We start from the raw sequence: 144,179 nt of genomic DNA, 5'->3' as shown, positions 1-144,179 counted from the left end.
AATTGGAGCGGTTTTCAGATCGACCACAACTTTACGTGGGAGTGCGGTCCCCCCGCCCACCAATATTGATTGACAGCTGCGTGCATTAACATGTCTCTGTGGTAATGCATAAAATCATATCGACTAAACAGGACGAGCGCAAAACAACCGGGAAAAAAAAGATCTGTTCAGTTTGCTAGGATTATCAATCATCATCAGACGTGATCAAGAGTGAGTTTTACAAGTTTAACATGTTTTAAAGGGCCATGAAACCCCCTCGTTTCAGCAGTGTGTTTTCACACCTCTACTTTGGAAAAAGTCAGAAAAGTAGGCGTGTCCAGCTCTGTTTAGGGGGGAGTGTCGGAGGAAGAAAAGAGGCTTGGTGGGGGAGTGTCTATTTGGGCGCGCTGAATTTTAGAGTCAAAACACACACCCACAGCGGACAATGTGACTGTGTTTACATGGACATCTGTAGTCAAATTATTTGCCAGATTATTAAATGGTGGACTTTAACTGCTGTTTGGCTCTTTCATTCAGGGAATTCATTCATGTCCCTCCCGACAAACGTGATATTTGATTCGAGGCGCTGCTCTAAGCGTGTATTTTTCATGCAATGTTTAATACCGCACGGCGAATGAGAGAAAAAAAAAATTAGCATTTCCTGGAAGCTTAGATGCACATGGCAGGTAGCGTCGGAAAGCCGCGTGTGTTATTCTGGTCACAAAATCCAACACGAGGTTATAGTTTGGTTGTAACTGTTAGTGCTAACTTGTTTACACTCGTTGCAATAGTTTGTTTGATACGAATAAAATACGAACTGAATAAACAAAGAGCACTGGTCGCTCACTTACCAAATCTGTAGAGACAGGACAATCACCAGCAACTAGAGCCGCGTCTTTATTTAGAGGAGACTACAAGCGAATCTGGATCTCAGCGTTTGCAGATGAGAACAGCTCTCAGGTAAACAATAATCCTCCTTGGACATGTAAGTTATTGTTGTCGCGCGTCGCGTACACTGTTAATCCACACGTGAGTCTGAGCTCTCACAGAGAGAAAATGAAAACGAAACTTAACTGCAGCAAACTATAAAAGCAACACTCCACGCTTGTTTTGCCAACACAACGTGGCGTCTCTCTGCCATCTACACTCTGACAGTAATGAATATTAATGAAGTTGCACAATAGAGCGCGCTGATTGGTTTGAACCAAGCCTTACTCATGCATTAATGCAGGACACTGTAAGACGTAATAAGACTCACTCTGGCACAGACGCCCAGTCTGCACGCTGGAATACAACACTATTATGTCATGACCGTGACGCAGCTTCAAAAATTCGTTTCAAACCGGAAGTACGAATTTGCTTGAAATAACGCAAAAACAACCAATTTACACTTTTTAGTGAAATATAGGTGTCCTAATAGTGTTTTTAGCAGTGTGGGACACATATACGACTGTCAACAGCTCAAAAAATGTGTTTTGGTGTTTTGTGACCCTTTAAAACGTGTGCACGTGTGTAATGAAGTACAGCCATTCACTTCAGATTCACTTCATCAGCACATGGGTGTTTTGTCTCTCTCAATGTCTCTGTGTGTGTGTGTGTGTGTGTGTGTGTGTGTGTGTGTGTGTGTGTGTGTGTGTGTGTGTGTGTGTGTGTGTGTGTGTGTGTGTGTGTGTGTGTGTGTGTGTGTGTGTGTGTGTGTGCGCTATGCTTGTGTGTGTGTGTGTCTGCGTGTCTACGCTATGTATGTGTGTGTGTGTCTGCGGTACTTTTCTGTGCTATGTGTGTTTGTGTGTGTGTGTGTGTCTGCGGTACTTGTCTGTGCTATGTGTGTTTGTGTGTGTGTGTGTCTGCGTCTGCCTGCGTGTCTATGCTATGTATGTGCGTGTGTGTGTCCGCGCTACGTGTCTGTGCTATGTGTGTGTGTGTTTCTGCGCTGTGTGTGTGTGTGTGTGTGTGTGTGTGTGTGTGTGTGTGTGTGTGAACTCATTCTTGCAACTCCATAAAAATGCATCAAATACTGATGGTAAAGCTCTTACTGTAGTATTTCTGCTTCCTGAGGCAGCCGAGGGTGGCGATTGAGGCATGTTGCTGACAGGCACGTGGGAACGGTGGGTGGGGATGACTCGCCTTAAAGGCCCAGTGCAAAAAAACTGCAACAACCTTTTCCCAGCTTTAATACAGACACTTCAAACAGCTCTAATAAATACTCTGATGGGTGTTTTGAGCTGAAACTTTACAGACACATTCTGGCTTATAATAAATATACACAAAAGACACAAAAGACTTATAATAAATATGAAAAAAGGGGTAACCTATGTGCCATTTAATGGAATTCTAGTGGCAATGTGGGCAAGTTTTACACCATTAGCTTCATTTCAGCATGAAAAAGATCTGCAGATTTACAAAGCACAGTCATTCCAGCAGGATATATTCTCTACATTGAAATATTGTTATTTTCTATATCAGCGCTGTTTCTAAATTCACTCAAGCATATATATATACACACAGTTGAAGTCAGAATTATTAGCCCCCCTGTTTATTTTATTTTTTTCCAACACATTTCTAAACATAATAGTTTTAATAACTCATCTCTAATAACTGATTTATTTTATCTTTGCCATGATGACAGTAAATAATATTTGACTAGATGTTTTTCAAGACACTTCTGTACAGCTTAAAGTGACATTTAGGCGTTAACTAGGCAGGTTAGGGTAATTAGGGGCTAATAATTTTGAACTTAAAACGGTTTTTAAAAAATAATAATATTAATAATAAATTAAAAAAGCTGTTTTTATTCTAGTCGAAATAAAACAAATAAGACTTTCTTCAGAAGAAAAAATATCAGACATACTGTAAAAAATTCCTTGCTCTGTTAAACATCATTTGGGAAAAATTTGTATATGTATTTTCTGATCGCTCTGCATTTGCTTACTGAACAAAAGTCTCTCAGTCTTTTGGAGACTTATTGTCTGGAATATTGCTGGAGTGGTTACATGCTGAAGGTAAATAAAGCCGTGGGTTAAGGTATTTATTTACAATTATTTCTGAAAGTTTGAGATGTTTGCAGAGGCAAGAACCACCACTGAATGTTTATCTGTTGCACTGGCAGAAACGGTCGCTTTTTTTACATGGCCAAAATTTGCTTTTCTTCTTAAAAGGCTTATATTTTTCTCCTTCTTCTCTCCTGGCTTCTAAACCGTTTATTTTTCTGCATAAAATATTTGTTCCCATACTTCAGTTTACTGGAAATGTGAAATGGCTTCAGTTTCAGTTTGAGGTGGTGTTTGGGGATTTTCTTACCGGAGAGACTTTAGAGGCTTGTTTAAACTTGCAATCTGGCATGGGCACCCAAGACCAGATCTGTCACATACATTCCCTGTTTATGCTCTCTTTTGCTAATTTCTATTTAAATAAGTCTAATCCCTAGTAAATAAGTACTTTAACTTACTCTTTAGCAGTTGTGCCACAGTTACACTGTAAATGATTCCTCAAACATGCTTCATTTGGACCTACCTAAAATGTGCTGTAAGCCATTTGGAGATTTTAGACTTCACAGCTATCCCTTACCAAACACAATGTGCAGCATTTTTTGCAAGAATGTTAACAAGCTTATTTAGTATACTGCTTTCCTGAATTTCTTTCATTTATATGATCCAAAAATAAAGCTGCAACACTGTGGCAGTTTAATCTTTCACAGGAATGTGTTGCTTATTTGCATCCTCATGATTTCACTTTGACATGTTAAGGTGATAAGAAGCTCATGATGTGCACCAACAACACTGTTGATCAGATGCTCTGTAAAAAATGCTGGCTTCCACACAATTCCTTCTTGTTGTCCCAACACAAATCGATTAAGTTAACTTTAATCTTTTTTTTATTTTTTTTAACAAATTTAAGTGGATTGAACATAATACAATTAGGTAGTTAAAATTCAACTCCTTTTAAATAAGTAGTTTGAACAAGCAGCAAAAGTCCTTTTTTTGAGTGTCGCTTATCAAATGGATCATGTATGTCTTGCCAACACCGGTTGGTTCTATTCACAAAAGCAACCGAAAATGTTGTAATCAAAACCGGGCTTGTCAGATTCACATTGCTAAAAGGGTTTTGTTTTGTTTCTGATTTACTGTTTGATGATAAAAGCAGATGAGAACTGGATATTCAGGATTTCCAGGGAATAAACTGAACTCTGGGTTTGCAATAAGGTTGATATTTTGGGAAAAATGTAATATTGTGACTCATTTTGATTTAAAGGTACTCTCAAAAAATGACTTTTGCTGCTTGTTCAAACCACTATAAAAAGAGCTGAAACGACACAATCTTTGAGCTTTTTGGCAGACAACTTAATTTTTTTAATGCTCAATTTACTTACATTTGTAAAAACTAAGTAGTTAATTTAATTCCTCCTTGTTGTCCCAACACAAATTGATTGTGTGGAACCCAGCATTTTTTACTGTGCGGGTGTGTGTGTGTGTGTGTGTGGATCAAACCCAGGATTTCTTTTGTGTCTGCATGAAATGAAATATATAAAACTGCTTTATAATATTCAGATGTCCTGATTTTGATTTGCAAGCTCATGTTTTTAGATTCTGTAAAAATTTTTGATCAGATCTTGATTTATACTGCTGTGGGAAAAATCGCTTGAATATTCAACATTTCTTCAAACTATTTGGATTTATTAGGGATGGTTTTGATTAAAATGATTAGATTTTAAAATTAAGGTCTTATAATAGTTCTAATGAAGTCAAATAAAAAGCATTGTTTACAGCATGTTCTCCTCAAATCACTCAGAAAACTGGTCAGAACGCCAAATTTTTTCATGTTGTGTTTGAAATTCAGGGTTAGTTCACCAAAAATGATGTCTTAAATCTCAACTAAATGAAAACATGGCACTGTTTTATTAATTGAAGGCAAAAAAAAAACAATTCAAATTTAAATTTGTAAAAATGTCATTAATATGAAATAAAGAAATCTGTTTATTTTGTATAGCCCTGTTATACACCAAACATATATTAAAGGTGCTGTTTGTAAGTTTCTGACTCTTCTAAAACATAAAAATACCACAATATGTTTGCAGATATCTAAGAAACATGCACAAGAAACAAGTGTTGTCAACATTCTTGTTTATCTGAAAACAATGCTGAAGTCAGCTATTCTGCTTTGAAAATGTGCATTTCGTGCTGGAACATCTGTCTTTGTTTTGGTTCTTTTAACCCCCCCAATACCAGTTTAACCAATTAAATTTCAGCCCCCCGGGTTGCCATGGTGAAAAACAGGGTATTTCAATCATTCAGTCAGGAAGGTGGGCGGTAGCAGCCTCAGAAATTAGACGCATATTCAGAGTTCCACATAAGGTGATTCTTAATTCGCAGTAATGAGCAATTTGGCTGTTTGCACCTGACAAAACACGACAGAAATTTAAACTCAGCCATTCAGAAGCACAGAGTAGTGCACTCACTGCGCACCAATGCAATGGTAAGGTTCATAATCTTTAACATTATTAAATGTAGATGCTGAATCACTGATATGTGTTGGCTTCACAGTTCTAAAGTTCGATTTCAAAGGGTTTATTTAAGATCTGAGGTGAACTGTCTGCTGTTGCTTTCAGTAGTGTGGCAATAAATGTAATGTAAAATGGCATTCAAACTCACATTACTAGCATTTAACACTGATTAAGCTCATGAAAGCACATAAAGCACTAGAGGTATACCTGAGGTGATCATTGTCAGTTTATCCTATTGTTCAGCAGCGAGAAAAAGAAACCGTTTTAAAAATATAAATACATTTCAGGTGTTGGTTAGAACAAAAACTCCTTTTAATTAGGAAAATATTTCTACTATCACATGCTGTTGCTTTATTTAGAACACAAATTAAATCAGCCTTTAGGCTCGACAATCAGGCTTCTGTTTGTGCCCTCAATTCGGTAACTATGCTTGAGTGTGTTTTGAACCAGGTGTGCAATACCTAGTTCAACCACTGGGCGTCAAACTTACATACTGCACCTTTAAATTGAAGTTAAATTCATTCATTCATTTTCTTGTCGGCTTAGTCCCTTAATTTATCTGTGGTCGCCACAGTGGAATGAACTGCCAACTTATCCAGCACATTTTTATGCAGCGGATGCCCTTCTAGCCGCAACCCATCTCTGGGAAACATCCACACACCCTCCTTCACACCCACATTAATACACTATGGACAATTTAGCCTACCCAATTCACCTGTACCGCATATCTTTGGACTGTGGGGTAAACCGGAGCACCCGGAGGAAACCCACGCGAACGCAGGGGGAACATGCAAACTCCACACAGAAACGCCAACTGAGCCGAGGCTCGACCCAGCGACCTTCTTGCTGTGAGGTGACAGTGCTAACCACTGCGCCACTGCATCGCCTTGCAGTTAAATATTGTATTACATTTTTCAGATAACATAATAAAGAAATAAGGTTCGAATAATGCTTTATAATTGTTCAGAACAACAGATAATTTTGTTAAATTTAAACCACATGCTTATTTTGACGTACTTAATAGAATTTATATTTTAAAAATGGTATATATAAACATTATGAATGATCCTGAAAACAGCTTTTGTTACATACATTTTATTTAGATTTGAAGTTAAATCTGACCACAGTGTGTGTTCTATTACATTTCTGCCAATGCATTTCATGCAATATAAGAAACAGGAAAAAGATCAAATAAAATAACTAGGGATGCTCCGATCAGGATTTTTGCAGCCGATACCAGGTACTGATTCTTTGTTATGGTGATCGGCCGATACAGAGTACAGATTCTGATGCTTCAAGCTTTATAATGCACATTAAGCACATTCTCCCTCTAAGTAATTGGGGATCTCGCCTTAACCTAAGACAGGGGTCAGCCACCCGCGGCTCTAGAGCCGCATGCGGCTCTTTAGCGCTGCCCTTGTGGCTCCCTGGAGCTTTTTTAACAATGTTCAAAAAGATGGGGGAGGTTAATATATATTTTTGTTTTAATATGATTTCTATAGGAGGACAAACATTTTTAACGTTTTCAAATGCTGAAAGTGTGTAGAATTAATATTTAATTTCAACATTTCTGTGTTAATTTCAACCTGCGACATAGGTTTCTATGAGCAGGGCGGGATGCCAGGCAGGTGGCTGTTGTACACAAACCTGGAGATAATAAAGCATGGAAAACCGTTCACAGATGGTGACTACATGAAGGAGTCATTCATCAACATATTAGAACACCTATTTGCAGAATTCAAAAACAAAATCAAGATAATACAAAAAATTAAAGATATACCTCTCTCCGCTAAGACAGTGAAGGAAAGGGCTATTAAAATGGCAGGTAACATCACCGATCAGCAAACCAAGGACATTAATTCAGTGCCAGCATACTCAATTGCCTGTGATGTGACCGATATTCAATGTGCTTTTATGCAGGTATGTGAACTCTAAAGAGCCGCAAGAAGAAATGATCAAATTAATACCACTGAAAGACCAGAGACTGTGCTGAAGTGTTTAAATGACAACGAAATAAACACCAACCACCTGATTTCAGTGGCTATTCAATCATGAAGGCTCATTATGTATTTATAGCCAACTTAGTCATTTTTATAGTAGGCTAATATAGCTACTATAGATACATACAGCATGTGTTTCCTTCATTATAAAGCTTATATAAGGCTTTACATTTTTTGCGGCTCCACACATATTTGTTTTGTTTTTGTTTTGGTCCAATGTGGCTCTTTCAACACTTTGGGTTGCCGACCCCTGACCTAAGAGAATAAATTAAGGATGCTGAATATAATCCTTTAAACATGTCTCTCATACCATTTAGAAATAAGAAAATAATAGAGATTTGCTGTGATTATTACTCTATTCATTTAACCTAACTAACATAATGCTTAGATAATCACTGTGCCTCTCTTGATCTGTTCTCTTGCCCATTCACTCTCGTCATCATGATTTCTGTTTTTTTAACTGTATATGTAAAAGACTTGCAGAGCTTTTGGGAAAGATCATTTGGTTGGACACTTGATTAGGGATGATCGTTCAGCTTACGTCAGCTTATGTAGCCTGGATATATAACCTGGGTGTGCACTTGGGTCTTTCTCGGATCACATGCGATCGGTTCATGAGATCAGCCAGATACCGATCAAGTAGGGGTGTCAAAATTAATCGTTTCTTCGGTGCACTGCGATTCAGACGCGGACAATTCGGTATCGGTTCAGTAATAATCATAACTGGTTATTACTGACGTCATTTACCTCATATGCGCTCTGTCGCGAGGGAGGCGATCGAGAGTATTTACAACGCTTTAACTACTTAAAACTCATAAAATTTGCACAATTTCACTGTGTGTGTTTGCTGGATCAGTCTTTCACTGACATATACAACAATAGCCCCTATTTCACTGAGATCTGGAGAATGAAAGTAGCCTACTCCATTTCTCTTTCTCTGTCTCTCTCTCTCTCTCTTTCTCACACACACACAGTGGCCCATTTGACCTGCTGGATTGGCTTTTCTTCTCTTCTCGGCTGTTTTACAGTGTTACTTTTGCATACAGAAACGAGCGCGTGTCTGCAGAGTTTTCTCCACCGTGTCTATCATACATCAGCTGTGAGATCGCCGCTGCCGCTTATCAGTATCACTCATCTGTGAAGAGCGCAGCGCGCAAGAGCCAATCGCATCCGTTTTTTTTTTGAGGGTGTGACCAATCAAAGCGGTGTAAGATAACTAGACAAGGATCAGAAATTGAGCTGGACATTTATATTTGTTTATATTATTTGCTAAATGCTCGTTTTGTTTAAAGTTACAGTTTATATATCTGACTGTTTGTATTAAATGACAAAATTGTATTACAAATAGTATATAAATATAAATATATTCATACATTTTAATACAAGAAATGCTGCTGTGAAGAAAATATAAAACTGTGTATGGAAAGCACCGTCAATGCACCGAAATATCGAATTGAACCGAATCGATGGCATGATAATCGTAACCGAACCGAACCGTGAGACTAGTGTAGGTTCACAGCTCTACGATCAATTCATTAAATGTGATGGTCGATCGGTCAGAGCTTCTTTAATAATGACTGCTATTTGCATCCAAGCAAGCTGTTGTTGGTTTGTTTCAATTAAGACTTGAGTGTTTGTGTTTTGCTATGCAGTTTAGAAATAAAGTAATGTGCACAGATCTGATATCCATCCTGTAAAACATATTTGAGCTTTTAATCTGATGTGTGATGTTTTGTTGTAGGTGTGAGTTCTCCTGCTCTTTCTCTGGTCAGTATGCAGGGCTGGGTGACTCTGGCTGTGTTGCTGAGCCTTGGGGCCGAACGCTCTCATGGACAGAACGGTGAGTTTCATTCATTTCCTCAGACAGATTGATCAGGCCATGTTGGCAGATTCCGCCAAGTCATGCTAAGTTTAACTGACCTCTAGAATAACATTCATCAGTGCATTTATTTTATAAAGTGGGGCAGGTTTTAAAGTTGCAAAATCATTTATTTGACCATAAATGTAGTAAATATTGTGAAATTCTGCTATGGAAACAAATCGGAGGCTATTTCACTATTTTATTTATGTTTGTTATATATTTATGTTATTTATTTTATTAGCTAAATGGTAAATTTAAATTCTTTTATATTTTTCTGTTTAACAGAAGTTTTATTTCAGCACATTTCTAATCATAATAGTTTTAATAACTCATTTCTAATAACTGATTTCTTTTATCTTTGCCACGATGACAATAAATAATATTTGACCAGATATTTTTTAAGATACTAGTATTCAGCTTACAGTGACATTTAAAGGCCTAACTGGGTTAATTAAGCTAATTTGACAAGTTTGTATAATTAGGCAAATCATTGTAAAAGCTTTCTTCTGTAGACCAGTGGTTCTCAAGGGAAACGTGAGTGGGAGTCGTGAGACAATGCGGGGGACGCTTGGTGATTTCCAAAAATCTCATATATTTTATTAAACTATTAGAGTTATCATATTTTATCCATAAGAAGATGTAGTTTTTAACATATAATGTTTAATATATACTTAATATTTAGTAGTTACATTAAAAAAACATGCAAAAAAAAAGCCATCAGCCTTTCAAATTATTATTTTTTTTCATTGGATTGCAACCTCTAGGGTTATTATGCTAGATTAACGACACTTACATACATTAAAAATAAAGGACTGAACATGGAGGATGATCTCTTAGTGGCTGTCTCCGAAATTAAACTAGGAATAGTCTTGTGCTGTAAACAATGTTCTCACCATTCTCATCAAGTGAGGTTTATATTAAATTAAACAAATGAATAATGATTATAAAAAATATATATGGTTGTTAGACTGTTGCACTTTTTTGTGTTGTCAATATGCTCATGTTATATAGTTCTTATTGGTGTGTGTGCACCAGTGTGTGCAATATTTGTTTGTGTATAACCGCCTCCGAGCATAAAGGGGGTTGCGAGTAACTGGCGTTGTTATTTTAGGGGTCATGGGCTGAAAAGTTTAAGGGTGCTTTCACATCTGTAGTTCGCTTCATTTGGTCCGGACGAACGCCAATAAATGATACATTGTTGCATTTTCTGCCGTCTTTGGGACGCTTTCACACCACACTGCTGGCTTTGGTCCGAACCAGTTGAAACGAACCAAAATGCAGTCATCTGACAAATGACAAATATTAGCAACGATCCATCTGGTAATGTTTTCCCCTCTCTCTCTCTCTCTCTGTTGGTAAAGCGCTGTCAACAAATATTTTTCCTCCATATCCCATAATACACAGCGCATCGGCCTACGGCAGCTGAATTAGTCCAAAACAGGCTGGATCTGTTTTAGTAAGGATCATATTCTCACCACAAACGAACCGCTCCAGGGTTCGTTTGAAAGCATACCGAGACCACCTCTTCAAGCAGGTCTCTGTACGCTTATTTAGTCCGCTTTTGATGTGCACTCGAGTACGATTGCTGCATTCTCACCTGCCCAAACGAACTGCACCAAAAGTGAAAACGAACTCTAGTGCGATTCAATCGAACTAAATAAGGCAGGTGTGAAAGCACCCTAAGAACCACTGTTGTCGACAATCAACGTAAAACAATCGCTTAAGAGGGTTAAAATATTGACCTTAAAGTTTCTTTTTTAATAAAAAAAATTTGTAGTCAAAATAAAACAAGTAAAACTTTCTTCAGAAGAAAAAAAACATTATCGGAAATACTGTGGAAATTTTTCTGTTACTTGAGACAATTAAAAATAACAAATATTGCACAGGAGGGCTAATCATTTTGTTGCTAACTTTTCTGAAGTGCAAACATTGCAATTGTGCTGTGGAAGAATTTATACAAATATTTCTAAAAGAAAAAAAAAACAATTCAGAAACTTTTATTTTATTTTATGCAAAGAAAATAAGCAAGATCATGTAGATTTTAAATTTGGAAGAAATCAGTAGTATGAAATCTGTAGTTTATATAATAACTCATGCAATAACTAAATACCTTAACTGTAAAGTGTAATTCCAGAGAATTTGAGCATTTTTGTTAATGTTCTCTTAATTTTCTCCTAAGCTGTTTTACCATTTTAAATGAACTGTTTTCAATTTAACAATGTAATTTATTCCTGTGGCTTTTCAGCATCTCATGGTCTCTTCCTAAGAAACATTTTAATTGCTTTCAACATTAAAATTGTTTGTGATTGATTTAATTTTTGGTGGAAATGGAAATCTGCTGTAATATATTAGTGATAAGTGAATGTGTCTTTGCTGGTTGATAGTATTCATTTCTTAAATAATACTGACACAAAGTTTTAAATAATGGAAGTTGTTTTTAAAACTTAACTTAAAAGATTATTTTATATTTCACTAGCAACAATTATAAAAGATAGTAAAATCACTGACTACACAGAATTTAGCAATTGATGCATTTTTCCTTCTCTCTCTTTGTAATATTGTAGGTCTGGATGAACTTGCAGTGCCCCGTGGTTTAAGCCTACAGCCTGATTTACCTGCACAGACTCTCACTTTGACCTGGCAGAGCGACTCATCGCTTTTTGACATCGAGATTTTCCACACAGAGTTCATGAATGTGGTGCTAAATGTAAGTGCTCTCATATCTTTGCCAGTAGATGTGATATTGACGGTTGTGTTGTTGCAAAAGTTGTGTAGTAGCAAAGTCCTAGTTTAATTTCTACCCCTTATTAGGTGTTTTAGCAGTATTTTACCCCTTATTCTATGTCTTTTATATACTATTAGGCTTATTTTGTTGTATATTTCTGTTCAGCACTTTGACACACATCTGTGTTTTTTTTCTATGTGCTCTATGATAAAGGTTTGAATTGAATGTGATTGAATTTAAGGGACTCACTAAGCAGTTTTGTGTTTAATAGACGTCTAAAAGACATCTAAATGTAGATGTATTAGCTAAAACAAGGCTAAATTTTATCTGTCAGCAAAAATAATATATATATATATATATATATATATATATATATATATATATATATATATATATATATATATATATATATATATATATATGCTAAAACTAGACTAATACAGATTAAACAGACTTTACTTTAGTCATTCATCCCTGTGAATTTGATGACTAGTCTACTTTTGGGCGATTCTTAGATGTCTATTAGATTCATTTTAACTATATTTAGATGTTTTTTAGACTTCCTTTAAAAACAAAAACAGTTTGCTTGGCTTGACAGCCATCTTTTTAATGCCTCTTGAGCATTGAAGTGCAACCCTTATCTCTTTGAATGGGGAAACATCAGATTTCCAAAGCTTACGATTAAATGTCATATTTACAATCACCAATGAAGTTTAATAACTACTCTCTCTCTCAGAAATGTAGTTTCTAAATGTTCAAATCATGATAGAGAAAAAAACATCCAGGTTTCCCAAGGTAATGTGAAGACTACTGTAAAAATCTGTCATTAACGTTAAAGAATATAATCCTCTGAATAACACCATGTCCAATCATACTAGTCCTCTGAAGTAATTTATTTTCGTTATTATTCCTGTATTAAAATTTCCTCCTAAAATGACAGCAACCTTTTTGTTTACTAGAGTAAGAGGTTGATGTTAGGGCTGCTCGATTATGGGAAAAATCATAATCACGATTATTTTCGTCATAACTGTAATCACGATTATTATTATTTTTATTTATAAATATTTCCCAAATGATGTTTAACAAGGTTTTTTTTTATTTATTTTTTTTTTTACAGTATTTCCTATAATATTTTTTTCCTCTGGAGAAAGGCTTATTTGTTTTATTTCAGCTAGAATAAACGCAGGTTTGAATATTTTGAAACCTATTTTAATAGCTCGATATTATTAGCCCCTTTAAGCAATATATATGTTTGATTGTCTGCAGAAGAAACTACTGTTATACAATGACTTGTCTATTTACCCTAATTAAGCCTTTGTATGTCACTGTAAGCTGAATATCTTGAAAAACATCTAGTAAAATATAATGTACTGTCATCATAGCAAAGATAAAAGAAATGAGTTATTAAATCTATTATGTTTAAACTGTGCTTTAAGCATCTTCACTGTATTTTTTATTTTATAATTGATTAATAATAAAAACAGTCGGCAGCAGCAGGAATACCGCACGCTGTCACTTTAAGAATAGTGCGGCTCTGATATGGTTTCTCTTTCTTGTGTCTTTTGATTCTCAACTTGTTTGTTTATTACACAAATGAGGGTTAATATGAATAATCACTAAACACCGCGCTCTGACACAAATGTGCATGTATTTGACCATTAAAGCGTTCACATTAAGATCGCGTTAGATGTGTGTGCTCGCTCTGCTGTCCGATGCTAAGCCTCACACACAACAGCACGTGCTCTTTTGCGCTTTTAAAAATATGAATGATGCGCATCCCGTGCTGCAAAAGTTACATTACAGCTTACGCTTTTAGTCATTTTCACGTGGAACTGAGCTTTGCAGAGGCAAAAAGTTTTCACACGTGTACAACTGGAAAGGGGGCGGTACGTGATGGAATAATCGTTTATCTCGATTAATGGTTTTTCATAATTGTTAAAAGCCAAAATCGATATAGAAATCGGATTTTTGATTAATTGCACAGCCCTAGTTGATGTCATGTGATTTGCATTTATATAATGGAGGCGGGAATGGCTTTACAATTATAAAAAACGTTGTGATGCATTACAAAATCCAAGAACATTTATTTTCAACTGTTATTGGTTTATTTAAAAGTAGAGTTTTTAAACTTTTTTTTACTTGATCTGTTTCTCGTGCATGTGAGGCAAGGCTTTGATGAGATTTTAGCGCGTTTGCCGACTGCATAGAACCCCATAACAATGAAGCTGCAGAAACTGTCTTAAAAACACACATCTTAACCAAGCCCCTCCCCCAGAAGATAGTCAGTCTATAGCGATTGATGATTGGCTCCTTTACTAGAAGGCAGGGCTTCCTTCAATAGAACTGACCTAGAATTTCAAACTATACCAGTTAAGGCTGTACAATATATAGTTTGAGCATCGATTTTTTTTCAATGTGTGTATCTGCAACAGTCACGTTGCAGGATTAGATTTTTTATTAAAGATTAAAAGACAAAGATATAATTTAATATTATTTTTTAAAATTATTTATACAATGATGACCATGATATCATTACATTTTGGCACTTGAAGACTGTTCGACTCCCCAGGAAACCATAAAGCACAGTTTGTTTTATTTATTTTTTGCTTGTAATTTATTCAAATGTATGCAGATACACTGCATAGAGGAAGACATGATCATCATACCATCAATTTAAATTAATGTAAATTAATTCAATCTTAAATTAAATATATACAAATAGAGCTATTCAAATCATGTGATGAAATTATATTTATATCAGGGCAAAACAAAATATCACAAAGTCAGATTTTTCCACTATCATTCAGCTTTAAAACCAGTGATATATCTTGTATATTTATAGTTCTTGGTTGTAGTTAGTCAGTGTTAAACTGTACATTTGGTTGTATGCAAAAAAAATCAATCACTGGGAATCAAACATGGAACATCTTGTTTTGTTTGTTTGATTGATTTATTGTGACATTAAGTGGTTCCACCTTCATTTTACAAACTGTAATATGTAAATAATGAATTTCAATACAAAAAATAACTCGAACCTGTTTCTCCACTTAATGTTTTCCCATCTTCTATGAGTCATCGTCTGTGACTTAAAGAGCTCAAAGATGCATGTTATGACTGCTGTTACATTAACGCCTAACATGTTTTGAAATTCATCGGCCAATACGTTTTTCAGAATTGCAAAATCTCTTTACTGTTGGGTTGGCAAGGCAAGTTTATTTATGTAGCTCATTTCACACACTTTGGTAATTTAAAGTGCTTTGCATAAACAAGAATAAAGAAACAAGTATAAGAAAATAAAAACAATAAAGAATAAAAATAATTGAAAACTGATTAAAATGTGTTCAGACCGGTTTTAAAGCAAGGGAATAGATAAGAAAGACATAATAGTATGATCTGTTGGATGTAACAGTGCTCAATCAGTAAAGGCACAGCTAAACAGATGTGACTTTGGTCTTGATTTAAATGAGCCTAATGTTGGGCACATCTGATAATTTCCGGAAGGCAAAATCGCTCTGCTTTGACTGAACTCTTGAAATTTCTTATCTACTTGATCCTTATGATCCGAGTGATCTGTTAGTTTTGTATTCAATAAGCATGCCTGTACTGTATTGAGGTCCTAGGTCATTTAGTGATTTATAGACAAGTAGTAATACCTTAAAATTCATTCTGAATGTAACTGGGAGCCAGTGTAAAGACCTGAGGAAAGGTGTGATGTGCTCTGATTTTCTGCTTCTGGTCAGAATCCTGACAGCAGCGTTCTGGATGAGCTGAAACTGTTTGACTGTCTGTTTGGGAAGGCCAGTGAGGAGTCCATCACAGTAATCCACCCTGCTGCTGATAAAAGCATGAACAAGTTTCTCTAAGTCCTCACTGGAAACAAAGCATCTGATTCTTACAATGTTTTTGAGATGATAGAATGGGGATTTAGTTACTGCTTTAACATGATTACTGAAACTCAGATCTGAGTTATAGTCTAAAAGTGTGATCTGTCGGACGTAGCACAGTGCTCATTCAGTAAAGACACAGATAAACAGATGTGTTTTCAGTCTCAATTTGAATGAGCCTAATGTTGGAGCACATCTGATCACTTTTGGAAGCTGATTCCAGCAGGGGGGCGCTGTTAGTAGCTGAAGGTGGATTCACCCTGCTTTGACTGAACTCTTGAAATTTCTAATTGACTTGATCCTAAATTCTGGTTGATCTGTTAGGTTTGCATTCAGTGAGAATATCTGTAATGTATTGAGGTCCAAGGCCATTTAGTGATTTATAGACCAGTAATAATACTTTAAAATCTATTCTGAATGTAACCGGATGCAGTGTAAAGACCTGAGGACAGCTGTGATGTGCTCTGATTTTCTGGTTCTGGTCAGAATCCTGGCAGCAGTGTTCTGGATGAGCTGCAACTGTCTGACTGTCTGTTTGGGAAGGCCAGCGAGCAGTTCGTTACAGTAATCCACCCTGCTGCTGATAAAAGCATGAACAAGTCATCACTGAAAACAATCTAATTCTTGCAACGTTTTCGAGATGATAGTATGCTGATTTACTAACTGCTTTGACATGACTGTTGAAAATCAGATCTGAGATATATTCCAGGGGTGTCCAAACTCGGTCCAGTAGGGCTGGTGTCCTACATAATTTAGCTCGAACTACCTTCAACACACCTCCCTGGAAGTTTCTAGTATACCTAGACAGAGCTTGATTTAGCTGCTTCAGGTGTGTTTAATTGGGGTTGGAACTAAAATATGCAGGACACCAGCCCTCCAGGACCGGCTATTATTAGTGTGATCTGTCAGAAATAGCACAGTGCTCATTCTATACAGATGTGTTTTAGCTCTTGATTTGAATTTGCCTAATGTTGAAGCACATCTGATAATTTAGTGGAGTGTTATTGCGTCTCAACTTGAAATGGAATATTCAGGGTTAAAAGCAGCTCTGTCAACACTGTCTTGATTACCATAGAGAATAATGTATTCGGGCCTTTTATTGTAATTGCATTACTGATGCTTTTTAACTGAGGGACGAGTCGAAATGACTTCCTGTGGTAATCGACAGCTTGCCGCAGACTGTAGATGTGTTTGATGCAATATATTCAGCAGTCAACATCAAATCTGAATTTATGTAGCTATTTTCTTGCGTTGTTCATGTACTTGTGGTACTCTTGTGTACATTTTATCAGTGCACGCTATTCAGCATCTTGCTTTAAAAAGCAATCATTTGTTTCACTTCCTTTTATCTAATGTAGCGAATAACAATCTTTAGAAAATGGATATTTCTGGAGTGATTTTGACCTTCAGCCTCCACGTCCCAGTCAAAACGTCTGGAGAAAAGTGGAAGGGAGTAGGTCACCCACAATCCACTGCAAACGCACATTTAGCTTCAAAGACTGGAGCGATGCCCTTTTTTTTTTCAGCATGTATTTTTCCAGCCCTTTTTCCCATAAGGATTTCAAAGAAGGTCTTCAATTATAAACCATAAACCATTTAACATTGAAAGTGTGGCTGGGTTGATCAAAATTAGTTTCTCAGTTTGAATTTATACTGACATGGAACTTTACAATTCAATATCGAATCTTTGCTGTTATGTTGATGTGCTTAAAGCTTCAAAGTAAACGAATCATTATTAAAATAAATATTACTGGTTACACTTTACAATACGGTTGCATTAGTTACTGTTTGTTAACGTATTTACTAACATGAAAAAACAGTGAACAATACATTTATTTCAGTATATATTGATCTTTTTTAATCTTAAAAATAGGTATGGGACGATAACAGTTTAAGGTATACTGCACTTTGGAAAAGTCATGTTTTTAAAACCGCCAAAATTGTCTGTAATAGCGTTTCTAAGGTATGTGTACGATTTTTATTTACATTTTTTGTTTAGTTTTTTTTTAGGACAACAGTATCTCTAGCAGAAAAAAAAAATAGCCAAAGGTGTTGTTTTAAATTGTAAATAAATCTGTGTTTTTTAAAAACTAATGAAGACAGCAGAAGTCAATAATTCATTTTCATTATTTAATATTATACATTTTTGAAAAAATAAAATATATCGTGTTCAAAGGGGAACTGTTTTGTTTGTTATCCAGAAATTTTAAAAGAACATATTTTAGAGCAGTAACCACAATACCGTGAATCCGGGATATTTTTATCTAAGGTTATTAAACTTCTCATACCAGCCCATGCCTTTAGAAGCACAACTATAGATTTTAAAAATGTGTTAGTAATTATTGAACTATTATTAATAAATGCCTGTACAATTATTTTTGATTATTATTTAATTAATAACTTATTAAACCTTATTTTAACACTTTAACCATTTTAGATTTGTTTTTAGAAAGCGTTATATTTCAGTGTTTAGGTAAAATTCATGAAAACAATCTAATGATGATTATGCCTAGAAAATTAAATGAATTAAAAAAAATTAAACATGTTTTTCTGCCAGGAAATCTGTTAGAGAATTATTTAGCAAATAAGTTATTATTAAAAATTATGGCCACAGAAGGAAGACTTGTACATTATAGTTATAATCGAATAGAATGTAATTCTAATTCCAGTTTTATCGATTAGATATCACTGATTAATGGTATTAATGAATTAATTTATTAATGAATCAATTAATAAATTTATTTCACATTGAAATTACATTAGTTAAATTGGGTTGCAAACGTCAGGCTTAAGGTCATTCGTTCATTCATTCCTTCATTTTCTTTTCGGCTTAGTCCCTTTATTAACCAGGGGTCACCACAGGGGAATGAACCGCCAACTTATCCAGAATATATTTTACACAGTGGATGCCCTTCCAGCTGCAACCTATCATTGGGAAACATCATTTTAACACAATGACAATTTTAGCTTACCCAATTCACCTGTGTGTGTAGCTTACCAAATTCACCTATGTCTTTGGACTTGTGGGGGAAGCTGGAGCACCCAGAGAAACCTCACGCCAACATGGGGAGAACATGCAAACTCCACACAGAAATGCAGAAAATGTCTTGCAGTTAGGCGACAAATGTGCTTCACAATAGATGCGGATTCACATAATTTTATTGGAGAATAGCTGTGTTTATGTGTTTTATGACAGCTGAGTCATGTCGGCGCCGATACAGTGGCGTTGCTCGCTGTAGAAGTTGGGACTTTCTCAACTTTAGGCACCGACGGACGCTGCCGTTGTGACGATAAATAACCGGTCCCTTCAGAATTTTGTGAGTCTAGTCAATTTTGAGAACAAAAAAAATAGAAAAACATTACAAATGTCATAACAAAGTCATGTTAGGGTGCAAATATAAAACAGAAATCTCACTGAAAATCCCGAGTTTGATTCCCAGGGAAAGCATGAACTGGTAAAATGTGAGGGCAGTGGATGCTGCTTTTGGATTAAAGTATTTGCTGATGGGTGCCGAATGCATAAGCATACATTTTCTCATGTATTTTTAGGAGACGGTGGCAGTCAATACCGATCCAGTAACAGGACAGCATAGTTGGACCTGGCACTCACCTTTACCACTACAGTGCACTTCTCATTCTGTGCAGATCAGAGCACGAAACCAGCAGTCGATCAGCCCGTGGAGCCCCCTAGAGACCATTCCAGGTACTACAAACACAGCTAGAATTCATTCTGGTCCTGAAGCCTGTGTCAAGCCTGAGGATCTGCAGTCTGTTTTCAAAACCAACCCACAAACATACTTAGCACTTTGTGGTCTTTGTTTTGAGAGTTTATTTTAGGATCTAGAGCAGTTCAATCCAGCTTAAGCTGACTCTGCTGCGACAGTCAGAGGTTATTTGAGTTTTATTTGGTAATTCATGTACAAATATGATATTTAGCATCTAAATATGCTTTCATACAGATTTGTTACTGTGCAGTGTAACTATGATGAAAATTGCCTTTAAAAATAGATGTTCTTTGATTTATCTAATTATGTATGCATAGTTTTCTTTTCATGTGTGGAGTTGTTGTTTTGAAGGCTACACTTAAGCCTTAAAGGTAAGGGTGTTATCTTGCTGGATGTTGCTCTGTGGATGCACTTGATAAATGAAAGTAGTTCACTTTCACCAAACCTATATGACGTTGATGACACAAATGAAGATATTTTGGAAAATGAGACCTGGGGTCTGTTCTTTGTACCTCACTCAAATGATCTAAGATGATTTGGCAGATCCTGGATCTTTTAATCTTGATAACTGATCTCTTGCTAATTCCTTTAAACAAGTTTCCGAATCAGATTAAAATGTCTGGATGAACTGACCTGAGATCGCTGTTGTGAAGGACATATCTATCAATCCTCGAAATCATGATCAGCAATGCAACAATTGGCTGACAGCACAGAAGCATAATGACATCATCTGATTAATATTCAATCATCCATGTGAGCAAAATTACATCAAATTAGCACGGTTTTAACGGTTTGTTAAATATGACACGCAATAAATTTACACATTTGTTGTGAGCTGCAGGCTTTACACTTTCATGTGTCAAGAGTATTCATCATGTATTTCAAGCATATCAATGTATTTAGTTAATAATAATGGTAACACTTTATAATTAGGTTCAATAGTTAATGCATTTACTAACATGAACTAATCATGAACAACACATGTACAGCATTTATTAATCATCATTGAACATTTACTAATGCATTATTAACATCCAAGTTCATGCTTGTTAACATTAGTTAATGCACCATGAGTTAACATGAACTAACAATGAACTACTGTATTTTCATTAACTAACAGTAACTAACATAAACAAATACAGTAGTAAATTTATTGTTCATTGTTTGTTCATGTTAGTAAATTCATTAATTAACATTTACTAATGAACCTTATTGTAAAGTGTGACCATAATAATAATAATAATGCATTTTATTTAAAGGCGCCTTTCATGACACTCAAGGTCACCGTACAGGACAACATTTAGAGAAGATTTTCTTTATTATAATAGCCTACACCTATTAAATTTTTTTAAATCGCTGTTTGATATCAGTAAAGGTGTAAAACACCGGCATATTAGCAGTCAAAACACGTCCATGACTGTAAAAATAATTATCCTTTAAAAAAAAAAAAAAAAGTTGAATATTGTGCATGTACGTGTTTGTATCTAAAAATATCATATCAATACATTTTCTCTTTGAACCACCAGGTGGCAGCCTCTGTACTTTTATTTCGAAGTGCAGATTGCATAAGTTTAAAAAATATATTTTCTATTTTCCCAAGTGTATATAACTACTGTGAGAAATTTTCAGCATTTAGTATTATCTTTGCTTGAATTGACCCAATCTAATCCTGTTTACATTAAATGTACCTGCTCCCAAGCAGGTTTGAGCTACCAGAACCGTTGCTATCAATCAAGCCTTTATTTGTCACTACACTTTCGTATAGCGAAATTGGACCCCCAGACCATACACAAAACATCACAAACAACTTTTCAGGGGAGACAGATCTTAGGAGGTAGCATTTAGAAACGAAGAAAGATACATTTGGACAGTTAGGCTAAAAAACACCCCCTCAGCTTGCCCTTGATTAGGACAAAGTGAGAAAAGGGAGAAAAACAGCCCTATCTTAGCATAAGCACACCGGCAAGACACAACATAGACAGAGGGGATGGGAACAGGGGTAATGGAAAACAGTCCGTTGAGTGCGGGCAGGTGACAAGTCTAAGATGAGTTTTAAAGAACAAAACGATCCTGGATCGTGTTAAATCGTCAATATATAAATCCAGCTATTTAGGTAATCCACATACAAAGAACAGACCCTTGGTTGTGGAAGCTGCCGTGCATGGTGGTGTAAATTGACGTTTCAAAGAGATGTAAAGTAAATGAAATGCAGGTGGATAGGACATATGTGCGCATGCGCAGTACATGGACAAAAGCATTTTCAGTTGTTAGTTGGATGACCAATTTTTACTGAAAGAATTGAGAGCGATAGTGTGGACCCCTGCTGTATGCGTTATGTTTTGTCATGGTATGTTGCTGTACATGTTTATGTTTTAGTATAAATTAGCATGTTGCTAGTATGTTTATAGTAGGAATAAGCATGTTGCCAGTATGTTTATAGTATGAATTGGAATGTTGCCAGTATGTTTATAGTATGAATTAACATGTTGCCAGTATGTTTATAGTATGAATTGGCATGTTGCTAGTATGTTTATAGTAAGAATTAGCATGTTGCCAGTATGTTTATAGTATAAATTATCATGTTGCTAGTATGTTTATAGTATGAATTAGCATGTTGCCAGTATGTTTATAGTATGAATTGGCATGTTGCTAGTATGTTTATAGTATAAATTAACATGTTGCCAGTATGTTTATAGTATGAATTAACATGTTGCTAGTATGTTTATAGTATGAATTAGCATGTTGCCAGTATATTTATAGTATAAATTAACATGTTGCTAGTATGTTTATAGTAGGAACTAGATTATTAAAGTTCGTCAAGACAAACTTTAGGCTGGCTTGAGAAAGTCTGTTGGAAATAGTTTGTTTAATTTAAACAGTTTTAAAAAGTATGAAACGAAGATAGATAGATAGATAGATAGATAGATAGATAGATAGATAGATAGATAGATAGATAGATAGATAGATAGATAGATAGATAGATAGATAGATAGATAGATTAAAGTAGTTTATAGATAGATAGATAGATAGATAGATAGATAGATAGATAGATAGATAGATAGATAGATAGATAGATAGATAGATAGATAGATAGATAGATAGATAGATAGATAGATAGATAGATAGATAAAAGCAGTTTAAAAAAGGATAGATAGATAGATAGATAGATAGATAGATAGATAGATAGATAGATAGATAGATAGATAGATAGATAGATTAAAGCAGTTTGAAAAAGGATAGATAGATAGATAGATAGATAGATAGATAGATAGATAGATAGATAGATAGATAGATAGATAGATAGATAGATAGATAGATAGATAGATAGATAGATAGATAGATAGATAGATAGATAGATAGATAAAAGTAGTTTAAAAAAGGATAGATAGATAGATAGATAGATAGATAGATAGATAGATAGATAGATAGATAGATAGATAGATAGATAGATAGATAGATAGATAGATAGATAGATAGATAGATAAAAGCAGTTTATAGATAGATAGATAGATAGATAGATAGATAGATAGATAGATAGATAGATAGATAGATAGATAGATAGATAGATAGATAGATAGATAGATAGATAGATAGATAGATAGATAGATTAAAGCAGTTTATAGATAGATAGATAGGTAGATAGATAGATAGATAGATAGATAGATAGATAGATAGATAGATAGATAGATAGATAGATAGATAGATAGATAGATAGATAGATAGATAGATAGATAGATAGATTAAAGCAGTTTATAGATAGATAGATAGATAGATAGATAGATAGATAGATAGATAGATAGATAGATAGATAGATAGATAGATAGATAGATAGATAGATAGATAGATAGATAGATAGATAGATAGATTAAAGCAGTTTATAGATGATAGATAGATAGATAGATAGATAGATAGATAGATAGATAGATAGATAGATAGATAGATAGATAGATAGATAGATAGATAGATAGATAGATAGATAGATAGATAGATAAAAGTAGTTTAAAAAAGGATAGATAGATAGATAGATAGATAGATAGATAGATAGATAGATAGATAGATAGATAGATAGATAGATAGATAGATAGATAGATAGATAGATTAAAGCAGTTTATAAATGATAGATAGATAGATAGATAGATAGATAGATAGATAGATAGATAGATAGATAGATAGATAGATAGATAGATAGATAGATAGATAGATAGATTAAAGCAGTTTATAGATAGATAGATAGATAGATAGATAGATAGATAGATAGATAGATAGATAGATAGATAGATAGATAGATAGATAGATTAAAGCAGTTTATAGATAGATAGATAGATAGATAGATAGATAGATAGATAGATAGATAGATAGATAGATAGATAGATAGATAGATAGATAGATAGATAGATAGATAGATAGATAGATAGATAGATTAAAACAGTTCATAGATAGATAGATAGATAGATAGATAGATAGATAGATAGATAGATAGATAGATAGATAGATAGATAGATAAAAGCAGTTTGAAAAAGGATTGATAGATAGTTTTGAGGCCACAAAGTTAGATCTATTGTTAATTCAATGACAGTCTTTTGCAGTAAAAGTCTATGGGACAGTTGTTGCTAGGGTGCAGTATCTGGTAGTTAGGGTGTGGCTAGAAAGTTAAAAGCTCATCAGTTATTGGCAGTTTGGTAGTCTGAGTTAAATGAGCTCAGCCATTAGTCTGTATGACAGTCTGATGCAGAGTTATGAGCTCACAAAGTTTGATCCCATGTTAAGTCAATGAGAGTCTTTTGAATGGAAGTCTATGGGACAGTTTCTAGGGTCCAAAAGTGGTTGCTAGGGCGTGGCCAGAAAGTTAAAAGCTCAACAGTTATTGGCAGTTAGGTAGTCTGAGTTAAATGAGCCCAGTTAGAAGTCTGTGTGACAGTCTGATGCAGAGTTATGAGGTCACAAAGTTTGGTCCAATGTTAAGTCTATGGGATTTTTCCGATGGTCCCGGGACGTTTTTCGGAAAATCGAAAGTCGGATCAGTCGGAAAAGATATGGCATACCGAGTCAGAATAGTTTGGAGGTCTGGTGTGAGTTTGGTGGTCATAGCTCGAAAGCTCTAGGAGGAGATAGATTTTGAATTTTAGTCTCAGAAGAAGAAGAAGAAGAAGAACTAGATTATTAAAGTTCCTCGAGACAAACTTTAGGCTGGCTTGAGAAAGCTTTGATTTTTAAGTTTTAAAGCAATTTTAAGTTAAAAGTAGCTAAAAGTTTTAAAGCAGTTTAAAGTTTAAAGTAGTTTAAAGTTTTAAACCAGTTTAAAGTAGCTTAAAGTTTTAAAGCAGTTTTAAGTTTAAAGTGGTTTAAAGTCTTAAAGCAGTTTTAAGTTTGAAGTAGTTTAAAGTTTAGCATGATTCTAGCATTAATTAACATGTTGTTAGCTTGACTCTAGCATGAATTAGCATGTTACTACCATGAATTAGCATGTTATTAGCATGATTCTAGTATGCATTAGCATGTTACTAGCATGATTCTAGCATGAATTAGCATGTTACTAGCATGATTCTAGCATGAATTAGCATGATTCTAGCATGAATTAGCATGTTATTAGCATGATTCTAGCATGAATTAGCATGTTACTAGCATGATTCTAGCATGAATAAGCATGTTACTAGCATTTTGAATAGAAGTCTATGGGACAGTTTCTAGGGTCCAAAAGTGGTTGCTAGGGCGTGGCCAGAAAGTTAAAACCTCATCAGTTATTGGCAGTTAGGTAGTCTGAGTTAAATGAGCCCAGTTAGAAGTCTGTGTGACAGTCTGATGCAGAGTTATGAGGTCACAAAGTTTGGTCCAATGTTAAGTCTATGGGATTTTTCCGACGGTCCCGGGACGTTTTTCGGAAAATCGAAAGTCGGATCAGTCGGAAAAGATATGGCATACCGAGTCAGAATAGTTTGGAGGTCTGATGTGAGTTTGGTGGTCATAGCTCGAAAGCTCTAGGAGGAGATAGATTTTGAATTTTAGTCTCAGAAGAAGAAGAAGAATAATATATAAAAAAAATAATAAGTTTAAATAGGATTTCAGTAGTCTGGCTTGTTTCTCAAGCCAGCCTAATAATATATAAAAAAAAAATAAGTTTAAATAGGATTTCAGTAGTCTGGCTTGTTTCTCAAGCCAGCCTAATTAGCATGTTGCCAGTATGTTTATAGTATAAATTAGCATGTTGCTAGTATGTTTATAGTATGAATTAGCATGTTGCCAGTATGTTTATAGTATGAATTGGCATGTTGCCAGTATGTTAATAGTATAAATTAACATGTTGCTAGTATGTTTATAGTATGAATTGGCATGTTGCCAGTATGTTTATAGTATGAATTAACATGTTGCTAGTATGTTTATAGTATGAATTAGCATGTTGCCAGTATGTTTATAGTATGAATTGGCATGTTGCCAGTATGTTTATAGTATAAATTAGCATGTTGCTAGTATGTTTATAGTATGAATTAGCATGTTTCTATTATATTTAGTATATTGTTAATATGTGTTAGTCTGTTGTTAGTATGTCCAATGTAAAGTCAATGGCCGTTTTTTATAATAGAAGTCTATGGGACAGTTGCTAGGGTGCTGTAAGTGGTTACTATGGTATGGCTAGTAAGTTGTAAGGTCATCAATGATTGGCAGATTGGTAGTCTGAGTTAAATGAGCCCAAACTTATGTCTGTATGACAGTCTGGCGGAAAGTTATGAGGTAAGAAAGTTTGGTCCAGTGTTAAGTCAATGGGACTTTTCTGAATTTTCTGGGCCAGTTTTTAGAAAACCGCAAGTCGAATCAGTTGGAAAAGATATAGCAACTTAATTCAGTATAGTTTGGAGGTTTGAAGTTAGTTTGGTGGTTGTGGTATGAACCGTCTAGGAGGAGATGTGTTCTTAAAATAGTCTAAGAAGAAGGCGACGGAAGAAGCAGCAGTATCTCGGCTTTCTCAAGCCACCATAATAACTTTTCTTTTGTATTATTGTTTTATAAATAAAAGAAATGTATAACAGTATACATGTGTTAAGGCGAAAGCTTCAGCAATTTATCACAGCAGGATAATTTAATACCATCATAAGCCTGATGGTGACTAGTTATTCTGGAAGTAAACCAACCCTTTAAAGTTATTTATATAATTTATCAAACTCAGCATCTCACACCTCATCTTTGTGTCTGTAGGGTCAGATATTCCTGAGAGGTCCGGCCCTAATATGTATCCCCAGGATAAGGTGGTTCCAGTGGGCAGTAACATGACCTTCTGCTGTATTGTGAAGGAGAAGGACTCTTTTAAAAGTATCAAGTATGGCGATCGGGAAATGAGCGCCACACGTTTGAGCAGAAGAGCTTATGCCATTACAGTAAACAACCAACCGTCATCCAACACCACGGGCACAAACGTCTTCTGCATCGTCCAGAAGTTGACAGCAGTTGATGAGCTGATCACAGGAGCTGTGGTGTTTGTAGGCTGTGAGTGTAATATTATTATACTATACTATATTACTATTGCTTTTAATAAAAAATGCTGGAAGTCCAATATAGCAGACCTTACACGTTTGAAATAAATAAAGTTGATTTTCCAAGTCTCTCTATATGTGAATGGAGTCTTCCAGTTTAAACTTGTGTTTTATAAAAGTTTTACTTGTTTTTTTTAATTCTACTCAAATGTAAGAAAATGTAGATCTATTTCCTTCAGTATTAGACCTTATACCTTGCAAATGTTTTGCATTTCTCAATTCTGAGGAAAGAAGACAGAATTGTGGGTAGAAAAGTTAGACGTTCAGGTTTGTTTCTGACCGTTCTAACTATTATCCATCTATCCATCCATCCATCCATCCAACCCTCCATCAGCCTGTCTAACAATCATCCATTCATCTTTCAATCCATCTATTCTTTAAGCTTTCTGTCTATTTGTCATTAATTCATTGTTCTGCCTGTCCATCTATCCATTCAACCATCATTCTTACTGTCCATCATTTATCTAATGTCTAATATCTGTGTCTGTCTGTTTTCCATCCATCCATTCAATCATTCATCCATCCATGTCAATCCATTATCCATCTAATTTATTCTCTTTATCTGCCTGCTTGTTATTATGTCTGTCCATTTCATTCGATCTATTCATCCACTCACAATTCTGACTGTTTACTATATATTCATTCATCCATCCACAATTCTAACTTGTCTCCATTCTTCCATTCATCCTTTTTTCTCTGTAAGCATGTCTAACCATCCATCCATCCATCCATCCATCAATTTTTTCCTCCATCCTTTTATTTCTCTGTCAGCCTGTCTATGCATCCATCCATCCATCCATCCATCCATCCATCCTTCCATCTTTTTCTTTCTCTGTAAGCCTGTCTAACCATCATCCATTCATTAATTTATCCATTCATCCTTTTATTTATCTGTCAGCCTGTCTGTCCATCCATTCATCCATCCATCTATTCTTTTAGTCTCTAACCATCATCCATCCATCTATTCTTTCAATCTGTCTAACCACCACCATCCATCCATCTATTCTTTAAGTCTGTCTAACCATCCATCCATCCATCCATCCATCCATCCATCCAGTTTGTCTAATCATCATCAATTAATCCATCTATTCTTTCAGTCTGTCTAACCATCATCCATCCATCCATCCATCCATCCATCCGACTATTGTTTCAGTCTGATTTAGCCATCATCCATTCACCATCCATCCATCCATCCATCCATCCATCCATCCATCCATCCATCCATTCTTTCATTCTGTCTAATCATCCATCCATCCAATCTTTGTCTGTCTATTTATCATTGATTTGTTGTTCTGTCCATCCATCCATCCATCCATCCATCCATCCATCCATCCATCCATCCATCCATCCATCCATCCATAATTCTCTCTGTCCATCATTCATCTAATGCCTAATATCTGTCTGTCTGTTTGTTTTTCCATCCATCCATCCATCCTTCTGTCTATTTATCATTAAATTGTTGTTCTGTCCATTCATCCATCCATCCATAATTCTCTCTGTCCATCATTCATCTAATGCCTAATATCTGTGTCTGTCTGTTTGTTTTCCATCCACCCATCCATTCATCCATCCTTTTTTCTCTTTATCTGCCTGCCTGTTATTTTGTCTCTCTATCCATCCATCCATCCATCCATTCATCAACATCTATCTGTCCGTCTGTCTGTCTGTTTGTCCGTCAACATCCATTTATCCATCCATCCATCCATACTCTGTCTGTCCGTCCATCCATCCATCCATTCATCCATCCAGTTAAAAACAGTCAGAACTGTGAGAGAAAAGTCACAAAACAGGATTTCAGTCATGTTTACACAGGCACAAAAAGAAAATTAAGTAGTGCCAAACTGAGACTGTGAGCTCTATAAATTAAATCTTTGTCTGTGATTGACTGTGCTGCTGGATGATTGCTGTGCAGAGACTTTTAAGTGGCTTTGCTGTATGTAATTTCTGCAGATCCGCCAGGCGACAAGGAGCTGGTCTGCGAGACTCGGGATCTGGCATCCGCTAAGTGTTCTTGGAAGAAAGGCAGAGACATTCGCTTGAAAAAGAGGAACAGTCGCACCAACTACACCCTTAATGGAAGGCAAGAAAACACACTACACAAGAACCACTGACCACACACTGTACCATTTGGCATTCATGAACGTAACGTCCTTGGTACATAAAAAGATCACTAAACGGCAGACCACATTAAATGGGATGGAAAAGGATACTTGTGTCATGTATATTTTTACTAATCCAAGAATTCCAGCAGTATTCTAATGCATTTATCATGCAGTTTTTTGGGGGTTATATATAATGTTTCTAAAAGAAAAACATGTTCCCCAATGATGCAGTTGTGATTAAATTAAATAGTATTATTGATAAATAGTATTACAATTAAATCAAAATAAAAAAATCAAGTTTTTTTCTTAACTCATTAATAACTCAAATAATTAATAATATATTATAAATATAGGCGATGCGGTGGCGCAGTAGGTAGTGCTGTTGCCTCACTGCAAGAAGGTCGCTGGTTCAAGCCTCGGCTGGGTCAGTTTGCATTTCTGTGTGGAGTTTGCATGTTCTCCCCGCGTTCGAGTGGGTTTTTCCCGGGTGCTCCGTTTTTTTCCCCACAGTCCAAAGATATGCGTTACAGGTGAAATGGGTAGGCTAAATTGTCCGTAGTGTATAAGTGTGATAAAAGTGTGTATAAGTTTTGAAGTGTGTATAAGTGTAATTAAGGGACTAAGCCGAAAAGAAGAATGAATGAATGAAGGAATTATAAATATATTCTAATAATATTAATATTCTAATAGAATTAAAATAAGTATATTATTAGAGGATGATGGGCAATCAGCAAGCAGATATTTACAGTAATCCAGAGATGTTATAAAAACATGATCTAGCTTTTCTGCAGCTGAGATAGATGGCATGTTTCTTAGCTTAGCAATATATTTGAGATGAAAGAATGCTGTTTTAAAACGTTTAGATTCAAGCGGAAATTCACAGTAATCCAGTATAGAGGTCATAAAATCATGAACTAGCATTTCTGCAGCTGAAATAGGTGGCATGTTTTTTAGCTTAGCAATATATCTGAGGGCCTACTCACACTATGCCATCCGTACCATGCCCAGGCTCATTTCCCGTATCGTTTGAAAAGTGTGAGTACCCTGAATCGGGCTCAAGCACGGTTTACTTCACTTGGGTGCGGTACGTTTGTAGTGTGAGTGCAAAACGCGCCAAAGCCCGAAACTGAAAGCGAGACGTGACTTTTAAGGGGTTGTTTCATATGAATTTATTAACCATTCTTACTGTTCAGTGAACGCAAACTGCCGTAGCTTATTAAATACGCAAACCTCTCACTGCACGACAGCTGCGCACCTTCAGCAGACCTCCTCAATCCTGCAGCACGAGGGCTTTATGATTGTTTATGAGCGCTAAAAGTGGCGGATCTGTTCAGCAAAATATCTGACTGCATGTCACCGCATCCCTAAGGACTGTTTGGTGAAATATTTGACTGCATGTTACTGCATATCAAACCATTTGAAACGATATAACTAGAGAAATCTTCACTGTGCTGCTGAGTGACAGCACTTCTCACTGAACAGCACAGCAGCGATGACGCAAGCGTGCCCAGGCCCGATTGTGGTGTGAGTGCGGGCTGCGGGGGAGACGGGAGGGGGGACAAGCGTGCTTTGGCCTGGTTCGAGGCAACTGTACCTAGTGTGAGTACGGCCTAAGATGAAAAAAGGCTGCTTCAAACGTTTTGTTTCAAGCGGAAATTCACAGTAATCCAGTCTAGAGGTCATACAATTATGAGCTAGCATTTCTGCAGCTGAGATAGATGGCATGTTACTTAGCTTAGCAATATATCTGATATACAAGAAGGCAGTTTCAAACGTTTAGTTTCAAGCAGAAATTCACAGTAATCCAGTCTAGAGGTTATAAAATCATGAACTGGCATTTCTGCAGCTGAGATATATGCCAGATTTAAGAGTGTAACTATAAATTATTCAAGCATTTCTAAAAATTATGTTATATACTTTGTATGCAAATTTAATCATTTGATTAGTATTCTAATGTAATTATCACACTGTTTCTTGTGTAAATCAATAAGCATGTGTTTTGTTGTTTGTTTGTTTTTTAACGGATATTTCTGTCCACAGGGTCTGTGGTGAGGCTAATGAAGGGAAGAGCTGGGAGTGCAGCTCAGAGGTCTGGGAAAAAAACTGGACTCTGGTCGCTCGAAATCCTATTGGAACAATCCAGCTCACTGACTCTGCTCAAATTACTGACCGTGGTAAGTCGTACGCTATAGTAAAGTGTTGTGGTCAGCCCTACCAGTCGAAATTTGTGATTTTGAATGTTTTAATGCTTTTTGTTTTAAGGCTTTTTGCTTAACAAGTCTGTGTTTATTTGATCAAATTGTACAGTAAACCCTTTAAAAATTAAAAACAGTAAAATATTTTAAAAAGGATAAAAATTAGTATTTTTTTAAATAATGCAACAGAAAATGTTCCTTTACTCCTCATATTCAGAGTTGATATTTAGTATCATTACTTCAGATTTACATGATCATTCAAAAATACTTATATTCATTTGGTAATTTATTACGATACATTTTTATTGGTTCTCAATTTAGAGCGTTTCATATAATTATCAGTGTTGGAAAACAAAATTCTGCATTTCGTTTTGTGGAAGATGTACTAAAGTTTCTTTGAAAAAAAAAATAAAAAATTCAAACGACATCTAACGTCTACAGTAGGTGACATTTCAAAAGGACCATACAGTTACATATACAGTACCGTCCTATGAAGTATTGTGAAAAGGCAAAGCTGAAAATTGCATGTTGATGTTTTAGCTGACAAAGTCAATGTTTAACGTGCCACCTAGTGGTCAAAAACTGCAGACACCTTTATTACCACCATGGTGACGGCAAGCACAGCAGCAGATGGAACAAATTGAAGTGTTAACATCTGTATCACTGTTTTTTTTTTAGCATTAATAAATGTCTTTGATTTTACTCTTGAACAATCGGAATTGTCCTTTATGAATAAAGCTAAATGCATGTTTAATGGTAATTTTGAATGGCACTGTCTTACAGTTTCAACAAAAATATGAAGCAGGTCAATGGTTTTCAATAGTGATATTAATAATAAAGGTTTTGTGAGCAGCAGGTCCTCATGTTAGAATGATTTCTAAAGGATCATGTGACACTGAGAACAGAAGTAATGATGCTTAAAGAATAAATTTAGTGTTTAAGTACATTTAATTATCATTACTGTCTTATTAATACTACTACTACAACAACTAATTATTATTATTAGTAGTAGTGGTAGTTGTAGTAGTAGTTGTTGTAGTAGCTGTAGTTGTAGTAGTTGTAGTTATAATAGTAGTAGTAGTTGTGGTAACTGTAGTTGTTGTAGTAGTGGTAGTTGTAGTAGTAGTAGTTGTGGTAACTGTAGTTGTTGTAGTAGTGGTAGTTGAAGTAGCAGCAGTAGTAGTTGTAGTAGTTGTTGTAGTAGTAGTGTAGTAGTTGTTGTTGTAGAAGCATAGACTGTAAAATATATGGACGTAGTATCCGTGACGTCACCCATAGGTTTCTAAAGAGCGCAAAAGAAGCCACAAGTAGGCGCGGTCAACTGTCGCCATTTTGTTCGCGCGTCATCACACCCATGGCGGGATACCAAACAAGGGCAAAGAGGCGGAGAGTGAGCGGAGCTACACACGCTGCTGGCATTTAGCTTGGACCTGGTTCAGACACACTTTACTTTGGGGGAACACTTAATACTTTATCACCTGTGACTCGTTTGTATTCTGAACACTTGTGCTTGGTTTTATACTATATTAATAAAGTGTTTAGACTTTTAAAAACACTGCTGTAACACACTGAGCCACTAAACATTTTTCTTATGACGTTTTTCAACAGGAGGAAAACGCGAATTACTTCCAAACACTTCAGATAGAGTCTGTGTTAGTTAATGTAAGACTATTGATGAAATCCAGCATAACACTGTATGACAACGCTTCAGATGACTGTTCTAGCCCACAGCTAATCAATCTGACAGATTCTGGAGTGCATTACAGCTCTAAATATAAATATAAACGATAAATGATCTTAAATAAAACAAATACATGTATAGAGATGGTATATAAGTATATAACTTTACTCACATGGGAAACGGAGGCCACGTGAATGGTTTGTGAGCACAATTAAGTGCACTCAGCATGACATGCCATCTAATAATTGTAGGAAACAAGTCCAAAAGGCAGTTGACTGTGTAAAGCCACATAAAACAACACAGAAATACGATTAATATGCCGAGTTCAGTGGCTAATCTGCAGGATTCAGCTGAGGTGACGGGACGGCGACCAACGAGACCTAGCTGTCACTCAAGTGGCCACGCCCTTAATTATGCAAACTTAATATAACTTAATATAAAGGAAACGGATGAGTTATAAAAAAATTCACCCCCCTCACAGTTGTCATGAAGGGTAATATTAGCTGTATTAACCAAAATCTTTTTTGTACCAGGCTGTAAACACCTTTTTTTCTGCTGTAAAGTTGGCCATTCTAACAGTGGGCTCAATTGAAATTTGCTCTGTTTTGGAGCCAGGAGCAGCCAGGACTAGTGGAATTTCGGATGAATTGCAGTTTTAGTTACTTCCGTATTGGCTTCCTGAGGGAGAGCGGGAGGTTGACGCTTGTGTAGAAGTAGTAATTTTTGTAGTAGTAGTAATTGTAGTTGTTGTAGTTGTAATTGTAGTAGTAGTAGTTGTAGTAGTTATAATAGTAGTAGTAGTCATTTTAGTAGTAGTTGTTGTTGTAGTAGTTTTAGTAGTAGTAGTAATAGTTGTAGTAGTAGGTTTAGTAGTTGTAGTTGTTGTAATAGTAGTCGTAGAAATTGTAGTAATAGTTGCAGTTGTAGCAGTAGTAGTTGAAGTAGTAGTAGTTCCGGTAGTAGTAATTGTAGTAGTAGTAGTAGTAATTGTAGTAGTAGTAGTAGTAGTAGTAGTAGTAGTAGTAATAGAATAAAATAAAAATGTACAATGCAGAATAAAAAGACAATGTATTGGATGGTTGAGAAGCACTGCTGTTGACTACTGTATGCTATTTTAATGCCAGGCACACACTTTTCCCATAAAGCAGGGGTGTCCAAACTCGGTCCTGGAAGGCCGGTGTCCTGGAAAGTTTAGTTCCAACTCTAATCAAACACACCTGAACCAGCTAATCAAGCTCTTACTAGATATATTAGAAACTTCTTGGCAGGTGTGTTGAAGCAAGTTGGGGCTAAACTCAGCAGGACTCCGGCCCTCTAGGACAGAGTTTGGACACCCCATGGCTTAAGGCTATTTGGTGCGTATGTATGTGTCTGTCTCTGCCAGTCTCTGTTCCGGATTTATTTACGGAAATGTCTGTTATGTAGCTACAGTATCACAAGCAAAGTATCAAAATTCCACTGATTTCCTGAAAGAAACTTTGCATTTTGGGATAATCCCACACAGCTCTTTGATACAGAGGTGAACTCTGCTTTCTCTCAATGCAATGGATTGGGTAAACACAATATTTCTTCTTTCTTTTTTTTTTTTAAAAAAAGAGGAGAACAACACATCACTTCTTGAACTTACTCCGAATTGAGTGTGTATGGATGTTTCCCAGTTATGGGTTGCCGCTGAATAGGCATTTGCTGCGTAAAATATATGCTAGACAAGTTGTCGGTTCATTCCGCTGTGGTGACCCCAGATTAATAAAGGGACTAAGCCGAAAAGAAAATGAATGAATGAATAAATGCAGTCTTGGTGAGCAGAACAGGCTTCTTTAAAAGCATTAAACATAATCTTACTGGTCCCAATGCTTTTATCCAGTAGTGTATTTTCTTAAGTGAGTCTGAGCAAGTGTTTCCCAATATTCCCGTTCTCACGTTCTGCTGTTGTTTTTGTTTCTCATCCAGTGCATCTGCTGGCTCCAGTAAATGTGATGGCCGATCCAAAGGCCTGGAATGCCACACTGCGCTGGAACTGGACTGTGGAGGCGTATAAAAAACTGGAGATGATCTGCCAGATGAAGCTCATCAGTCGTCAGCTTTCCAGCACAGTGAGTTTCCATCAGCTTTCAGACTCCCAGAGCCCAGTTTGAAGTTCGTGCCCCACATGTACATGGGTATTTTTTATAAAAAGAGTTTCCCTCTCTGCAAAAACACACTGTGATGCATTTAAATGCTGTTCACACCAGATGCGGCACGTGCGAATGAAGCAAACAAATAGAAAAAGAACAGCAACAAAAGTTTTTTAATTTGCACAGAGTCGATGTCCTGTTTACAAGCACTTAAATCAATGAAAACTGATCAGCTTATGATTTTTAGTATAATAGAAAACGTGGACCTTTTAAAGAAAAAAGACTTTGATATTAATATTTTTTACTGGATACCTGGGCATATGGGTTTCATTGGAAACGAACGTGCAGATAAAGCAGCTAAGGAAGCCCTACAGTTGGAGATTACAGAATGTAAAATTCCTGTATCTGGTTTTAAATCTGTATAATACTGATAAATCACAAATGAAATGGGATGAATGTTGCAATAACAAATTGTATGAAGTGAATCCAGTTGTAAATGAAAGAAATAATTGTCATTTTGAAAATAGACATGACCAGGTGGTACTTACGAGATGTAGAATTAAACACTCAAGACTTTCATACACAAATTTATTGAAAGGGGAAGAAAAACCTACGTTTGAAGTCAAAATTATTAGCCCCCCTGAATTATTAGACCCCGTTTATTTTTTTCTAAATTTCTGTTTAACGGAGAGAAGTTTTTTTTCAACACATTTCTAAACATAATAGTTTTAATAACTCATTTATAATAACTGATTTGTTTTACCTTTGCCATGATGACAGTACATAATATTTTACTTAATATTTTTCAAGACACTTCTATACAGCTTAAAGTGACATTTAAAGGCTTAACTAGGTTAATTAGGTTAACTAGGCAGGTTAGGGTAATTAGGCAAGTTATTGGATAACGATGGTTTGTTCTGTAGACAATCGAAAAAAAAAATGCTTAAAGGGGCTAATAAATTTGTCCTTCAAATGGCTTTAAAAAATTAAAAACTGCTTTTATTCTAGCCGAAATAAAACAAATAAGACTTTCTCCAGAAGACAAAACATTATCAGACATATGGTGAAAATGTCCTTTCTCTGTTAAACATCATTTGGGAAAAATTAAAAAAAGCAAAAAAAATTCAAAGGGGGGAATAATTCTGACTTAATCTGTATTTGTGAGTTGTGTAAGAATATTTTGACAATAAAATATATTTTAATATAATGTGTATTTTTAAATGATATTAGAGAACATTTTTATTATTTTAAGTGAAATGTTTGAAAAGGTGCCTTCTGGAGCAATTTTAGAATATTTATCTTTAATCAAACTAAAAGACTGTGAGTTCTATTTTGACGGTCCAAGCGCAAAACGCAGGGCGCAAACACTTTCAGGGCGTGTCAGAACGCATTTTTGCTAATTTACGGACGGGAAAATCCGCTTTGCGCCATGGCGCATAGGCTAAAAGGGTTGAGTTTATTTTGTTAATGAGTTATAGGTGTGTTTTGAGAATAAACCAATTAGAGTCTCATCTCCCATTCCCTTTAAGAGCCAGCTGCGTCGCGCCAAGAGCGCATTCGCTATTTACAGGACGCAAAGTAAGTGTAAGTGGAAAAAGTGAGCATTTCACAAGCAAACAGTTGACAGTTTTTTAACAGAAAACTGTTAAACAGAGCATCTACTGCGTGAGAATGAGAGATAATGGAACTACTTTCACATTCGCTCTTGGATACAGATACCTTTATGCACAGACATCAATTAGTCTATAAATAATTAATTTCGTTTGTTAAGCGCAAATATTTGTTTCAAAACTATTTCTAAATTCAGTTCTAATTTCTAGCAAACGAATAAATAAACAATAATAACCAAGTGTGGTCAAAATACTGAGTTATTTCCAAATACACCTGCCATGCCCCATATATATGTGGATATAAATATAAATGTGGATATAATAAATAATACTGCTAATAATAATAACATTATACAAAAGCAAGTTGTTATGAATGAACTGAAAAAGCCTCCCAAGATGAAGACATAAAAGCAGTGATTTTTCATGTTATGTAGGCTAGAAAATATGTTTTGTAATATTTTAATCCTTTATATTTATATACTATATCTATTCTTATTATATCCTATATATATCCTTAATATTTACATTTTTTTCATATGTAAAGATATTTGCCTATTGCTCTCTTGTGCGTATTAAGCAGTGCGTAAGCGAGGCACAAATCTGCGCTGGAGTTTAGACCGGGTTAGTTTTGGTCTAATGAAAAATCTATTTTAGTTTCTCAAAATAGCGACGCGCTAGCGGTCGCCTCAGAACGCCTCCCTTTTTAGAGGAGAACACCTATGGGCGCACAAATGAGCGCTAATGCATTTGCTATTTAAACAGCGTAGCGCAACGCCTCAAAACGACTCTTGCGCCAAGCTGAAACTACCAAAAGACTACTGCGCCACGCATTGCGCCACACTGCGCCGGGTGTATGATAGGGCCCTGTATATGACTGTTTTCAGTGTTGTTGCTACTTGTATGTTTTTTTATTTATTTAATTTTTTACAATGTATGTTTGTTAAGAAGCTGATATGATAATATATTGTATATTTATTATATGTTTTTGCCATGAATATAGCCAATGCTGCTGATATGGCATCAGAACCTAAATAAAGTAAAGTGCGAATGAAGCGAATAAACTCAAAATATTCACGCGTCTATTTATGCGCGAATAGCTCTTTTTTTCGCATTGTAAATAGATGCGTGAATATTGTGAGTTTATTCGCTTCATTTATGCGAAAAATTCGCTTCACAATAGAAGAGGATTTGCATCATGGGCAGGGCTTCTGTCTGTCTGGTGACTGTAGCTTCGTTGCTGAATGGCTAAAATGGATTTTATTGAGAGATTAGCTGTGTTTATGTGCTTTAGGAAAGCTGAAAAAAGGCGAAATGTGCGTCAAATGCTTAATGCTGCGTTAACAAAAGATGCGGATGAAGCGTCAAGCATGAGTGAGGTGAATGAGGTGGTGCGAATGATGCAGCGCAAGTTGAGTATTTTGCGCGTTTGATGCGCTTAACTCGCGTATCGCATGTTTAGCGCAAATCGCTTGAGTTAGAACATCTGAACTTCAGCAGATATTTGCACCACGTTAACCAATCACGAGCTTGCTTTTGTAGGGGCGTGATTATGACATGTCTGTTGATGGTTTCCCAAAGGGGGAAATCCTCTTGCTAACCCCGGATAACAGCTTATCAAACTAGGCTCGGCTCATTCTGAAGCACCCCTGAAAGCTTTCATCATCCAAGTATAGTTTCTGGTGAAGTTGATAAACTCACAGAGCTGGGTGCACCTCAGAAAGAATTTAGTGGACTCAGACATGGCGCCCAACGAATCTACGTTGTTTTTCAGCCTTCCTAAAGCACTTAAACACAGCTACTCTCTCAATAAATTCCATGTTAGCCATTTACCAACAAAGCTAGAGTCACCGGGCAGGCAGAAGCCCTGCCCATGATGCAAAGCCACGTCTATTGTGAAGTGAGTCTATTTTACGTGCGAATGAAATGAATTTGACGTGCGAATGAAGCAAGTAAATTCAAAATGTTGACGCATTTTTTTATGAGCAAATAGCGTGATTTATTCGTCTAGTTTATGCTGCGTGTGGTGTGAACACTCACTGGTGTGTCAACTCACTCCATTTCATTCGTGTGAATCGCGCTGCATGCTTTCTATTCGCGTCTTTACATTGGCTTAACATGTAAATCATCAATGTGAAGCATTAAATGCTTCATCCGCGTCTGGTGTGAACGCACCATCAGAGCACCCTGAATCAACAGGTGACAATGACAACTTTTTATGGTAAGTTCACACCAAAAATGCGGATTTAAGTATTTGTACGGGCACATTGTATACAAGTCAATTTAAATGTGAGGACAGAGGGGGATTACTGTCCCAATTTTTTGTATGTCATCTATGAATTCTTATTCTTAATGTGCCTGATAATATTTTTTGGCATTTAAACTTTAACTACTCTAATACTTAATTACATTTTAGTCGGTGTCTTCTCTAAATCAAAGTAAAAATGTACAATAGATAAAAATGTGTGAAAAACTAATAAAGCTTTGTTACGATTTAAACTATTACCAAATCCACCTTCCCAATGATGTTTTGTAACGGTTGTACATTTATCAATAATCAGTTTGTCTTTTAACAAATTGTATATTTGACTAGGTGGTGACCTATAGAATACTGTTTCCGGGTTCATTTGAATTAAGAAAATATTTGATTATGACTTTTCAGCCCACGACCCCCAAAATAACAATGCCAGTGACTCGCGACCCCCAATATCATCTGAGGTGGTTATAAATACAGAAACTTTGCATGCAATGACGCAGACACATCAATTAAATTTGTGTCAGTGCTTTAAATGTGCCAGAAAGTATAACCTGATGTTATAAAATCAAAATGCATCTGACGCTATTGCTGCCTTTAATATAATGTAATTACCCCAGGGGTCGCAATCCAATAGAACTAGTAACTATAAGCTACTATAGTAACTATATAGTATATAGTAACTATAAACGACTATTTTTATTTTCAATATAGTTATGGATAAAATAAGTTAATTCTTATGGTTTAATAAAAATAAATAGATTTTTGGAAATCACCAGGCGACCCCCCTTCATTGCCCCGCGACCCCTCGGGGGGTCCCGACCCCCACTTTGAGAACCACTGGTGTTGACAACAGTCTGTAGACTTGCTGCATCACAGACACCGATATTTTAACTGTTAAAATTTTTTTTATCACTTTCTGGTTATCGGATATTAGGCATGGACATACATATTGCAGTTGTGTTTTTTTAAAGTATCTTTTGAAAGCTTTACCATATGGTTTGATAGAGCGCTTAGACTGGGAAGCCGTTTTGCATGACGTCACACTTAACAGGCGGATAGGAAAGTGTTAATATTTTTTTTTTCATGCTTTCTGGTTTTACAGTGATTGAGCTGATGTTAGTTTCTCTGTTTTCAGCGTAACTACAGTGGCACAGGTTTATCTTCTGTCGTGCTGGAGGATTTGTGGCCTGATGTGGACTACACTGTGACTGTACGCTGCGCCTCTAAACAAAGTTTCTGGAAATGGGGAGATGAGAGCGCCCCCTGCAGGATACGCACCAAAATGGACTGTGAGTGCTTAAAAAAATTACAGAAAATTAAATGAATCAATTTGATTTGTCTGCTATTTTAATGGCTCATGACATTTTGACCGAGTACTTATTGACCTTATTCTAAAATGCGGAAGTGCGCCTGTTTTTGCGATTAACTTCCGATTCAGTCGCCTATGGGAGAAATGACTAGGAATAATAAACGGCAGAAAACGGTCAAACTACTTGCTCTACAAACAAATGTTTGCAGGACTATACAGACCAAGTAGAAGAATATAATAAGAAAACATCAGTTTGCAACATCAAACAGCAAAACGAGCTGTTTTTAATGTCTAATAATGAATCGTAGTGAATGAGACCGGAACAGAATACCAACTGACCCGGCCGGGACTCGAACTAGCGACTTTCTTGCTGTGAGGCGACAGTGCTAACCACAGAGACACCGTGTCGCCCCTGGCACAAAACTGTCAAAAAATAAATAAATAAACCCATTAAAAACCAGAACGTGACAGACAAGCAGATACATACAAATAACATACCTTTAAATGTCGGGACTTGAGTATTCCAGATAACAGTGTACAATGTGCATGCGTGCGTGCGTGCGTGTGTGTGTGTGTGTGTGTGTGATACTAATACTTGAGATACTGAAACTGATACTTTTTTAAGGATTCTTTGATTACTAGAAAGTTTAAACATTTTGTTAATCAAAGTCCTAAAAAACGAATATTTTCACAAAAATAATTTTTTACTTTATTAATAATAACTTACTATAACTTACCACTCACCGGCCACTTTATTAGGTACACCTGTCCAACTGCTCATTAACGCAAATCTCTAATCAGTCAATCACATGGCAGCAACTCAATGCATTTAGACATGTAGACATGGTCAAGATGATCTGCTGCAGTTCAAACTGAACATCAGAATGGGGAAGAAAGGGGGTTTAAGTGACTTTGAACATGGTATGGTTGTTGGTGCCAGACAGGCTAGTCTGGGTATTTCAGAAACTGCTGATCTACTGGGATTTTCAAGCTCAACCATCTCTAAGGTTTACAGAGAATGGTCAGAAAAAGAGGAAATATCCAGTGAGCGGCAGTTCTGTGGGCGCAAATGCATTGTTGATGCCAGAGGTCAGAGGAGAATGGCCAGACTGGTTCCAGCTGATAGAAAGGCGGCAGTAACCCAAATAACCACTTGTTGCAACAGAGGTCTGCAGGAGAGCATCTCTGAACACACAACACGTCCAACCTTGAGGCTGATGGGCTACAGCAGCAAAAGACCAGACTAGGTGCCACTCCTTTCAGCTATGAGTTCACTGTACTCAAATGGCCTCCACAGTCACCAGAACTCAATCCAATAGAGCACCTTTGGGATGTTGCGGAACGGGAGAATTGCATCATCTTTTTTTTTTATGTAACAGGGACAATGCTCATTAATAAACAGTAAAACTGTAAATAAGCCAGAGTTAGCCACAAGGGCTAATTTTCATCTGTTGCCCCCAGCCAGATTTTAAAATAAAAAAACACATCATCACACATACAAAAACAGTAAAGTTACATATGACAAAGGGGTAGATGCATGTAATAAGAATTTCTTAAAATGTTAGACAAAATAATTAAACATGATTACAAACTCGATTTGCTTTTAGCCATTTCTTTAACTTGCATTTAAATGTTGAATAATTTGTAACACCCCTTAAGTCAATCAGAAGTGTGTTCCAATAATGACTGACTCTAACTGAGAAGACTGATCGTGCAAAAGTTGTACGTCTGAACTGCACAGCACAGTCTCCCCTGGTAACAGATCGTGTTGCTTGACCGTTATTGTTCTTGTGTGTCACAAACTCAAATAATGGAGGTGGAACATATCCATTTAAAATTTTAAAAATCATACAAGTATCAGCCTAATATAATACACGTTTTTGTATTAGATTACAGTGATGATACCTAATAGACTTCTGATCAAATACTTTAAGTGCCTGTTTATAAAGTCATTCAACTGATTTTAAAACTAGCGTGTTACCAACTAGTAAGACAATATGTAATATGAGAAAAAAAAACTATCTACGCACCTGTGTGATACTATCATGTCAATATGGACCAAAATCTCTGAGGAATATTTCCAGTACGAAGGATTAAGGCAGTTCTGAAGGCAAAAGGGGGTCTGACCCGGTACTAGTTGGTGTACCTAATATAAAGTAGCCAGTGAGTTTATAATAATAGATCATTATTGAGCACTAAATCATCCTATTAGGATGATTTGAGAAGGATCACGTTTTACTGAAGACTGAATCACACCATTTAATGACAATTGATTACATGCTCAAATAGAAAGGTTATTTTAGTTATTAATATTCCACTTGATCAAATACATGAAAATGAAATCAATTTCAGATAATTATATATTTTTTTTATTGCAGTTCCCGATGCTCCTGATGTGTGGATCTGGATGGACAGCAGTAACACAGGACGTGTGTTTTGGAAAGTAGGTACTATTAACAAACATTAATAATGGATCCTTTTTACAAGACTGTTATGACAAGTTTAACGGTCATCATAAGTTTTTAATAGTAAGACTTTTTAAAAACGTACATACATTTATATGTGTTTATGCATGTAATATATAATTTTTTTCATCAAATTATGAAATAAAAAAGAATTACGGCTTATGTGAGGTGTTTCTAATGCAGTGTCTATGGAGGTGGAACAGTAAATTTTGTGGTTATTCTCTCTTCTGGCTGCCGTTATCAGTCTCACACTATTTTTGTCCTTTTTTTTTTGATCATGGAGTTTTTCCTTTATTATTTCATCAAATAGGATTGTTAACAAATTATTTGTTGCACTCTTCCATTTACTGCGCTCTAGGTTTACACAACTATGACGATGTCCTCTATTAAGAAACCTGAAAATGTGAAAAGCGTTCATATACAAAATGACTCTATAAATATTAAATAATTGATTAAATAATGCATTTGTTGAATTTTTTTTTATTTAATTGAATTATCTGAGAAACTGTAGTGGGGTTTTTACCCCTGTCTCCTAACCTACTCTATTAGCCAAATGCCGCTACAGTCTGAACATCATGTTGTTGTTGTTGTTGTTGTTGTTGTTGTTGTTGTTGTTGTTGTTGTTGTTATCAGTAAGGCTGGTGTGTGTTTTCTGCCCTTCAGCCTCTGTCTGTTAGTGAAAGTCACGGTGCACTGATCAGCTATGAAGTTTTCCGAAGCGGCCTGACACCAGTAGTTCTTTCTCCTGGGAACATTAGCTATCCCATCATGCCTGACAGCGGCAGTGACATCACCGTTTCTGTGGCAGCACGCAACCCAAAAGGTCTCTCTAAGGCATCGAGTGCGACTGCACCAGCATATAGAGCAGGTAGAGGAAACCGGGAGCATTTGCACACAGCATTTCAAATATTTCCTAAATGATGTTTAGCAGAGCAAGGAATTTTTCACAGTATTTCCTATAATAGTGTTTCTTCTGGAGAAAGTCTGAATTGTTTTTTTTCCGGCTAGAATAAAAGCAGTTTTTATTTTTTAAAAGCATTTTAAGGTCAATATTATTAACCCCTTAAGCATTTTTTTTTTCCGATAAACTACAGAACAAACCACTGTTACACAATGATTTGCCTAATTACCCTAACCTGCCTAGTTAAACTAGTTAAGCCTTTAAATGTCACTTTAAGCTGAATACTAATGTCTTGAAAAGTTTCAAGTCAAATATTATGTACTGTCATCATGGCAAAGATAAAAGAAATCAGTTTTTAGAAATGAGTTATTAAAACTATTATGTTTAGAAATGTGCTGAGAAAAAAATCTCTCCGTTAAACAGAAATTAAGGAAAAAATAAACGGGGGCTAACAATTCGGGAGGACTCATAATTCTGACTTCAACTGTATATAGTTATGGGGGAAAAACAAGAGACGATATGAATTTATGATTCATAATTATGTTTGAATAAACCCGTTTTACATGTGCATATATAAATATTGTCATATATTTAATGTTATTTGTAGTTATTTTTATTTTATGCTCTGCAAATTGTAGACATTTATTACAAGTTTAAAATACAAATGTTGTAATTTAGAGCATGAAATGACAATCAGTCATAATACCAAAAAGGCCATGTTTTCAGATATGCTTAAGTTTATTTATAACATCGCAATGTCCATTTTTTTTAGCCTGGAATAATTCTGATTTTCAGTCAAAACAAATATAAATACAGTTGTTTTACTGAGCAATTGTCAATTTCTGCTTATTTTGTCCAGTAGCATCATGTAAATAATTACATTTATATATATGAAATAGTAATTTGTTTAATGTTTTGGTTAATATTGTTGTTATACAGTAAGTTATGTTATATATTCTACTGTCTGTAGAGCAAGGGCAGCTAAAGTTAATCTTTTAATTCTACATTTTATTTTCCTTTTCATAGCTAATATTAATAAATAGTTTGACATTAAGATAGCTTCCATCTTTTCTGTGATTTCTAGATATCATAGGCACAATTGTTCTTTAAGTTGCTTGTTAAATTTTTCACGTTTGTTTTAGTAATAATTGATGAAAAATAGAAAAACTGTAACCTTATATTTATATGTACAATAATAGGTAATGTATTTAGTAATTTTTTATTGTTAATATTGTTAGGAAATTTTATTTATTATTAAAAGGGCACCTAAATTTAATCCATTAATTAATTCATTCATTCATTTTCTTGTCGGCTTAGTCTCTTTATTAATCCGGGGTCGCCACAGCGGAATGAACCACCAACTTATCTAGCAAGTTTTTACGCAGTGGATGACCTTCCGGCCGCAATCCATCTCTGGGAAACATCCACACACATTCACACACACACTCATACACTACGGACAATTTAGCCTACCCAATTCACCTATAGCGCATGTCTTTGGACTGTGGGGGAAATCGGAGCTCCCGGAGGAAACCCACGTGAACGCAGGGAGAAATTGCAAACTCCACACATAAACGCTAACTGAGCCGAGGCTAACCCTAACCCAGAGACCTTCTTGCTGTTAGGCGACAGCACTACCTACTGCGCCACTGCTTCGCCCTAATCCATTAATTCTTTTTATTAAATAATTAATATTTAACAAAACTAGTTTCTCGATTTCTTGATATCATAGATTAAATTCACAAAACCTTTAAGTTTCCTACTTAATATTTCCTCTTCATTTTATGAGTCAATGACGAAAATGATCCATATTTATATTTTCAAGAAATTAATATATTATAATTAAGTTAATCATTTTTTTAACATTTATACAAATTTATATATATATATATATATATATATTTTTTTTTTTTTTTTTTTTTCATTTATTTATTCATTTACGTGGCAATAATTTAGTTGTTTAAATGTTCTAAATGTTGTAGTCACAAGGTAAAAAGGCAAGTGTTAACTAATCTACATTGTATGTGTATCTGTGTGACCTCTTTTGCTTTAGATTCTCAGCTGTCTGTCTCTAAGCTGCTTGGCACCGATGGAAGATTTGATCTGTCCTGGCAGCCGAGTGCCAATGCCAGCAGAGGGTATGTGGTGGAGTGGGTTCCGAGCAGCTGCAGTGGACTCTGCCCCGTCCAGTGGGGGAAAGTTCCAGAAACAAATAACAGCTTCACTATAGAGAGAGGTCAGCCATTAACTGGATACAAGACAGTTTAGTAAATATGTCAACAAATGTGTCTGTTTGGACTCTTAAAAATGTCTGCACGTCATTGAATCATTGTATCATTTTCTGTTATTGTGCAGCTCTAATGCATACCAATGATTACCAGTGTTCAGCATTTTTCAAAGCATCTTCTTTTGTGTTCAACGTAAAAAAGAAGCTCTAAAAAGTGAAATGCTGAGTAAATTTTCAGATTCAAGCTATTTCCCTTTCCAAATACTTTCAAGATCACTTTATCCCACACACAGTTGTAAAAATCTACTGGAATGTGCGTTTCTCAATGCTCATGTTTACACTGGGACTGCATGTGTTCTCCATGCGCCTCAGTGATTTCTGCATCTCTGCTGATTTCAGAGTCTCTGGAGGAAGGAGTGAAGTTCACCGTGTCCGTGTTTGCTCTGTCAGCCGGATCTCCTTCACTGCTGCAGAGGTGGCAGGGATACTCGCAGGAGATGAGTAAGACAACCGTCACCTTCAAACACACCTCACACATGCAGACTTTACTGTAAATACAACATTTTTTCCAGCTATAAATCAAGTGTGAATGTTCAGTGAAACTATTAAACACTCTGTGGTGGTGCCGTGTGAATGGAAGCATTATATGACACACAGACAGCCAATGGAAATAGTTAGTTTGCAGGATTTATGTGTCTAAACTACTTTTGGTTTATTGGTAGGGCTGGGGATATGGGATATATGGAGAGTTCAGATGCAAAAACCTTTAAGTGCCGTCTGAAATTTCCATTAAAAATGAACATTATTCTCAGCCTTCTTTGTTTATATTGAGATATTTGACTTTAAAGACCAGGAAGAGGACTTATTCTTTGTCATAAAAGAGATATTACTGAACATACACATAGGAGCCTGATAAAAATGCTCATTTTAGAGGTAATTTCAGACTGCATTCAGAGGTTTTTGCATCTGAACTCTTCATATCATTACTGTGAAATATTTTTTTATACATAGTGACATGCAAGTAGGGTTGTAACGGTATGAATTTTTTACGGTATGGTAATCGTCTAAAACAATACCACGGTTTCGCGGTATACGGTATTAAATAGTAATTCTCATAGCAAAGACCCTGAAAAGAATAAGAACCCGTTTTCTGACTGAACAAAGGTTTTATTTCAACAAACTTTTGAAAGAACCATTTTAATAGAACTATAGAAGTCTTTTATAAAAATAAACTGAAAAATCTCCCATTTTAATAAATTAAATTAGAAGGAATAAACAAGCAGGGTCTTTTAAGATTAGACAAAAATAAACTTAAACTGTCCTTCCTTATAAGCAGGATAAATGGGAGACCAAAAGTGCAATACCAAGTTTATGGCTGTAAACATGTATTTAAAGCGTTGTTTTTTTCAGTCTAGGTTGTGATGAAGAAATGTAAGCATGTTGAGATTTTCAGGACTTAATCTTGACCGCTGAGGTGAGAGAATGTGTCCACTTGTACAATGAACAAATAAAAAAATAATAAATAATGTGTCAAAGTCCAAATAAACATGGTGCAAATCCTCAGTAAAAAAATAGATATAAATATTTACTATACTATAAATAGTTACATAACGAAACTAGATTCAATATGGAACATCCTTAGGTTTTATGTGCCAGCATGGATATGGTTGTCTGTGGATATGGATTTGGATATGGTTGTCTGCAATGCAGACAAACAGCTGCATCTTCATTTGTTTCTTTTGAAAACAGCAAGAGCAGCAGTTCGTCTTTGCTGTGTCACTGTTTTGTCATGTTTCTGTGCTGCTGTGCATGCAAAAGTACTTAGTATGAGAATTATTTCATGCAAAACTTTTTTTTTTGCGTTTTATTTAGCCGCGCAGAAATGTATGCCTATCTCTCATTCCGTGTTGTTCAAAAAGCTCAGTGTTGGTCCACAAACAAAAGCGTACCTAACCCTAATCGTGCACGTTCAAATCGTGGTAAACCGTCATACCGGTATATTGTTACAACCCTACATGCAAGTAAGTGAGGGTAGATAACTCAGGTAGACATCTGAGGAGTTTTGCACAAAAGATAAGGGATTAAGTTAAGGTTTTGAGGCTATCCTGGCTGAATTTAGACTTGAGTCAGTTGCATGAAAGCAGGCTAAATTAAGCTAATGCAAGGTACATTAGAGATTTATTTTCGCAGCTAACAAACAAGGCTAAGATTAATCCTAGTAATCAATATGTTAGTTTTGTTGTCAATGCTACATTAAACGAGTCACTCCTAAATAAATTAACAGAATAAATCAATAAATGACAGTCACTCCATGCTCTTGGTTATTTACATATATTTTCCAACTATTAGAATTAAAAATAAGCATGTTTAATTGTATTAGCAATAGTTTTATATGTTCATATATGGCTGTTTTAAATTTAAAAGGCCATGAAACCTCCCTCTTTCGGTTTAAGTCTACCTCAGAAATTTTTTAAAGACTGCTCCAAGATGAGCACGGAGGAGGAGTGAGTGTGGCTGGCAGAGCAGGGCAAAAAGAGTGGAGCGAACAATTGTTGTCAGTCAGCTCACAAGATTAAACACAAACCGTGAGGAGACGGATGATTTTATAGTATTACAAAGTTAAAATGCAAAAAAAATAAATGGTAATTTAATGCCCCGCTGCATTTGTTATTCATAATTTCATATACACATAACCACAATTTGTTATATCATCATAAAGATAATCATGTTTATATTAACACTATGGGATCTATTTTGACGATCCATGCGTAAAGTCCAAAGGTCATGCTGCAAAAGCATTAAGGGCGTGTCAGAATCCACTTATGCTATTTTAAGGATGGAAAAAACTGCTTTGCGCCGTGGCACCTGGTCTTACAGGGTTGAAATGTTGGGAAATGTGTTGTACGCACAGACATCCATTAGCCTACATATTTAATTTCATTTGTTAAGCACAAAGATTTGTTTTAAAACTATTTCTAAATTCAGTTCTAATTTCCAGCAAACGAATAAATGAACAATAATAACGAAGTGTGGTCAAAATATTGAGTTATATCCCAATACACATACGGTGCCCCATATGGTCCAAAACCTGACAGGTGGGCAAATCTTATCTTGTTTTTTAATAAAACAAATATTAATATGCATATAAAAAATAACACTGCTAATAATAATAACATTATACAAAAGCAAATTGTCATGAATAAACTGAACCCCCCCCCCCCCCCCCCCCCCCCCCCGAGATTAAGGCATGAAGGCAGTAGAGCTGCACAATTAATCGAAAAAAGATTAGACTCCCAAGGTGATCTTAATCCAGCATTTCTGCGATTCTGTCAATCATATTTTCAAGTTCAGTTTATTCATGTTTGCTGAAAAAATAATTTGCTTCTTTGTTTTTGTTTTTTCCCGGCTTCTCCTTTGTTTTTTCTGCATCACTCTCACATTTGCCATCGGGATTTAAAAGCATGTCAGTAATCACGCGCACGTTATTGTTATTAGCTCAAGAAGTTCATTATTTCAAATATAGACGCGCACGTGAGTACTAGCTAGAAAGCGAAACCACTCGTGCTGTAGAGTGGCTCGTAAAAACTAAGGGACACAGGGTAGAATCTGCTATTCTTCTTGGCTCTGTGGCTATTCATCAAGACAGCATGGTTTGTTATTATATGTATATATTATTACGGTGTAATTTATCGGCTGTGTATTTAAAACATGGCGGTTCCTTTGTTTTCATTCTGGCATGTTGCGTGAGCGAATGACGTATCTCTGTAAATCAGTAGTGTTCAGCTGTGCGTCTAGCTCCGCCTTTTGGTACCCTTGCTACCCCTTTGCAAAGGGTGACAAAAAAAGTGGTATAGTACGGTTTGATTCGGTATGCCTTTTGACAGTGGAAACGGCCATAAAAGCGTACCGTACCGTACCAAAACGGCCCATGTGAGTGTCTGTGTGAGTGTATGGGGGTTTCTCAGTACTGAGTTGCAGCTGGAAGAGCATCTGCTGCATAAAACATATGCTGGGATAGTTGGCGGTTCACTCTGTTGTGGCGACCCTTGATAAATCAGAGACTAAGCTGGAGGAAAATGAATGAATGAATGAATGGTAACCACTAGTTTAAAGAACTCATGACGCTGGTTGACAAGCACAGTTTTAGTCTTCATTAAGTTTGTGGAGAACATATAAAAGCCTGACCCTTTCTTTTTATTTAATTTTTACTTGTAACTCCAACTTCAAATGCATCATGAACAACAGCAATTAAGATAAGCAATCCACCAAATCAATTTCAACTATTATCTGTTGCTCAACTCAATACACTGATGAATCAGGATATTCATAGCATAGATGGAGGTTACGCTTGGCTTTAGAGAGCATTTTATTGAACACGCTTGTATTTAAAAATGAATCTGCAACATTTGTTTGGTCAGTTATGGTTACAAGGCCTCTGACAGCAGATAGACATTGATTTAAAAGCCGCAAAAGCTCAATTTGGATTTCACAGGCTCTTAAATTACATTAGCCGTTGCTGCTAATGGGATGTATTGATGTATGCTTAGTCGCACTGTCTGGAATCGGTTTGTTTGTCTGTTGTATGTAGATATATTCGTTCGTTTTTTTAAATGTCCCATGAAGTGCTTTAAAATGTGCATTTTTTTATTTGATGTTTGACATAATCTCAACTGAAGTACAAAAAATGGGTGGGACAGAGAGTAGCTCCTTCCCTTTTTAAGAAAATCGCCTGTAGTGTTTCGTTTTTTTTCAGCTCTGCTAATGAGTAGTTGAACTTCAAGCACAACAAATAAAAAGCGTCTTGAATGGGGCGGGGCATGTCAGATACAAGAAAGCATTTGATTAGTCAGTAGATTTGATGAGAAACTGAAGTGTGAGGTGAAGTGAAATTACATTGATCCATTTAAGTGTACAAACTGCAAGCTTTGGATGTTTATATTGGTTTTATGTTTTAAATTTTGTCACACTAGCTTACAGATATCCCTAAGACTAAACAACTGAAATGAACAATTTTAGGTTATGTTTTATTGGAAGTTGTTTTGGTTACAGTATCATTATTATACATCCAATACTAAGTAATATTAATTAGCAATTTATTTATTATGTAATCAGGGTTTCATTTGGATTTGATTGGTTTTAATTAATGTACACATTACATATAATGTGCAACAAGGACATTGTAACAAAGTTTAAATTAGTTTTCCCTCATACAAAACAATTTCCAGTATTAAAGCTGACTACACCACTTACATTTATTATCATACTGTGTCCCTTTAAGAAATGAAGTTTAAGTGAATAAAGTGTATGTAATATTGTAGTTGTTGTTGTTTTTATTGGTATGACCTTTAACATCTAGCTAAGGGACCACCAATGAATGCTAGTCTTTGGGCTAATTTGTGTACATTTAAGTTCTTGGTGAATATTGATTAATGTACACTGTCCCTTGTTATGAAAAATAAACTTAAACTTGATAGAGCCCTGTGCTTCAGTGATAATAATTAAGTCGCCATTTAAATATTTTTTTATTGTCGTTCATAGCAATATACAAAATCACGACCTTCTTACATTTTTTTTTATCTTAAGAAGCCAGGTCATGCTAATTTTGCCACAATGGCTAAGATAATGGCTGTTTCGTGCCTACTTATTATTGGAACTTATTGGAATTATTTATACAGAATCTGAAAAAAATATAAGCAGTTACACATTATAATCAATTTTTTTGGTTCCCTCTTTTTTTCTATAGTTCCTTCACGGTCTGTTCGTGAACTATCAGCCAATCAGACTGGCTCGAATGTGTTGTTGTCTTGGAAACCTGCAGAGATGGACTATCAGCGAGGATTTATTCTCGGATACAATATCTATATGGCGAATGCTGCACGTCTGGATCTTATAGGTAAGCGCACAGAAACAGCCAATTCACTGAAAAAATTACTAAAACCAAAATTTGCAATTGTTTTTTTTTTTTTTTAAGTTAATAAAAATTGTTTAAAATGTGTTTAAAATCCTCTCTGTTAAATAACATTTTATATTAAACAACACTTTATTAAAGTTAAACAGCACAAACAATTTTTAAAAGAATAAACAATATATATATATATATATATATATATATATATATATATATATATATATAAATATCTTTAGTTGGTAGATTACCACAGTGTATATGTAATTTGTTGATGTACTGTACAAATACTTATAATACCAGATCAACAGATATACTATTACTTAAGATGCCATGTTTTCATTAAGTTAAGTAGATCTGCATTTTCTAGTAACGCTCCGTATTTATTGAATGAGCTTGAGTTTGACACTACATGTGGACTCTGTACCATCTATCACAATAATTACAAAAATTTAAAAATCTGTGTTCTATCATCTTTATTACTTTAAGTATCCTTTTGTGTGTCTTTGTATTGGGATATTTGTATTTATCTGCAACTATGTCTTGAACTGGACTCCATGGTAGAAGTGATATTGTATCTCAATGGGAACTCCCTGATTAAATAAGTAAAATGATAGATAAAAAAAAACATTTGAAAAGAGTGTTAAACACGTTAAGTCAACATTTGAGACAAGTTTAAGTTAAGTTGTCCTAAAAGTATTAATCATTCATACATAAAGCATAACTTAGAATAAGGTGATAAATTGCAGCTCATTGCAGAATGTAGCAATATATTTAAAATTGCAATATTTATTGCGACTTAAGTATCGTTATGATAGCATAGTGTGGGGACTCTGAATCCCACCCTTTTATACATAAAAACTAAATTACACTGTTAGTAAATACTTAAACAAATCTTTTGTAAAACAATATTTTATCAATGTCATATATTTAGATTTATCGTGGAATATTGCAATATATTTAAAATAAAAATAATATGTATCGTGACACATTTATTGTGATGGTATCATAGTGTGGTTGGATTGTGGGAGAATCCCACCTTTATACAGTTAAAGTCAGAATTATTCGCCCCCCATTGCATTTTTTTTTCTTTTTTAAATATTTCCCAAATTATGTTTAACAGAGCACGGAAATTTTCACACATTTTTACAGTATGTCTGATAATATTTTTTCTTCTGGAGAAAGTCTTATTTGATTAATTTCGGCTAGAATAAAAGCAGTTTTAAATTTTTTATGACCATTTTAAGGTAATTATTAGCCTCTTTAAGCTATTTTTTTTCGATAGTCTACAGAACAAACCATCATTACATAATAACTTGCCTAATCAACCTATTGAAGCCTTTAAATGTCACTTTAAGCTGTATAGAAGTGTCTTAAAAAATATCTAGTAAAATATTATTTACTGTCATCATGAAAAAGACAAAATAAATATTAGAGATGTAGTTATTAGAGATGAGTTATTAAAACTATTATGATTAGAAATGTGTTGAGAAAATCTGCTCTCTGTTAAACAGAAAACAGAGAAAAAATAAACAGGGGGGCGAATAATTCAGGAGGGCTAATAATTCTGACTTCCATCTGTATGTATAAAACAAATTACACTTATACTAATAAATACTTGTATAAATATTTTTTATGATCAAATATATATTATATATCTTTCAACTTCAACTATTATTACAATAGCAAAAATGTTAATAAATGTCATGACACAAGTACTGCATCATTAAGATAACGTAGTGTAATGATGCTGGTGAATCCCACCTCATATGTATATAAAAAAATACACTATAAATACTTCTATAAATATTTTTTTAAAATGAAATAAACTGTGGGGGAAATAAGTATTGGCAACACATCAACATTTTTCTTAGAAAACGTTTCTAAAGATGCTGTTGAGTTGAAATTTTCACCGGATTTTGTAAACAACTGAAGGAATATAGACAAAGAAAACAAGACTAGTTATTTTAGAAAAAAAGTTATGTGTAATAAAATGAAATGAAACAGTAAAAAAGTATTGAACACATGAAGAAAGAGAGGTGTTGAAAGGCAGTGAAAGCCCAGACAGCAGCTGAAATCTCTCAGTAGTTCTTCAGCAACCCTTTGCCCTTCATCAGTGTAAATGAATATAAGCTGCTTCAGTCCAACATCTACATTAGCAGGAGGATGAAGATGAAACCAGGTTGGACATTTCAGCAAGACAATAACCCAAAACACAGCCAAGGAAACTCTCAAATGCTTTCATTGAAAGAAAATCAAACTGTGGAATGGCCCAGCCAATCACCTGACTTGAATCCAATAGAAAATACCCAATAATGATCAGTTTGGATAAATGAGACTCACAGAACCATCAAGATGTTTACACTCTGTTGAAGTCTGTGAATAAAAATATCTTTAACAAGTCATCTCTTGTGGTGTTTTCCCCTAGCTAATCTCTCGGACCCTGAGGTGCGCTCGTACAGGGTAAAGAGTTTGTCTCTGAGCTCGTATAAGTTTATAGTGAAGGCCTACACCTCAGCTGGGGAGGACACAGGGACGATGGTGTCCATAAAGATGGAGATGGACAGTAAGACATTATGATGATTCTTCCACTGATCTGTAGCCTTATACATTGTTCATGTCAGCTTTTGCTTGTATTCATTTTCTCTGTTCTTTCAAGCTGCCGACATGTTGTTTGTTGGCATCCTCGTGCCGTTGGTGTCCATGTTCTCCTGCATCATCCTCATCAGCATCTGCTGCTACAAGAAGCGAGCATGGTAAGACTTAGTTAATGGGCTTTAATGGCATTTCTATAGTGATTTCATTTGATATTTTCAATGTAAATGGCTTACAGTATTCATGTTACAGCAGTCCTATATAGTACCTGAATATAGTATAGTAGATGTATATAGTACCTATAAATGTAAATTATTTTAATCTATTTTTTATCTTAATTGTTATCATTATTAAGCCAAATTTCTTACTAGAAATCAGCATTTTATATTTTTATATAATTTGTAGTTATTTGGTTGTGTTTTTAATAGTGGTGGGCTGTTATCGGCGTTAACCTGCTGCGTTAACGCAAGACTCTTATGGCACGATAAACAAAAAATATTGACATTAATCTATTTTCAAAGTTGGGTTTGGAGCTGGGTCTATTCTACACAAGCTATGATAACTTTCACCTTGATATTTTAGCGCGGATGTATACCTGACTGGTGAACCGTTTGACAAAAAAGTGCCCTTTTGAATAAAATCAGCAGGATGCCTGACTTTAAATACAGTTCGGCAGTTTCACTTTAACTCATGAACATTTCATTCAAACTGCGGTATTAGACATAAATAAGGAGTAAGGACTGGTGAGAGTGTTATGGAATTTAATAATGCACGCCAAAATGGAAAGAAAAAAAAACGTCCGCGTTTCGCCATGTGTGTGTGTTTGTGTGTGCGGTCCTTTACTGAGAGCCCCGTGTATGGATATTGTTGGAAAATGTGGCGAAAAGTCCTACATGAAATAATACGAGGCTTTAAGCTGCTCTATATGACTCCGGAGGCAACCCAATTAAAAACAATGGAATTCCTTTTGCGTCGGCATAGTTACGCCAAGGGGTACCTTTGGCGTTCTCATACTGACATGCAAGGTGCTTGACCACGCTTTAGATTTAGACGCCTTTGAGGTGAGTGGGTTTGGGGCGTTTACTTCAATAATGCTACTAATATCTGCATACTCCACGTTTTAATTCCATTTCTGTTTAGTTCAGTTGTGACTTTAGTCGGATTAAGGTAATCAAAAATCGCTGTTTGGAATTTATGCAGTCCTACAGTTCAAAATCCATGTTTAACTGACACTAACAGTTACACAAGTACATCTTATTGAACATCATTTATTTTCATCCCCAATTTTCATAGCAGAACAGTTTCTCAAGCAGTTTGTGATGCATTTTGGAAACAGGAGATAAGCCCCTGGTCTGATGCGCCACCTGGCTTGAGAAACCCGCTCTCAAAGACTTCAGAATTCAAATGAGCCAATTTAATCTAGATTAATTCTGAGATTAATCTAGATTACTCTAGATTTAAAAAATAACTATGCCCACCTATAGTTTTTAATGTTTTCAGTTGCTTTACATAGTAGTTTTTTACTCTGAAAATTTCAAAGAATTTTACGTTGATAGCATTGATAATTGTAACATTGGATTAATCTTTATTTGATCTTAAAACACTAAAAAAGGTTTAAAAAAATCAAAGTATTTTATTTTATGTATCATTCCAATGAACTGCTTTATTTAAAACTGATCAATCTTTTTTTCAGTGTGCTTCAGCATGTATTTTGATATTTAGAATTTAATACAAATCATTACATATAATAATGATATATAATTTAATAGAAGTGAGTTTTAATAGGTTATACAATGTAGAAAACAAGTTTGTTTAATTTGGTATTCCTGTTTCTTTTTGTTACCTCAATTAATTTGACTGCAATATTTTAACTTTTAGTTGACAAGAACAGCTCTCATCTAAATCTGTTATTAATGCATTGCTTTTATTTCCTATTATTTAATTCCAGGGTAAAGAAAGCTTTCTATCCTGAAATCCCTGGACCTAAAGTACCTGGCAACTGGTCGTCTCCACAGGTAAAACTTTTTTAGTGGAGTTTGCTAAGGCAAGAATTAAAATGACTAATTCCAACATAAAATAGATTATTCTAGAGGATTCCTGATTGTGTAGAATTATATTTGTCAACAAACAAGCCTTTCAGTAATATGAAAATTGGCTAACTGTGGAAAGGATTGCCTTCATTATGCATCCGGGTAGGAAGATAAAAACCTCATGTGTCTGGAAGGAAGTTAATTCCTTTTTTATATCTTGAAATCCTTTTTTTCTTTGTTTACATGCATGTGATTAGCCATGTTTCTATCCAAAGATGTGACTTAGACTTATGTGCACAACTGGAATATTGCATAAAACATTTGTAAATTTAAGCACTGTTTCCATTCAACGAGTCAAAGAGAACAAAATCATCACTTCCTGATGAATTGGTCGCAAAAATTAAAAAGGAAAAAGTGTGGGCCTTTTCTTGTATAATAAACTGCTTGCACCTCAAAAGGCGAAGATGAAATGCAGGGATCGTGCGATGTTAATTGATCCCATCCAATGCCCAATTTTTAAAAGAATGACTTTTTGATGTGCTTTTTGATAATTTTTTTGGTAAATGTTTTTCTATTGTAGTTTATACACATTATTTCTTATAGGATAAAAAGTTTATCATACTTAGTTGTGTGTGTAAGATTTTGATATTATTAATAATTATTATTATTTTTATCAGAAGATTAATGAATGTGCGTTGAACTTGTATTCATAACACAAAAAATATTGTATAAAAAATATTGCAATGGAATTTGCTGTGGTAGGAGGCTCCACTGTGGGCCTTTTTTTTTTGTATAATAAATCACCTGCGCATCAAAAGATGAAGACAAAAGCAATAAATCTGCGGTGAAATTGTATTCATATCACAATAAACATTGTAGAAAAGAAAAATATTGCAATAGAATTTGCTGCGGTAAAAAATGCCACTCTGGGCCTTTTTCTTTATATAAATTACCTGCGCATCAAAAGATGAAGACAAGAGCAATGAATGTGCTTTAAACTTGTATTTATACAGTATCAGAATAGATTTTGTAGAAAAGAAAAATATCACAATGGAATTTCTGATGGTAAGAGAATCCACAGTGGGCTTTTTTTCTTGTATAATAAACTACTTCTGCATCAAAAGGTGAAGACGAAAGCAACCAACCTGCAGTGAAATTGTATTCATATCACAATAAATATCGCAGAAAAGAAAAATATCAGAATGGAATTTGTTGCGTTAAGAAAAGCCACTGTGGGCTTTTTTACTGTATATAAATTACCTGCGCATCAAAAGATGAAGACAACAGCAACGAAAGTGCTTTAAACTTGTATTTATATCACAATAAATTTAGTAGAAAAGAAAAATATCGCAATGAAATTTGCGATGGTAGGAGAATCCACAGTGGGCCTTTTTTTCTTTTATAATAAACTAATTGTGCATTAAAAGATAAAGGCGAAAGCAACTAATGTGTGTTAAAATTGTAAATGTATTTATATTGCAATAGATTTCATAGAAAAGAAAAATGACGCAATAGAATTTGCTGTTGTAGGAGAGACCACTTGGGGCCTTTTTTGTTTTATAATAAATAACTGGTGCATCAGAAGGTGAAGACGAAAGGAACGAATGTGCAGTGAAATTGTATTCATATTGCAATAGATTTCGTGGAAAAGAAAAAATATCGCAATTGAATTTACGATGGTAAGAGAATCCACAGTGGGCTTTTTTTCTTGTATAATAAACTACTTCTGCATCAAAAGGTGAAGACGAAAGCAACCAACCTGCAGCGAAATTGTATTCATATCACAATAAATATCGCAGAAAAGAAAAATATCAGAATGGAATTTGCTGCGTTAAGAAAAGCCACTGTGGGCTTTTTTACTGTATATAAATTACCTGCGCATCAAAAGATGAAGACAACAGCAACGAATGTGCTTTAAACTTGTATTTATATCACAATAAATTCAGTAGAACAGAAAAATATCGCAATGAAATTTACGATGGTAGGAGAATCCACAGTGGGCCTTTTTTTCTTTTATAATAAACTAATTGTGCATTAAAAGATGAAGGCGAAAGCAACTAATGTGTGTTAAAATTGTATTTATATTGCAATAGATTTCGTAGAAAAGAAAAATGACGCAATAGAATTTGCTGTTGTAGGAGAAGCCACTTGGGGCCTTTTTTGTTTTATAATAAATAACTGGTGCATCAGAAGGTGAAGACGAAAGGAACGAATGTGCAGTGAAATTGTATTCATATTGCAATAGATTTCATGGAAAAGAAAAAATATCGCAATTGAATTTACGATGGTAAGAGAATCCACAGTGGGCCTGTTTATTAATTTACTTAGCATCCCATTCAATGCGAATGTAATAATACTTTACAAATTGAACTATTAAAGACATCTGGTGAATTTGTGTACGTATGATAATAAATATTGCAACCGAATTTGCTGTTGTAGGACTGGGCATTTTTCTTATATAATAAATTACTTGCTCATCAGAAGATGAAGATAAAAGCAATGAATGTGCATTGAAATCTTATTTATATCGCAATAAATGCCGTAGAAAAGCTAAATATTGCAATGGAATGTGTTGCTGTAGGAGAACTGTGGGACTCTGTGGGCTTTTTTTCTTATATAATACATCACTTGCTGATCAGAATATGAAGATGAAACCAATGAACGTGTGTTGAAATGTAATTTATATCGCATTAAATGTCGCAATGGCGAGTTTGTCCAATATCCTACAACCCTACTGACTAACCTGAACGATTCATTTTGTGTTTGTGTTTAGGGGCCTCTGGACATGAAGCCGTCTCCACACAGTCTGGTCCAGATCGTGGAGAGTCCAGAGTGGGATATCACAAAAGAGAGTCTGGTTTCAGTGCCAGAGGAAGAGGAGAACGAAAACATGGAGGTGGACACAGACTCCGATGAACCGGCTCTTCTAAAATACTACAATCAGGTTGTGGGACACGGCTCTCGCAGCAACCAGATCTCCGATTCCTCCGGCTCCTCCACGGCCTCAGTGGACTCCACACAGACCGAGATCACCTATGCCGGCATCCAGAGCCCGACATCATCACAGGGAGCCCACAGTGGAGGATACAGGCCTCAAATGCAGCCTTCTGAGAATCCAGACGAGCCCCAAGACCAGCTGGATGATGATGATGATGGCTTGAACACAGGATATAAACCCCAGTGCTCCTGGCAGATGGACTCTCCAGAGGCGGAAAACTTCAGCGGTTCGCTTGGCAGCCCTACATCCATAACATCATCCCAGTTTCTCATCCCAGAATCCTCAGAGGAGAAACCGCAGTCGTCCAGCAGCTGGTTCCACAGTTTTCTCTCTGGGAAATCCTGAAAACGCAGATGTGTGAGAGGATGATATCAGGGTTTGTGCACCTTCTGGAAATCCTTCACTATTATTGTCACTACTGTTTTTTTCGAGGACTTGTGTTTCTGACCAGAGAGGTAAATTACTACTGAAGAGCTGAAAGATGGCTGTTTTTCATGCTCTCGCCCTAAGCAGTATGACGTTTGCTCCCTAGAAACACTGCTTTTGTTCATTTAACAGTGTTTGTGTCTCTTTTAGCAGTGATTACGGTAAAATGGAGACCATTATAGAGTATTTTATGCATATAAAGGGATAGTTCACGCAAAAATGAATGTTTATGCTCTATTTGCTCACCCTCAGGTGGTTACAAACTTGAGTTTTTGTTTCTGTTGAACACATAACATGATATTTAAACAAATACTATAGAAGTCAATGGTTACAGGTTTCCAACATTTTTCTAAATATCTTCTTTTGTGTTCAACAGGAGAAAGAAAGCAAAGGGTGACAGAATGTTCAGTTTTGGGGTGAACTATTCCTCATAGCAACATTTCAGTCATTTTTTGTCCTACATTTTCGTAGCAGTCAAATGTAGGCTTTGTTTGCGGATTTTCATTTCAAAAGACCATTTGTTCTCAAATCTACGCTAGTTTCAGGTGATTTTAAATATTTTATGTAGCCTCAAGCTAGTTTCTTTCTTCCAGTGTTAATGTATACACACTTGCACATTGAATAAGCTGACAGAACAAAAGGAAAGCAGAATGGGGGGAAACGAACCTCTCGGATTTAGCTTAAATCGTGCATGAATGTCCACTGTTTGCCGAACACATTTGTTAAAGTGTTTACATGATCCTACATTGCGTGTAAAGATGCGTGTAAACACTGTGGCTTCATGATGGCATGTAGCTAGTTAGTTGTGTGTATTTGTGTTCAACAGATCTTGCTACACGGTATTGCATTGTAAAAACTTTACTTCGCTAAGGTTGCACGATTTATTGGATAATGTATAATATTGGAAAAATTAATTGGGATTGCAACTCAAATATTTAAATTTGCAGTTTTTTCCCAAGGTGTATAATAGCAATATGACTTGTTATTATTTACAATTATTAATCTTAAATTAATAATATATTTTTATCTTTTGTTTATTTGTTTAATAGTACAATCACTCAATAATTTGATTATTAATTTATTATTATTATTATTGCTACTATTATTAATAACAACGTATTTATAATTAATAATAATAATTAGTAGTAAAAATAATAACAATAATAATAATAATTAATATTATTATTGTTGTTATTTTTATAGCTACTAATATTAATAACAAAGTATTTATAATTAATAATAATAATTAGTAGTAAAAATAATAACAATAATACTAATAATTAATATTATTATTATTGTTGTTATTTTTATAGCTACTAATATTAATAACAAAGTATTTATAATTAATAATAATAATTAGTAGTAAAATAATAATAATAATTATTATTATTATTACGGCTACTATAATTTATAACAAAGTATTTATAATTAATAATTAGTAGTAGTAGTAGTAGTAGTAGTAGTAATAATAATAATAATTGTTATTATTATTATTATTATTATTATTATTATTATTAATAATTTATTGGTATTATAGCTAGTATCATTAATGACAAAGTATTTATAATTTATAATAATAATAATTAGTTCCAGTAGTTGTAGTAATAAAAATAATAATAATTAGTAGTAGTAGTAGTACTTAATTTAATATAAATTTATTAGTAATAATAATAATTCATAATTAATAAAAAAAATGGTGGTAATAATAATGTTAATATTTATTATTATTATTATTATTAATGATTTTGTTAGTTTAGTTTCTTTATAATTTGACAGGACAGGGTATAGCAGCACAATTCCCTGAAATGCACCAAACACACACTTGAAACAATATTTGACTGATAAAAATACTAATAAATGACATGATAAACAACCAAAGTAAAAAACTCTGATTTTAGTGAGCGTACATATAAAGTGGCTACCTAACGCCTTACACTCAGGCTCTGTCCGAAATCACCTACTACTCAGTAGGTACTGCATTTGAATTTAAACGCACCACTCGTCTATTAGAAAAATACGTTCTATACAGTATGAATGTGAGCAGTATCAATGGAACTCGGACGTATTACATCCACCATTTTGTCGTGATCATGTGACCTACCCTCGTTAGTTGCATCGCTTCACTCCCAATCATGAATTCTCTCATGGGGCATCATAGGATAGCGCAGCGTGCTTGGTATGCACACCTCTCGCTGGAAGTAGTAGGTCATCCAGGTATTCTTGCATACTGTTTTTTGAATTCTTTGAATTCGGACATTCTACTTGGCTTGCATACTGTTTTAGCGTACTATAAAGTATGCGATTTTAGACGCAGCGTCAGTGTTTTAAAAGTTGAAGTCGGAATACCTATTATCCAGCAACACCACTTTTGGATTCTCTCTAACTCCTCAGAGAGACCTTTTTGTGGTGCGCCCCAGACTACCATACTCAGGAACTGGCTGTATAAAGGTCAAGTACACTTGCATTAGAACATCACAAGAAAAGATCTTTGCAAAGGTAGCATATGTACTTAACATGGACATCCCATGATAGATCAGAGGATATTTGCACACCCGGCAATTTAAAGGTGGAATTTCTACTATTGTTAGTATTATTACTAATAATATTATAATAAATCAATTTTTGTTAATTACAAATTATTAATACATCATTATTATTAACAGTAGTGGTAGTAATAATAATAATAATAATAAATTATTAATACATTATTTTAGTGGTTGTACAATTAAATAAATAACCATAAAAGAGAAATATATATATATATATATATATATATATTATTGGACAGTAAAATTGTAGTTACAAAGAAAAGTTACTAAGAAATAAAACAAATCTTGCCGTCTTATTTTCTTCACTTATAAATGTTAACATGTGGAAGACTTTTCAACATTTGCAGTTTAATTAAGCACATCACACTTTAAGTTTTATTTGTAATAAATCGTGCAGCCTTATTCTCCGCAACATTTTTTCCAAAGAAAGCTGTGTACTGTTGATCTAAAACATCTACTTTGTAGGACGTTAGACTCATTTCATTTTTCCTTTCCAAATGGTCAGTAAGATAAATGAAATTCGGCATTATCTGTTAATTATGTGAAGCACCTTTTCAGTTTTATGAATAAGTCTTTTCACTCCTTGAAGTCTTTCTCAATTCAGCTTTCATACAAGCGTAGCACCTCCCAGTTTCAACTCGTGTTATTGAATATCTAATATTAGATGCATCTATCCAGGATGAGGATATTTTCATCAAGAGATTGTCATGGGGTTTCAAATGACGGCAGTGCCTCAGGAGATTAGCTAGATGTCATCAAAGCAACGACACCTTCTCTCAGAGCTGTTTTCTTGTCATTAGGATTATTGGACTCGCATGGAGAACAGGGTAAATCACTTTAACTGGCCTAACTCGCATCTGTTCCTGCTGTTCTCAAGACTTCATTGGGCCATCGTTCAGATTTAAGGCTATACTGTGAAAGCCACTGTGCATTTCGCTAGTCCTCCAAACATTTCTGCAGCAGATTCAATACGTCAGGAAAACACTGAGCCTAAATGGAGAAAGTCAGCATCAAATCAAGAGCAACCCATTTCACTTCTCTTATAAACATTCCTGGTGCTGTTGTGCCTTTTTTAATCTTTACGTTTGATCTACTAAAATGAATTGAGATTTGCGAGCTGACGTTGAGTCATTCGTGTAGTTAATTAAGCAACTAAACATTAAGAAACAACTAAATGTAGCGATGGCCAGCTAGCGAAGTGCTATGCAGTTAAACCTCGCTCCTCTGACCCAAGTGTGCCTCAAGCCTACGTTTGAGTGAGGGTCTCGGCCGTTAGATCGCCCCCTGGGGGCTGGCTGCAGTACAAGTCATAAAGCCCGCCTCCTCCGTGTTAATGAAGGAGACTTGAGCCCAAATAAAAAAAGATATTACACTTGCAATAAAATGTCCCGAAAGATGGTTCTGGTTGATTAAGGCACTGGTTATTGTGCTGAAATAGGTGCAGATCTTCATTTTTGTAAACAGTTTGTTTTTAGCAGTAATTTAATGCTGGGCGTGTCATCGTGATTGACAGCTGTGATTGACAGTTTCTCAAAGCGCGGCGTCTGAGCTTCGGCAGGAGACTGAAGTAGACTGAAATGTTATTATTCGATTTCTGTGTTATTTTACCATGACAAAATGAGCTCAGCAGTAAACTATAGTTTCTGACATACATGATCCTGGTGGAACACTGTTTATTCGCTAAGTTCAGGGCTTTTTTCGGGCTTTATTAGTTTGCTGATACACGCCTAGCCACCCATATAGCAAAACACAGTTCCGGCTAGATTCTCGCCTGCCGGAGACTTATCTCTTACCCCTCAGACTGACTACCTCTGCTGGACCTACTCCGGATGCCTGGACTCACTACCCAATTCCAGCCCGAGTCAATCGAGCCAGATGCGGCGGCCGAGCGAGCCGGCGCTGCCGCATGCGAGCCGGAATCAGCCCGCGACGCCGCGAGTAAGTTATGCGCTGCGGCCTGGAGCTGGCGTGATTGAATATATAAAACCCTCATATTTGTTAACGTTATTACATCCATTTGTGTTGATATGACAGCAAACGCATGCTGAGAAGTTCGGGGGGGCGTTGTTGATTTTACATAAAGCGTTTGGTTGGAAGCTCGACTCTGCTCATTTTCGCGGCTCCTCCTCTGGCTCCATCAGACAGTCCTTCTGCGCATGTCAAGGCTCCAATTTCAGCAGTCTTTTGCGACAGTTTGTGCCCGTCAAGCAGGCGTTTTGCCCTCAAGGCGTTCAATGGGAAAAAGGGCTGTCGCGTCGTCCATATTTTTTACAGTCATTGCTCTGACCTCAAAAGGTGCTCTAGCGACTGACGTTAGAGGTGATTAGATGTTAATGTTAAATTAAGAGTATGTAACATAACATACAATAGTTTAGTGTGTGTGACAAGAGGTTGGAGGAAGAAATGACTTGAAAACCAAATATCACTGCAATTATTTATTGCCCATACTTCCAGTGAAACCAGTGAAAATATATTATACAGTGAAAGAAAAATATTTACAATAAATAAATGATGGATTTCCTGGGGGAGAGGAAGTAGTTAGATGTGCTTAAATCAAAGAAATAAAGATAACAAAACCCACTAACTGTATTCAACAAACTAAACTCAATATGAAAAGAAAAGCATGAAAAGAAACATCGTCAACGTACCAAATGTCTTAACTAAGCTACACTATAACTAAAAACAAAACATACACAAAGCAGCACATTCTCCTGAACCTAATGAACTAATACAAAGATGAGTCTCGGTGTTGTATATGTACATCACGCGACTTACTCACTCCAACACCCTCTCCGAGGGATCACTCAAACATATCAGTTAACTGGACAAGTTCACAAGCAAACACATTGCACTTTCTGATCTCAAAACTTTAGACATGAGCATCCTCACCGAGACCCACAGAAAGAGTAAGAGGGAGAAGGAGCGAGAGATGGAAAGAGATAGAGATCACTATTGTAGTTTGGGCTTGGCTTTTAAATGCTACGTCGACCACCAATTGGTGGCGCAAACCCAGCGTCAGCGGCCAACGTCATCCGCACAAAATGCAGATCCTCCAATGCCATTCGTACCTGTAACACATGGATGAAACAACACACCCCCATACAAACAAACGCGCGCACACATACCCAAAATACATTCTGCAAGCAAACGTAACACCGGGTTTGGTGCGGTAGGAACAGTGAGTTGCATTTGGGGGCTCGTCCGGGATGGGAGTGAAGTTTAGGTGGGGCTGAGTGTAAAGGAAGCCAGCTGGCAGAGTGGTTTGCAGATAAACCTCGCTCCTCTGACCTCAAAAGGTGCTCCAGCGACTGACACGAGAGGCCATGGTCTTTAGCCTCCTTGGTAGAGCAACCAACTTTCATGCAAAGAATCGCCGGTTCGATCCCAGCTCAGACCGGGTTTGGTGCGGTAGGGCCAGTGGGATCCACGTGGGGGCTCGTCTGGGATGGGGGTGAGTGTAAAGGAGGCCAGCTAGTGAAGAGCTATGCATATACACCTCACTCCTCTGACCTCAAAAGGTGCTCTAGCAACAGACGTGAGATGCCATGGTCTTTAACCTCGTTGTTAGAGTAAGCGACTTTCGTGCAAAGAATCACCAGTTCGATTCCAAGTCAGAACGAGTTGTGTGCGATAGGACCAGTGGGTTACATAAACATAAAATCGTATTGAGTTGTCCAAATGCACTCACTCGGTGAGTTGGAAGTCAGTAGGATATAGTAAGGTTTTGCCTGCCAAGGGGGCGTTCCCCTAATGGAGTGTGGTCAAGTTAAAAGTGTCAATGGTATCTGGTGGTTAGTCTTGAATGGTCCTTTGTCGGAAATTAACAAAAAAAAAACATACTCAAAGTACCACATTTCAGATTCGCAAATATATATATATATATATATATATATATATATATATATATATATATATATATATATATATATATATATATGTAAACAGCGCCCTCTAGTGGTATTGTCATCTGAAACGTGCAACGAAACGTACTGTGAGCAACGTATTTAAAGTTTTACACAATATCGGCTGATGTATGCAGTTTTAATGAGTCTGGGCTGATTTATTCATTCAAAAATACTGTTATTTAACTATCATTATCAGAATAATCTTTCAAAATATCGAGACTTAATATGTTGTCAATATCAGGCCTTAGTTTTAAGATAAAAAGTCAAACTCTGCCATATTTTTTTCCTCACTGAATATGTTGATTGACTCATCACAGTAGGGAAGTCAAACGGGTTGCGATGCCATTTGTTGTTGACTTTGCAGAGCATCAGATTAGTGGCCATTAAACTCCTACTGTGGCTTGTGATTGAAAGGGCATTAGATGATGAACTTTATTAGCAGTGAGATTAAATAATATGAGTGAGGTCGGCGTCTATTGTTGCTTAAGCTTTAAAACACTACTGTGAACGATTTTATTATGTCGGGATGATTAGTTACTAATATGTAACCTGTGCAGTTACTGAGGCCTACTAATGTTTATTTTTTTATTTGCTTGTATGAATGTGAAATGCACAGATGTATTTTTTTTTGTTGTTGGTGTTTTTTTAAGTGTTGAATGAAATGTGTTCAGAAAGCTTTAGCTGCGGATTTTGTTGCCCAAATGAACGTGTTATTAGCTGTACAAATGGAAAATGAGCTAATGTTCTATATGCAGGCTATCAAAATCATCTCAAGGTGTACATTCTCAGTGGGGAGAAAGTTAGACGAATGTAACATATACAGCTATGGGGAAAATGAAAGGACCACAGTAAAATGGTCTGTTTTTTAGCATTTACTGGATTATTATATATATATCAGTTTGTGTAAAATTAAAAAAATTACCCTAAAAAATGCTGAATTCTGCACAATTGCTTCATGTTGTCTCAACTCAAATGAATTAACTTCTTTGTTTATACAAATTTAAGTGGATTAAACATTAGACAATTAAGTTTTCTTAAAAATAAAATAACTTAAGGATTGTGTTGTTTCAACTCCTTTTAAATAAGTAGGTTGAACAAGCAGCGTTATTTGTCATTTTTTGAGTGGACACTTACAAAATTCACACAATCAATTTGTGTTGGGACAACTTGAAGGAATTAAGTTCACTTATTGTTACCAATTCAAGTTTTTTAAACATAAAACAATTAAGTTGTGCCAAAACAAACTCAAGAATTGTGTTTCACATCATTTTGAGTAGGTGGTCGGAACAAACAACAAGCGTAAAGTGTAGTGTAGGTTTTGTTTAGTTATGATGGTCTTGTTACATTTATTTGACGTTTCAAATAAAAATGATGTGATTTAAAAGCATTTATTCCCCATACAATTACAGTTGTTTTGACAAACAATTGTTTTTTTATTTGTTGTAATTGAAAATCAGGGTTATTCTACCTGAAAATATCAAGCTTTGTAATTAAAACATTTGTATTGTGTTTTCTAAAAATAAATATAAACATTTTTAGTTATTTTATGCGGAATAAATTCTATAAACATCTTTAAATTCTCCCTTATATTCTTTAAAAATCTCTAAATTCTAATAGATTTATACAGAAAGTAAACCCTTTACTTAAATACATGAATTCTCTTCCATATGAAGTCTCTTGTTTTTACCCCACAGCTTTTATACAGTAAGGAAAATAAGTATTGAACACGTCACCATTTTTTTCAGAAAACATATTTCTAAAGATGCTGTTGACTTGAAATTTTCACCAGAAATTCATATATGAAAAGAAAACAAATCAATTTAGTTTACAAGTTAAGTTCTGTAAAATAAAATGAAATTAAAAAAAGTATTGAACACATGAAGAAAGTTAGGTGTAGAAAGGCAGCTGAAATCTCTCAGTAGTTCTTCACCAACCCTCTACTTTTCCTCATTATAAATGAATATCAGCTGCTTCAGTCTAACATCTACAATAGCAAGATTATGAAGATGAACCCAGGGTGGACATTTCAGCAAGACAATGAGCCAAAACACAGCCAAGGAAACTCTAATACTTTCAGAGAAAGAAAATCAAGCTGTGGAATGGACCAGCCAATCACCTGACCTGAATCCAATAGAAAATACCAAATAAAGCTCAGATTTGATTGACGAGAACCACATAACCATCTAGATTTTGACACACTGTTGAAGTCTGAAAAAACTCACATCTGAGCAATGGATGTGACTTTATTCTCCACATGAAAGGCGTCTTTAAGCTGCCATCACCAATAAAGCCTTTTCTATAAAGTATTTAATACATTTCAGTAGTTCAGCTCTTTCTCTGTGTCATTTTTTCAGATTTCTTTTGTTTTGTTTTAATTTGATCTTTGTATTGTTTGGGTTTTTGCCAAAATCTGGTTCAATCGGAAACAAAACACAAAATAACGGCCATTAAATTACAGAAATATACTGTAAAATAACAGATATTAAACTACAGAAATTTCCTTAAATTAAACTTTCTGGTAAAATTCTGTAATTTAATATCTGTTATTTTACTGTAAATGTCTGTAATTTAACAGCCATTATTTTACTTTTTTTTTTTTCTGGCACCCCAGCTGCCGGAAATAAACTGTAAAATTATGGGGGTTTTTTTCAGTGCATGTCAACAGCTCCTTTTAGAAATATTAATCCCAGGAAAAAGCACAACGTGTTCAATGCTTATTTTCCCCCACTGTTTAAATTTGAGCAGCTTCCATACTCAAACAAGATGTGGATTCACACAAGTATGAGGCGTTAATGTAAATACCATGTTAACACTACTGTAAATAAACTTTCTCTTGAGCATGAAGATCATCAAATGGGAATATTGCACCCAAATTAACATGAATTAATACTACACTAAAGTTATATCACTGCCTTTGAATGCATGACGGATTCCGCATTCACAGAGGAGAGATGAGCTACGAATGAGGATTATATCAAACACTATGAGTGTGTGTGTGTTTGTGTGTACTTAAAGATGTATCCAGGCATCTGAATACTCTAATACACTAACAGAATATATTATGCAGTCTGTATTATTATAGACAATAAATTCAGATAACCCACGAAAGTCTTGTGTTGATTGTTTTTGGATATGGTGTTGGATTTTTGTAACGCCGTTGTGAAATGTTGAGGAATATTTTGCTTCGTCAGTAAATCCCCTGATGATGTTTTTGTGAACCGCTAAACTCCATTTCCCCTTATTCACAGTCGTAATGTGCAGAAAGCTTTTGTTTTCCCCAGACAGGATGGCAGCAGATCTCGTAAATGAACATCAAGGTCAGTTGTCCTCATTTTTACCTCTGTAAACTCACCACAGCTTGCAGTTTTATTTTATTGGTTTTCCACGCAGAAGCTTTAGTAATATTTTTATACTCTCTTAGAAAATCATCATATATATCAGTGTGTTTCGTATAAAGGGTTTTCTACAGTGCTCAGCCAGTGAGTACACCCCACACAAATCTCTCATTTAAATGTTTATTTGCTATAGGATGCTTTTTATTTATAGTTCACCAACTGGCCACTTTATTAGGTACACCTACTGGTTCTGGGTTGGAAGCACTTTTGCCTTTAGATCTGCCTTAATCCTTCTTGGCATAGATTCAACAAGGTACTGGGAATGTTCCTCAGATATTTTGGTCCATGTTGACATGATGGCATCAAGCAGTTGCTGCAGATTTCCCGGCTGCACATCCATGATGTGAATCTCCCGTTCCACCACATCCCATAGGTGCTCTATTGGATTGATGTCTGGTGACTGTGGAGGCCATTTACTGTAAGTGCAGTGAACTCATTTACATTTAAAAAAACAGTCTAAGAATTCATGCTTAATTTTTTTTATTTCAATTCTGTTGAAATGCTTAAATTCTCTGTCAGTAAATCATATTATAATGTATTTATTTCTCTAAATCTCAAATGTGAATTTTCTCTTATTTCCGTCAATTATTGGCCTAAGTTATTTAATCTTAAAATAAATTAACAATTTATTAAATTAACAAAAAAAGGGTCTTATATTTTATTTAGTTGACATTTATTTTAAAAGAAAGTGCATGAATATTTAGTTTTTTTTTTTAAAAAAAACATGTAATAAAATTGATGCTGAATGTAAGATTAAAGAGCAAGAGAATTATGAGTTAATATTTTCATCACGATAAATAAACAAACATCTTTTTTAAAAAGGCAACTTGATATTATTAGTGTTAAAATAATTTGTTTTATTAAAAAAAAAATGTTTTTTGAAAAATATTAGATGGTTCATCTTGGGAACAAATTATGTACCAGCAATTCTGGAATGACTCGTTGACTATTAATAATTGTGAAGTGAAATGTTGACATTATAGTTGCAAATAAAACAGATGTGTTATTAAACAAGCTCTAGAAAAATTGTTTATATTCAAAAGTAGAGATGTCTTTTAGAAATGTGTGTAAGATAAATATTGCATCGAGAAATCACCTCGCCTAAGCCAATATATGAAAAACCTATAAATGTATTAACTGATGTTGATTAATGCTATTTAATGTATTTACTAACAAGATATAACGACCAATACTTGTGCAGCATTTATTATCATTCAGCATTTACTCATGTATTATTAAAATCCAAATTGCTGCTTATTTTATTTCTAAAGAAAATACTTGACCACTTTGTCAGTAAATCATATTATAATGTATTTATTTCTCTAAATCTCTAATGTGAATTTTCCTTTATTTCAGTCTATTATTGACCTATTTGTTTTATTTAATCCTAAAAGAAATTACAAGAACATTTTACTTTTGTCCGATTTATCTTTTTGTGTAGTTTATTTTTTAAAGAAAGTGCATGAATATTTTGTTTTTTTAAAACCATGTAATAAAATTGATGCTGAATGTAAGATTAAAGAGCAAGAGAATTATGAGTTAATATTTTCATCACGATGAATAAACAAACATCTTTTTTTTTTAGAGGCAACTTAATATAATTAGTGTTAAAATAGTTTGTTTTATAAAAAAAAATGTTTTTTGAAAAATATTAGATGGTTCATCTTGGGAACAAATTATGTACCAGCAATTCTGGAATGACTCGTTGACTATTAATAATTGTGAAGTGAAATGTTGACATTATAGTTGCAAATAAAACAGATGTGTTATTAAACAAGCTCTAGAAAAATTGTTTATATTCAAAAGTAGAGATTTCTTTTAGAAATGTGTGTAAGATAAATATTGCATCGAGAAATCACCTCGCCTAAGCCAATATATGAAAAACCTCTAAATGTATTAACTGATGTTGATTAATGCTATTTATGTATTTACTAACAAGATATAACGACCAATACTTGTGCAGCATTTATTATCATTCAGCATTTACTCATGTATTATTAAAATCCAAATTCCTGCTTATTTTATTTCTAAAGAAAATACTTGACCACTTTGTCAGTAAATAATATTATAATGTATTTATTTCTCTAAATCTCTAATGTGAATTTTCCTTTATTTCAGTCTATTATTGACCTATTTGTTTTATTTAATCCTAAAAGAAATTACAAGAACATTTTCCTTTTGTCTGATTTATCTTTTTGTCTAATTTATTTTAAAAGAAAGTGCATGCGTACTTTGTTTTGTAATAAAATTTATGCTGAATTTAAGATTCAAAAGCCAGAGAGTTACGAGTTCATATTTTTATGACAAAAAATAAACATTTAATCATAATTAAAAAAAAAAAAAAGTCACTTAATATAATTTGTTTTAAAACAGTTTAATGTTTTGAAAAATATTTGATGGTTCATCTTGGAGACCTCAAATGTATCTGCAACTCTAGAATCACTCATGGACGATTAATAATTGTGTAGTGAAATGTTGACATTTTAGTTGCAGATTAAACAGATGCGTTATCAAACAAACTCTAGCAAAATAGTTCATATTCACTTAAAATGTGTATGAGATTATTGTTGCATCTGAAGCAGTACCACTGTTGAAATCACCCCTGTAAAGCCAATAAATAAAAATCCTCTAAACATTTTACTCGGTTCATTTTATTTTATTTCTCAAGAAAGTGCATGAACGTTTCTCTGAAACTCTGATGTTCATTCCCCCTTATTACAGTCTAAAATGGTCCTTTTTGTTTAATTTAATCTTAAAACATATTACAAGAGGGTGCGTGGCGTAGTGGGTAGCGCTGTTGCTTCACAGCAAGAAGGTCGTTGGATTGAGCCTCGGGTTGGGTAGTTGGCATTTCCTCCATGTGGTCCGGTTTACCCCACAGTCCAAAGACATGTGCTATAGGTCAATTGGGTAAGCTAAATTGTCCATAGTATGTGTGTATAAGAGTGTATGGGGGTTTCCCAGTGATGGATTGCAGCTGGAAGGGAATCCACTGCGTAAAACATATGCTGGGTAAGTTGGCGGTTCATTCTGCTGTGCCGACCCCCGATTAGTAAAGGGACTAAGATTATGATTGAATGATATTGCAAGAATATTTTCCTTTTATCTGCAATGATCTTGTGTTTATTAATTTGACTTTATTTAGTTGGCCTACAGGATTACTTTTTGTCATAAATGATGTAATAAAATTTCTCTGACCTTCTAAACTTCACTATACCCTTATAGCAAACTGTCCAATTTGATTTCATTTTAATGGAAGGTGCGTGAACATTTTCCTTTACATGTAAATTTCCTGGCACCTCCCAGGTTTGTTTATTCATCTATGAGCTATTTTATTTCATTTTCAGAACATATTGCTAACAAACAATAACGAGTCAACTCATTCCTCAATGGACAGCTCAGCTCTGTTGTTCCATTCAGGGAATATTGGTTGGACCAATGTGCTCAGAGCGGCCGGTTGCTGTGGCAACACCAAGCCAAAACGAGACACTCCCAAAAACAAAATGAACGGCACCGCTTTCTAGATTATTCTCGCATAATAATATAAACATAATTGAATTAACTGAAGATAATTAAACGTTCAGAATGTCAGACATTATCTGTCAGTGGCTGAATTCAGAGCTCCGGCTGTCAAAAGTCGTCGGTAAGTGTTTGTTTGTTTTGTAAGTTTGGGGAAAGCCGTTAGCAAACAAGTTAATGAGCATTATCGCTAATAAATGACAGACAGCAAATAACTTTAACTGTTCTTCTTGTACATGTTTTTATTGCAGAGCCGCATTCATTTGCCAGGGATTTTTCAAACGGTTATCTGATAGGAGAGATCCTCTACAGATATGAGCTACAAGACGATTTCCATCTGTTCTCAAAACAAAAGTATGTGTGGATTAACATTTATTTATTTGTTTGAATTTTACACACGTTAATCATATTTAAATTATTTTTTAAAGGTATGGTATAATTTATTTAAAATTCCAGGTGAAGATATTGTTATATAGAGCAAAACATGGTAAAATAGTATTAATAATAATGATTTTTTGAAAATAAAAAAACAATGAAAATGAGGTTTATTCCACTAAGTATTGATTTATAAATTGTTTTGAAGTACAGAATATTTTTAGTAATACTAATAATAATAATAATATATATATATATATATATATATATATATATATATATATATATATATATATATATATATATATATATATAAACATGCCATCTTTTCGTATTTAATGCAAACAGCTTGTATATGATGTTTGATAACATGTTTTATGTTAACATAAAACACAATCTAATAAGATCTGGCTAAAATTTAATCAGTAATTTAGAATATAATAAAAATTGCAACATAACTGTCATTTAGATCATTTAAATGAACTAACAATCAGATGTTCAGCACACCTAAAGAAATTATGGGTGTGTGGGAAAAAACACCATGCCAAAAGTGTGCAAAAAGCAAACACACACTTTAACAAAAATAAAATCTAAAAACAATTGTGGCATGTTTTAATTTTTAGACAACACAATACCTATTTTCTAACTTCAGATGAGTAAAAAAAATAATAATATTTAATTGTTTAATAATTCAGATTTTCAAACATTGAAATCATTATCTGAAAGATTTTATTTTATTATTTTATCACTAAAATTGTATATATTATTATTTTATTTAAATATTATTTTACACCAATCCACACCTAATATATGTATACACTCACTGGCCACTTTATTAGGTACACCTTACTAGTACCGGGTTGGACCCACTTTTGCCTTCAGAACTGCCTTCCTTTGTGGCATAAATTCAACAAGGGACAGGAAATATTCCTCAGATATTTTGCTCCATATTGACATGATAGCTTCAAGCAGCTGCTGCAGATTTGTCGGCTACACATCCATGATGTAAATCTTCCACTCCACCACACCCCAAAGGTGCTCTATAGGATTGTGATCTGGTGACTGTGGAGGCCATTTGAGTACTGAACAGTTGATACAAGGCAAGATGGATCCATGCTTTTATATTGTTTAAGGCAAATTCCCACCCTACCATCTAAATGTCACAGCAGAAATCAAGACTCGTCAGACCAGGCAACATTTTTCCAATCTTCTCTTGTACAAATTTGGTGAGCCTGTGTGAATTGTAGCCTCAGTTTCCTGTTCTTAGCTGACAGGAGCGGCACCCGGTGTGGTCTTCTGCTGCTGTAGCCCATCTGCCTCAAGGTTGTGCATTCAGAGATGCTCTTCTGCAGACCTTGGTTGTAACGAGTGGTTATTTGAGTTACTGTTGCCTTTCTATCAGCTGGAAACAGCCTGGCCATTCTCCTCTGACCTCTGGCATTAACAAGGCCCATCATGATGGCATCACTCATCATTTGCACCTACAGAACTGCCACTCACTGGATATTTTCTCGTTTTCAGACAATTCCCTGTAAACCCTAGAGATGGCTGCGCGTGAAAATCCCAGTAGATCAGCAGTTTCTGAAATACTCAGACCAGACCGTCTGGCACCAACAACCATGCCACATTCACTTAAATCACCCTTCTTCCCCATTCTGATGCTCAGTTTGAACTGCAGCAGATCATCTTGACCTTGTCTGCATGCCTAAATGCATTGAGTTGCTGCTATGCGATTGGCTGATTAGAAATTTGCGTGCCGTTTGACAGGTGTATAAAGTGTCCGGTGAGTGTATGTCTGTTTGCTATAGATATAGATGTCTTTATTAATATCATTACAGCCAAAATACATTTGTAACACATTAATTAATTCTTTTAGCATGCACTTGCACTCCACAGCACATCGAATGCCAAGCTAAATAACTTCACTCGCATTGAGCCCACCCTGCAGCTGCTGACCGTGCCCTTTGATCTGACCATGGCTAAAGCGGTGATGCTGGGCAGGCATGGAGCGGCCACTCGCCTGCTGTACCAACTCTACATACTCCTGCAGAGAAAGAAGAGAGCAGGACTCACTGCCACAGCCATGGAGGTCATGCAGCCTGCAGCCACGGCCCGCCTACACCGCATAGAGAACAGCATCTACACTGAGGTGATCCATTAATAGAAACTCCACATTCACTTCTTCTGTCTGCCTCAAGGGCTTCTTGAAGTGTCTTATGGTTGTATTACGGACATTGGAAAACTTATTGCTTAAAAAGATATTCTAAATGTGATATTTATTGCAAATTATACATATTTTTATATGTTTGGTCAGTAAGGTTACTATCTATCTATCTGTTTTCATCTATCGTTCCATCCTTTGTTCTATCTATCTATCTATCTATCTATCTATCTATCTATCTATCTATCTATCTATCTATCTATCTATCTATCTATCTATCTATCTATCTATCTATCTATCTGTCTGTCTGTCTGTCTGTCTGTCTGTCTGTCTGTCTGTCTGTCTGTCTGTCTGTCTGTCTGTCTGTCTGTCTGTCTGTCTGTCAACTGTTTTTATCTATCTATCTATCTATCTATCTATCTATCTATCTATCTATCTATCTATCTATCTATCTATCTATCTATCTATCTATCTGTCTGTCTGTCTGTCTGTCTGTCTGTCTGTCTGTCTGTCTGTCTGTCTGTCTGTCTGTCTGTCTGTCTGTCTGTCTGTCTGTCTGTCTGTCTGTCTGTCTGTCTGTCTGTCTGTCTGTCTGTCTGTCTGTCTGTCTGTCTGTCTGTCAACTGTTTTTATCTATCTATCTATCTATCTATCTATCTATCTATCTATCTATCTATCTATCTATCTATCTATCTATCTATCTATCTATCTATCTATCTATCTATCTATCTATCTATCTATCTATCTATCTATCTATCTATCTGTTTTCATCTATCGTTCCATCCTTTGTTCTATCTATCTATCTATCTATCTATCTATCTATCTATCTATCTATCTATCTATCTATCTATCTATCTATCTATCTATCTATCTATCTATCTATCTATCTATCTATCTATCTATCTATTTATCCATCCATCCATCCATCCATCCATCCATCCATCCATCCATCCATCCATCCATCCATCCATCCATCCATCCATCCATCCATCCATCCATCCATCCATCCATCCATCCATCCATCCATCCATCCATCCATTTCTCTGTCAGCCTGTCCATCCATCCATCCATCCATCCATCTATCCATTTATTTCTCTATAAGCCTGTCTAAACATCCATCTATCCATCCATCCTTTCTCTGCGGTAAAGAAGACAAAGTCTTACCCGGGTTGTCTTTTCAAAGTTGTATTCTTTATAAAGAAGGTCACAATTATACAGCAACAACAGTTTCTGCAGAGTGAGACACTGAATACAGAGTGTGCTCTCTATTAAATCTGGTTTCTCCCTTGTACTGCTTACAAGGTCTCTTCTAATCAGGCTATACCATGTTTACGTTAGCTGTCTCTCCACTCTGACCCATGCCCCTTTCACACCATACCATGTTTGCAACAGGTGTTTCAGCCCATCTGACCCATGCCCCTTTCACACCATATACCAAACAGTCTTTCAAGATAAAGCATGGAATGAAGGACAAAGGACAGAGTGGTCACACATATAGAAACGTTAGGCATTACAGAGAATGCATACACATCTGAAAAATGAATATAAATAAATTTCCATTACACTCTATCAATCTGTCTGTCTGTCTGTCTGTCCGTCTAGTATCTATCCATCTGTCTGTCTATTCGTCCGTCCATCCATCTATCCATCTATCTTTGTCTGTCTGTCGATCCATCCATCTATCGTTCTGTCTGTCATTCTCTCATTTTATCTATCTGTCGTTCTATTTGTCGTTCTATCTTATCTGTCGGTGTCTTTCATTCTGTCTGTCATTCTATTTTTTTGTTCTGTCTATCTCTATTGTTCTTTCTGTCATTCTATCTATCATTCCATCCATCCCTCCATGTGTATATCTATTGTCCTGTTCATCTGTCCAAATATTTAAAATTGTATTAGTGTTGCAAAGCTGACTATCCCGCTACATAACTGTCTCATGATACTTCATAAATCATGATTCTATGATGATTTGATGCACAAAAAACATTCCTGATTAGCATCACTGCTAAAACATCACATGTAAAAGATGTCTTTACTGTTTTAAATATTTCAGTGCAGGCCTGTTACAGTTTTTCTCAGTGGCTTTGGTGCATTTCTCACAACACTATTTACATTTCTCAAAACAATTAGTACAAACTGCAAAACCTAGTTGATAACCTGCAAAAGTGTGTCACTTGCTCAAAATGGATCGCTCATTCCTCAAAAGCAAGAATTGATGTCATTGAAATTATCAAAGTATCAGTGTCATCAAGTTGAAAAGTCCTAACACCATTGTTTATGAACAAGATAGTCAAGTGTCTTTATCATGTTTTCATTATGACAGTCCACTCTGTAAATGTTTTCCATTGCAAAAAAGTCAGATTTTGGAGACACTTCCTAAAAATGCTTAAGACAGCACTATATACTATTTACACAGCCATTTGCAAACTTCAGTAAAGTTAGACATCTGCATTTAGTGAGATATCTGAGTACAAGACACTGAATATGTATCACAGTTTTACTGCATTTGCTCTTTACAATTCCAATTTATTCACAGCATTGTGCAAAGGATTAAATGCTTATTTACAACAAGCATACACTTCCTTTGTTAGAGCTGTGCACAACTGTAAACAATATCACAGTACATGTTAAAAACTGAATCTACAACATACACAGGTCTGTAAATCATTCATGAAATTGTTTACAGTTTTTCTCAGTCACTTTAGTGCATTTCTCACAACACTATTTACATTTGCACAACAGGTCATGCATTTCTCAAAACAATTAGTCATTTGTGCACATCCTAGTAGCAGTTTCTCATTCCTTTCCATAAATTGCAAATGCTTTCGGACATGCATCAATTGCTTTCATTTAACTCTCTGCTTTTTATAACATTTTCATTTGCTTATGTCAAGTCAGTCAAAATTAACTAAACTTGTAAATGCTGAATATTCATTCCATATAAAACTAATAGTCCTCATTTCATTACTTAAGTCATTACATACAAAAATGTTGAACTTGATGTCAAAATCTGTCAAGCAAACTTTATATAAAAAAAATATATATATTTATTTTCCTGAAAATTTCTTCTTAATTGAACAATTTGATGAATGATTTACAGACCTGTGTTTGTTGTAGGTTCAGTTCCAATATGTACTGCAATATTGTTTACAGTTGTGCACAGTTCAACCCAAAGGGAGTTTATGTTTGTTGTAAATAAGGGTGTGTTTATTCTTCTGCACAATGCTGTGAATAAGTTAGGATTGTAAAGAGCAAATGCAGAGTAAAAATGTGAAACATACATATTCAGTGTCTTGTACTCCGATACCTCACTAAATGCAGTGATGTCCAACTTTACTGTAGTTTTCAAATGGCTCTGCAAATAGTATATAGTGCTGTCTTGAGCATTTTCAGGAAGTGTCACTAAAATCTGACTTTTTTTCAGTGAAAAAATTTCCAGAGTAAACTCATAATAAAAACATGACAAAGCCATTTGACTATCTTGTTCATAAACAATGGTGTCAGGACTTTTCATTTGATGACACTGACACTTTCATTGACATCAATACTTGCTTTTGAGGAATGAACTATCTATTTTGAGCATGAGCTAGGTTTTGCAGTTTGCACTAATTGTTTTGAGAAATGCATTACCTTTTGTACAGAAATGCACTGGTGTTGTGAGAAACGCACCAAAGTGACTGAGAAAAACTGTAATTTAAAAGACATTTTCAGGAAAATAAAGATTACAATTTTTTTAAATCAAATTCGCTTAAGTGACAGATTTGACAGCTCTACACAAGACTTTTTTCAGCAGAGAAATTAAAATGGTCGTGCCGAACTGAGTCTGGTTCTCTCAAGGTTTTTTTCTTCACTCTCCTATTGATGAAGTTTTTTTTCCCCTCTCCGCTGTCGCCACTGGCTTGCATGATTCAGGATCTGTAAAGCTACGCATCTATGAATTTGCTCTTCAGTGTTTGAACTCTCAGTAACGATTTCAAATCACACTGAACTGAGCTAAACTGAACTGATCTTAAACACTAAAAACTGAACTACCCTGATGCAGTTACTATGACCATTTATGTGAAGCTGCTTTGATACAATCTACATTGTAAAAGCGCTATACAAATAAAGCTGAATTGAATTGAATTGAATTTTGACAACTAGTTCAACATCTGTGTATGTAATGACTTCAGTAATGAAATGAGGACTATTAGTTTTATATGGAATGACTATTCAGCATTCACAAGTTTAGTTAATTTTGACTGACATGACATAAGCAAATGAAAATGTTATAAACAGCAGAGAGTTGTGTGAAAACAATTGATGCATGTCCAAAAGCATTTGCAATGTGTTGGAATGAATGAGAAACTGCTATTATGATGTGCATGAATGACTAATTGTTATGACAAATACAATAGATGTTGTGCAAATGTAAATAGGGTTGTGAGAAATGCACCAAAGTGACTGAGAAATATATATATATATAAACATTTACTGACCCCCTACTTTTGAACAGTACATAAACTACTTAACTATTTCTAATCTTATTTTATTTTTTATTTATTTTAAACTTTATATTTATTTAAATGATTGATTACTTATTTTAATTTCATTATTATTCATATTTCATATAATTTTATTTTTATCTGCTCAAGAAATTGCTTATATATATATATATATATATATATATATATATATATATATATATATATATATATATATATATATATATATATATATATATATATATATATATATATATATATATATTAAGTGATTAAGTGTTGTTATTTGTGGAAATTATGATAATTTATTTTCAGGATTCCATAATCAATAAAAATGTATTTAAAGGAATTTATTTGAGATATGCATCTTTTATTACGTTATAAATGCCTTTGCTGTCTCTTTGAAACATCGGAATTCATTTTTTTTCTGAATCAAACAACAATCTTTTGAACAGTCATGTGGTACAGAAAATTAAGAATCACACTTATAATAAGGTTTCATTAGTTAATGTATTTACTGACATGAACTAATACCAAACAATACTTCTACAGCGCTTACAAATCATAGTTTAACATTTACTAAAGCATTAAAAATCCAAAAGCATGCTTGTTAACATTAATGCACTGTTAGTGAACAAGAACTAACGATGATCAACTATTTTCATTACCTAACAATAACAAAGATGAATAAATACTGAAAGAAATGTTCTGATCATTGTGGATGTAAGCAAATAAATTACCTAATGCAACCTTATTGTGAAGCCTTACCAATAAAAGAACAACCAAACCAACTTACAATATAATCATTTAAAGTTCTAACTTCTAACGGTCTTCACATAATGATGTACTTAAATTGTTTTTATCATGTTCATCTTCATGTTTTCTTTGTCTCTCAGCGCTTGAAAACAGTGGTGAAGCGTGAGGCGGATCTGAAGATGCAGAAGATCGCAAAGCGCTTTCATAAAAGAGGGCAAGAAATGTTCAGCCGCTCAGTGATGACTGAATTGCTGAAGGAGGAGGACCGGCTCAAACGCCAGGAGGAGAGAAGACTGAGGGACATAGAAAAGGTTTGTCTCTTCACATGTAAACCATACCTAACATTGCCAAGCTATATTCATTTAAACACTTTTGACTCAGTAGCATCAAACTGTTTTCTTCTAAAAGGCATGAATCATGGGTATTATTTTACTTACTTACTTTTTTTACTTACTCCCAGGGCTGTTTATATCAAAGTAGATATTTAGCCACACTTTATTGGGGTTTCGTAACATTTTACGAAGTGGGTTGTTAGTCCAATGCTCAACCCCCAACCTGGAGGGGTCTATTCGAATCTCTTCATCTGACTGATCAGCATCTAATAATGAAGGCTGTGAATGATATTATGATTTGTCATTTTTCAGCATCGGCAGGCACGCAGAAAACAAAATGAGATTATGATTCAGATCCAGTCGGCTGTTGTCCAGATCCCAAAACCTCCACACATTCACACGTCAAGAGCTTCAGAGAAACAACAGCAGTTTCGCAAAAAGCAAGAAGCTCAGGTAAACAACACTTTTGCAGTTTGAAATAGTGATTATGCTTATTCATCCTCAAATATTCTCAGTATTATAATGAAAGCAATGTTGTTGTTGTTAAAATGCTTCTTTTGTGCTGATTTAAAGGTTTTTATTTATTGAGGTATCCTATAAAACACTTACATTTTCTAATTATATCTACTGCAACATCAGCTGCGTCCCAAATGGCACACTATGCACTTATGCACTATAGACTTACACACTCAACAGCATAGTATATGTATGTGGTGTCGTCCCAAATGGAACACCAATGTTTTTTTACTAAGTGGAAATTCAAACCATTTCCCTGTTGACGTTCAAATTAGTGAAATAAATGTCCAAACTACCAAATAATACCCGCCATGAGTTTAACCGCATTCACCATCGAGAGGTGCTATAATCACTCTTGTAGGAGAGTTTTGCTTTTACAATACAAAATAAATAAAGTTGTCCAACATGTGCACCGGGCAGCTCCGCGCCCTTCCACTACATGAGTAAAGCAGCGGCCATTGAGTGCGTAAGGTGTTCACCATGACACACTTCATTTTAACTGTTGAATGAGTGCATCGTCCGTGTAATTAAAATGCACTTATTATTTTTAGTTTTCAGTGTGAACGCGCTACTTACGCTTTTTATACTACAAAATGGCGTAGAATAGTGCATAAGTACCTACAGTGTCTGAAATGGTTTGTTCAAGGATCTGTTCTCTCTAAACCCGCCTTTCTGAGAGCCTTCTCTGCTCTGATTGGTGAGATGACTCTGATAATGTGATTGGTCGGCCACTTGTTTTTAGCAAGTGTCAGAAACCTATTGCCAGTGTTACATGACTCCCCTATCTTGGGCCAGGGAAACACTCAACAATTTAACATAAAGGGGAAAATAGTGAATTCAATTTAGCCAAATTTAAATTATTCAGACGTCAATTTTATAATAGAAAATTATATAACTCATTCATTCATTTCTTTTCGGCTTAGTCCCTTTATTAATCCGGGGTCACCACTGTGGAATGAACCGCCAACTTATCCAACACATGCGGATGCCTTTCCAGCTGCAACCCATCTTTGGGAAACAAACACACACTCATTCACACACATATACTACGGACAGTTTTAGCCAATCAAATTCACCTGTATCACATGTCTTTGGACTGTGGGGGAAACCAGAGCACCCGGAGGAAACCCACGCGAACACAGGGAGAACATGCAACATGCATGAACATGCACTTTAGTTCATTTCGGAAGGGCACTTTATATCCAAGAGAAAAAAGGGCACGTGTACTGTACAGGTTGAGCCCTCTCTGTGCACGTGCCTGATTACATGAAAGATAATATTCGAAAAACTTTTTTTGGTATTTAAAATAAAGTTAAATTAAATTAAATTAAAATTAAATTAAATTAAAAACTAGTTCCAATTTCTTTTTGATAATTAGAAATTGTAAATTTATATACATATGTTATTGACAAGTTCTTTTCACTAATAAAAAACACTATAGACTAATAAATTTGAAAGAAAAAAATAGGCAAGATTGTTTTGAAGACATTTGGCTGTGTTTAGTGACAACCTTCTGTGTGATTTTCAGCATGTTCATCGTGAGATAGCACAGTTTGAGAAAAAAAAGAAGACCACTTTTCCTCCTGAAGGTGGAGCTTTACTCTTCAGGTTTGTTTGCATAATGCAGGAAATCTATGAATATTAATAAAATATACGAATATATGCAAAGATATAACGTACAGTTCATTCAGTGAATGTCTGTGCGTGTAACTTGACCTGGGTTTACAGTGGTCGTGTGACACAGCCGATGAGTACAGGAGACAAAGCTCAGTGGAACAAGGACTACATCGAGAACATCCGTCAGCGTCTGGAGGAAGACGCCACTGCACGGGAACAGAGAGAGATGAGGAGACGCCGAGCGCTGATGGAGCAACTGCAGGCTCACGAGGCTCAGCAGGTGATCACAATATTTTACATTGAGGTCATGGTTTATGTGTCTTTTTTAATTTAAAATATGTAAGTTTTTATAAAGTAAATATGAGGGACTTTTATATTATATTCCAAGAAGAATGTTTACAGGGCTAAAGCAAATATTACTTGATTATCAATACATGACCTTTTTGGAAAATCATGTCAAAATGTGTATATCAAATATGAATATTTAATTGGTATTTGTTTAAACTTATTGTTGGTAGTTGTAGATACAGGTAAAGGGAACTGATAGTTACATGCAAACTTTGTTATAAAGAATTTCATAATTTTATCACCAATTAAATATCAGAAAATACTCCACATTTCTTCAATGTATGCCTCTCTAAATAAAGTGAAGGTATTTTTTCTTTGTTAAATATGAGCTTAACAAAGTCAGAGAACTCTGAAGATGATAATTTTTTGCAAATTTTATTTATTAAAAAAATAATAAAAAAATAAACGCAGTACTGTGCAAAAGTTGCAGGCCAACATTAAATCTGTTGTTTTACTGATGATATAATGCAGGGGTGGCCAACCCTGTTCCTGGAGAGCCACCTTCCTGCAGATTTCAGTTGCAACCCATATCAAACACACCTGAACCAATTAATTAGGACCTGAACACCCCGTGATAATTACAGGCAGGTGTGTTTGATATGGGTTGCAACTGAAATCTGCTGGAAGGTGGCTCTCCAGGAACAGGGTTGGCCACCCCTGATAAAATGGATATATGAGATTTATAAAGGGAGAATAAATTCAGTTGATGTACTGTTTTTTAGGATGGGAGTTAGGTTAGAGTTTGAATTATCTTGGTTTAATGGCTTAAGAATGGTCACCAATCTCGTTTCTGGAGGGCCGGTGTCCCTGCAGGGTTTAGCTTTAACTTGCCTCAACACACCTGTGTTCCAAGTATACCTAGTAAGACCTTGATTATCTTGTTCAGGTGTGTTTGATTAGGGTTGTAGCTAAAATCTCCAGGACACCGGCCCTCCAGGAACAAGTTTGGTGACCACTGGTTTAAAACGTGAAAGCAATGTTGGAGAGAGGCTTTTTGTCCTCATTTAAGCTGCATTTCTAACCAGTGTTGTTAGCAATATTGTCTGAATGGATGGAATTGTAAATGTTGAAAGTGCCGGTGATTGTTTTCATTTTCAGCATGATAATGATCCGCTAACTGCAGGGAAATCCTATTTGAAGAAAGAAAACAGCTGAAACATGGGCTTAAAATGGCCTCCAGAGGGTCCAGGCATGAATATTATATAGAGGCTGTATGAGATCACCTGGACAGAAAAAGAAAGATATGACAGTCTAAACCAGTGGTGGGCAAACTTTTTAGACCCGAGGGCCACATCACATTTTGCAAACCAAGTAAAGGGCCACATGACAAATCCTTCAAAAAATAACTTATTTACAGTGGCATGAAACATGTAATCTGGGACAGAAACATGTCACATTAACGCAAAACTGATTTTACTAATAGTTATTATTGAGTCAAATTTACAAGTCAAATGAATTTGCACTGCTATTTATATTTATCATCACTTATCAATCATCATAAATCAATAAAATAATCTCCTATAAAATATATTAATAATGATGATGTTATAACTTTTACAGTGGAGAATAGAAAAGATATTGTCTGATAGAAAAAATCTCATATTAACACATTAAAATTAATTCCTAGTTTATTATTCAGTCAAATTTACAATAATCTAATTTGCACTGCTTTTAGAATATACAGATCAATTATCATAAAACTTGATAAAACCACAAATCTTTGATAAAATAACTTTTTAAAGTGGATGTATGCATGGAAAATACATTCTATGACAACAATTAACACATTTAACCCGCAATTATTATATAATTTGAGTCAAATTCACAACAATCTCATTCGAACTTGTATTAATATGCTCATATCAATCATTATAAAACTATCATGAGATAAAACGGAAGAAGTATATTAGTCTTTGTTATTCAAAGTCATGTTATTATGAGTGTGTTAATGTAAACAATGAGCCTGAAAATAAAGTCATATTAATATCAACAGCAACACTTTCGCAAAATACCTAGCTGATTCAGTCGTTATCTAATGACGTAAATAAAGCGCACCACGCTCCTTTTATCTTGTTAACAGAAAAGGCAGTGCGGTGCACCTTGCATCTTTGGAACGTAAATGCACGTTTGGTGTGATCAGCCCCTTAGGTTGTGGTCTTTAAAAACAGTAATACTTTCTTGACTTATTAGACCTTCCTTTTTCTGTCCGATCTTGGTGAAGAAGTATTTTTTTGTCCATTCTTCCTTAAACACACGACATTCGGAGTCTATTTGTCTTTGCCTGACTCATCTTCAGTCATTAACGGTCAAGTGCATCTTAATATCCGAGAGTGTGTTCTAGTTCTACTGGTTGCTCTAACTGCACCATGTGGAATACTGCCATCAAATGGTGTTCGCTTGTATTATATCATTAATTTTACTAATTCTGAAACAAAACGGTTACTCAGAAGCAGCATTTATCAACTCCCTCGTGGGCCGGATGAAAGTGTTCAGCGGGCCGTAGTTGGCACACCTGTGCTCTAAACCAAGAGAAGGACTCTGTATAGTGCTAAAAGAAGTCTGATAATACAGCACATTATTTCAGAAAATGTAAATGTTGTCACAACGTTTAGAAATTGCATGTTGATCATATCTGCTTGTTGCATTGATGTTATTCCTGCAGGAGGCATTGCGAGAAGAACAAATGGTCAGCCGACTGATGCGTCAGACACAGCAGGAGAAAAGGATCACAGTTCAGCTGATGCAGATTAAACAGCAGAAAGAGGTGCTTCGAGAAAACCGCATCTTTCAGGAGAGACAATACCAGGAACGCCGCCAACGAGACTTTCAGGAGGCCTTGGATAGAGAAGCTGTGAGGGATCATGCATGGATGATTTATATCAGATTAATACGTTTTAATTTGAGTTGAGCTGATAACCCTCTGATCGTCTCTTTAGGTTCTCGCTCAGCAGGAGCGTCTGGAGCGCAGTGAACAGCTCAGGATAGAGCATGAGCTGCACAAACAGCTGGCTGAAGAACGCGCTCAAGCTCGATATCAGAAGCACTTTGGTATCTGCAGGGACATTCTGGGACAGATTGTTGATCTGGCAACCAAAGCTGGAGAATATCGACTTCTCACTGCCAAGTATTTATGTCACTGTTTATATATATATATATATATAAAAAAACCTTGCTGCTGTTTTAAACTAAGGTGCTTTTATAGTACATTATAAATGAACTGAAATGATTGTGCTTTTGTTTTATGTAGAGATTACTGTTTACTTTTTTATGTTTTTGAAATGTTTATGCATTTATTAAATAAAAAACTGCAATATTTTTACATTGAAATTTACAATTTAAACTAAATGTTATGCCTTGCAAAATATTTTTAAATGTCATTTATTTATGAGATGGCAAAGAAGAATGAACAGTGTAACACAGTCTTCGGAAATCATTAAAATATGATATTTTGTCGCTCAATAAATATCTCTGTTTATCAGGATTAAAAGCATACTGTTCATTTTAGCAAATTAAATGCATCCTTTTATTAAAATAAATGTATATTATTAAAATAAATATATATTACTCACCCCAGATATTATACATACATAAATGAGTTTATTTTATTTTATTTCATTTTATTTTTTTCATTTTATGGAATTTAATTTTTTATTTTATGCATTTTTTTGTATTTTATGTAATTTTTTTATTTTTTATTTTATTCAATTTTATTTTTATTTTATAACAATTTTTTCATGCAGTTTGAATGTAATTCTATTTTGTGCAATTTTTTAAAATTAAATTCTATTTAACAAATAATATGCAAATAAAATTTATGAATATGTATTTAATTTAATGAATATGGCCTTTTTATGCAAGTTCATTTTTTTTATTTTATTTTATGCGATTTTATTTTTAATTTTAAGCTATTTTATTTTTATTATATGCAATTTTAGCTTTTATTTTATGCTATTTCATTTACTTAAATTCTATTTTATGAAATATTATGCTATTTAAATTTATGAATATGTTTTATTTAATGAACAAGGCCTTTTTATGCAATTTTATGCAATTTAATGTTTTTTATATAATGCAATTTTTTTTAATTATACGATTTTATTTTATACAATTTTAATGCAATTCTATTTTATGCTATATTATATTATTTCATTCTATTTTATTAAATATTATGCCATTTCAATTTATGAATATATATTTTGTTTAATGAATTTGGTATTTAAAAATGACTTTTTTTTCTCATTCCTTATCTACACATTTCCTCAGTCTGATACCAGTGAAGCTGATGCAGGAGTGGATGGAGCTGTTTTACAGTGGGAAGCCGCTGTATGAAGTGGCCTGTGTGGATCCTAAACCTACTGAACCCACACCAGAGCAGATCATTGAGCTTGAGAAGCTCCAGATACTCAACAATCAAGACTACGATGAGTATGTGGTAAGGACAAACTGAGTAATTGTAGCTTTATTTTTACTGATCCAAATAAACAAACAAGTGTACTGCATTTCTGTCTGTTCTCTTCAGGCCATGATAGGCGAGTGGGCTTTAGATGCAGAAACCGAGAGACAAACCAATGCAGAGAATAGTGATATTCTGGATCATGTGTTGAACCGTCTACGGAACATGATTGTCCCACCCACCGTCAGCACTCCTCCTCCTCTGTTTCCCCGTTTCACCATCAGGGCATGCATGCTGGGAAAAACCTTCTCTGGCAAAACCACCTGCCTCTCCAGGATCAGCAGCAGTAGGAGTTAATGCTTCATTGTAGTATTAGTGTAATGGTGCATCAGAATAATACCTGATCTTCCTGATTTCTTCATCAGCTCTTGGCATCCATGTACTCTCAGCCAACACTTTGATCCAGGACGCTTTATCAGCCTATCAGCAGGAAAAACAGGCTGCAAGCGAAAGCCAGAATGAGGTCAGAAATATTTAACACTCAATATTTTTATTAGAACAAACTTTTTATTTGAGCAGTTTGTAATGTGTATTATTACACTGCTCTCTTACTAATAAATATTGGTGACACTTTAAATTAATATCACACGTTCCATGCACTTACTATAGGAATTACAATGATGCGGCATGGTGGCTCAGTGGTTGGCACCGTAGCCTCACATCAAGAAGGTCACTGGTTCAAGTCCCGGCTGGGCCAGTTGGCATTTCTGTTTGTTTGGAGTTTGCGTGTTCTCCCTGTGTTGGTGTGGGTTTCCTCCTGGTGCTAGTGTATGAGTGCGTGTGTGAATGTGAGGGTGTATGGGTGTTTCCTAGTACTGGGTTGTGGCTGGAAGGGCCGTAAAACCTTTGCCGGAATAGTTGTTGGTTCATTCCGCTGTGATGACCCCTGATAAATAAGGCACAATGAATAAATGAATGATCCCAAACCTATCCCATATTTTAACTCCAACCATATAGTAATTACACATAATTAATTCATATTACTCAGTAGTTAAATTAATAGTTACACTGTAACTATGTCAACTTAAAATAAATTGTAATCTAAATAGTGAATAGAATAATGATACTGTGAAATATTCTTTTTTGCTATTTATTAGTAAAAACATATTCATATTTTATTGTTTACGTTGTTTAATTTCCCTATTTGCTTTCCTCAGAAGAGCTTGGAGAAAAATGTTTCTCAGACAGAACATACTACAGAACAGCTTCAGAAAGATGAGCAGGAGACATCCTCTCCTCTAGAATCAGGTTTGTGAGACTATTGATTGATTCTTTCAGTCGCGAAGTCTGGGACATTGTGTTTACATGTCTGTTCAAATGTTCTTTAAAGAGCCCATATTATACATGAAATAGGGTCATATCTTGGTTGTAAAGGTCTCCAACAACAGTCTAATATGCATGCTAGGTCAAAAAAACACTTTCATGGTCTTATAATCTGGATTTATTTTTTCCTAATTATTTTAGCGACTCCTGTATGAATCGTCCAGTGATTCATTTGTTCCCAAACCCCTCCTTAGCGCGAAGCTAATCTGCGCTGATTGGACCGTTGACAGTCTGTTGCGATTGGTCGACTGCCTTCAGTGAGAGAGTGAAATGCCCAACAGCTAATCAGCAATATAAAAGTAATCACAGTTCATACACGCTCCATAGTGTAGGCGTGGATTTTAGCTGCCAGTGGGTCAATGTAAATACAGACGATGGACTTAAATTCAGACGACTGACTATTTTATTAAGCAAAAACTCCAAAAACTGTCGAGGAGATCTCCTAGCTTGTCTCACTCTGCTCTTTTCACAGACACACACACACACATTGCCCTCGTCCGCGCACACACACACAAAAACACACACACACACCTCCGGACGACAACGCGCGTGCGCACACACACACACACACACACACAAACACATACCTCCGGACGACAGCGCACGCACACACACACTACCCTCGTCCACGGAGCTCCGTAAACAAAGCAGCAAGCGTCGCCTTTTTAACTTCTTTGAACGCGATAAGAGAATATAGCCAGTTAACCTGATACAGTACACGCGGTTACAAGTAACAAATCACAACTAAATACATTTGCAAGCTAGAGTCAACGAGGCAACAACTTTAATCGCACGTACTTACACTTGAGAAATGGAGAAAGAAACCCATCCTGACGTCCATCAGTAAGTTACTCTTTACTGATCCTTCCTTTAACAAACCCGATGAAGTATTCTTTGTAGCATGTAGTTTCCAGAAGTTTCCAGTAGTTTCCAACTGCTTGGTTATAATGCTGAGGTTTCATCTTTGGGTAGAGACTTGATATCCATCTGCAGTGTGACTTCAATCGACCGGCATGTTTGTGGGTGTGTGTGTGTGTGTCTGCGTTACTGCGTCAGAGGGCGGGGCCTCAGGTTTGAAATCTCCCGGGTTTGCGCGTGCACGTGAATAACTTGGTTTCGTTCGTACGTCATGGCGAAACACCTAATGACTCGGTATCAAGGCGACTCGTTTGAAGCACTATGAGTCGACTCTTTTATACATGAATCAGCCGTTTTAAACACTGTACTCTTACAGATTTAAGCCTTAGCTGGATACTTCATTCACTTAGAGCTGTGTTACACACTACATGGAGGGGAATTTTCAAAAACCCATAATATGGGCTTTTTAAGAAATTAATACATTATTTATTGTTAAAAAGTGTCATATCAGAATGATTTCTGAAGGATCCTTCAAGACATGAAAATGTTTACTATATTTTAATGGAGTAAATGCAGCCTTGGAGAGTGCCTTGCCTTTTTTTTTTTTTTTTTTTGTTAACTTTAGAAAAGAGCAGTGTGCTGCACTTTTTATGTTGCTAGTCAACCACTGTATCAATGGTCTTGGTGCTGGAGCACGTGACAGGGCACATTTTCAGAGAGTTCTCTGAGTTTCTGAGCACAGAGCTGACTTTTTTTAACCACAGGGGCTCAGAGTGCTTTGTCAAAAACGTGAGGTGCAGAAGGCGGTTATAATACGCAAAAACCAGCATGCACAAACACATTTGGTGTAATCTGGGCCTTGGTGTGGAGAAGAATGTTTTTTTTGTGTGACATATTACAGTACTGGGTGACAAGGTGGTTCAGTGGTTACCACAGTTGCCTCACAGCAAGAAAGTTGCTGGTTCGAGTTCCGGCTGGATCAGTTGGCATTTTTCCCTGAGTTCACGTGGGTTTCCTACTGGTACTCCGGTTTCCCCCACATGCCAAAGACATACGCTATTGGTTGAATTGAATATACTAAATTGGCCGTAGTGTATGTGCGTGTATGGATATTTCCCAGTACTGGGTTGCAGCTGTAAGGGCATCCGCTGTGTAAAACATATGCTGGATAAGTTGGCAGTTCATTCCCTGAAGCCGAAGGAAAATGAATGAATGAGTGAATGTTACAGTACTAATCCTAAAACCTTGAACGATTGTGTATTCGTTATCTTTCTAATTTAGTTTTTAAATTCATTAAGAGGTAAATACTCCATATATTAATATAATGCTACACACATTTTTTATATCTGACATCAGGACCACAGCCTCATGAGGCCTCATCTGGGCTTCATGAAAAAGAGGACAAAGAAGAATCAAAGGCAATCCCAAAGGTACTCTCCACATGATCTCAGTATTAACCAGCATTGTGCTCGTTGATAAGCTTCATAATGTGTAACGGTCTGTTCTGCAGTTGTCATCACGAGCACAGCACGGTGCAGCGGTAGAGAAAGTTCTGAGGACAGGCCAAGCTGTTCCTGATCAGCTTCTGGTGGACATTATTGTGGATACTATCAGGTAAAGAGATATAATGCTTTTTTCTGACTTTACAGGTTTTACACAAATAAAATGTTATTGTAGATCATCTGGTAAATATACATTTATGGAAAAAATGATTAGCCCTCCTGTGATATATTTATTCTTTTTCAAATATTTCTCAAGTGATATTTAATGGAGCAAGAACATTTCCACAGTATTTTCTATAATATTTTTTTCTTCTGGAGAAAGTCTTATTTGTTATATTTTAGCTGAACAAAAATGTTTTTAAACCATTTTAAGGTCAATATTATTTGCCAATATTTTTTTTCTGATTGGCTACAGAACAAACTATTATGTTTAGAAATGTGTTTGGAAAAAAGTCTTCTCACCGTTAAACAGAACTTGGGGAAATATAAAACTGCCTCAAATATAAAACTGACTTTAAAAAAACTCTGAGAAATATTAAGCAGCATGAATTTTTCAATACAGATAATATCTAGAAATGTTTCTAGAGCTCCAAATCTGCATAGGGCATTTGAAGAATTTCTTACCGAACGTTTGACACTGAAGACTAGAGTAATGATGCTGAAAATAAAACATTACTTTATAAAAAAAAAAAAAAAAAAAAAAAAAAATATATATATATATATATATATATATATATATATATATATATATATATATATATATATATATATATATATATATATATATATATATTTCACAATATTACTTTTGCTGTATTTTTAAATAAAATAATCTTGGTCTAGGTTAACAGAACAGATTTTAAAAGCTTTTATTCAGTGTGTTTTGAATAAACTTTGGTGTAATACACCTCCTGCCATGTTTTTCAGGAACATTCCTGCAGATAGTGGCTGGATTCTTGATGGCTTCCCGGTGGACATCAGTCAGGCTCAGATGCTTGAGAAAGCTCTAAACATGACTGAACTTGATGGAACAAAAACACAAAATAATTTGTCCACAACCAAAAACGGCCCTAAAGATGCGGCTCCTCCATCCCCTGCTTTAGACCTAGTGGTGCTGTTAGACGTTTCAGATGAGCAGGTTCTGGAGCGAGCCACAACTCAGCCTCCTGAGGGAAAACAGATAGGTACAGTATCAGTTGTGTATTCGTCTCAGATTATCTTTTATTATTACCTACTCTTAAACCTAGCCCTGCACAATATATCGTTTCAGCATTAATATTGCTACATGTGAATCCACAATAGTCACATCATAGAATCTGCAATGTCTAGATGGTAAAATAGTTCACATCACATTTCAGATCATTGTAGAGTTAAAAGTTTAACCTCAGTGTGAAGGTTTATTATTTGCATATTTTAAAATGTGTGTGTCTGTAAGGATTTTAAGCTTGCTCAAGCAATTCAGGCAAAATAAATTAAACATTTGTAGTATTAAAGATTAAATTACACAATGAAGATAACACAGTGTTGTTTAACATTTAATTATTCCATTTCTGTACCTTAATAATGTTATACAAGGGTGTCCGTAGGGTCTTTAAAAAGTCTTAAAATGTCCCAAATTTCAAAAACAAAGTTTTAGGCCACATTAACTATATTAACTGTATTGTCTTGTAAGTCTTAAATAATTCATTTTCATTTGTTTATGCAAATCTCATCAATTAGGCCGACACCCATCCAATCACCAACAATCCATCTCAATAAAACTTTTAACAAAAGTTTCATTTTCAACTGAATTTACCAATATGGTTTAATTATACTCCTTTCTATAACATTTGTTAAAAAGTTCTCCAAATATTTATAGCTACCTGTTGGGGATGCTGACCTGGAAATATTGTTGAGCAGACAATTAGTTTATTATAGTTTTCAAACTTATGTTATATTTAAAGCTTATTATACCAGTTTATTTTAAAAGAAATATTTAAATATGTAGCTAAAAATTACTTTTTTTTTTTTTTTTTGGATAAAGCAAACATCCCAAAGCAGGCCATTAGAAACCGTCATTAGTGTTTAGCACTGTATGAGTCTTAAATTTTATTCATAATTTTCCTTAAAATGTCTTAAACTTGACTTGATGAAACCTGCAAAAACCATGTAGACTCCACAGAAAACAACAAAAATTGGTATTTTGCTGTTATATTTAACTCTGCTTGTAATTTGTTTATGATATTTTATGCAGATATGCTTCCCTACGAAAACTTCCCAATCAATCTAAATTATGAATTCTCTACAAATAAATCTATTCACATCATCTGTTGAAATTATATTCACATCGCAATAATTATTGCAGTAAAAGAAAATATTGTTTATTTTTTACAATATTGTGCAGCCGTAGTCCTAAGTTCTAACTACTTGGAGTGCAATGCTGTGACACATGGCTGAACAACATCATATACTACTTAGACCAGAGGTTCTCAAACTTTTTTCATCAAGTACCACCACAGAAAAAAATTGTTCCTCCAAGTACAGTACCACCATAACGAGCAATATTAAAAAACAGTAGCGTAGTAGGCCCAGTAAAGCAGCTACAACTCTGCACAGTTTAAAAAAACGTGGCAGATTAACTACTATTATCAATCATATTTATTGTTATCAGCCACTTTAAACATTACAAAATAGTTTGTACATAAACACAGTACTGTGCTTATACGTAAAAAAAACGAACAAACAAACCAAATAAAATGTCAACGTTTAAATTAAAATGTACTTTGTTAAATTAAAATTTAATTAAATTAAAATGTAAGTTTGTTAAAAATGATAGGCTACTGTTGTTAAAAAGTAAAAAAAAAAAAAAAAAACTCCTGTACTTAAATGGAAAGTGTTAACCTATAGTATCCTATTCATCAAAATCTGGAAATGTTGCTTGGACCTCATAAATATAGGCTATATGTCATCATACTCATATAGAAATAATTTTTGATAAATTTTGAAATAGATGTTGCATGTACATATGACATATTGGATTCCTCTGCGTACCACTAGAAGGAAACCTGCGTACCACTTATGGTACACGTACCACAGTTTGAGAACCACTGACAATTCTGTGTTACAGAAGCAGTAGACATTCTGTTTTTGTTCAGTATAGTGTAATGAAGTTGTCTGTTCTTTACCAGTAAATGGAGAAAGCATAAAGCAGGAGAAAGGCAGCAGTGATGCTGCGGAGGAAAACACAAGCATGCCAGATCTGAACACACAAGATCCTGAATCCTTGTCTGATGACAAAAGCCTGGGGAGGACACAAATACAGTTCAGGTGTGTGAAAATGCAGTGCATACGTTTAATCTGTTTATGTCTGGGCCAACACACACACAATTACAGTTCTAGATTGAGTTCTATTGCTATCTAGATTTTGTAATCCTTTAAGTCAAGACTGACTGTCAGTTTAATGGTATATGATTTTGGTATAAAAAATGGTATAATGGTTTTTGTTTGATAAGCCACTCAGTGTAGACACAATGAAACAACCCAAACTTCATTTGAATATATTATATTTAATATATTTAAAAATTATTATTTATGCAATAAATCTAGCAGAAACTCCAGCATAATAGACAAGTTTTTTAATGCCCATTAGTGTTGTCATTATCTAAACTAAAACATGTTTTACTTCCACTTGCAAACAGTGATGAAAGCAACATCATAAAGCAGTGTTTGAAGTACATTAGGTACATGAAGTACATATATATTAATCTCAAGTGGAAAGATATTTTTAAATGAAGTTAACTATTAATTCCAATGCATTTCTTTTTTTAATTATCCATTTTTATTTTGCTTTTTCAAAAGTTAATAGTACCGAACATCGAAAGCATACACAATTAATACAAATAAATAAAATATTAATAAATAAATATAAAGTAAATACAGTATAAACCAATGGGGAAGATCTATTTTGTCAGATTAAATCATGTGGTACTGTTTTATATTTGTCAAAAATAGATTCCAAATATTTTTAAAGAATTCACCCTTTCCTCTCAAAGAATATGTGATCTTCTCCAATGGTATACTGTTGCAAACTTCTAAGATCCATAGCCCAACATCAATGTCTGCTTTCCATTTCAAAGCAATACAGCTATTGTCACTAATATTTCAGTAAGCTTAACAGCATGATTATCCTGGAGGTTAGAATTTTTATAATTTCCCGCTCAACATATCTCTGGATTCAATGGAAAATCAACTCCATGAATCTGTGATGTGATATTGCATAATTGTATAAATTTTTTTATATTGTATTATAATTTTTTCACTTATAAAATTATTTCATAAGTGAATTATTTTCTAAAGTGAAAATTTGGGGTTTTATTTGCCGACACAATGTAGAAATTGCCATATCATTGTTATTGTCCCATCATGCAAACACACAATATAAACAAAAACACATTTTCATCAAAATTAAATTACAAATATTTGGTTCCTGAAGTGGAAAAATAAATATTTAAATAAAATCTCAAAAAACTTTATTTTATTATGACACGTTCCTAGGCTGATTGTCTATGATTCAACCAAGCATGTTTTTTCAAGAGTAAATTAATTTTCTTATTTATTGGTGTTATCATGTGGCAACATTTTAAATCCGTGTAATTCAATTGGCATCCAGCTTTTTTTTTTTTTTTTTTTTTTTTTTTTTTTTTGCAAGGCTCAAAAGGAGAGCTTTTGTTTGTTCAGTGCTCAATGTTATGGTTTCTTTAATAGAATCAGTGGCTTTCATCAAACATGGCCAAAACTGGAGAAGTGGTTTGGTGATCAGCAGAATATTCTGGTGAAAGTCACAGCAGGTGTGGACAAGGACACTCTCTTCAGTAACGTGGAGACTATTCTGAGGGACACTATTGAGTCTGTTGAAAAAGGTATATTTAAAAATTGTCATAATTTAATCAACCTCACATTCCAAACCAGTAATGCTTTGACTTATCTTCACAAGTTTGTATGGATATATTACTTAATTATATACATTTGTATGCAATTTATTCAGCTTGAATTGCAACAGACACATTAAAATGTTTTATGAATGATTTGAAAGCTTGAAAGTCACTTTTTTCTTCTTAAAACTTTGTTTATTCTTTCTTTATTATCCGCAAGTAGAAATTGGAAATGAAAGTGGAGTTTTATGTTAAAAATGGAAGCCCTATGTTAACAGTGTCCAGACATTACATTTATCAATAGAGAATTAAACAGAAAGCTTACGTCATTAGTGAAGATTGTTTCCATCCTTCAAATATAAAATTTCAACATCGTCACATATATTACATAAAATAAAAAAACAAGCTTCACAAATCCATTCAACATCACATACTGTATATCGCATTAAAACACAACACAATTAACGCTACTCACACTTAAATGCACAGTCCCAGTGTATTTAGCACTGGCAGTTAGCAAAAAATTACGTTTGATACACATTTCCCTAATTGTATTTCCTTACATCTCATTACTAAAATCTGCGGACATTTTTTGCTATTTCTGCTGAGAATTTTGGTAAAAATCTGGGGATTTCTGAGGAATTATTTTGGGAGTATCATAACTAAAACATTATTATGTGAAGTAAAAAAAATATTTTTAAAACTTTTATTTAATGTTTAAAATGCAAATTCAATTAGATTCACTTTATTGGGTAAACAAAGTAAGTCTCATGTAATATCTCTACTAAAAGACAGAAAATATTACTTTACAAACTGCATTGTGCATAAATCAGATGAACATTTTTATATTAGTCAATAATATTGCTGTAATTAATTTAAAAACTGAATAAACTTAGATTTACTCAAGTAAATAAACAGAATTAATGATGGCCTAAAAATCTGCGGAATTCTACAGAAAATCTGCGGAATTCTGTGCACGCAGATTCCGTGTCGGAATGAATTAATGAAAGCAAAAGCTGAAATTTTATATTTGCAGGATGGGAACAGTCTTCACTAATGACGTGAGCTTTCCGTTTAATTCTCTATTGATAGATTTCATCTCTGGACACTGTTAACATACAGTAGGGCTTCCTTTTTTTTTACTTAAAACTTAACTGCGCTTTCATTTCAATTGTGCTGGTCATTTTTACTACTTGTTTTACTTTTTAACTTTCACTAGTCTATACCACGCAGTCAACTAAACTATTAATGCATGTGTAGTGAAAAGCGTTCTTTGTTGTCCCCATAGGAGCAGCTCTGGCTGACACCAGGAGAGCTTCAGTGACCTCCACACCTGAACAGACCCGTCCAGAAAGTGCCTGCTCTTCCAAATCTTCCCGAGCTACCCCAAAATCTGCTAGAAGAAGCTTTGCGGAGGAACCTTTACCCAAGGCACAACCACACACAGAACACACCTGCCCTCAGAATACTGACAGATGCTGATTAAACATGAGAAACTAAATCAAAGAGTCTGTTTGATTTGGAGGATTGGATAGGCAACTGTTCACACTCATCTGCTGTAGCTTATTTTATTTTTAATAGATTTGAGGTATGCTTAGATTAGTAAGCATAGAGTGGAAACATAAATACAGCACCTGGGATTGCCATATAGTTTAATTTATTTAGCTTGCATTGTTAGATGAGATCAGATTATCTACATCAGCAGCATTTGAAATGCCTTAAAAGGGTTTGTAAATAAGGATATTATGTGGAAAAAACAATATCCTGATGCAGTTTGTACACTGTAAAACCCAAAATGTTAAGGTAACTCAAACCGTTCAGAGAAACCGATTGCAGCAAACCATTTAAGTTCAAAAACGAATCCTGATGAGTACTGTGAACTTAATCCATCTGAATAAATGAAGCACAGTAAAATCCAATAAATGAAGAGAACTCAAACCAACTGAGTAAGTTAAGGCCACTCAACCCATTTGAGGAAACAGATTGCTTCAAACCATTTGAGTTAAACTAATCTATATGAGTTCTGTGAACTTACTCCATTTAAGTTGAAGTAATGAGGTGTTTAATTAACTCATTACCTTCAACACTGAGTTCAAAACTCTGTTTAAATGAGTTCAGTCAATTTTGAGTTAACTACACTCATTTCATTTGATAAAGTTGACTGTTGGGTTTTATGGTGTATGTTAAAACATGTTAGAGAAGGCATATTCAGATGATTTCTATTATCAAAACTTTAAAATTCTTCAGATTTCAAAGATCATTTATAGAAGTTAAGATACTAAAAAGGCACCAATTCAAACATTTGTTTTTGGTAAGATTTTTAAATGTTTATTAAAGATATATTCTTGAAACAAAAAATTAATTAATGATTTGTTTATTGATTCAGTGCTACGTTTTCAGCATCATTACTACAGTTTGTATTGTCATACAATCCTTCAGACATTGTGATTTGATTTCCAAAATAAATTTCAAATATAATGTCTAATATAGAAATCCAAAATATCGAGAACATTTCAATTGAAATACTTTTGGCACAAACATTTTTGTATGATGTAAAATGCTTTAATGACTAATATATTTCAGGTTTCGTGTTTTGCTTTTTTTTTTGCTCAACATTTGCAGGAGTTGGCAGAATATCTTGTGCCATACTGGGAGAACGTCTGTAGTTCATATGTGACTAATGTCAAAACAGTGATGCAGAATCTCCGTGGTGAACGTGAGCTCATCATTCATCACCTTTACAACATCCGGTGAGAGAATGGCATCAAGTGCGTGCATGCGAGCGTGCGTGCGTGTGTGCGTGCGTGCGTGCGTGCGTGTGTGCGAGCGTGCGTGTGTGTGAGAGACCCCCTTTGAATTGTTTTGCTTATTTAATATTTCCTAAATGATGTTTAACAGAGCAAGGAAATTTTCACAGTATGTCTGTTAATATTTTTTCTTCTAGAGAAAGTCTTATTTGTTTTATTTCGGCTAGAATAAAAGCAGTTTTTAATTTTTTAACACCATTTTAAAGTCAAAATTATCAGCCCCTTTAAGCTATATTTTTCTCAATAGTCTACAGAACAAACCATTGTTATACAATAAATTGCCTAATTACCCTAACCTGCATAGTTAACCTAATTAACCTAGTTAAGCCTTTTAATGTCACTTTAAGCTGTATAGAAGCGTCTTGAAAAAGACAAATATTATTTATTATTATTATTATTAAATAAACGGGGGCTAATAATTCAAGGGGCTTAGTAATTCTGACTTCAACTGTATATGTGTGTGTTTATGAGTGTGTATATGTGTTTGTGTGAGTGTAAGTCTGTGTATGTGTAAATGTGTAAGATATATTTGCATGTTACAGGGAGAACTTCAGGCAGTATCTACAGAAGCCGGATCTGAAGCAGGAGTTTGTTAGCTCATGGCAGCGAGATTATAACAGTGTTCCTGATAACATCAGAGAGGACGAGGAGACCAAAGGAGAGCTTCATCAAAGGCTGGATGTGAGACACCTAAAGATACCGTTGATGATGTATTTCGAGACTTTTGTCAGGTTTTATCCTCAATCTGCTCCTGTGTGTGGAAATAGTTTCTTACACATCTTATCCAAAGCCTACTTTTTTGTTTTGATGTGATTCTTGACTATTGTATTTGTGAAATAACTGGAATTATTCAGAGAGGTTACCTTATTCAGATTATGAATAATTTTATAGATTATGAATAATTACCATTATTCAGATGATGACCTGTTTGACTTTATGCTGACTTTAGCCTTGTGGTGGTATGAAAATGGACCCTTTTCACATTTCTGGGTTTCTCAGTAGTGGAATTGATCATAGTTGGGTAGAGTTAGATCACAGTGCAGGGTTCAACGCAAAGGATTTTTTCTACTGGTCCGATCGGGCCAATGGTTTAGATTTTCTACTTGCCCGGCCAAAATTTCCACTGTTCCCACAAAGCAAAAATACAATTTAATAGCTGTTTTTTGGCCACATATTTTAAATAATGTGTCAAAAATAATGCCTATAATTATTTAAATGTTAAAAATTATTTAAGTAATACTTTTAAAATGTCAATTTATGTATAGTGAGCAAAATTATGTGTTAACAAAACAAAAAGAGCAGTATGGATAATGTGAAGGTATTTTATTACAGTTCGAAATTATTTAACAAAAAGGTGGCCCCAATCGGGTCAGTAATGATCCTGTCTACTGTCCCATGCATCTCTCACACTGGCCCCGGGCCATCAGGCAGTCCTTATTGTTGAGCCCTGGAGTGAATGGGAGAGTACAACAAATACTTTTTTTTACAATCCTATTTCCTGAATTAATAAAAGAAAAACTCCACAATTGTGTTATCAAGAATTTCAGAAAAGAAAAAAAAACTGTGAGACTGAAAACGGCAGCCAGAACGCCAAATATACTGTTCCACTCTATAGATGCTGTATTAGAAACACCTCACATAAGCCATACTTAGTTTTTTTTTTTTTGTAATTTGATGAAAAGATTATATATACAGACATAAACACATGTTCATACGTTTTTTTTTATCAAAATATTGAAAACTTTCAAGGATTTAAGATGCTGATGACTGTTAAACGCCTCATAACATCTTGTGAAAAGGGTCATGACTGCACACCTTAGAATGGTCATCAGCCAATCAGAATCAAGCAATCAACAGTCCTGTATCATCATTCATACTTGCTTGTTTATCTGCATGTTCTGATTGATGTGTGGGGATGTTTTTGAGCAGGACTTGCGTGAGCGGCTATGGGACATCAGTGATAAGCGTAAAGAAGAAGCAGAGCAGGAGAAAGCAGGCGTCATTCATGATGGCTGGTTAGAGGATCACACCGCTGTACTAATCAACAATTATTCTGCATTGATGCAGGTAACACATTCACACACACTGATTTATTCCAATATCCCAATGGGGACTCATAGATGTAATGATGCTATACAGTTCAAGTCAAAATTATTCACCCTCCTGTGAATTTTATTTATTTTTCAAATATTTCCCAAATGATGTTTAACAGAGCAAGGAAATTTTCACGGTATTTCCTATAATATATTTTTTTTCTGGAGAAAGTCTTATTTGTTTTATTTCAGCTAGAATAAAAGCAGTTCTTAATTTTTTTTTAACTATTTTAAGGTCAATATTATTAGCCCCCTTAAGCAATATTTTGTTTCAGTTGTCTTCAGAACTGAAGAAATTGACTTGCCTAGCTAACCTTTTTAAGCCTTTCAATGTCACTAAGCTGAATATCTTGAAAAATATCTAGTCAAATATTATTTGCTCTCATCATGGCAAAGATAAAATAAATCACTTGTTAGAAATCTTTGTTCCATTAAATTAAAATTGGGGATAAAAGTAAACAGGAGCGCTAATAATTTTTGACATCAACTGTAAATGAAATACTATACAAACCATATATTCTATCCCCCTACTTCTAAACCAACCATTTTTACAGTTTCAACCTTTTTCTGTGTAATTTATAAGCATGTTTACCTATAGGGAACTCATTTTCTTTTCCCCTCAAGGTGACACAAGTCCTGATGAGTCTGTGCATTTAGTTTTAGTCCCCACTGGGATATAAAAACAAGCACGCACACACAGACATCTATCTTTATGGGGACTCTATTTTCTATCCCCCTGCCCCTAGACCCAACCCTCAAAGGAAGCAATCTACATTTTTACATTTTCAAAATCATTTTGTGTGATTTATGAGACATTTTTCTCATAACAAATGTCCCTACAAGGTCAAAATTTACTGGTAATGTCCCCTACTATGTAAGAAATACAAGGTATACACACACAACCAAATTCCCAAACAGTATGTGTTGTATTTGAAGTCTGTTGGCTCTGTTTGTGTTTGTGCAGATAGAAGTGGGCCGATTTCAGGACTGTGTGTGTCTGCTGAAAGATTATTATTCAGCGATGGGTAAAACAGCCTTTGAATCCAAATGTGACTTTGCTCGTGTCCCATTGCTTGACATCACCGCTGATCAGCATGTCGACGAGTCGAAAATGTAAATGAGTTATATTTTCTTATTAACATATCCAATGTATTATCAGCACCGTAGAAGATAACATTGCCATTATTCAGCTAAAGCCAGTTTATTTTTGATTCATTTCAATGATGCTAATTTTATTCTCATCCAGTAGGGTCAATAAAATTATTCATTAATCATTCATTTGTTCATTTTACTATTTATTGTCTTTTAGATATTGAAATGTGACAAATGTATTGTAATGTGTACTTACAGTGGGTATGGAAATATTCAGACCTCTTTAAATGTTTCACTCTTTGTTATATTTCAGCCATTTGCTAAAATCATTTAAGTTGTTTTTCCCCTTATTAATGAGGATCCCATACTGACAGAAAAACACAGAATAGTTAACATTTTTGCAGATTTATTAAAAAAGAAAACTGATATATCACATGGTCATAAGTATTCAGACCCTTCGCCCAGTATTTAGCACCCTTTAAATCTAATACAGCCTTGAGTCTTCTTGGTAAAGATGCAACAAGCATTTCACACATGGATTTAGGGATCCTCTGCCATTCCACCTTGCAGATCCGTCTCATTTCTGTCAGGTAGGATGGTAAACATTGGTGGACAGACATTTTTTAGGTTTTTTCCAGAGATCTACCTCTCAATATGGTTTATATCAGGGCTCTGTCACGGACATTCATGAACAGTCACGGAGCTGTTGTGAAGCCACTCCTTCTGTATTTCAGCTGTGTGCTTGGGGTCATTGTCTTGTTGGAAGGTAAATCTTCGGCCCAGTGTGAGGTCCTGGGCCCTCTGGAGAAGGTTTTTGTCCAGGATAAGGGGGTTTGAATACTACCCGCTGTACCCACTGTATGTACATGTCTTTAAATAAACAGTAAGCACTTAATAGTGCACCTTATACTTTTTATTAAAGTATTCTAGTTTTCAATTTTGAAAATAGCCCTTTGTGTTTTGACAGTAAAGATAACTGGACTCTATGGCACTGTTTTTCCTAACCTTGTTCCTGCAGGCACACTAACAGTGCATATTTTGGATGTCTCCCTTATCTGACCCATTCATTTCTGGTTTTGGAGTCTCTTCTAATGTTCTGATGAGTTGATTCAGGAGTGTTTGATTAGGAAGAGCTTAAAAAAATGTACACTTGTGGTGTGCCTACAGGAACAGGGTTGGGAAACACTGCTCTATGGTACTAGAGTAAGATGTTCGATGTGTTAATATGTTCTATATTTGCATTTCAGCTCTGAATCTGCTTCGTCAGAGAAATCTGTGAAGAATGCTGAGGAAAAAGACTCTGAAATTGTGGACAGGATGAAAACTAAAGTGTATGTGTGCTTTTAATTATTGTCTTTAGATGCGTGGAGAAGTAAGCATGTGTGTTGAATGACTAGATGTGTTTGTGCTGTCAGGTTTCCACTGGTTTCCTGCAGATCTCCAACTTCTGAGATCCTCAAACAGCCTTTGCATCAGGCTGATGAGAACCTGCTGCAGGAGTTCTTTCAAGCAGCAATCGCCATCTTCAGGAGCATGGTGTGTGTTATAGTAGTGTGTGTTGGTTAGAGGAGATTTAGCCAGGTTACACTTTATTTTGATGTCCCCTTTAGACATTATGATGATTATTTAAGTGACATTGGGCTTTATTTTGACGGTCCATGCGCAGAGCGCAAAACGCAGGGCGCAAACGCTTTCAGGGCGTGTCAGGACGCGTTTCGTTTGTTAAGCGCAAATATTCGTTTCAAAACTATTTCTGAATTCAGTTCTAATTTCTAGCAAACGAATAAATGAACAATAATAACAAAATGTGCTCAAAAACCTGAGTTATATCCTAAAACGCATGCTGTGCCCCATATGGTCTAAAACCTGCAGGTCGGCAAATCTAAGCTTGTTTTTAATAAAACAAATATAAATATGGATATAATAAATAATACTGCTAATAATAATAACATTATACAAAAGCAAATTGTTATGAATGAAAAAAAAGCCTCCCGAGATGAAGAAGACATAAAAGCAGTGATTTTTCATATTTATGTAGGCTAGAAAATAATATGTTTTGTAATATTTTAATCCTTTATATTTATATCCTATATCTATTCTTATTATATCCTATTTATATCCTTAATATTCAAATTTTTTCATATGTAAAGATATTTGCCTATTGCTCTTTTGTGTGTATTAAGCAGTGCGTAAGCGAGGCGCAACTCTGCGCCGGAGTTTAGACCGGGTTGGTTTTGTTCTAATGAAAAATCTATTATAGTTTCTCAAAATAGCAACGCGCCAGCAGTGCGCCTCAAGATGCCTTCCTTTTTAGACCAGAACGCCTATGGGCCCAAAAATGAGCGCTAATGCATTTGCTATTTAAACAGCGTAGCGCAACGCCTTAAAACGACTCTTGCGCCAAGCTGAAACTAACAAAAGACTATTGCGCCGCGCCTTGCGCCACACCGGGTGTATGATAGGGCCCTATATTTTCTGAAATAAAAATATAATTTAGAGCATTTCCAACAAATGATAACGAAAACAAGACAAGTTTTCAAACATTTACATTTATTTTAGAACACAATGGCAATGTTGTAACTTTACAAAAATTAAAGAAATCAACATTTCTTAGAATATCTGATTTTTAATAATAATAATAAAAACAAACCATTTGTTATTCTGAAAACTGACTGACCTTTTCCAGTAACCATAAATGAAATTAGAAAAAAAGTGCCTCCAATTTAAGTATTTTTTTTTTTATTTGGAAGAAATGAAATCAGACATTGATGAAATATAACAGATATTAACATTTTACTAAAAAAAACACAAGGCATTGTTCAAATAAATGATGTTCTACAATAGATTCTTATAATGTATTTTATGGTTTCAACAAAAATATTTAGCATCTAAACTGTTTTCGCCTTTGAAAATAATTAGATATAATTTTCTTGAGTAGTACATTATCAAGGAGGAAAGTCCTTACACCAGGTGGAGGAGTTTAAGTATCTTAGGGTTTTTGTTCAGGAGTGAGGGAAGGATGGAATGAGAGATTTACATGCGCATCGCTGCAGCAGTAATGCGGTCAATGTATCTGTCCGTTGTGGTAAAGAATCAGCTGAGCCGAAAGGCAAAGCTCTCGATTTACCGGTCAATCTACGTTCCTACTCTCACCTATGGTCATGAGCTTTGGGTCGTGACAGAAAGGACAAGATCTCAGATACAAGTGGCTGAAATGAGTTTCCTTCGCAAGGTGGCAGCGCACACTCTTATACATTGGGTGAGGAGCTCTGACATCCGGGAGGAGCTCGGAGTTGAGCCGCTGCTCCTCCACATCGAGAGAAGTCAGCTGAGGTGGCTGTTGGACACCTACATAGGGAGGTGTTCCAGGCATGTCCCACCGGGAAGGGACCTCGAGGAAAACCCAGGACATGCTGGAGGGACTATGTATCTCGCCTGGCCTGGGAACGCCTTGGTATCCCCCCCGGAGTAGCTAAAGGAAGTGATGGGAGAGGGAAGACTGGGGTTCTCTCCTAATACTGCTGCCCCCGCAATGCCCTAGAAAAGCGGTTGAAAATGAATGAATGAACTCGCGATTTTTTGCTGTGAGGTGATCGTGCTACCCACTACGCCAACGTGATGCCAAAACTAACAATACTTTAACAATATTTTAATTTCATGGGACCTTTAACAACACAGTGCAAACTGATTGTGACTAAACTGATCTGATAAACTGTGTTAATTGTGAAGTACCTGTCACATCTCATCATCTTTCTTCGTGTCTGTGTGCACAACTGTGTGTAAGGTGTCGGCAGAGACGCGGCAGTGGGATGAAGAAGAAGTTGATGAAGACCAGAAGCAGATGGAGGCACAGAAAGCTCAAACTTTGACCTCTGCTACAGACGTAAGGAAAGCAGGAAAACAAAAAGGTGAAGAAGACCCTCTGCTCCATCGTTCACACGAGCTTAATTTGTGTATTCATGCACTGAATCAATACTCTGTGCTGTTTCAGGTGCTCCACCTCCTCCTCCTCCAGAGCCCAGTCCTCAACCTGCTGCAAGGAACCCAGAGGAGCTCAGGAAAAGAGCGGAGAAGAAACGATTCAAACAGGAGCTCTCAGCTGCACTTAAACCTGAAGGTATGACAGTAGCTACACTGCAATAAATGCTTTTCTTACTTGGTTTGTGTCCTGTTTCTAGTCAAAATATCTACAAATTATTAAATAAAGAAACATTTTTTAGACAAGTAAAAGTTAGTTTCTTGTTTTCAGAGATAAGTCAAAAGTAAGTGAGTTTTTCCTTAAAACGGGCTAAATAATCTGTCAAAGGTGTAAGCAAAATAATCTTGTTTTTGCTTTAAAATGAGAATATTTTCCTACCCCATTGGCAGATTTTTTAGCTTGTTATAAAAAAACTCGATTAATTTCAACGTATTATTTCTGAAATGAAGACAATATTTGTTCTTTGTCTAAAAATGCTTCTTAATTTAGGAATTTGTAGATATTTGGACTAGAAACAAGACAAAACCCAAGTAAGATAAGCATTTTTTCAGTGTAATGACATTAGCTTGTCAATCTGTCCACATAGTTTATACACATTTGAGAGATTTGGCTATATGCAAATGCAATCTTACAATTTTTACCGTTAGAAAATGATGCAGAACAATAAACTCATTTGACTTTGGCTGAATAAATCCCGTAGTAACTTGACTAACCACTGGACTGATCTCTGATCTCTTATGTTGTTCTAATATGAAAAGTCTGTCACCAAAATGATTTAGTCTAAAGATCTCTCAGAACTAACTCTTAAAGATTATGTTCAGGCATCCAAACAAGTTATTTATTATGTAGGACAAAAGAGCTACAGGACATGGTTTCCTTAAAACGTTGCTTTATTTGCAGATTATTTTTGCAGTACTTCAATATCAAACTAAAAGTAAAACTGAAATGCATAGTTTTTATTTCTTTTTCATTTTTTGATTTTTTTTTAAATGATTAAAAATTTGGTATATTAGGATATACAGTTGAGGTCAGAGTTAATAGCACCCTTGAATTATTAGACCTCCTGTTTATTTTTTCTCAAATTTCTGTTTGACGAAGAGAAGATTTTTTCAACACATTTCTAAACATAGTTTTAATAACGCATCTCTAATAACTGATTTATTTTATTTTTTTGTCATGATGACAGTAAATAATATTTGACTAGATATTTTTCAAGACACTTCTATACAGCTTAAAGTGACATTTAAAGGCTTAACTAGGTTAATAAGGTTTACTAGGCAGGTTAGTGTTATGCAAGTTATTGTAAAATGATGGTTTGTTCTGTAGACTATCGAAAAAAGATATAGCTTAAAGGGGCTAATAATTTTGTCCCTAAAATAGTGTTTAAAAAAATGAAAAACTGCTTTTATTCTAGCTGAAATAAAACAAATAAGACTTTCTCCAGAAGAAAAAATATTATCAGACATACTGTGAAAATTTCCTTGCTCTTTTATGTTATGTTATGTTAAACATCATTTGAAAAATATTTTAAAAGGAAGAAAAAAATTCGAAGGGGGCGAATAATTCTGACTTCAACTGTATATGTGTGTGTATGTGCGTGCGTGCGTGCGTGCGTGCGTGCGTGTGTGCGCGTGTGTGTGTGTGTTACAGAAAATGCAGTGAAGCAGCGTTTGGAGCTAGTGAAGGCTCATGGGCTGAGAACAGTCATCAGTCTGCAGCACAAAGCAGAACAGGTCTATAGGAACATGGAGGAGTGGATGAAAGCCCGCTATCTGGCTGAAATGAAAAGGTGAGAGGAAGCTGGACAGATGGCAAGAATAAGGAGCCAACGAAACTGCCCTGCTAAGATTAATGTAAATATATAGATCATACACTCCGGAATCATAGATTAAAACTGACTATTTGTAAATTGGAAAAATGTCTTTCCAAATGCTATTTTTAAAAAGTTCTGTACAACAACTGCATGGTTTTTAAAACATATTATATATATAAAAATATCAAAGATTTTCTTTTCCACCTATTTTGCAATGTGGAAGTAAGGTTGTAAATGTATAAGATGCCCATTACATGCCCATTACAATAAAACTATTAACAAACCAATGTTTTGATGGTTATGTTAAAATATTAAAATAATAAAACAAACATCAGTTTTCATTATTTAACAGCGTAACAGACAGCTGATATAACTGAAAGTGAATGACATTAACTGGAAAGTTAATAACGTTTCCTCCAAATAGAATTTCTATTTCCAGAAAATGTATATGCTGTGTTTAAATCAGGGTTATTTCACCAAATACTGATTTCCTAAACCCTCTACATTTAAAAACATTGGTGTTTTATCAAAAAAATCATTTGAACATGTCTAAAAACATGATACAGTACCTTTTTTATTTTAAATACAGCATACAGTATGTTTTAATTATTTTTAATTTGGAAGAAATGTCATCAGTAGATTACAAAATAAAAGGCAAATGCTTAACTACAATTTATAAATCCGGAGAAAATGTGAGTGAAAAGTCTCTTAATTAGTTGTGGATACTATATAAAGGTGTTTCTATAAGTTTTTCCTAACCGAACACATTATTAAGTACTAAATATGTTTGTGTATGTTTATTAGTATCGACCAGCTGACAGATTTGGTAAGGCAGCACATTGAGACTGGAGTTCAGATCCGTCATGAGCTGGTTCTACAGAGCACTGATTTCTGTGTGGATGGAGACACCCGTGTGCTGTTGAGTCCAGAGCTTACTCCGCGCCGATCCCTGCTGGAGCAGCCCAAAAACAGCACACTCACAGTACAACAGCTGCACGTCCTCTGCACACAGCTGCGCAAGATCGCCCCTACAGGTCAGAGTCAGCATTACTCCAACAAAAAATTTCAACTAAAGCTTGGCTCACCTTGTGATTTTTCACTGTTTGTTGCAACATGATCCACACGTTACACTGTAAGATCTCAATTGTCATATAGTCAGACTGTATGATAAACAAATTCAAGTACACTCATTTAAAGTTTTACTAAAGTCAATGAAAATCATTCATTCATTTATTTTATTTTCGCCTTAGTCCCTTTATTATTCAAGGGTCGCTATAGCGGAATGAACCGTCAACTTATCCAACATACTGTATGTTTTACGCAGCTGATGCCCTTTCAGCTGCAACCCATCACTGGAAACACCCACACACTCTTATTCACAAACACACACACACATACACTATGGACAATTTAGCTTGCCCAGTTCACCTATAGCGCATGTGTTTGGACTGTGGTGGAAACTGGAGCTACCGGAGGAAACCCATGTCAACATGGGGAGAACATGCAAACTCCACACAGAAATGGCAACTGACCCAGCCGAGGCTCGAACCAGCGACCTTCTTGATGTGAGGCGACAGCACCACCTATTGCGCCCCCTCCTACACATTTTCTATGTCCATGTTTTAAAACAGAACACTGAAATTGTATCTCTCTCTCTCTTCCTCTCTCTCTCTCTCTCTCTCTCTACATGCTGTTTTTAAGCTGTCCTATTGGTCCTAATTTTAGTCTAAAATCTACTGAAATTGGCAGAATTTTCTGTGTTTTGCTGGACACAAAAGAAGTTATTTGGAGTAATGTTGCCATCCATTTACTGCCATAGAGTGAATGGGTCGTGAGGTCAGTTTGAATACTGACATTCTTCATTCTCTCTGTGTGATTTAAACTATGAACACTGTTAGACTAAGAACCAATAAGATTGCAGAACCTGATGAAAGTTAATGTGACTCAACACCATTCAGACCACCTAAATGCTGAATCAATTACTGTATTTCATACTGTATTCATTTATGCCATTCTTTCTGTATTACAAACCAAATTGTTGGATGAACAAGCCCTTATCAGATGATTTTTTAAACTAAATCAACAGAACCAGAAAACAGCTGATTTTAACTGTATTCAACATGTTTGTTGAAGTTAGTAATTGTATACTGTGTATTATTTGGTTTGTCTAGGTCTGATGTGTAGAAGTGAGCTGACTGAAGCTCTACACGAATTAACCTCTGCTCACATGGGTACTGATGTCCTTCCTGAGGCCTGGATGCACATCACTCCTTCACAGGTACATCTTCATGATATAAACACCTCATATCTCTAAAAAACTTGGTTTGGTGGGTGTCTTTGGTTTAAAACACTTAAATTCTGCTCACATGCAGTTGTTGAGTAGCTTAAGTTGGAATGGCTGGAGTATATCTCATTTAAAAAGTGACTTTGGCTTGAGTATGTAAAAAAAGAAGAGCCTTTCAACGTCACTCAGCTTTACATCTCAATAAAACATACTGTAACACTTTAGTTTAAGTACCAATTCTTACTAATAATTAGTCACATAATATTAATATTATTAGTACACTGTTAAAAATTCTTGCTGTCTTAAATTCTTTGGTTGAATCAAATAAACTTTTCAGTCATCTTAACTTACATCAATCAAACTGGCTAAAAATATTAAGTTAAACTTCATTCGTTAATTTTTCTTTGGCTTAGTCCTTATTCATCAGGGCAGGGGTCGCCACAGCGGAATGAAACAGCAACTATTTTGACATATGTTTTATGCAGCGAATGCCTGCTATTCGCTGCTTTTATGCAGCGAATAGCTGCAACCTAGGACTGGGAAACACCCTCATTCACACATTCATTCATAAACTCGCACATTCACACACACATACACTATGGCCAATTTAGTTCATTCACTTCACCTATAGCGCATGTCTCTGGACCCTGGGTGAAACCAGAGCACCTGGAGGAATCCCACCCCAAACTCTAACTCCATACAGAAATGCCAACTGGCCAAGCTGGGAATCGACCACAGTGCTAACCACTGAGCCACTGTGCCTCCCTAAGTTAAACTTTGTATAACTTTAAAAAAAATGTTAAAACCTCCTTTACTTATTTAAAAAAGTTAGAGCAACATTAAAAATATGTATATTTATAAAGTACATAAATTGTAAAGATCTTATTCTTCATAACTTATTCTACCTAATACCTAAACCTAACTACTATTCGAATAACTATTAATAAGCATGAAATTTGCAGTTTATTATTAGAGATAATTGTACCTTAAAATAAAGTGTGATTGAAAATGTATGTAAACAGCAATAGAAACTGCTACAGTCATATCACCCTGCAGCCCAAGACTGGCTACTCTCTGAAGATAAGCAGGGCTGAGCCTGGTCAGTACCTGGATAAGAGATGGGAAAACTAGGCTGCTGTTGGATGTGGTGTTAGTGAGGTCAGCAAGGGGCGCTCAACCTGTGGTCTGTGTGAGTCCTAATGCCCCAGTAAAGTGAAGGGGACACTACACTGTCAATGAGCGCCGTTTTTCAGATGAGACGTTAAACCGAGGTCCTGACTCTCTGTGGTCATAAAAAATCATAAAGAGAAGGGGTATAACCCCGGTGTCCTGGCCAAATTCCCTCCACCGGCCCTTACCCATCATAGTCTCCCAATCATCCCCATCCACCAAATTGGCAGCATCACTGTCTCTCCTCTCCCTCTATAGCTTGTGTATGGCGAGCAAACTGACGTCGTTGTCCTGTTGCTGTCGTCGCATCATCCATCATCATGGTGGTGGTGTGGAGAGACCCGCCTGATGATTGTGAAGTGCTTTGGGTGCATGGTCATTCACAATAAAATGTGTTATGTATATACACTTGCATTACATTACAAGCATCAGTCAAATGTTGACGAAAATCAGATCAAAAAGGGTCAAAAGAGCAATATGATGCACAGAAAATTAGAAATTCTACATAAATTGTAGATTAAAAAACCTTGTATATAAATAATCATGATCTTAGAAATAAAGCAATAATAGTAGTACTAAGTCATAATCTTAGTTGCAGCTCATTATGTGCACCAGTGTATCTTTGGGGCAATCATTATTTCCCCATTAGGCACAAAGATTTTCCATTTTAGATTTGATTTCAAGTTGTGTTTCATATAACGCTATTCTATTGACAATGGCCCTTTCTGCCAGCAAAATGTAACCACACAGTCTTGTTTGTGCTGACACTGCATGTGTCATTGTGTGTGTACTGTAGGTTGAGGAGCTGGTGTGTATTCTAGCTCAGGACTCTGAGATGTTGGACTGGCGTCAGTTTCTGCTCAGTGCTGCTCTGCCGTGGCCATTTCCCACTCAGACTCAGCTGATAAAAACCCTTCAGCGCTACAGAGACATCGACACCGCGGAAACTGGACTCATCACACAAGAACAATATGAACAGGTCTGGTACACTCAACAACACTACACACTACACTACACATAAATCTATACAAAGAGCTATGAGGCTTCATGCTTCACTCTGCACACATTTTACACAACATTAAGACTTTATTCTTTGTAATTTTAAGCCGACATTTCAATTAACATTCTAGTTTCTATAAGTGCAGTGTCAGTGATTGAGAGTTGGATGTTGTGTGTTTGCATTATATATTGCAGACTGTATATAGTCAAGCTTCTTTACTCTATATCAGTGGCGCCTGCAGCAGTACGCACTGTGCGTAGCTACCGTGAGAGGGCAGGAATTAATGCCGCTTTTTATTTATTTATTTATTTTTGATATTGATTATTAAACAGTATACTCTACAGCTGCCTGCTTTTCCACTATCGTGCCAAATGGTTCTGAGAACACTTCGGTATGGTTACGGTTGTTTCTCCACTGAGGACTCCGAGAGAGAACTTTAACAACAGCTGCATGCACCGCTGAAAGAATTTTTTTTCTGCTGTGCATCGAATAAAGACACGCTTAACATCATCGATGTTCACAATCCTATAGCTACATCCTATATCCATAAAACACGAACTTGCAGACTCTTTGAACAACGAGGAAATAACAAGGAAATAACTGCACTTCAGTCAAGCCAGACGGCTTGTTTTGTAATGTAATGCCGGTGCTATACCACCTGAAGGACGGTTACGGCGTGTTGTGATGTCGGCCGTCACTGGAGAAAGTCTAATCTTTCTTTACTTTATTGGACTTTTGTTTGAAAGCTTTAGTGGCACTGTGTCTGTCCAAGGTACTGTTGTATGAGTTAAATTATAGCCTACATATGCACCAATAAACAGGTCAAATTAATGAACAAATAAAATAAATATGGATTCTTAAATGTCGGTATTGTAAAAATAATAATAATAATAAATTATATAATAATATGTATATATAATAATGTTTTATAAAAATAAAATGACCAATTTTCACCTTTTTTTATGATTAAGTTAAATATAAGTTGGACATTTATGGTGGCGTGTAACATGTTTCTGTGTTTTTTTTTCTTCTCTGTGATCTTTAATATATACTGGGTAGCTACGCAAAATATTTTCTAAAATCTTAAGCAGGAATTTGTCTATAGCTTTAATTATGAAGACAATAAAATATTAAAAATAACAAAAATAAAATAATAAAAATGCAAAGATAAAAAGAGCAGAATTTTGCTAAATTATAAAGAAATATTCGTTTTTATTTTACTTGATGCATTCGTTATTTAATGTTTGAATACTGAAATAACAGCCATCGGAAGGGGGCAAGGCGATGCTGGATTTGTGCGTACCTTGGAATAAAATCCTGCAGGCACCCCTGCTCTATATCACCCTACTTTGACACTATTTTATTTCTGCGCAAACTCTAAATTGACTTTTGTAAAACATGTAAAATTTGTGTGAAATGCAAAATTTAAAATGTTTATTTTGCTAGCGCACATATATCTTTAGGTAAACAATTAATCCGTTCAAATTAATCTTGCTGTAATTGCTGTAAACAGTTTTTTTTTTGGTAATCTGCAATAAAAGTCTGACCATTTGCTTTGGGCTTTGGTTTGGCAGTCCTTCTCTCATGATGTCAGTTTGACAGATTCAGCCACAATACTCTTAAATAGAATAGGTATTCATTGTCAACACATGTAGAATGTTTGCCTCATGAATACACTAAACATCACAATACAATACAATTCAATACACAAAAACTTCCAGCCCTATGTAAAAAGCTGTGCTGATCTGCTTTCTAAATTTAAAGTGTGAAATGTTTCTTTGATCAATATTAAGAGCTGTGTTTAGAATAATTAGGAAAGGGCTAGATGTCCTATTAAGTGTTTTAAAAAGTTTTTTTTTTGGTGCAACCATTACACAGAATTTTAATGATCCAAATACTGTTGTGCATATTCCAGCATATCTATGAGTTTGATTTAATAAGTTTTTTTTTATGATCAGGTTGAATTATGGTTTCCCAGTGAACAAGATCCTTCTGTCCCTGATGACCCAACTGAACCCGTGCCCTATGACAGATTGGCCAACCTTAAAAAGGTAAAGCGTTATGTTAAAGGCTTCTTCTGTCTGTATTTTGCTTCTGCTATTTACATCTCTTTTGCAAAGACGATATGTGGAGGGAGTAGCACATCAAGCTTTTTAACCCCTTTTTTGACCACTTTACAAAAAGGTTCCAATATTAAATATGAATGTATTAACATGATCAAACAATAGATTTATTACAGTATTAATTAATCTTTGTTAATGTCAGTTAATGACAATAAAGTTGTTCATTGTTCTTTTTAACTCACAGACAGTGCCTTATCCAATGTTAACAAGCTCAACTTTAGACTTTAGTAATGCATAAGGACATACTTATGCATTACTAAAATTTAAAGTACTGTCTATAAATGTTGATATATGAGTAATAAAAGAAGTATTGTTCAGTTTTATTTTATGGTATTTAATACATTAAGTAGCATTAAATAATGAAACAGCATTTTGCTTCACAACATTCTATAATTAATAGACAGGAGTCTTGTGGATTACTTGTAGATTATTGTGATTTTTATTAGCAGTTTGGACTTTTCCATAAAAACATCATATAGATTTAAATATATGAGTAATAAGTAAATTTTCATGTAACAAATGTCAAAAATATGTAAATATTTGATTTTGGCCAATTGTTTTACACTTTTCTTTTGCTTCTGAAGCCTGTATGCATGTGTCTCTAATTTCATGTCATGCATAATAGGCTTAAATGACATGAAACATGAAATATACTGCCATGTATATACTCACCGGCCACTTTATTAGGTACACCTGTCCAACTGCCCGTTAACGCAAATTTCTAATCAGCAAATCACATGGCAGCAACTCAATGCATTTAGGCATGCAGACAAGGTCAAGATGATCTGCTGCAGTTCAAACCGAGCATCAGAATGGGGAAGAAGGATGATTTAAGTGACTTTGAACGTGACATGGTTGTTGGTGCCAGATAGGCTGGTGTGAGTATTTCAGAAACTGCTTATCTACTGGGATTTTACGCACAACCATCTGTAGGGTTTACAGAGAATGGTCTGGAAAAGAGAAAATATCCAGTGAGCGGCAGTTCTGTGGTCGCAAATGCCTTGTTGATGCCAGAGGTCAAAGGAGAATGGCCAGACTGCAACAGGCAACAGTAACTCAAATAAGCTATCGTTACAACCGAGTTATGCAAAAAAGCATCTCTGAACACACAACACGTCCAACTTTGAGGCGGATGGGCTACAGCAGCAGAAGACCACACCGGGTGCCACTCCTGTCAGCTAAGAACAGGAAACTGAGGCTACAATTCGCACAGACTCACCAAGATTGGACAATAGAAGATTGCAAAAGCATTGCCTGATCTGATGAGTCTCGATTTCTGCAGCTACATTCGGATTATAGGGACAGAGAAGAACATGAACGCATGGATCCATACTGTCTTGTATCAACGGTTCAGGCTGCTGGTGGTGGTGTAATGGTGTGGGGGATATTTTCTTGGCACATTTTGAGTCCATTAGTACCAATTGAGCATTGTATCAACGCCACAGCCTACCTGAGTATTTTTGCTGACCATGTCCATCCCTTTATGACCACAGTGTCTCCATCTTTTGATGGCTACTTCCAGCAGGATAACGCTCCATTTTGTAAAGCGATAATAATCTCAGAATGGTTTCTTGAACATGACAACGAGTTCACTGTACTCAAATGACCTCCACAGTCACCAGATAGAATATAGATATAAAAGAGCACCTTTGGGATGTGGTGGAATGGGAGATTCGCATCATGGATGTGCAGCCGACAAATCTGCAGCAACTGTGTGATGCTATCATGTCAATATGAAGCAAAATCTCATAGGAATACTTCCAATACCTTGTTGAATCTATGCCACGAAAGATTAAGGCAGTTCTGAAGGCAAAAGGGGGTCATATTTGGTACTAGTAGGGTGTACCTAATAAAGCGTTATGCATTTGGAAAGATATATTATTAAATATATTTCTGCATATTCAACAATGTTTCACATATATGTGTAAATATATTGCACTTCCGTATGGGCTGTAAATATTTAAATGTTTACATATTTTTTTCAATGTTGTAATCAGATCATCTGAACTTTAAGCAACTTGCATTTGTTTTTTGTGTAGTTTTTCTTTAGTCTGTTTGCGAGCACACACTCCTCACCACTGCTGCTGGACTATCTGATGATGCTGCTTCATTTCTGCTGCCATCCTGAAGCAGCTCAGGGTTTCACCAGAGCGCTCAGCCTCGTCACCGGACACACACTGCACTACAAACACACCACCCCACTCACACAGGTACATATGACAGATAGCAGTCTCTTTTGAGCTTGTTTAAATTTTAGAAAAATTTGTAATTTTTTATTATGGCATTATTTTAATTTCAGCAAAAAGCTAAATAAAGGAGTAGTTCACTTCCAGAACCGATTGGTCAACATTGGTTTCCACTACAAGTTGAAGATCACCTTTGACTTCCATAGTAGTAGTATTTGTTTCTTCTACTTTAGTCAACAGTTTGGATGATAACAATCATTCATTTTCCTTCAGCTTAGTCCCTTATTTATCAGGGGTCACCACAGCAGCATGAGCCGCTAACTATTCCGGCATATGTTTTATGAGGCGGATACCCTTCTAGCCACAGCCCAGTTCTGGGAAATGGATAATAACATATTTTTTAAATTATTTTTTTTAACAGAGGAAAGTAAGCCATACAGGTTAGAACAGTGCATAAATAATGACAATCTTCATTCTGGAAGGGAATTACACCTTTAATATTGATTAACTCTTTTGCTGTTTTTAGTGTAATTCACAAAATTATAAAACTGTTCATTTTATGTCATAAATGTTAAATATAAATGATTTGAAACCTGGATGTGAGTCTTTATCTCACGTTATTGCTGTAGTCTGTGCCGTGTCTGGAGGGCGCTGGAGTTGTGGATGATGCTGGTGCTGATAATGAAGAGGAGCAGCACAGAGGGTCGGAGTCTGAGGAAGTGGGCGTGTCTGTTGATGATGTGCTCAGAGTTTTGAGTCATGGAGAGGATCTCGTCTCACATCTAAACCGCTTCCAGCTTGTCCACAGGAGCAGAGATGAACTCCGAGAGGTGAAGTAAAGTACTTTTTAGACTTAGGCTTTAATTTCAAACATGTCAAAATAAAATTAATTAATTAATGTAATTGTTAAGCAAAGCAAATGATACACATTTTACTCATACATGTCCAAAAAAGGAATAGGAAGAAGCATGTGCTTAGTAGAATATAAATGCGCTCATCCAAACAAAAAACATCAGTTTTATTTCAATGTCCTGACTTAAGCAAACATTATGTTTGGTGTCCCATGTTCGCTAAGATGTCTGAGTTATAATCTTTTGTCATGCAACAATACTGTAAATCAGTGGTTCTCAAACTTTTTTCACCAAGTACCACCTCAGAAAATATTGTCTCTCCAAGTACCACCATTATGACTGGTATTGAAATATGTAGTAGGCCTAATTAAGTAGCTAAAGCTCTGCACAGTTCACAAATGTGACAGATTTTTTCTTTTTATTATGAATATTTATTGTTGTCAGCCACTTTAAACATAATAAATAGTTTGAACATCAACACTGTATTTTGCTTACAGGTTAAAAAAAAAAAGATAAATAAAACATCAACGTTTAAATTAAAATGTGCTTCTAAAAGTTCATTAAAATGGCACCATTCTTAAAAAGTTAAAAGAAAGTGGCTGTACTTAAATGTAAAGCATTTACATATAGTAGCCTATTTATTAAAACCTGCAAATGTTTCTTGGACCTCATAAATATATGCTGTACCGTATGTCAATCATATTCATATGTAACTCTTTTTGATACATTTTTAAATATATATTGCATGTATATATGACTTAAAGTATTTGTATATCTTTGAAATCTAAACATTAACTTGTATTTTAAATATATATGAATTGTTTTTACATATTTAAACTAGTAGGCTATGTGTGTCAGACAAGCAAGTGATTAAACTGTACCTGTCAACATTGGGATATAAAAATACAAGACACATCTCCAACACCCGTTACAAATATGGAAAGGAAAACAACTTCAAATGATAGAATACATAACAAACATTAGAAAATTGAAAATAAAATGAAAGGTTTAGCCTATTAAAATCAATTTTCTGATCACATCGGTGTTATCGATCAAAGCATTAAAAGTGTGTTCATTTTTTTACTTTAATTATTCAGCAATTCCTCCACGTACCACTTGAAGGAAGCCTGAGTACCACTAGTGGTACAAGTAACACAGTTTCAGAACCACTGCTCTATATCAAACCAATGAATTTTAAAATGTATCAGTATATTATTTTGGAGTTTGTAATAGTATATTTTAGCGAATAGAAGCACTATGCAGTCACAGTTCTTTATTCATTCACTTGCAGTTAGTGAAGGTAGAGTCAAACATTAGAGTCAGTGATGAAGAGCACGGAGGAAGATATGAAAATGTCAGTGAAGCATGCTTGCATATCTTCTGTAACAAGGTTCTTTAATTTCTAGAAAGGAGTGTAATTTACTAAGTGGATAAAGATTTTTCTGTTGTTCACTGGAGCTGACATTACAGAGCATTCATACAGTTGAAATCAGAATTATTCATCTCTCTTTGATTTTTTTTTTCTTCTTTTTTTAATATTTCCCAAATGATGTTTAACAGAGCAAGGAAATTTTTTGTCTGATAATATTTTTTTCTTCTGAGAAAGTCTTATTTGTTTTATTTTGGCTAGAATAAAAGCAGTTTTTAATAATAAAAAAACAAACATTTTAAGGTCAAAATTATGAGCCCCTTTAAGCTATGTTTTTTAGATTGTCTACAGAACAAACCATCGTTATACAACAACTTGCCTAATTACCCTAACCGCTTAGTTAACCTAATTAACCTAGTTAAGCCTTTAAATGTCACTTTAAGCTGTATAGAAGTGTCTTAAAAAATATCTAGTCAAATATTATTTACTGTCATCATGACAAAGATAAAATAAATCAGTTATTAGAGATGAGTTATTAAAACTATTATGTTTAGAAATGTGTTGAAAATGTCTTCTCTCTGTTAAACAGAAATTGGGGAAAAAATAGTCAAGGGGGCTAATAATTCTGACTTCAACTGTATGTACACAAAGCTCACGAACGTGGCTAAAACTTGGCTAAACCAAGTAGCAACTTCTTTTTGTGTGTGTAAAATTTGTGAAAATATCTTACATGCAGAATATTTTAACTACAATTGTGTTGTTAATGAACACTGACAACATTACATGCAGCACTGACTGTCTGACAATTACTTATAAAGCTAACATCACATTTGTCATGTGGATTATATTTCCATGCTTATGATGATTGGCAAGGGGTCTACAAGTTGATTTCCAAAATGTTTTTACATGATAAAATTAGTATTGCTCTGTGCTTAAGCAAGAAGGTAAATGTTCAAGCCCTGTTTGCACCAAAGTCCTTTAATTGAGGAGTTTCCATGTCACTTGTTTCCCCCACAGTCCGAAGACATGAAGCATAGATAAAATGAAATGAAAATCTGAAACAGACAAATCCCTAAAAAACCAACTTCACTCATTTTAATTCAATAAATAAACAAATTAGAAATTAAGTTAACAGTTAGTAACTATAACCAACAGTGAGCACTTAAGTTTCTAAGTGGTAAATGCACAATCTATTTAGTGAAATGTTCAGTGTGCATTCAGTAGATGTTCATTGGAAAAAAACCTATAAAAAACATTTATAGGTTAATGAATTTTGTCTGCCAGGGTTTTTGTGTAGTTTTGTCATTGTGTTATGCGTTCTAATGTCATATTTGATGTGTTATGGTGTGTTCAGGAGCTTCTGAAGGTGTTTAAGGACTTGGGTTTCAGTGGTGAAGAGAAGATTCCTTTCTCCACACTATCTCAGCATCCCTTTCTGCAGGACCTGATAGAAGGATCCTCCTATTATCTGCTCCATGTGAGTAAAACACACACGATTTCACTTTATACAAAATACTAACACATATTATACATATTAATATATAACAAGGCGACAAGGTGGCACAGTGGGTAGCACAATCGCCTCACAGCAAGAAGGTCGCTGGTTCGAGTCCCGGCTGGGTCAGCTGGCATTTCTGTGTGGAGTTTGCATGTTCTCCCCGTGTTGGCATGGGTTTCATCCGGGTGCTCCGGTTTGAACCACAGTCCAAACACATGTGCTATAGATGAATTGGATGAACTAAATTGGCCGTAGTGTATGTGTGTGTATGAATGGGTGTGTATGGGTGTTTCCCAGAGATGGGTTGGGGCTGGAAGGGCATCCGCTGCATAAAACACATGCTGGATAAGTTGGTGGTTTATTCCGCTGTGGCTACCCCTGATTAATAAAGTGACTTAGCCGAAAAGAAAATGAATGAATATAAAACAAACATTAATTTTAGTGATTGATTGAACTCAATTGAAGTTTATAGTCACAGAATTGATTAAATTTAATTAATTAAATTGCTTACATTTGAAAAACATCTATTAAAACCTTTTAAGCAAGTTTGTTTTTTAAATGTATGCAAACTTTCTGTTTTAAAGAGCAATATTTAATATTTAAGTATACATATTTTATATACAGGAAAAAAAAAATCACTCGTCAAGCCTTTTGATGTGTTTTATTGAAATTTGATGGGTGAATAAAGATGAAAGTTATTGTCTTACAGTTTTACACCAAAATATAAACTGTTCTTTTAAATCATATTCACATTTATTCTGTCCAGGACATTCACAAAATTTTCCAGACAAAACAAACTGAAGATTCGAGAAGTTTCTCAACATGATGAACACTCAAAACAACACACATCAACACCTGTATGACAGAAGGTGCACGCTAGTAGAATTATACAGTAAACGTAAGTAATACAACATTAAATCTATATTTGGTATATTAATAGTTTTATTCATTATAATTTACATCTAAATTCATCATGAAAACACAAAGAACAGTGGTTTACTGAAATGCACCATTGTTGAGATGTTTCTAAATGTATTTTCTGTTGTGATGATACACATTGTCACGACAATTATATTGCCTCATATAATATTGTCTCGTATTACAGCAGTTCTGTCAAATCAATCAATATACTGTATTTGTGTAGAAGCATGAACATGATCCTTTACTAAGGACAACGCTGAATAATAAATCTATGTAAAATCAACATGAAACATCAGCACAAATGTAAAGTAAAAAAAATATGAAATTGAGAGAATGATTTATGGTAAATGTGTATGTTTAGACATAGATATGAATACACAAGTCTGTAAAAAAAAGATAGAATACACGATAATGTAAAAAAATACAGAATAAAGAATTTTACTACATACTGTACAATATTGTTGATTGTTTTGCTCTCTTGGGACAAGTTAGAACAAGTCACTCACAAATTTAATGTCTGGAACAATCAATTGGTTAAATTCATCGCGAGAATTGGAATCATCCATCTCACTGATGGTTTGATTCTCGTATTCTGGAGTCTCAGACTCATTTTCTCTGTAGGGTGCTAATTTATTGACAATCTCAAGTAAACCTTTTAATTTAGCCTGTGCTCTGATGGTGTCTAAGATGGGCTTCATTGAAAAGCTGTATTCTACTATGCTCCCAAATTTATTTCCCTGTTTTGGATAGACATATCCACCAGTGTGCACACCAATCAGTTTGCAGTCTGCGTCAAAAACCGGAGAGCCAGAAGATCCATGAAAGAAACAAGATTCATAAGCGATCTGGTTCTCGTAAATTTCCCAATTGTCTTCCAAAGCCCTTTGTGTCATCACATGAATGTAATCAGCATTTTCAGATATGTGTTTATTTGCAGCCTCTAGTAGGTGCTCTTTCTCAATGATGAAGCAGGGGTCCATTTTCTTGACCCCTTCACCTGGATGTCCTACAATGCAGATCTGACTTTTATTTAGAGGACGGTTTGCACTGTAACAATCAACCAATGGAAACATCTCAATTTTAGGATTGTCATCAAGTTCAAGTAGAGCATAGTCAAGATGGCAGCCGCTCTCATCTTTTCCATAAAAGTAAGATGCGAGCTTTTTAACTGAGATGCGCTTGATTTCTGAGTCCAGGTCTTCATAATCGAATACAGCTGTGAACTCTGCAAAGTTTATTTTCGAAAGATCAGCGGATATTCCAATAACATGAGCATTGGTGAGGATAAAGCCGTCAAAGAGTAAGAAGCCAGTTCCTAAGGCAGACCCTGCCTTTCTAATCTGACACACAGAGTCTGAAAATTTCATGAGCTGCTTCACTTTCTTCACCTCAGAGAAATTCTCAACACTTTTACTAAATTCTGCTCTGAAGAACTTCTGGAAATCAGAGTTGTTCTTCAGTTTCTCTCTGTGCTTTAATGTCTTCAGTAAATCTTGAAACTGATTACGCAGAAAATCCAGAGTGTCTGTAGAATCATCAATGCGATTAGTGGCGAACCGTTTAAGAATGTACTGTGATGAATCTCTGGACTTTTTTGTGTTTCCTGGTGTTTTTTGTTCTGGCTCTGTATTGGTGGGACTCTGAATTGGGTCAGCCTTTACTGCAATATCAGCTTCTGAAGTGATTGACTGGTGTTCAGTGTAGACTGTCTCTTGACTGTCTGGTTGATACTTGTTACTAATAACAACAACCTGAAAAGCCTTTCTGTCGAGATCATCAACAGGAATTGACAATTCATATCTTGTCTCACTACCAAACTCAGAAAGGCCGCAGGTCTTCCTGTAGATGACATTGTTGAATCTTCCATCACGTTTAAGAGCAGTTTTGACTTTCTCTCCTTTAAATGCCCACACACAAACATAGGGAGCAATCTTCTTCAAAGCACTGCTCTTCAGCAACTTTTTCACGTTTGTTCCTCCTTCTTTTTTAACCCAAAAGGTGACTAAACTTTCAGGTTTTTGATTTGTAGAATATTTAGAATGACTTTCCATATAAGTTGTTTCTTCTTTCATGAAAGTTATATCTAAGATCTCATCTCTTTCAACAAGACAGCAGGGGAAATCAGTCTTCACAGCAGCTCTAGGGAATTCTCCTTTGGATCTCTGGATGATTATTTGTTTCTGCTTGTTCTTGAATTTGGCTTTTTCATCCATGAAGGTTTGGTTTGTACGAAGAGCCTCAATCACAGTCACGGATGGATTACACGGGACAGAATATGTATTGGAATTTAAATGAATCCGGAATTTGTGTTTTTTTTCTTCTACTTCCTGTTAAGTATAGAAAATCTAATCTTCACAAATATCCAGAAGAATGAAACTGTAAAAAAATTAATGTATTGTCTGTTTGTAATGGTTGATAAGTTTTGTGTTAGGTTATCTACCTTCTGCAGATCTTTTGATCCTTCCTCAGTTTCTGTCTTACACAAGCAAGTTGTTGTTTCCTGGAACAATGCCAACAGTAGCGAAATTAGTGGTTTGCCAATATCGTCAAGGAAATGTACAGCTAAAGTACTTCCAGACAGGGTAAATATGTGGTAACACTTTATTTTGATGGTCCATTTGATTTTTAGTAGACTGTCTGCTTAAAATCTACTGATACTGCTCCTTCAACAGACATGTAACTAACTATAAGAAACTTTGCAAGTGCTTGTCAACTTACACTAACCCCAACCTCAACCCCAACCCTAGCCACAACCTAAAAAGTCTACTTATAATCTAATGAGAATTAATTGGCATGTAGATGCAATGTAACTTAAATTCAACAAACTGACCATCAAAATAAAGCATAATCAAATATGTGTCCCCCAAAGCAGGGGATTGCTTCCCAGGCAGCTCACTGCACCGGGGTAGGGTTGCAACAGCTGTTCATAAGTTATTTCTTAAACTGGAACGTAAAATCCACACTAGAGGTATAGTAACTACATGCTAGTTTGTAACTAAATTAGTTTTCACTTCGATTGCACCATGTTCTTAAGGCAAACCATACTTAGTAGACCGTAATCCATCCGTAAATTCATGCGTATTAGTAAATTCTGCAACTAATGCATCTACAGTTAGGTCCATAAATATTTGGACATTGACACAATTCTAACATTGTTGGCTTTATACACCAACACAAAGGATTTGAAATGAAACAAACAGGATGTACTTTACATCCAAATCAGGTGAACGGTGTAGAAATTACAACAGTTTTGCATATGTGCCTCCCACTTGTTAAGGGTCCAAATGTAATTGGACAATGACCGTAGAATTCCTTCCCCGGTGAAGAAAAGACCCTTCACAACAGTTGGCCAGATCAAAAACACTCTCCAGGAGGTACAGTAGGTGTATGTGTGTCAACAACCAAGAAAAGACTACACCAGAGTGAATACAGAGGGTTCACAAGATATAAACCATTGGTGAACTTCAAAAACAGGAAGGCCACATTAGAGTTCTAAAAAAGCCTTCACAGTCCTGGAACAACATCTTATAGATGAGATCAAGATCAATTTGTACCAGATTGATGGGAAGAGAAGAGTATGGAGAAGAAAAGGAACTGCTCGTGATCCTAAGCAGTGAAGCATGGCGGTGGTCGTGTCATGGTGTGGGCATGTATGGCTGTCAATGGAACTGGTTCTCTTGTATTTATTAATGAGGTGACTGCTGACAAAAGCAGCAGGATGAATTCTGAAGTGTTTCAGGTGATATTATCTGCTCATATTAAGCCAAAAGCTTCAGAACTCATTGCACCGCGCTCCACAGAGCCGATGGAGAATTACCCAAGGCATACTGCAAATGCAACCAGGGCCGGCGCGTCCATAGAGACGACCTAGGCGGCTGCATAGGGCGGCGTCCGCGACACCTCTCTTACCAACCGCATCCTCAGTTATGTCCGCAACACCTCCCTCACCACCCGCGAGTCCTCTGTTATCTGCGCATAGGCCGGCAGAATAGAAAGTGGGGTCCGCGACACTTCCCTCACCACCCGGCACCCGCGTATCCTCAGTTATATCCGCGCATAGGGCAGCAGAATAGAGGTCTTCATTTTGATAACCAGTCACTTTTGTTTTCACTTTCGGGTTGAAGGCGGCGTGATCATCCTCTGCCTAGAGCGGCAGTTCAGCTTGCTCCGTCCCTGAATGCAACCAAAGTGTTTTTGAAATGAAAGAAGTGGGATTTTATGCAATGGCCAAGTCAATCCCCTGACCTAAATCCGATTGACATAAAGCACATCTTGTTTGCTTTATTTCAAATCCATTGTGTTGGTGTGTACAGCCAAAAATGTTAGAACTGTGTCGGTGTCCAAATATTTTTGGGCCTAACTGTAGATTAAACTGTTCTATAAAAATGAAATGGCAAATTAAATTTTTATAGTACAGTTAATAAGTCAGTCACTACAGTCAATGCGCACACCTGCATCATGAGTAGGTGAAATACACAAGTTTAGTGGTGCAACACAAAAATACTTAGTAATGTGTGCGTTGTAACGTGGGTGTCACGGTCGAGCAGTGGGTAGAACGATTGCCTTCTGTGTGGAGTTTGCATGTTCTCCCCGTGTTGGCGTGGGTTTCCTCCGGGTGCTTCGGTTTCCCCCAGAGTCCAAAGACATGCGCTATAGGTGAATTGAATAGACTAAATTGGCTGTAGTGTATAAGTGTGTCAATGAGTGTGTATGGGTGTTTCCCAGAGTTGGATTGTGGCTGAAAAGGCATCCGCTGCAAAAAACATAAGCTTGATGTTTTAGAGCGAGCAAGTGAAGAGCAGGGGGGGGAAGGTGAGGTGCGCGCGAACTGAAAGATGCGAAGCAGATATGGAGATGGTTGCGTGTTGGGTTTGGTACGCATGGGGACTGTACCAAAAAGCTGCGGAGCAGGGCGGTGGGGGTGGAATTCCAGGATTTTTTCAGGAGATAGCACAATACAGGAAATACGGGAGACTCCTGGGAAAAACAAAAACGGGAGTGTTGGCAGGTATGACCAGGTTAGTAACTGCACTGTGGTGTTAGTAACTCTACTATGGATCAGAGGCCTCATTTACAAAGACTCGCGTTGAAGTCATACTAAAACATTGCGTACGGACAAAGCTGTAAATGTGCGCACGCAGTAAAAAAATTCAGATGTATTAAACAATGCGTATGCAGAATCCCACGCAAATTTCCTTTGTAAATCCGAATTAAAGTGCAAAACCCCTTCCTGCTTGCTCCCCTGTATAAATATGGTAATGACTCTACCAAGCGAAAAAGCAATGGCAAAAGCAAGCAAAAAGAGAAACTTCACAGAATGTCTCCTATCAGAAGGAGACTGGAAAAAAAGTGTGTTATTTGCAAGTTTGTCTTCCGGAATTAATAACAAAAGAAATATATAGAGTGGGAGAGTTTAGCTGACGCGGTTAACGCAGTGGGGTCTGAACATTTCACTGTAAGTGAATTAAAAAAGAAATGGTCCGATGTAAAGGTGCAGGTTAAGAGGAGAAAAACGGCGACCTGTCAAAGTGTGGACAACAGGCGGGGGAACAGGGAATGATGAACTATCACCCTTTGAGGAGAGAGTTGCCTCAATCGTGGGCAACACACAATTTTAGAGTTGATTTGATTTTTTTTATCTCAAATGGTGTCAAGAGTTTAATTGACTACAATTTTTACATTAAAAGATATATTTTTTAAAAATATTATAAAATAAATAAAGAGCTAATTTCAAAAACAGAGTCTTGTCCAATAAGCAGGATGTTTTTCTGAACATTTTGGTACTGGTTTTATTGTATATTTTCATATGGTTGAATTGTTTAATTCATTCATATAGTTAATTTTTTTTTATAATTGAGAAATTAAGCCTTGTGCAACATAAAGGGCACATATTTATGCCTATCTGAACTATTTTTGGCTCAAACTATAACAGGAGCAAAGAATTTAATTTGTTTGAAATCGAATGTCTAATGAATGTCAAACGTCAAACTAACTTTACCATGGCTCAACAGCATGGTATGGAAACCTGATATACCTGCTAGACATGTGGATGATCCCGTCCCATACAGCTGCCATTAAGTGGCTCAAAGATACATTGCAGCAGAGGTGGGAGTAAGTCACACATGTGCAAGTCACAAGCAAGTCTCAAGTCATAACCTTCAAATCTCAAGCAAGTCAAGTCAATTTTTGTCAAACTCAAGTCAAGTCAAGTCACTGCTTATTTCAAGTCACGACAAGTCGTAGCTTGGTCTAGCATGTCACTTTCAAGTCAGTCTAATTATATATATATATATATATATATATATATATATATATATATGTGTATGTGTGTGTGTGTGTGTGTGTGTGTGTGTGTTTGTATTAATAACTAATAATATTATTAATAATAATAACTAATAATCACACTTTTTTGAAAATTAATCGTGATTAATCGCATTTAAAAGTCTGACACTTGTAATTTTGGCTATTCAAATGTAAAACTAATGTAAACGCAAGACAAAAACTATTTAAATTTAAAATATAATTGTTTATTAGAATTTTTGTTTAACTTGTAACACAGATTTCTTCATGTAAACAACATACCCACAATAAACCGTCAAGATCCTGGCTTGACAACCATATTTATTAAAGAAATTAAAACACAGGCATGTTAATGCCATTTGAATTTGAAAACAATTAATACCAATAAAGAAAACATTGATTTCCATGTTGGATTCTAAGTGGACTGCAAAAAAATGCCAAAATACAGGCATTGCAGATATGGAAAATGAAAAAATATAATAACAATAAAGTATTGAATACAAACAATAAATTTTTTAAACGCATGAAATATTTCAAATTAATCGCATGCATTAACACACTAATTTTGACAGCACTAATACACACACACACACACACACACACACACACACACACACACAGTATATGAACTCATTTGAAATGACACTTTTATCACTAGTGATTCACTAGATGGCTTCTTGCTCAGGGGAATGTGTGTGCTTACTTCAAAGCCATTAAAATATTATACTATTAATAAACAAGACCCTAAATCACAAAACCAATCTTAAAGTGCACAGGAACATTTTTTGGGGGAAAAAGTATTGAATCAAAATGATCATTTTTTCTTTTATTACAAAAAACATTATTATATTAAAAGTAAAGATCATCTACCTCAAAGACATTTTCTACATTTCCATAACTTCAATAAAAATGTTTTGATTAGTAATATGAATTGCTAAGAATGAACTCTAAAGGCAATTTTGAACCTTAAGATTCCAGATAATATATAAAGCCCATTTCACACATACGTTACACACAGGTTTTGAGATCCATGGTCTCAAATGGTTTCTTGTTTTGCCTTACTTATTTCTTAATTTTTACCCCGATTTTGTTTTTAAAAAGATGCATGCGAGTAAAAAAAACTAGAATATAACATTTCACAGACTGTTTTAATAGAATCTTTTTTTTTTTTTACTTAACCCCTAACATGTCAAAAACCTACATGTTAAACATTAGCATACAAATACAGTACTATCAATGCTTCTCACAGGTTTGAAATATACATGCGGTGGTAGCTGGATTGAAACACCATTTACCCACATCACATAAATAGTTACCTATAGGGGACAAACAAAACATATTCAATTTTTTACAATAATTTCATTTATTTTGAATATTGTTATACACTGTTTACTTACAGTGGGTTAAAGTTAAAAAAAAAAAAAAAAAAAAGATATCCACTTTCTCCAGCAATCTTGAACGCGAAAGCATTCTAGATATGTATAAAAAATAGCCTGTTTAATAGCCTAATGACATTGTCAAATTAATAAAATAACAGCAAATGAGAAATAAATGACAGAAAAAGGAAAAAAAAACTGAATATCTAAAAAATATTCATAAATAATCATAGTTACAAGATTTAAATGTGTAAATTATTTGAAGAAGGCTAATGCTTTGATAGGGTTTTCTGCAGATATCATAATATCAAATTTAAGACTTTTTAAGACCTTTTAAAGACCATTCAGTATTAAACACACCTTTACAAGTGAAGACATTATCTACACACAAACTGAATCTCCAATTAGAATAATTATACAAACTATAAAATACTATTCATGAAAATACCTAAATAACAGACGAATCCAAATGCCCAAAGCAAGCGAGCTGCGCTTCAGAGTTCAGACCAGATCAGCTGGATGACGTATAATGTCCCCGACACCGCCTGTAGTCCCATTTAGCAACTTGATAGCAATCGTCTTTTTAAAGTAGCACAACCGATTTAAAAAATCAAGACTGTGATGTAACTGATGTGTTTTATGTCGTAGAACAAAACGTGAAAGTATCTTGAGTTTGTGTCAGCCACGAACCTTATTTAAGGGATTTTTACTGAAACCCCATTCAAAACACCCATTGACTTTGGGAAAATGCTAAAATGATTGGCTACTGTCGGTCTAGGGCATGTTGGTCTTTTTTGTAGTTGTAATACTGCAAATTACAATGTGACTAAAGAACTACAACACCGTGAAAGCAAAGCAACATAAAAACAGAGAATTCAAATGAGCCGTAGATGTAGCGTTACATGGACATCGGAAAAATAAGACCTGTACAAAAATATTTAAGACCTAGAACAGTGAATTTAAGACTTTTAAAGGCCTAACATTTCGATTTTTAAATTTGAGACTTTTTAATAGTGATGGGAAGTTCGGATCATTTTACTGATTTGGATCTTTGAGTCTTGTTCTTCAAGATAAACGAATCTTTTTTCGAGTCATTCCGTTCATTTGGTTCAATTTGCCAAAATATTATTAAAATGTTACAAATTGCTTGCAAACACATCTACAACTAGCCCAAAAGGTTGATTGCACAACGAATAAGTCATAAATAGAATATAAGAAGGAGAAAATAATAATTCAATGTTTACCTGCTCTTTTGTCTATGAAGGTATTGTTGTCTTTTTGCTCAGCTCACCTCTTCATGTCTTCAAATGTCAGGGGTTCATACACGTTACACTGACAGTCATATATAATCATAACCAATGTACACAGTCTGAGCCGATAGGAGCCATGATCGTTCATTCATCACGTGAAAGAATGACTCAAACCCGAGGACTCGAGAGATGAACTGTTCAATTCTTTTTCCGGCTCTAAACGCATATGATTGGCCCATGAGGAACGAGTGACTCAGAGCCGATGGAGGACTCAAGAGATGAACGCATCAATTCTTTTTGAGTGACTCAGACACGATAGAGGACTCGAGAGATGAACGGTTCAATTCTTTTTCCGGCTCTAAACGCGTATGATTGGCTCGTGATGAACAAGTGACTCAGACCCGATAGAGGACTCGAGAGGTGAGCGGATCAATTCTTTTTGAGTGACTCAGACACGATAGAGGACTCGAGAAGGGAGCGGATCAATTCTTTTTCCGGCTCTAAACGCATATGATTGGCTCGTGATGAACGAGTGACTCAGACCCAATAGAGGACTCGAGAGGTGAGCGGATCAATTCTTTTTCTGGCTCTAAACGCATATGATTGGCTTCAGCCAATGTGATGAAGACTTGAAATTAACGATACTACCTGCACAAATGTGCGCACGCGCGGATGAACGAATCACTCCCTGAGAGGACTCGTAGTTCCCGAGTCATATTGAAGATTCGTTCAAAATGAATGAATCGTTCATGAACGACCCATCACTACTTTTTAAGACCCGCGGAAACCCTGTTTGATTACTAATAGTGTATGTATATTTTGCAGCCAGTTTAAATGAGTAAAGAGAAAGGATTTTCCACTACATCGATCGCGGATGTTTGGTTAAATTAGACAGATACAAAAGAGTGTAGAAGAATGATAATAACTGTAAAAAAATGTGTCACTAAATATACTTAGACGGCCCGCCCGAGTGTGGCAAGCTCCGAGTCAGACTAAATAGTATAAACTTTCATCAGCCGTCTTGTTTGTAATCTTTACACCTGTAAAATAGGCTCTCTTTGGCTGAGCGCCTTCCATTTTTTATCGCTGCATTATCTGATGGCCGAATAGCAAATGAATCGTTCAAATTAATTGTTCAAATGAATCAAATAAAGCGGTTCTTCTGAACCAAATTATACAGTCCAGATCCAGTTAATACCGCACATGTGTGACTTAGAACTTTTGGTTTTCTTTTGTTTTTTAAATGCATGATATATATCAAATGGTTGTGTATTTAACAAAAACAAGTTGTTTTCGAGTCATTTAACTCAAGTCCAAGTCAAGTCTCAAGTCATGACAGTCAAGTCCAAGTCAAGTCGAGTCTTTTTTGGATATTTGTCAAGCAAGTCTCAAGTCCTAAATTTTGTGACTCAAGTCTGACTCGAGTCAAGTCATGTGACTCGAGTCCCCCATCTCCAAATTTATGAAGCTGCAGGCCCGGAGACCCAACCACAAGCTCAGACTTGCACGCTCAGACGGCTAGACCTGCACTTCCAGACCTTCACAGTGCTACCTGCTGTTTGAAAGATCGACTAACCTGAATTCAGCTGCTCAGAAATTTTTTCTACTATAAAATATTTTGCTCTGATTGAATACATTATTACATTAAATATTAAACACACTAGATTTTGATTTAATGCAATAATTCTGTTGTATTGTTTATTAATTGTATTTGTAAATAGATATTGTTCAGTTACTTCAGTATTTTCAGACATGTTTTGCTTTTTTTATCATTATAAGGATTTATCAGTTTTGTATTGAGTTGAGGGAATAAATATTATCTTCATATACGATAAATTTCTTCACATACAATAAATTATAGTGCTCTGGGTAATTATCACAACAAACTTTATTTTTGTGTACTTTTTCATGAGGTCCTACAAGTCAACAAGCTGTAAACAATGCAGAGAAAATGGTGCAAAATAATAATTGGATTAATGATGTTTTTATGTAGAAAATAACATCAAATAAAATAAATGCTTTACATTCTTGTTGGAGAGATTTTTCATTTCTCGAGCAAAAAACAGTGGAAATATCTGCAGTCTTTGGTGCACTGTGTTAGTGTTGGCAGAGACCCCCTTTATGAATTGTAATATCAATCTGGGAAAATAATACACATCTCAAGGAAATTATTATTGCTTTAACCTAAAAGAGCTCATATTGTAAATTTTATGCAGATATTTTGATTTCCAAAAAAATAATTTGTAATCATTACAGAACTTATTAATAATTGATAAACTATTGTGTTATTGTTATTGTCTTTGGTAGCATATTCAGATCGATAATACAGTAATATGTGCTGTAGACCTGCATAGCACTAAAATATCTTTCAAATAATAATCCCGTTATATATTATGCATTTTTACTTTAACGTTTTTTATTTTGATACAAAATTGTCCATAATGGTACAATAACATCGAAAATAAGCTATCATAAAATAAAGCTATCTTTTGGCACTAATTTTGAACAAATCAATCACTGAAATGATTGTTTGTTAGTGTAATATTTTACACCACATTCATTTATGCCAGAAAAAACTGGTAATTTTCGGCAATCTCTTTAATTAAACCTTATATTGGCGTGTCTGATGTTGCTACTTGCTAGCAGTTGGGTTTCCGTACCTGCCGCTTCACCCAACCCAACAGCAGGTGGCACTGTCTGAGAAAACCATAGGTCTGAAAGTGCAGGTCTGTGCGAGCAGGTCTGAGCGTGCAGTTGGGTCTCCAGGCCTGCAGCTTCACCTTACTCCCCATCTCTGCTTTGTAGTGTGCAATTTAACACAATTGCCTCTAGGAGTCACCACTGGAAATAAAACTAACACAGACAGAAAATGCACGTACGCCAGACATGAAGTTGGCATGGACCATCGGACATTCTCACGTTAATTTCATCGTTAGTAACTCCAAACGTGAGCGTGAAATCTGGCGTACTCAAAGTTTTTGTGGGTACGCAGCGTTGACACATAAGGCCCTAGGTTTCGGGAGGCCACTGTGATTAGATTCTAAACTAAAGTTGGTGGAACATAAATACTTACAAAAATTAGCAGCTCTTAGCAGCTGTGTGTGCAGTGGGCAGGTGCATCGAGTCATGATTGACAGTTCACTGAGCTAGTAACAGCAAAAAGTGTGCAGTAACATGAAAATCACGCAGTCATTGGCTAAATTCCCTGTCAGTCAAACTTCTGGGAAGTAGGAAGATCAATAGGACTGATAGTAGGATAGTATAAAAGTAGGACTGATCAATAGCAATGACTGAGAGACATGCAGACTTTGTTTCGATTTTAGTAGCTATAACTTGGACCTTTTATTCGGTTTGTGGTCTCATTTTATCTGTAACATTGTAAGCTATGACATCGACTGGTCTTTTACTCCAAAGACTCTGTTTTCGCATGTAAGTACCATGGTAAAACGGTGTAAACAATAGGTCTCCGGCAGAAACGGTGACATAAACAAATGAATAACCATCTATAATTCAACACTATTGTGTCAGTGGACTAAATGTGTTTGATGGGATGTTTTTCTGTGGACTCTTACCTTTCAAAATAAACTGTGATGTACAGCAATGAATGCGTGTGTGTGTGTTGTTATTACATGATATGTACGCCATATCTAAGAAGTGTTTTCTGCAAAACTTACACAAATTTAGCAAATATATTCTTTATAAACTTCCCACTGAAAAACAACTAGCTGCAATGGGTGCTTAGGGGATGTAGCTTTTAACTGATGTGGAGTTTTTCAAGATTACTCTTGTCCTTTTGGTGTAATCTATTCATAAACATTGACATGTGGAAAAAAACAGTGCCTCAGTGCATCCTCGTCGAGGCGCTGGGAAAGGGGTTTTAATAAAATGACAACCTAAAAAAAATTACACAATCTAAATAATGTTCCTAGCGTGTGACATCTCATGCTCGTTATTTCTGTTAGTCTGTTTTTTGTGAAGGAGACAACATTAAGCTCAATTTCAAAAAAGACAAACAAGTCACTTACAATATTGTGTTGAAAGGGGCTCATAGAAGTTGCCTGCTTCTGTGTGTTATTCAATCTTTCAGACATGTTTCTTACTCTTTTTTTTCTTTTTTTTTTTAAACCTGTAAGAAAGATGAAGATGATTAGCTTAAGGGCACACTCACACTATGCTACCTGAACTTTGCCCAGCTGCGTTTCCTGGTTCGTTTGAGAAGTGTGAGTGCTCTGAATTGGGCTCAGGCATGGTTCAGTTGGCCAGCTCTGGCCCGATTGGAAGAGGTGTGCTTATTAATACTCTTAAATGCAGTTACAGTTATTCTATGCATGGAGTTTGGCTAAATGCACAAAATGCCAGTCTTTTCCTCATATCTTCCAGTATACTATGCCTACAACTTTGCTCTGTAGCTTGAATACTAGCTACACTTATTCAGCACTTTTTAACATTTCAGAAAACCATATCTCCCATGTCAAAAAAAACAGCTTTCTTTCATCTGAGAATGATGCTAAGCTACAAAGCATGCTATCTATCTCAGATGTGGAAAAGCTAGTTTATGCTTTTATGACTTCTAGACTGGATTACTGTACTCTTTTCGCTGGTTCCCTGGAATATATATATATATATATATATATATATATATATATATATATATATATATATATATATATATATATATATATATGTATATATATATATATATATATATATATATATATATATATATATGTGTGTGTGTGTGTGTGTGTGTGTATATATGTGTATATATGTATATGTGTGTGTATATGTGTATATATATATATATATATATATACATACACACACATATACATATATACACATATATACACACACACACACACACACACATATATATATATATATATATGTGTGTGTGTGTGTGTGTGTGTGTATATATGTGTATATATGTATATGTGTGTGTATATATATATATATATATATAAGGTTCATAGCCAGCCTATTAAAAGGGGTGGTTCTTTTTTCAGATATTTGCAGATATTTGAGGCTTAAATACTGCATTTTAATTACATTTAGGCACTATTTTGTGCTGGATTAGCTTGTCGGGTGGTTATCATTACCACAGTTTTTGATGCAACAAAAATATTTCCTACATTTTTGTCTAAGTGCTTATTATACTATTTTTTGTTTACAAAAATGTGTTTATTTTCAAGTTGTTACAGTTTTATATATAATGTAATGAGATTATAAATTTTCAAAAATACTTAATATTATAATAAATGCTAATTTATTATCCATCATAAAAAATTGGGAGTCTGTTAAAACTTGTTTTAAATTAAAAACTATAAAATAAAAACTATAAATAAAAACTGTAGTCAAAAGGCAAATAACAAACTGGCCAGCTCATTTCCTTAGTCAAAATTTGTCCATTTAAATTTGTCCTTTTATTGGTCATTCTTCTTAAAGCCTTCTTCTATTGGTTATTTTTACAATTTATGATGGCATACTGCCAAAAATGTGACAAATGAGCTCATATATGGGCCAAATTCTGGACTTTGTCAGAAGAGAGGCTGGTCTTTGATCCACCTGAACCCCAGAAATTAATCCTACATTTCACTGGAAAACAATCTATAAGACACAACTGGAGTGATGCTAAGATAATAAAAAAATTGCAAAAATATTAATTTAATTTGAACAAAATTCTCTAGACAATTCTGTAGAATACAAAAAAAAAAATGTTTTATAGAATTATCTGTTGTGTGTTGTCTGTTGTCTAGACCCGACTCATGGCAGAGAATTAGCTTTATTAAGTCTTACCTCCCTGGCTCATCCTCCCTCCTTTTGCTTCAAACAAAAATCTATCAGGAGCCATGCTTAGTCTAAACGAGATCGCCATCATATTGTTTCAACTTTAGTTTTTTCGACTTGGAAAACTTACTGCGTGCCAACACCTCCGTATTAAAGGCTGTTATGGCGGTTTCACAATGCATAAGCGGCGCGGCTGTTTTTCCGGCATGCATGTTCACTACCGAGACTTAACACCGGGAGCAGAGCAGTGACAGGCAGAAGCGGCGCGCGGGTATGTTTTCTTTCACATGCTCAGTTTTGTTTAGGAGTAAACAACATTGCTTTTAACAGCGTTGGTTAGGTTGCACATAGAGATAACGTCTTTATTCTGGGATCACCACTCTCGATAAATACACTTGCATTTAAAGTAAATCGTATTTCAAAGCATTTACTGGGGCACTGGCGACTTTTACTTCGGCACGCCCCTTTTAGGCTACATTAGGCCACCAGCTAATGTCCGCGCCTCACTTTCATTTTCGCTTTCACAAGCAGGGGGTGATGGCTTTTTCGCGGCATTGGATATGCTGCTTTAAATTACGCATCTTACATTAACGTTACAATGTCAATTTTTTTTCACGAATAAGTCACAATTTATACGGCATTTGCTGGATTTAGTAACCCGCCATATAACGTAGCGGGGTATATATATAAGGTTACATGTTTTAGAGTTACCCTACAGTTATTTTATTATCGAATTAGTCGCTGACACAAATCAAATTGAGGTTGGTTTTATAGTCGCACATTACTTCATTTAAGTTTCCATGTATTATCTACCACGCTTATTTGAATATCTGAAATCAGATGTAAATACTTGAAAACAACATTAGCACTATTTAATTGACTGTGAACAATGTTGAGCTTTGATATTCATTGGCTGCTAATATGATTTCACTAATCTTAAATTTGCAAATCATAGCCTACTTTTCTGAAATTAGCTATTATTGCGAATATAAAACCAGCGTTACCTCTCAAAAGCTAGTCATTCACAAACAGTTTAAATGGGAATGTTGTACATAGTGTTTAAATGTTGGTTTACTGTACCTTGAATGAGTTCAAAACGGTTTTAGTGGAGACGGAGAAATGCGCGTCCTCTGTTTTCCAGTCCTGTGATCGCGTATCCTGTTTCGCGCGCTAACATATGAAATTTCCCGCGTGTAAACATCCGGCCTTTTATTCTTTTATGGCTGGTTACACCAACACTTATAGTGTATTAACGTCACCTACTGAGAAGGAGTGTAAACCAGAGTTTGTCTACTCTCAAGAAAATCTATATAAATCACTGTACATTTTTTTTCTAAGAAAACGAAATAAACTCTGTTTCATAATTGATTATATCTATTAAGTTTTCCTCCACTCCCACTTTACTAAACAATCGAGTAGTACCTGTTATGTTGAGTAAAATCAATACAGCAGTGTTTGGAAAACTCTTTTCTTATCGCTCTTTTTCTGATAATATAGATTTAAAAATAGGCCGTTTAGTTGTGCTGGTTTTTAACAGCTTAATAATAGTTCACCCAAAACTGAAAATGTACTCGCTATTTACACTCCCTCAGTAGTAGCACTTCATTTGAGTAACATTGTGTTCATTTCTCTTTTAACTATTAACCCTTTAGGTGCTGTTGGGGATGTTTTTATCCACTCTGGGGTGATTTTGAGGCTTAATTTCACCACATCTTTCTCTGTATTTTAGCAAATGCAATGATTTTTAATGACAAATCTTATTTTAACACACATTTTGGGAAAATGCTTAGAATTAAAAATAAATAAAAACTCAACGATACACTCTGGGCAACTTTACAACCCTTTTGTTATGATGAAAACATCCACTTGATTAAACTACAGTAAAAATGCATCAGATAAATATATTTTTAACATTTTGTTTTTGTATAAATCTTTTAATCAACCTCAGTCCTGATCAAAACTACTACATTACTTAGAAAATGACAGGATTTTAACTCTTTAATTGCCAAATTCATAAATGATGTCACTAATTTGATAAAAGAAAACACACAAAATGACGTATTTCCAATATAAAAAGTAAGTGTGGACTGGATTTTTTAACCTTTCATTAAAGTCTTGCACAAATGAAATAACATTGCTGTTGATGCATTATTTTTCATTTATCTTCATTTTCCTTCTCCATAATTTACTGCCGATGGCTGTTTTTGCCCTATTGACTTTCATTATAACCACATTTTTTATTACAAAGCCATGGCACCATATAATCCTGCATTTTTGATTGTTAGTGGTTTTCCCTGTTGGAAAGAGGTAATATTGGTCATTTTTACTGTTGATCATCAGCTGGCAGCATTAACCCTCTAGATAGGCCTGCATGTGCAAAACAGCTTAGTTTCTGGATTTTATAATGGAGTATAACAGCAAATTAAAATGTGTGTCTGTGAGAGGGACCTTTATGCACTTACCTTGATGTGTCTAGGAAAATCAAAATATGCATCTCAGGTCTCAGAACTACACGGAGTAAAAAAAAAAAAAAAAAAAAAAGACTTGATTGGGTTACTTAAAAAAAAAAAAAGCCAAATCTGCCATTTTTTAAGCGAATTCACTTGTTACATAAGAGTATTTGTATTTACACATAGGAAATTTGCTTGTTATGTCGTCTGTTGTCTTGATGCGTCCAAAACATGTTTAGTTTCATATATTCCAAGAAGGGGTGGCGCAGTGGGTAGCGCTAACTCCTCACAGCAAGAAGGTCACTGGTTTGAGCCTCTGTTGGGTCAGTTGGCATTTCTGTGAGGAGTTTGCATGTTCTCCCTGTGTTGGTGTGGGTTTCCTCTTGGTGTTCCGGTTTCCCCAACAAATCCAAAGACATGTGGTAAATTGGGTAAAATAAATTGTCTGTAGTGTATGTGTGTAATGTATGAATGTATGTGTGAGTGGGAATGAGTGTGTATGGATGTTTCCCAGTGATGGGTTGCAGCTAGAAGGGCATCTGATTCGTAAAACATATGCTGGATGAGTTGGCGGTTCCTTTTGATGTGGCGACCCCAGATTAATAAAGGGACTAAGCTGAAAAGAAAATGAACGAATAAATATTCCCTGTAAATGACAAAAAAAAAAAAAAAAACGGGTGGCCAAAGGTCAAAGTAGTGTTGTCACGATAATTTAATTCAATACCAATCGGTACTGAAATTTGAACGCAAAACTGAAGATTCTGTCATTAATTACAAACACTCTCGTCATTCCAACTTTCAGAACCCACTTTTAAATATGTCATAATATGAAAAAGCAACTAAATTATGAAAATTGTAAAAGTAAAGCAATAGCTTAGAGGTCTGGTCCCCGCGTCAGGTTTGTGCGCGCAACAACTGGGCGTGGCTTAAGTTTCGTATCCACATCACGCCGAAATGTTTAAAGACTCATTATCAAGACGATTCATTTGAAGTACTAGTAGGAGTCAACTTTTTTTTTTACAAATGAATCAATAGTTTTAAACACTCTGCACCTTCTTAGCAGGATATTTCACTTCATTTAGAGCTGTTACACACTAAATCGAAGGTCATTCTCAAAAACTCATAATAGGGCTCTTTAAGATGTTTACATGTCTGTGCTTTACTATAATAAAGCCACTAAAATCGGCATACTCCACATGTCTTAATTCCATTTCTGCTTAGTTCCATTATGACCTAAATTTTACCCTTCGCTAAGCCACACCCGAAAACCGCCACACACCAATCGTGGCTTAGCAACTGTAGCTACACGCAGGAGGTCTGTCAAGCTTTCGAGTGAGGGAAACAAGCCAAAGCATTGTGCACATGGATTGTGCAAATCTGATAGCCGGTAACCTTAAAGTTTGGACGGCATGGTGGAATTTTTTTCCCTTTTCAAAACCTAAAACCCAAGAGGAGAAATACCAGCGTGGATCAAGCTCTGTGAGGGGGTGCTAAAGGAGCGGAGTTAAGTTGGTTTTGTTTTTGATAATCCTGACACATTCAGTGATAGACGGCAATAACTCACACACCTCTTACCCTAACAAGACCTAAACTGGGTTTCCTACAAAAATACAAAGCAGGTTCTGTTTCCCAGCTGTCTTTTTCTATTTTTTTCGCTCAATATTATGAGCACTGCTCCGTTTAAGCCCTTACCATAGTAATAGCATCATATTTCCATCTGTTTAAGCTACAAATATTTAATTACAAATCAACAGAATAAATCCGAGATGTGATCACAATCTGAGCACTTGCGATCAATATACTTCACCCGCAGCTGTTTTTCAGTTATTTATAACCCTCATGTCCATGTCAGAGCTACAATTCACTGATGTTTTCGTCTTTCTTTTGGAGATTTAACGTTAGTTATTGGTGACAAAGTTATTGCGGGTTAGTGTCTGCTTTTATATTTGGATTAATATTTGCTGGTAGGGAAAATCTATTTGTTCACTTTTGCTATTTATACTTTGATTTTTATTTCAATTTATTTTTTCCATTTAACTGCAAGTTAGAATAGAAACTGTATAAAGAGCACACAAACATACTGACAGTTGTACATTGTTTTGGGTCAATGGTGCTAATATTTGGCACAAATCCATCAATTTCCCATTTCTGGCTCTTTCTATGACTGAATTATGTAGAAGCACTGTTCATGTGTGTTTCCTCATTGGTAAGTAACGCTAATTTCATTGCACAACAATAGTTTTTCAGGCTTTTTGGCTAAAAATAGAGAAATCACGGTTTAATTAGTTATTATTAGATTATTTGTAAATTTCACCTCTCCTGCTGTGCATGAACTAAGCTGTTGAATGGTTAGCGTATGAGGCGGCTAGGCTATTGTTGGGATATCAAACCAATTCTTTGCATGTTCAAGAAAAAAGGTCAGGAGAGGTTTTTCGTCAATGTCAAAAATCGTAACAATTCATTGGATACAAATGAATAATTCGATTCACAGAATTTTGTTTTCCGCAATGCAATGCAAAAGTTACATTAAGGAGGTGCGCAACAGTTTTCTTTTCCTGACTTCAACATATATAGGCAGCTGATATTAACAGGTGGAGTTTAGTGAAATTTGTCATTTGTCCATCATGGTCTAGTCCTCCATTGGCCGCACCCCAGACATAAGTCCTCTTTTTCTACTTATTCTCATTTATTAACAATAATAGCATAAAATTTTTCGCTCTGTGTTCAGTTTTAATGCCTTTCTTCAGACAGAAAGTTTCTAAAGAGCTGAATATAATTTTGGACCAGCATTTATCTACTTCTGCAAAAATGCTAATTAGTATGCACAGCAACAGGGCAACTCGTATCTTTCAGCCAATCAGATGAGAGCTGTAGTCGATGACAACAACTCTGCGTTCCATTTGCGCAGACTGTTTCTCTCCAGCATGGCGAACAGAGAAAGCAGCAGTCGCAGTCGCACTTTTTTCATTTATTTACTTATTTGACCATAGCCTCACTCTTTTTTTTGCACATTCTCATTCAGGATGAACTCGCAAGTTTTAAACATTCAAAACTTTTTGTTCACTCTTATACATTTGCAAATGGTGTTTTGCATTTGTGAAACGTAATTTATGAAAATGTATTTTTATTTTGAGCATGTGAAATTTTTTTGTGAATATAAATAAATATTTTACGCACGTGAATTTGGTTTTATGCATGTGAATTTGGCTACGCATGTGTACATCAAATCTTTTGCATGAATTATTATTGAGTCTAATCTGTCTCCATAATATATGACCCTTACATGACCAATACAAATAATTGTTTGATTAAAAGAAAAAGAGACAAAAATAATATAAACTTGATTCCTATTTCCTAACACTATTATGTGGTGAATATACTCCTGTAAGGCATGCTGCAGTCCTTTTTTGTCTGGCTTTCTCAGATATCTCACCTGTTTGATAAAAATGACTCATATCCCTGGGAATGTCTGACATTGGTGCATACAAATTGTAATAGACGTACCAGGCACGAAAGCTTGATAGGTGTAGCAACAGTAACTAGTAACAGTAACAGTAACAGTAACAGTAAGGAGGGCGGGGCTTAGCGAAGGGTCAGTTGGATTAAATAAATCAAAAATTGCTATTTACATGGTAGACTCTTAATCAGAGTGTTGTCTTAATCGTATTAATATCAGATTACTAGTGTTTACTTCAGTAGGTTATGGATAAAATATGATCATTCTAATAGTTTATTAAAATGAAACAGATTTTGTAAATCGCCAAGCCTCCCCCCCCCCCATTGTCCCACGACCCCTCTGAGATGAATCTGTTAAGAGTATTTAGTTTATTTTGAACACCTCAGAGAAGTTTTAAACATCATATTAATGAAGCAGAATCATATTCTGCTCTGAGTAGCTTTATGGACAGATTTCCTCTTATGCTCTCTTGTTGCTTTGATATGTTCTCCAGTAAAAATCCTCCTTTTAGGTAATGACATACACATATCCAGCATTTTATGTAAATTGATTTATTGATGCATATGAAATGACAAAGAAATTTAGAGAAGTCAAGAACTGCACTTTTTAAAACTTTCCAGTCCAATTATAATAGCAAATATTTGTGTATATATATAATCAAATCAACTAATTTCAAATTTCATATAACAGACAAATTAAAGGTGTAATAGCAAAATCATCTCAAATTGTTCACAATAATAAAATATTAGTGCCGAGCAAAAGATTCATGGCATCCAAAATAAACATTTAATTTGACATAATGTGTCTGTATTCCATATATTTATTATGTATATTTGATACACACACATATACATACAAACAAAACTATATAAAACAATTTTGTAACATAGGAATTTCAATTGATATATAACTTGTATAACATACACATATTTTATATCTAAATATGAATAAACAATTTCTCAAATATATGCATGCTAGTGTGTATTTATATATACATAATAAATATACGCAGTACACACACTTGAGTTGTCAAAACAAACTTTTATTTTGGATGTGATTAATTTTTGCCCGGCACAATAAAAGAAATATTGTGTTAACCATATGCCAATAATAAGGCAGCACATTTTAAGAATTAAAAGCAAAAACCATACACAAAATAGAGTTACAAAACAAAAGTATAACAGAAGATGTATATACAAATTGTGCACACAATAAGTTGAAGCTCTTTATGCTACCTGATTGAATTGTCTCACGTTTTGTCTTTTTTACGGATCCTTGTCCTAATGCATGGTCTCATGTGGCAAGGCAGAATGACCACCAATGCCATTGACAACTTGATCAAGTAAGCTAAGCCCAGATGTTGG

General features: G+C 35.2%; 3 protein-coding genes and 1 long non-coding RNA gene across 15 annotated transcripts in view; 2 read left to right on the top strand and 2 right to left on the bottom strand.

Moving 5' to 3' along the window:
* lifra (LIF receptor subunit alpha a) overlaps positions 1-61,100 on the top strand; it is a 72,829-nt gene extending 11,729 nt beyond the window's left edge. The window contains 17 exon segments of one of the 2 annotated variants that reach the window (NM_001014306.3): positions 9,221-9,319; positions 11,905-12,047; positions 19,499-19,652; positions 26,863-27,150; positions 29,148-29,277; positions 31,340-31,473; positions 35,126-35,268; positions 40,289-40,442; positions 42,841-42,905; positions 43,591-43,795; positions 45,882-46,064; positions 46,455-46,556; positions 51,799-51,948; positions 54,389-54,526; positions 54,620-54,716; positions 56,504-56,570; positions 59,359-61,100. In NM_001014306.3, the coding sequence (NP_001014328.3) occupies positions 9,253-9,319; positions 11,905-12,047; positions 19,499-19,652; positions 26,863-27,150; positions 29,148-29,277; positions 31,340-31,473; positions 35,126-35,268; positions 40,289-40,442; positions 42,841-42,905; positions 43,591-43,795; positions 45,882-46,064; positions 46,455-46,556; positions 51,799-51,948; positions 54,389-54,526; positions 54,620-54,716; positions 56,504-56,570; positions 59,359-59,928 (2,790 nt within the window). In that variant the 5' untranslated portion in view covers positions 9,221-9,252 and the 3' untranslated portion in view covers positions 59,929-61,100. 2 annotated transcript variants of the gene reach the window in all.
* A 7,116-nt stretch (positions 61,101-68,216) lies between these two features.
* Positions 68,217-73,249, bottom strand: LOC147843840 (uncharacterized). The gene is made up of 2 exons (XR_015490960.1): positions 71,989-73,249; positions 68,217-71,226 (listed from the first exon to the last, which is right to left on the bottom strand). It is a non-coding gene; the product is annotated as an uncharacterized LOC147843840 (long non-coding RNA).
* Positions 73,250-73,346: 97 nt separating this feature from the next.
* Positions 73,347-122,619, top strand: spef2 (sperm flagellar and cilia associated 2; the record flags this gene model as incomplete). 8 transcript variants are annotated; one of them, NM_001443954.1, is given in 36 exon segments in its annotated part: positions 73,347-73,501; positions 73,629-73,731; positions 75,649-75,901; positions 81,291-81,461; positions 81,795-81,935; positions 83,527-83,606; positions 83,727-83,895; positions 86,626-86,814; positions 86,900-87,087; positions 88,227-88,395; positions 88,483-88,702; positions 88,782-88,879; positions 89,577-89,664; positions 91,954-92,027; positions 92,108-92,211; positions 93,027-93,283; positions 95,267-95,405; positions 96,843-96,997; positions 98,304-98,440; positions 99,632-99,759; positions 100,359-100,497; positions 101,746-101,883; positions 102,874-103,022; positions 104,249-104,332; positions 104,417-104,537; positions 106,786-106,909; positions 106,993-107,118; positions 108,631-108,769; positions 109,598-109,827; positions 110,965-111,071; positions 113,044-113,226; positions 115,206-115,298; positions 117,410-117,580; positions 118,186-118,386; positions 121,131-121,253; positions 122,041-122,619. In NM_001443954.1, coding segments are annotated over 36 exon segments (5,109 nt in total). In that variant the 5' UTR covers positions 73,347-73,443.
* fam111b (FAM111 trypsin like peptidase B) lies at positions 121,924-138,159 on the bottom strand. 4 transcript variants are annotated; one of them, XM_087253193.1, is made up of 7 exons: positions 137,989-138,087; positions 135,147-135,247; positions 133,782-133,962; positions 133,146-133,260; positions 127,089-127,172; positions 124,636-124,695; positions 121,924-124,522 (listed from the first exon to the last, which is right to left on the bottom strand). In XM_087253193.1, exons 4-7 carry the CDS (start codon positions 133,167-133,169, stop codon positions 122,684-122,686), a joined length of 2,007 nt encoding a protein of 668 aa, XP_087109319.1. In that variant the 5' UTR covers positions 133,170-133,260; positions 133,782-133,962; positions 135,147-135,247; positions 137,989-138,087; the 3' UTR covers positions 121,924-122,683. The 4 variants fall into 4 exon arrangements, with proteins under 4 accessions (XP_087109319.1, XP_087109317.1, XP_087109320.1 ...); XM_087253191.1 differs by lacking the exons at positions 133,146-133,260; positions 133,782-133,962 and having other exon boundaries at positions 137,989-138,075; XM_087253194.1 differs by lacking the exons at positions 127,089-127,172; positions 133,146-133,260; positions 133,782-133,962 and having other exon boundaries at positions 137,989-138,159.
* Between the last annotated feature and the right edge of the window lie 6,020 nt (positions 138,160-144,179).

This window comes from Danio rerio, chromosome 5 (assembly GCF_052040795.2).
Source record: "Danio rerio strain M-AB ecotype USA chromosome 5, GRCz13ab, whole genome shotgun sequence".
Lineage (NCBI taxonomy): Eukaryota > Metazoa > Chordata > Actinopteri > Cypriniformes > Danionidae > Danio > Danio rerio.
Note: the sequence above shows the minus strand (reverse complement) of the source record. Positions and strands in the feature narration are given on the sequence as shown.

Bases quoted from the DNA above. Each gene is read 5' to 3' on its own strand.
- fam111b (XM_087253191.1), bottom strand. From the start codon at position 135,212: ATGTCTGAAAGATTGAATAACACACAGAAGCAGGCAACTTCTATGAGC. The intron at 127,173-135,146 runs GTAAGTGACTTG...TGTTTTTCCCAG, and splicing joins GCCCCTTTCAACACAATATT to GAGTCTCCCGTATTTCCTGT. The intron at 124,696-127,088 runs GTACAGTCCCCA...GCATTGTTCCAG, and splicing joins CCCTGCTCCGCAGCTTTTTG to GAAACAACAACTTGCTTGTG.